The 144,179-nt window shown below is 35.2% G+C and overlaps 1 protein-coding gene across 6 annotated transcripts; it reads right to left on the bottom strand.

Moving 5' to 3' along the window:
* Window positions 1–40,187: 40,187 nt before the first annotated feature.
* Window positions 40,188–112,981, bottom strand: MANEA (mannosidase endo-alpha). 6 transcript variants are annotated; one of them, XM_035697547.2, is made up of 6 exons: window positions 112,766–112,981; window positions 99,328–99,416; window positions 89,034–89,612; window positions 71,215–71,324; window positions 45,801–45,877; window positions 40,188–45,016 (listed from the first exon to the last, which is right to left on the bottom strand). In XM_035697547.2, the coding sequence occupies exons 3-6, from the start codon at window positions 89,572–89,574 to the stop codon at window positions 44,359–44,361; spliced, it is 1,386 nt and encodes a 461-aa protein (XP_035553440.1). In that variant the 5' UTR covers window positions 89,575–89,612; window positions 99,328–99,416; window positions 112,766–112,981; the 3' UTR covers window positions 40,188–44,358. The 6 variants fall into 6 exon arrangements, with proteins under 6 accessions (XP_035553440.1, XP_035553444.1, XP_035553442.1 ...); XM_035697551.2 differs by lacking the exon at window positions 112,766–112,981 and adding an exon at window positions 103,200–103,330; XM_035697549.2 differs by lacking the exon at window positions 112,766–112,981 and adding an exon at window positions 102,798–102,979.
* Between the last annotated feature and the right edge of the window lie 31,198 nt (window positions 112,982–144,179).

Below are 144,179 nucleotides of genomic sequence, written 5' to 3'. Positions count from 1 at the left end.
CCCCATGATTATTATTATTGTTGATGCTGCAGCTACTACTACTACCACAGTTAATAGTTGGATTTTCTGGAATCTAAAGGAGCCTCAAAGATCCTATTTGTCCATGAGAGGAGGCATAGTACCATCAATTGATAACAGGTCTTGTCACAGAATTCCATTTCTGAATTCTGGCTCAGTATTCAATATCTACATGATTTGAGGCAGATTATCTTAATTACCTGTGCCTCAAGTTGTTTATGTGTAAAATGGGAATAAATATTGTATCTGAGTTTCAATTTAAAAAATGTATCTGAGGGCAGCCCGGTGGCCCAGAGGTTTAGTGCTGCCATCAGCACAGGGCCTGATTCTGGAGACCTGGGATCAAGTCCCACATCGGGCTCCCTGCATGGGGCCTGCTTCTCCCTCTGCCTGTGTCTCTGACTCTCTCTCTTTGTGTCTCTCATGAATAAATAAAATCTTTAAAAAAAAATAAAAAATAAAAATAAATAAATAAATAAATAAATAAATAAATAATAGTATCTGAGTAATCCCACTTCTGGTCATGATGGAGTAAATATTACCAGACTTTCCTTCCTCTGTAAAGAACTAGATAAATACGTACAAATCACCTATATAAAACAACTGTTTCCAGACACTGATCATGCCAAAAGCTGACTGCCCTTAAAGAAGGAAAAAAAATCATTTCAGCTTTCTGCCTGGATGCATGTTCCAAATTATGGAGCAGGGAGAGAGAATCTATGCAAGGGTGACATTTTTGCTCAGTTGAGGAATTAGCAAGCAGAGATCAGGGAAGCTAAGGCAGCTGGAACTTTCAGGGCACAACTGTAGGTAAGGGAGCAACACGAGAAAAGAGCACTAAAATTTACAGAGGGGTTCCACTGGTGTTTAAATCTGAAACTGTCACATGTGATCAAACTCTATGAGGACATCAAAGAAAAGTTACTGAACAGGACAACTTCTGGGAACTATTCACAAAACAAAACAAAACAAAAAAACCCACCTTTGAACAATTTAGCCTGTATTGCTTCTCTCCAAGGAGCCCCTTGTTGTTCCTGTTTCATTTTCTCAAGTTTGATGTGGGGATGGAGGTAAACTTTTCTAAAAGGGAAGTGGAGATATGACCGTCTTCTTAGAAGAGGAAAAAAAAGGAAAAGAAGGAGATAGATAGAAAATACACATAGGATACACATGAATCTAAAAGGAATCTGACAAATTTCATAAAATAAGAGTTCAGAACCACTTTAACACTCATGACAAGTGCTCTTACCTCTCAGAACTATGGCCTAATAATGTTCTTCGATATGACTCCCGATGTTGCTGCTTCTTCTTAAGAGGTAGAATACAGAGGGCCTGAATTCAGCTGGCAAGACTGAAGTTTTCCATTAGTAATCATGGCCTGAACTCCAGTAATGGCAACATGGGGAAAAAAAAGGAAATAAATTGAGAGATGCTGCAGAGGGATAAATTAAAGATGGGAGTTTCAAGAATTAAAACGAAAGAAAATTGTGGCACCATTTATGGTATATGGAACTTATATATAATTGACAAGGATACAAAAATATGAAATGTCTTGGATGTGTGGAAATGGGTCTAATTTTGCATGTACTGAATTGGAAGTGCTACTGTAGCACTGAGGTGAAGTTGTGCAGCTGATAACAGAATAAAGAGACATATATTATGTGAGCTGTTGGAATGGAATATATAGATTTTAAAGTGATCTGCTTGAAGGTGACTATAGATATTTAGAAGGTAATCAATGAAGAGGTTGACATTAAAGGAAACAAAAGAAAGCTTGAGATAAAATATGGAGTAAATTGTATAGCTGAGTCAAATGGAAGATGAGCTGGCCAACATAGATAAAGGGTGGTGAGAAGTGAGATTTCCAGTGTTCAGTGGGTAAATTAGCTTGCTTGTGTGATATTGATATTGTGATATATAGGAAATATATGTTTTTGACATCCTTTCAGCACAGAGCTCCTAAAACCCTTAGGTTTTCTCTAAGTGATGGGAGCAACAAATGTGTTTTCATTATGGTAATGAGATGGCTTTTGGAACACACCTAAAGAAGAGGGCTGGTTGCCAGGAGAACCAGGCAGAAGGTTAGAACTTTAAGTCCCACTCCCCAAAAAAACATCCTGGGAAGGGAGAGGGGCTGGAAATTGAGTTCAGTCACCAATGGCCAATGACTTAATCAAGCATGCCTATGTAATGAAGCCTCCAATAAAAACCCCCAAAAGATGGGGCTTGGAGACCTTCCAGGTTAATGAACATGATATTAGCAGAGTGGCAAAGCATGGTAGCTCCACATGCTTCCCCCATGCCTTGTCCTATGCATCTCTTTCATCTGTTTCTGAGTTATATTGCTTTATAACGACCTGGTTATCTAGTAGGTAAGATATTTCTCTGAGTTCTGTGAGCTGCCCTAGAAAATTGATCAAACCCAAGGGAGGGGGTCATGGGACTCTCCAATCTGTAGCCAGTGAGTCAGAACTCAGATGACAAGTGTCAGATGACACTGCGAGTTGGCACTGAAGCAAGCATGGGGGAGCAGGGCAATCTGGCAGGACTGAGCCCTTAACCTATGGAATATGATGCTATCTCTAGGTAGATAGTGTCAGAATTGAGTAGGACTCCTAGCTATTGTCAGAAAATTGGTGGTGGTATGGGGAATACACACACACACACACTAATTGGGTATAATACCCTTAGGCTGCTGTAACAACATACCATAGATAGGTGGCTTAAACAACAGACATTTGTTTTCTTAACCTTCTGGAGGCTAGAAGTCCAAGACTAGGGTGTCAGCCAAGTGTGAAATTCTTCTGAAGCCTCATGTCCTTGGTTTGCAGATGGCTGCCTTTTCACTGTCATTTAGGGGCTTTTCTCTGTGAAGGAAAATCCCCGCTGTGTCTCTGTATGTCCTAATAGCTCTTTCTTATAAAAACACCAGTCAGATTGGATTAGGGCCTACCCTAACAGCCTCATTTTTACTTAATTACATCTTTTAGGCCCTATCTTCAAATATAGGCTCATTCTGGGAACTAGGACTCAACATATAAATTTTGAGGGAATACAATCAGACCTTAACAGTGAGGGAGAAAAAAAGCATTTCAAGAAAAAAGCATTGAAGAAATATCTACAATTAATTATAGGGTGATCAAGGATGAAGGGATTATAAAATATAAGCTATGGAATTCATAAACAGAATAGTGTGATAGGGATAGAGCACAAAGTAAAGGGTTTATGGTTCAGTGGTTGAATGGGCAATGATGACATAGTTGTTGAAGTTTGAGACTAGAAGTACTATTTTTTCAAGTGCAAAGATTTGAGCATATTCTGTTGAACGGGGGGAAGTTGATGCTACACAACAAAATAGATATAGTTGGAAAAATTGTGAAGACTTTGGAAGAAAATGGATTAAAAAGAAAGGGGTTGGGGCATTTAATTTGCATTATATATAATATAAAAAATATATATATTATATATATATTTTCTGAGTTATGGGTGAGAGAAGTTGAATATGCCAGTTGGTCTCAACCTTCATTAAAATAGGTTGCTAAGCCATCTTGAAATAAAATGAAAAGTGTTTGTCTTTCTCTGACTAGCTTATTTCACTTAGCAACTTGTATGAGGTATCTAAAATAGTCAAATACAAAGAAACAGAGTAGAATGCTGGTTATCCAGAGGCTGGGGGAATGGGAAATGGGAAGTTGCTGTTCAACCAGGTATAAAGTTACCATTATATGAGATGATTATATTTTAAAGATCTGCTATACAACATTGTATTGATAGTTACAATACTGTTTTTTACACTTAAAAATTTAAGAGGTATTTTTCATTTTAAGTGCTCTAACAACAACAACAACAACAGCAGCAGCTCTACCTTACTGGTAATGCAAACAAGTAGGGAATGATGGAGAGAATATAAAAGTTAATATAATGTTGGCGTTGGGTAGGTTTAATAGGATGGAATGAATGGGAGGTTGAAAATAGGAAATTGTATCTAAAGATGTGTTCGGTGGAATGCTGGAGAAATCATAGGAATAGAATTTTTTCTCCTTCAGAAGAAACAATGCTAATACTATGGGTTTCAAGGATTTGGCAAATAAAGAAAAGTAGTTTAATTTTACTGAAGGATGGGTGAGAGATGAGCTAATATCAGGCAGCTGACATTAACAGAAGTAATCACTTTCTTTTTTTCTGTCTCTCTTAGTGGCTCTGCTCACTATAATAAAACCACATTAGGAGCTAAGGGGTTATTTTAATTCTGTAACAGTGCCTCATCTTTGAATTATCTGAGTGGTTTTCATTATAAACTTTTGTTGCAAATTTTAATAGGCTGAATATACAGAGCCTTAGGAAAGCTAATTTGTTTCTAAGGAATTCTTTAATAGCTATTACAAAAACTAAGAAAAAAAACAGGCCTTAAAAAAAGGATTAAAGTTGATTTATTTATGTCTCAGAAATTGCAAGCTAACTGAAAATACAACATGCCTCAATGCATGGAAATTGTTGTCATAAAAATAAATTATCTCAGTGGATATGCATTCAGAAAGTGGTAAATAATGCTATTCACTCATAGGAACACATTTTAAACTGGCAAAAATTACAGACATCTCCCATTAAGAAAGATAGCCTCTTATGTTCTTGTAATATAGACGCAGTAAATGGTATAAAATCACAACACAGTCAGCAAGTCTGGAAACTCATGAGGTCATATCTACATAATGATAGTACTAGGATCCAGGTTCAAAAATTATATTGTGCTCATGTTTGTTCTCATTCTAGAACAAAATAGTGTAGCTAAAATAGAAATAGATGAGCAGATTTTTTTATCTATGGTTTCCTAGGATCAGAAAAATTTGGTACATAATCACACTCACAAGGACATAAATTTGGCAGGGTAAAATATTCACTTCCATTGCAGTGCAAAAGCAAAAAGAGTGCATAAACCTTCTATTCTTTTTCTCTGATCTGTTCTTCCTTAGAAGCCCCGACCCCTCGCTGGGCAGGTGAAAGAAAGAAAACTAAATTTACCTAGTCCAGTAATCTTAGTTTGAGTCAATAATATCAAATGACTCTTCAAGTTATTCCATTTCTTTGGACCAAAAGGTTTTCTTTCAAATGGCCATCTCTTCCCTTTTGAGAGAAGGTGGCCATTTATGCACTCTCATGTCAGCAGAGGAGATTTAGGCTGTAAACTCACATGTTATATGTAGGAGTTCTGATAATACTAACTCCACTTTGTTCATGTCTCAACCATGACCTCCCTTGGGACTAAGTGTTCCAGGCTCTTTGGAGGTTGATGCATACCTGACCAGAATTCAGGAAGGCTTGTTCTGATCTTCCCTAAAGTTTAGATAACTAGTAGAGAGAACATAGTTTCTTCCCCTCTGGCACACAGACCGTGCCACTTTAGATAACTACCCTTTGACTTCACCATAATGCCCCTACTCTATAAAATCCGGATATTAAGGTCCAGACTTTGTGGAGAATAGCTGTGTACTGCCCTGCCCATTGTCCACCCAATCTTTCCGTAAGTTACCCTAAACAAAACTCTGTGTAAGTGGTATGGAGTGGCTTGATTACTTTTTTTTTTTTTTTTTAATCTCAAAGTGACTTCTCAGTCTGGAGAATTTTTTACTATCCTTCTCTACCTTCTAACTGTGCCCCATGCATCCTCTCTGATCTTGGCTGTGGAGGGTCTTAGACTGGTCAACTCTCAAGTTCAGTAAAGTACGACTAATCATATATCACTCTGTGTGTGTGGCACCCACTTTTGGATTATGGCGACAGATACTTGTCCTATATCTCAAATTTTCAATCTGTAATAGCTGTGTCAGAAAACTGCAGGTTGGACACGATGTCTCCTATCCCCCTTTGCACATCTGCTTTCCCTTTCAAGGTATGTCTGAAGGCACAGAGCCTTAGTACAACAAATAAAAGCCTAGAGGAACATGTGCATGCACATCTTCAAGTCTACCTACATACCTCTGGCCATCACCGTTGAACCAGTACTTTTATACCACCTTGACACATTGGATCCAGAGCATTTTACCAGGGATTTACAGTTCCCATCACAATTCCTATGGAACTATGCCATTTGCTACAATGTTTCCAAATTCTAACTTACAGGAATGCATGTTTTTTAAAACCCTCACCTTAAAGTTTGGGTACTGAGTGATAAAGAAAGGAGTTTTGACCTCGAAACTACCTTATCTTCCTTAGGAAACTATCTTACCTTCCTATAAACTCAGTTTATAATGTTCAAAATAGTATTTTGATGAAAAACAATTATCTTCTCTGCAATATGAAAGAAAAATATGAATGGAGTCTATTAGGGTTATTGCTTAATATACTAAAAAGATTTAGAAAATTATGTCTCTCTGGAAAAGTTTAGATATCTAGATAATTGTTTTGCATCAAAATACTATTTTGAACATTATAAACTGAGTACAGCATTAATTCTTTAATTCCCTTTGCATTCCTGCTGCATCAACTATTACTCTCCACACATAAACTGAAAAGAATGCCTTGATATACTAGTGAGACAATTACAAACCTATTACAGAAAAAAATGGTGCCTTAATATATTTCAAAACATCAGATCCACTACACTTAAAAGTGAAACTGTAGACTTAGGGTGGAACTGATTTGAATTTGGAATGTATTATCTACTAATTTCCTCCAGACTTTCCACTAACTTCTTTTGGATTGAGAGAACCATGCAAGTAGAATTCATATTTTATCATTTCCCTATTACCAAATCAGAAATTGACTCCCTTGTGTAGCATGAGCTATCCTTGAGAACCTGTAACTCTAAGATGATCCACTACCTGATGAAAAAACAAAATTTTAAGAATCCATTTTTTGATGTATGGTAGGATTCTATTAATGTCTATTAATTGTCTACCTTTGTTACTGTTCTTACAAAAACCTAGACCTCATTCGTCTCTCATATGGCTGTGTTTTCTTTATCACCTTCACCCTAAATTTGACCTTTATAACCTGTACCAGTCATACCTATTTGTATCTGTTCAAAATAATTTCTGTATTAGTTTTCAATAACTGAGTAACAAATTACCTCATAATTTAGTTCTTAAAACGAAAGACATTATCATACCACTCTGTGTATCAAGAACTGGAGAGCCCTTGAGGGTACTTCTGGCTCAAAGTTTCTCATGAAGTTGCCATCAAGATTTCAGCTAGGCTGCAGTTGTCTGGAGGATTTGCTGGAGCTGAAGGATTTGCTTGGAACCTCACTCATACAGCTGTTGGCAAGAAGCCTTAGTTCCTTGCGGTTGTTTGTCAGAGGCCTCCATTCCTCAGGATAGGGGCCATAGGAAAGCTCTAGTGTTCTTATGACATGGAGAAAGCTGCATACCTTTTATGATCTAGTCTCAGAACTGTGACTGGCTATTACTTTCACTTTCAACATATTCTATTTGTCAGGAGCAAGTGATTAAATCCAGCCCACATTTAAGGAGAGGGGGAAGTAAGCTTTACTTCTCTAAAGGGGGGACATCAGATAATTTGTGGATATATTTTGAAACGACAACACCCTCCTCCAGAGAACTACTTTTCTGCCATAATAATGCATTTGATTTTCATAATGCTCTCCTGAACCCAGGAGTTATGTAATCAGATAAAGCCAGTGACTTCCATCCACTGGACAATGATGGTGCATTTTAGAGTTTATTGCAAAAGCTTTTCCACTCTTCAACCCAAGAGATGTGTCTATACTTACTTGTTATAATCTCCTTACCAATATGCTCTTTGCTTTCCCAAATCTATAGATTTGTCCACTAGATTCCTGCCTGAAATACATTTCTAAATAATTTCTTCATCTTACTATATCTTCTTAATCTTTATGTATAAAATCCTAATATATCTCTGAATTCTAGTTCAAATACTATCTCATATTAAGGTGCTCTGTATTAAGAGTACCTTACCCCCCCTTTCTCATCCTCTTATATTCTCTCAGTCTACCCTTTATTTCAGCCATTGCCACAGATTCACACAGGTACCCCCATGAGCTATACCAGTGATCTTTTACTTTCGGTCCCAAGCTTCTCTGACACAGAACACCTGTTGGAACCAATCTGGGCAACCTGGGAGTATGAGAGCATTAATGTCCCAATGGGCCACTATTAATAGAGAGGAAATAATTGTTATTAAGTTCTGACTTCTTTTGTCCTTCAGACAGGCAGTTCTGGGACATACCCTCCATGGCTCCACAGAAGGTCAAGGGAGAATCAAGCCAAGTTGCCATCAGTAGTGACTGATGTAAGAATGTACTCTGGGGTTAGCATTTCCTTCTTCCTTATTTCCCTCAGCCTGATCTGACACTCCTCTTCCCTGTGACTATTCCTGAAAATAAACTATCTCTTAGCAATATTCTCTACTTCTGTTTCTAGGTCAGTAGCTTAAGGAAGACATTCTACTTGGTGATAATGAAAAGCAATCACTTCTTTCTTTTCTATCACAGTAGGTCTTCTATGTTGTCCTTATTATGCCCCCCTGTACTTGGCTGTAAAATTTTTTAAAGTGGAAACAGTATGCCATTTATCTTCACAGCCATGATGCCTACCCCAGTGTTTTTAACATCATAGGTTTTTAATCATTTCTTGAATGAAGACGTAACTCTTAAATTCCTTAAAAGGAGATGACATAGTGAATACATATGCATGTTGTCCACAAAACCAGATAAGTAACTTCGCTGAAATGTGCACTATAACATTTAGTCAATGAGACAAGTCAATTTCAACTTGTTTATATTCTCAAAACAGATGCAAACTCTGGCAGTTTGGATTTTGGGAGGCATTTCTTCTGGCAAATTATAGCTGTAGATTTATGGGGAACTTTCAGGGCTTTTAAGGACTTAATAATGCCCAGACATCTTGGGAGAATCATCTGAGGCTGTGTTCTATGACACACACACACACACAAAAGAAAGAAAATAACTTACAGCATAGCCAGATTAATATAAAATTGAAAAGCATTATTTTAACATAGAAACCAGCCCTATCATTTCCCTTTGCCTGTGTTTCACAATGTTCTGCTGTAATGAAGGAGATTTCTAGAAAAAAACTCCTTATCTTTTGGTTGGTCTGTTTTCTAAATCTTCACAAAGTCAACATCTTTCATTTTAAAGAGTTATAAGGTATAAATATTTTCCCTGTTCTCATTTGACTTAAAATTAATTTCCCACACACAGTGCCAAAATATTTTTGAAAATGCCTATCAGATCATGTCATCATCCTGCTTAAAAAAGGGAATGTTAGAATAAATCCACCTCTTACCCAAATTACATAGCTCTGTATCATCTGACTCTTGTCTCTCCCAGGTTTCATACCATTCTCACTGTTGATTATGGTGCTAGGCACACAGTCCAGTATTCTTTAACATTCCAGTTTTTTCTCATGTTGGGATCTTCACCTTACTTCTCTCTATCTGGAGTGCTCTTTTTGCATGTCTGAGTCCTTATTATCCATCAGTATCAGTTCAATGTTATCTTCTTAAGATAATTCTCCCCTATAATTGTATCTAATGAAACCATACTTGATCATTTCTTTCACAGCACCTTTTACAGTCTAACATTAAATTACATGTTTATTTGATTATTATACATTTTCCATGTCTCTCTCCACCTCCATTAGATCCATTAAAGCAGAAGTGTCTTTTGCTATATCCCTCTTGATCTTCCCATAGCAGGGGGTATTCAGTAATTCTATATTGAATAAATCAATGAAAATTAGTATATAGCATGGTAGGAAGAGGATGGGGTCTTAGAGTCAGACTGCCTGGTTTTGAATATCAGCCACACTGCCCACTAGCTATACACCATAAGCAATTTACTTGGTCTCATTATGCCTCAGCAATATGGAATTGATTAAAAAAACAAAAAAACTCAACATTATTGTGAAGATTAAATGCCTAGAACACAGCTCAGATTAACAAGCACTCAATGAACTTAGATTTGTCAAATTAGGGAGAAATATGGCCTTATTTTAAAAGATGAAAACTGCCTATATCTTTACTACTCATTTTCAAAATTAGGGATGCTAGTAATTAGAGGAAAAGAGAGTGGTGGTGGATATTCTTTGTTATCTTTACGTAGAAAGGGAAAATTTGAAATGTTTCTATCAGCAAGACCCCTGAAAAACTGGGCATAATCATGGGGTGATGTAGGCTTGCCTAAGAAAAATGTCTAGGAGGCAGTGATGATTCTTCATGGAGTACCACGCATAATGACATGAAAGATTCTCAGAAAGAAAGGTCAAGATGGGTAAATGCTAGAATTTCCTTAGACTAGCTTATGAAAAGACTGAATAATTTTCCGAAAGTGGTTTTGTACAAATGAAAAACACTATTTTGAACCAGAAGTAATGGATAAGCCAAATTCAAGGTTTGTTTTTTTACTTTATTTCAGTCTTTTGAAACTAGGGTTGGATAGCACTGATGAAATCAGTAATAGGAAATAAGATTACAGGATTTGTGAATGTATTATAACATATACATTTTGAAATTCTAGATGCACCCAATACACTCATTTTGAAGATTTTAAAAAGTATTCTATAAAAAATTCACCAATTATGCCATATCTAACACCAAGGAAAAGGTCCTCAAACTTCAATAGGTAAAATAATTGTATGGTAATATTATGCAGCTATAGATATGCAGTATTTAACTTCAAATAGTCTGATTCAGTAAGGTTGAGTAGGCTTGGAAATCCATTTTAAAAAAAACTCTTTCAATGACCAGTCATATGACAGGCTGCATGAGGACTAAACTTAAAACTCTTTGCGTTAAAGATCTATCAAACTGGTAGTACCAACAAATTAAGAAGGCATTTTCACAGGGCTTATTCCACAAGGGAGTAACAAGCCCAGATTTTAGATGGTATGGAAAGAGGGGAATAAAACATTGAAAATATAAATGCCATCTGTTCACAATCTAAAAACCTGATAACTAACATTGGTTGTATTAACTGATAACCAGAAAAAGTTGAAATACTTTAGAGAATGCAAGCTCTGTATAATTACAAAGCTTACAAAGCTTACAAATTACAAAGCTTACAAAGCTTACAAATTACAAATTACAAAGAAATATTACAATGAAATGAAGACAAAATTTCATATCTTTCTTTCTTCTACCCTTCCTGAGTATTTAATTTCCAAATAGCTACATTATACCTGACGTAAATACGAGGTGTGCTAACTGCTCACATGTACCTTAATTTTATACCTATGAATGTGCATAATCAAGGGCAATATATGTTCCCATTGGCAGCCTCAAGTGACATGAGCCAATTTGTCATTTCACAAAGAATTTTCTTCCCACTGTGTGATTCTTTCTGTGTTTTACATTCAGCAACAGGTAAAACTAATCTATATTGTTAGAGGTCAGGATTGTGGTTGGAGGGGTAGAGACTGGGGTTGGAGGTCTGGGGAGAATGAGGAGGCTTTGGTGGTGCTTGTGATATTCTACTTCATGATCTGGGAGCTAGATACACGTGTACTTTCTAAAAAATGTTTTGTAAAATAACTTTTGTTGTTGTTTTAGAATAGTTTTAGATTTATAGAAAGATTATAAAGATAGTACTGAGAATTTCCATATACCTCACAACCAGTTTCCCCTATTAGTAACATCTTATATTTGCCATAATTAGTTTATTCAGATTTTCTGTTCCAGGATTCTATCCAGAATTCTACATTGAATTTAGACATCATGTCTCCTTAGCTGTAACAGTTTATCAACGTTTTTTGAGTTTTGATGACCTTGACAATTTCAAGAATATGGTCAAGTATTTTGCAAACTATCCCTCAATTAGAATTTGTCTCATTTTTCTCATTATAGATTGAGGTTATGGGTTTTTTGGGGAGAAAGTGCCATTCTCATCACATCATATCGAGAGTACATACTATCAACCTGATTTACCACAGTTGATGTTAACCATCTTTACTTGTCTAAGATAGTTATTGTCACTGTAAAGTCATCTTTTTTTCTTCCTTTCTCTACTGTGCTCTATGATGGAAGTCACTATGTGTACCCACACTTAATGAGTAGGAAGTTATGCTCTAACTACTTGAATTTAGGTATCCTAAATTATTATTTAGGTATTATTAGGTATACCTAAATTATTTTAGGTATCCTAAATAAATTATTTGGAATTCTTCCACACAGGAGTTTTATCTATTTTCTTCTGTTTATTTGTTTATTATGTTAATTATATCAACATAAACTCATAAATATTTATATTATACTTTGGATTGAACTAATATTACTTTGTTTATTATTTGCTCAAACTTTACCAGCTTTGGTCACTGGGACGCATTTTAGCTGATTCCAGTGCCCTTTTTATGTATCCATACAGTGTACCTTTTTTTGTTTTGTTTTTGTTGCATTTGTTTATTTGTTTTGGTGAGCATTTCCTTCCTTCCTGGCATGACAAAAAGCTCCAGGCTCCTCATATATTTCCTGCCTCAGGCGTAGAATCAGCTATTTCTTCAAGGAGCAACTGGCTCTTTTTATTGGAGAAAAATAAAACCAAGATTTGAGAGCTAAACGTGATCACTATTACTAGGATGTCATTGATTCTAATCCTTTTCAGCTTACACAAAAACGTGTGTGTGTACCAGCTTATGCATGTTTAAATATCCATAAATATTTCTATATGTCATCACCTATATCTACATTAATCTGAATATAAATATAACATAAATATAAGAAAACTCTATTCTATTACTCCATGAATCCTTCCAGCTCTTCTTCTTACCTGTAACCTCTCACTCTAATAATAAGAATCTTGGTTCACAATGTATGCAATCTATTAATTGGTCAGTTGAAGTATACATGTAAAACATTATCAGAATTATTAACCAGTTATGCTGTGTGAAACAGTTTTATCAATTAGGGTACAGTACTTACATGCAGTTTCTTTCGCCTTTTGTCTTACAGACTTCACACTTTTCCAAAGTCACTTCAGTCAGCGCCTGTCACTCCATCCCCTTTAGTGAAATTGTTTTATACATTTAACTCTGCATTCTATCCTATGGTATCCTTTTAAATATTTAAATGATTAAAAGTTTTCATACATAAAGGTTCATTCTTTTTGCTATAAAGTTCTATGGGTTCTGCTAAATATGCAGTTTCATATATCTATCATTACAGTATCATACCGAACAGTTTTGCCTCCCCTCAAAATTCCATCCCCCTCCCCTTCAAAATTCCATCCCCCATCATCTTCCCCCACAACCACTGAACCCCTAGAAGACACTGATCTGTTTATTGTCTTTATAATTTTGCCCTTTCCAGAATATTATATAATTGTAAGTATATGTATGTAGCCTTTCAGACTGGCTTCTTTTCTTTAGTAATATGCATTTTAGATCCAACTATGTGTTTGTGTGGCTTGATACTTTGCTCCTTTTTATTCTTGAGAGTATTCTGTTGTATGAACATAAAACAGCTTGTTTTCAATTTACCTATTGAAGAACATCTTAGTTGTTTCTAGTCTTTGGTGATTATATGTAAAGCTACTATAAAAAATTGTATGTGGGTTTTTTTGTGGATATACATTTTTAAATTATTTGAGCAAATGTCTAAGAGTTTGATTGCTGAATCACAAATTAAGGTTATGTTCGGCTTTGAAAGAAACTGAAATGTCTTCCAAAGTGGCTGTGCCATTTTGATTTCCCTTCAGTGATGAATGAGAGTTTCTGTTGTTGTATATCCTAACCAGCATTGGTAAATGTCACTTGTTTGGATTTTAGCCATTCTAATATGTGTATAGTGGTATCTCATTATAGTTTTAGTTTCTTTGTCTTAATGACATACAACATTGAGCATTTTTTCAGGTGCGTATTTGCTATTACTATATCTTCTTTGATGAGGTATTTGTTCAGCTCTTGTGCTCATTATGTACCAATTTAACTTAATTTTGTGTTTGAAGAGTTCTTGTATATTTGTCATTTGTTCTTTATCATATATGTGTTTTACAAACATTTTCTCCTAGTCTGTGGCTTGTCTTTCATTCTCTTAATATTATCTCTTGCAAAAGCTTTTTATTTTTTTAAAGATTTTATTTATTTATTCATGAGAGACAGAGAGAGAGAGAGAGAGAGAGAGAGGCAGAGACATAGGCAGAGGGAGAAGCAGGCTCCATGCAGGGAGCCTGACATGGGACTCAATCCCAGGTCTCCAGGATCACGCCCTGGGCTGAAGGTGGCTCTAAACTGCTGAGCCACCTGGGCTGCCCGAAAAGCTTTTCATTTTATTAAAGACCAGCTTACCATGTTTTTTCCTTTATAGATTGTGCTTTTAGTGTTGCATCAAAAATTAATCACCAAATTTAAGGTCACCCAGACTTTCTCATATATTTTCTTCCAACAGTTCTGTAATTTTTCATTTTACATTTGGTATCTACATTTTTTATGTAAGATATACATCAAGGAAAAAATCTTTTTGTTTTTTGTTGTTAGTTTTGTTAAGATGGATCTTCTATTCCAAAACATTTTTACCAAGGGCTCAGCCACCAGGGATTGAGCTGGATTAAAGAAAAGTTGTCTCCAGGAGTTGTCTGACCTCAATTACATGTACCAAAACTTCGGCAACATTTCCTCTAAGTGTGATAGCTGTGTTGGCTGCCAAGACCAAGCTCCAACTTGGTGCTATGAGACCCCAGAGTTCCAGTCCATTGCTCATTGTCCATGCTTCCATGCTTCTGGATGCGGATCTTCTCTGGCTTTAGGTGAACTTGAGGGCTCCTAAAATCTTAGGTTGAATTTCTAAGGCTGTATCATGGAGAAGGAAGGTAGAAGGTAGTGGTGTGTTCTACATGGCATACACTTGTATCCTTAGTTGCCATGTTTGAGGTTCAATCCTATAAATGGTTTTATGCTAAAGAAAAGACAAAATAGCTTGACCTGATTATATAAATGAAATTTACTTTGTTCTTGTGCAAATCTTACTTCAGCAATTGATACCAGGAGGTCAGATTGATAGACAGCTCTTTGGAAACCATAGCACAGTTAGAAACGCAGGTGGGTGGGCATGGCTGACATTTTAAAAACTAGATTTATTATACAGCTAATTCTAAGGTTCAAGTACTCTCCCTTAGGTTGGAATTCAGTTTTTTGTTAATTAAAAACCCATTTATTTAAATTGTATTAGGTTTCCCACAAATCTGAAATGTGAACACCTGCAAGTGATATTGACATTCTAAAGCTCTGGCTGCATAAGGGTGGGTGAGTTATTTTTCATTGTCAGAAATGCCCTTTTTCCAGATCTCTATATGAAGAAAATAAGTATGTAACAGAGAAAAAGAATGAAGCCCAGCATTATCCTCTGAGAAGATGGATATTTTTTAGAGGCAAGGGAATGTCACTATATTGATAAATCCTTATTCTGAATTATTTTGCAGTGGATATTTAGAAGTAGTAGAACATTATGATACATGAAAGCTCTGAAGCCAAACTACATGGGTTTGTATCCCAGGTCCAAAAATGACTGAATAGTTGATCTTGCACAAGTTACTTAATCTCAGTTTCTTAATGAAAATAGTATGTTAATTACATACATTATAATGAGTCTAATGTTACCTATGCTCACGGGGAAATATGCTGGCTTAACTTAGTGCTGCTTTGGTCAGGGGTAAGGGTCTTGCTTCGGCCCTGTTTCCATCAGGATGTCCAAATTTCCTACTATCATTTTAAGAGGGAGCTTACAAACATCCAAACTGTGAAAGAGCAAGTTGTTTACCGTTGATACATTGGTAGGAATAGGGGAAATTAATAATCAACCACAATTTCCATCTTAGAGGTCTCTCCAAACAATCCAGTCTCTCCTTTAGGTTTTAATGTCACATCATTTTTTATCTCTCGTTTCCACAGGCTATTTTATCTCATAAAAAGCCTGTTTCTGAAAAACAAAACAAACCAAAAAAACAAAAACATGTTTTTATATTTAGATTGGCAGTTTTTTTATTTTATTTTATTTATTTTATTTTATTTTATTTTTATTTATTTATGATAGTCACAGAGAGAGAAAGAGACATAGGCAGAGGGAGAAGCAGGCTCCATGCACCAGGAGCCCGATGTGGGACTCGATCCTGGGTCTCCAGGATCGCGCCCTGGGCCAAAGGCAGGCGCCAAACCGTTGCGCCACCCAGGGATCCCTGGCAGTTTTTTTATATTTCTTTTCCCTTTAGTGTAAGATAGACAGAAAGAAAATAACCCCTGGGTTACAGGTGTGAGAGAAGAGGGAAGAGAAGCATGGAAGATACCTATATTAATTAATACTTCAGGATATAATTTGACAATACATATAATGCCCAAAGTTCAGTGACTGGCACCAGTAAAAAGACTAGTAACAGACTTGTTATTATATAATCATATCACCACTATTAGGATGACTGTCTTAGTCAGTTTGGGCTGCTGTAACAAAATACCACAGATTGAGTAGCTTATAAACAACAGAAATTTAGTGCCAGCATGGTCAGGCAGGGTCCCTATCACAGACTTCTTATTGTATCTTCCTTTGGTGGAAGGGGCAAAGGTACTTCCTGAGGACTCTTTTTTAAGAACACTATCTCATTCATGAGGGCTCTACCTGCATGACCTAAGCAACTCCCAGTGTCCCCACTTCCTAATACCACCATTTTGAGGCTTTATATTTTTAACATATAAATTTGGATGGGTAGGTGGTGGATGGGACACAAACATTCAGACCATAGAAATAACCCAGAAAGTTTCCCTGACATAGGGTTTGGAAAAGGTTATAAATAAGAATTCCTGACTAGAGAGACTTAAAAAAAAAGAAAGAAAGGAAGAAAGAAAGAAAGAAAGAAAGAAAGAAAGAAAGAAAGGAAGAAAGAAAGAGAAAAAAGAGAGAAAACTGTCCTGACCACTTCAAATAGCCACCAAACCAATAATAGAGACCAAAAAGAGAGTGACCCATCGGATGAAAGGAATCAGAATTGTCCTGAATGCTTTCTTTGACTAGTTTGTACATCACTCTCAATAGCACCTTGATCTCAGATCCAGGAAAGACAAAATCAGTCCTACTTAGGCACCCAAATACATTTTGGTAAGTGACAACAGATCATTGTGCAATGAACAGCAAGATAAGTAACACACATAACTTTCACATCAGTCTGGTCTTGAGTGTTGGTCGCCTCCGAGCCTCAGATGGTGCCAAGACCAGGGCTCACTACAAGGTCCAGGCTGGGTGACCCCTAATATTTTCCTTTTTTTTTTTCAGGACAAATGATTTCCAAGTCATTTGGAATAAAGCAAATTTAATAAATAGGAAACCCTTATGCAACTGGCTAATGTTTATTAACCAGAAATGGTGAGGTAGTTAGAAGATTGATCCTATATTAAGGGTTTAAACAATTTGAGAAATCATTTTTTTATTTCTTGGGTCACTTTTACATGTTGTAACCAGAAGCTAGCATTATTCCTGTTACTAGTCATCAAGCCTAGTCCTTTTTCTGACAGGATAGTCTCTGAAGCTACTCTGCAGCTACAATGACTTAATCATAATTTTTTATTTGTTTTCACTAAACATGCAGATTTTTAGCACTGAACCTCAACTTGACTTTTACATAATAATGGCCTATTTGCATATGTTTACATGTTAATTATTATGCTGCTAATCTCTTTGCTATAATTAAAGTTAGCACTTCATTATAAAAATCCTATTTTCTAAGTTTTATAGCATGACAGTAAATATTTCCTGAAGCTAATATTAACCTACCCACTTATTTGCAGTTACTTTTTATGTATTGAGATGGATGCATGTGTATGTGTGTGTGTGTGTGTGTGTGTGTGTTTACCCAAGTGTGAGGATGGTAAAGTTTAGAAAGTTTTGCATTTTTGTTGTTTTCATTACTTAACTTAGAGTTAGTTCACGTGTTTCACAGTGATTGCACATATTCATTAATAGTTGTTTTATCTTTATATTAGTTTGTGTTACATATATCTGATGCAATATTTCCTATATTCCATTTATATTCCTATAAAATAAAACCTTTTATTTTAAATCACTTCTACCATCATATGATTTGTGTGCGTTTTGAATAATCTAACTATTTGAGTGTCTTCTTCCAATGGAAATAGACTCTCCCAGAACTTTGCTAAGGGCTGACACCAATATTGACTCTGCCAGTCTTACTAAATTTAGAGACTCCAGGAGAAACACAAAGCACAGATATTATTTGCTTTCCATCTAATTTCCAAACATAAGCCATATCTATTGTCTCTTCAAATCCATCTTTACTAACTGAAGAAAATATTCTGAAAGGAATTTGTAACAATATGATTGGTTGTCAAGAGACCAAAGTTTTGTCTAGCAGTTTGACCAGCTACATGCCTCTTAACTTCTCTGGTATTTGGTTCAAAATATGAGGTTTTTGATGAGATCATTTATAGGATCTACATGCTTTAAAATTCTGAGATTCTGAGACTGAAATTTTAAAGGCCTATGCTCAAATCCCAAATCTACTCTGATAAGCTGTTAATTGGCCAATTGATCTCCCTGGGGTTAGGTTTCTCATCTGTGAAACAAAAGAAAGGGCAGCTTGGCTGGCTCCACGGTTTAGCGCTGCCTTCCACCCAGGGTGTGATACTGGAGACCCGGGATCAAGTCCCACATTGGACTCCCTGCATGGAGCCTGTTTCTCCCTCTGCCTGTGTCTCTGCCTCTCTCTCTGTGTCTCTCATGGATGGATGGATGGATGGATGGATGGATGATAGATAGATAAATAAATAAATAAAATCTTAAAAAAAAGAAAAAGAAAGAAGCATCTGATATCTATAGGCTTTTTCAAATGTAACATTAAGGATTATAAATTACAAGTGCAGCAAAATAAAGAATGAAACCAGAAACAATGGCATGTTGAATGGATGTATTATGTTCTGCTTCTTCCTAAAATCCCATTAAATGACCCCAAAAGAATGTTTATAAGATTTGGAGATTTGAAGATTTGGAAAGAAAATCTTATAAGAAAATGACAAGAACAATGAGAATGGGAAAAGACACAATAGCAACAAAATTTGGAAGTTGGAAAATTACGGTGGAAGGAGCAAATGACTTGGTACACCCAAGAAAACTGAACCCTAAGCAATGGTAGGGAAAGCAGAACAGCAACTATATTTATACTGTGACCCTTGAAAAGGTTCCAGAATTCATTTTACTAGTTAATTCTGAAAATGGGGCAGATAGTAGGGCTATACAAGGTTGATCGGATATCTCTTTAAGATATTGGTAGACTTCCACATGCCCTTCTCAGTTTTACAACTGAACAATGCCTCCTCCTCTATCTAGAGAGTGACTGAAGTTCTGTTTAAGGATTGAATCATAGTGAGGGTTTCTGAACTGGGGGAGAGCAGACCAAGTTGAAAGTTAGATTCTATACAGAAAAGAGGCAGAAAATTAAAGTACACATATTGATTAAGTCCTCAAATTTTATCCCTCACTTGGTCCCTAGAATGCTAGCAGCCAAGTCAGGAGATAGAAAGAATCCAACTACTCTTGATCAATCAAGAGGAAAAACCTAATGATATTGACAGAAAATGTCTCAGTAAATAAATAGTCCACATGAACATCCCACATTAAAGCTACACTCAATACAATCTTACCTAGATGTCCCTATCAGTGTGTTATTTTCTACTCTAAAACATAAATGGACAGCCAAGGATTAGTAATGTGACATTTTAGGGATGCATTTAATATGAAAGGGAAGGCCAAAAATAAACACAGAAACAGAATAAAAGGATAATTTGGAAAAAAAACAATCTTTTTAAAAGCAACGTGATAAGGAATTACCAAAAAGATTTGAAAAGATGAGGGGGAAGTATAGGGATAGAGAGATGAAGAGCGGGAGGGGGAAGAGAAGCCATTCTCTGGATAACTGATGTAGTAAACTGAGCCGAATTTCAACCAATCAATACCCAGAAAGGAAACTTTCTAAGCTATTGACCAATTCATTCCTTTCTTTAATATGAAGAAATCAAGAGGTAAATTTCAAGCTTAAGGAGTATTCAAACATAAGATCCTAAAATAAGAACTTACAATGAACTTTTATTTAAAAGGCTCTTTTAGTCATGGTTATTTGGATTCATTGTCTCAATTTTCTACTCAATTCTCTTAGCTAAATTCTGGCTGCAGTGACACAAACATGCTGAATTCTTTCTCTGATTGTTTTGGAACTGATTCAGAGGGAAGTCTCTTTCATATCTCTAGAGGTCCTCTTGGGGACTAACAAGGGCAATCCCAGGTGTTTGAACCACACATACATTGGGGGACCCACTGATTTACTCCTGTCATTCTCAGAACATTGTGGTAAATGGGTGTATTAGAAGTATGAATTGGCAAGGACTGTGGCAGATCTGTCTGAAACAATGGCACAGTCACCAGATGGAGAGGAGGGACTCACTTAATGGTCTGGGACCCCAGTGGAGAGCATATGGCTGTGCTCATGAAAGGAAATCCACATGTACGTGGATCCATATGTTTCATCTCCTTCCCGTTATGAAAACCAGGGAAAACCAGGAGCCCAGGCCCAGCTTATCACTTTACGTGCTTACTCTAACACAGTGGCCTGCTTGGTATGTGCGATTCACAGGCTGAATTGCTCACTTTTCTTTCAACTTTGTAGGTGTCCAGTTTCTATATTTTAACCCAATGGTTGGCCTGGCCTAGGAGCTCCCAGCTAAGGGAGGAGGCTATGCTGCGTGAAGTAGCCCCTCTGTTTTGTGAAGTAGATTTGAGAGCAAGTGGAAGAGGCAGGACACAGCTATTCTAACCTATTTTGTGGGAAAGGAAACCAATATGCATCCTGTGTTTGTTTCTCTGCTACTGCTTTTTTTTTATTAGTATGCAGGAGGGTAATTATTCTTAAAACACCAATTTTTAATTTGATTGGTATTTACTTTGTATTTTTAGGTGTGGAAATACTATTTAACTATATAGCATGCCAGTGATATCTCTTCTTGTTCCAATATTCCCTACTTACTTCACAGAGGTGAAAGAGATTGTCACACTTCAATGAAGGATCCTTCATAAACTGCAAGTGCTAGTTTGAGAAAGCTGACATTTGAGAAGTCATGCTGTGTTTCCATGGAAACTACTTGCAGTTTTAAGAAAAATTCTTAGAGCCAGATTTTAATCTCAAATGCAAGAAGCACAGAACTACACATTCTAAATGGAGAAGAGAGATGGAGGGATGGAAAAAAATGCTAATTTGAATGCACAAAATGATTGTTCTTTGCAAATTTAAAACCTCATCCTAAAGTTATATTTGTTGTATGTATATAGTTTGCTAATAGTGCATCCAAGTTTGATTTTGTCAGAGGTCCAAGTGCATTGATTTAAAATGAAGCATTTTAATGCGAGACTCATCTTCAATTTTGGAGGGAATTTGAGAAAGCTATTTAAAAGGAAGAACTCTGTGAAGGGATACTTTTGCAGTAACCCACGATGAAGCTATGAAAGTTTGGCATAAACTCATCTCTGTGGAAATATAGCACCATTCTTAGGCACTAAATGACAAATTGGCTGTGTGTTAAAAATTTATTACAAGGATGGGCAGGGTGTGATAAATAAAGACTTAGAATAAAGGAGTAGGATTCTTTTGTAATATTAATAATGAAAAAGAAATGGGAAAAGGGAAAAGCTTTGTGATAGTCTCAAAAACATTCATACGTATGTTGGCACATTTAAAAAGTAAGTTGGAAGGAGATATGAGGTATTGCTAGCTAAGACAAAATGTCTTTCAAAAGTTTTGAAAGGTCTTTTGAATGTTCTTGCCATCTGTGAAAGATCAAAGCCAACTAGAGGATTAGTGAATAGGTGATGAATGTTATAAAATGTCCTAAATAATTCTTTTTCCTAGTGAAGTTTTCAGAAAAGGATAAGTTAATGAGAATGTCTTAAAAGCCTAGATAAATACTGCTATGATAGTTGAAAAAGGAGAATGGAGAAAAGGTCCCTTATTTCCCAGAAGAAAAATAATGAATCTATCAGAAATGTTATAAATCATCAAAACCATGTATATAGCTACAAATAAATCATAACACTAGGTGATAGATCTATTGCATAACAAAATTCTTTATCAAGATATAAACATTTTAATGGAAAACTGTCTTTTTTACAACCCAACAAATGGTAGTATTTTGATATTTTAATTTTTATGATTTGCTGCTTTGCTAATGCTTCACCTAACCCCGAGAACTTCTATGCATTGAGATGTAGTAGTGAGTAAACAAATAGAGGACCTAACAGGACATGGAGCTTAAATTCTAGAAGGAATGACAGACTATAAAACAGCTATACAATATTGTCTTTTGGTAAAAGATCCTTGAAGCAAAGTGATATACTACAAGGAAATAGAAAGTGATATGGCTGCTATTTTAAATAGTATAGTCAGGGAAGGAATTTACAAATATCTTGGGGAAGATCATTCTGGACAAAAGAAACAGCAAGTACAGAGAAAGGAGGAGCCTGAGGAGCACACCCGTATAGAGCACTCTAGAGACAGCAAAAAAGGTCTGTGTGGCTAGGGTGGAGTGAGCAAAGTAAGACTGAAGTAAAGATGATCAGGACAGGCTAGATCATGTAGGGTTAGATGCCTACTAAATACTTTAGATTTTATTCCTAGTGTGAGGGGAGTCTTTGGATGGTTTTATGAAATATCATGATATAACTTAACATATTAAAAAGAATCACTCACTCAGCTACTAGGGAGGAGATAGACTGCATGCTTCCAGAAATAGAAACAAGGTGAGAAATTACATTCAGGAAAGAAAAGATGGTGCCTATCCAAAGTGGCCCTAGTAAATGAGTGAGAAAGGTTCATATTTGGGACATATTTTAAGACTGCATTGGCATATTCTCCATTAAAAAAAATGGATGTGGGATGTGAAGTAAAGATTGAGTCTAAGGATTTTGGTATGAAGAACAGAAAGTATGCTGGGAAAGCAAATGTTTGTGGGATGCGGGAAATTGAATTCAGTTTTTAAAAAGTTAAATTTAAGTTACCTATTAGACATCCAAAATCAGATTAGCTATATAAGCTTAGTCATTCAGGTGAAAAGTCAGGGCTTATAGATACAATTTTGGAAGTTATATCCTATAGATATAGTTTTGGACGTTATATGCATATCCATGAGATTTAAAGACATGGAACTAGACAAGTTTGCCTAGAAAAAGAATGTGGATAAAAAAGAGATGTACAAGAACAGAGCCCCGAGCCTTGTAACTTTCATGAATATGCAGCAAGGTAGAATGCTAAAGAGCAATGATTGTTAGAAGGAAAACCAGAAGTGGATGATATCACGAAAACTAAGATAAGAAAGTTCTTTGGGGTGCCTTGGTGGCTCAGTTGGTTAAACATCTGCCTTCCGCTCTGGTCATGACCCCAGAGTCCTGGGATAGAGCCCCATGTCAGGTTCCCTGCTCAGCGGGGAGTCTGCTTCTTCTTCTTCCTCTGCTTCTGTTCCTTCTCTCTCCCTCTCTCTCTCTCTTTCTCCTTCAAATAAAATCTTTTTTAAAAAAAGTTCTTCAAGGAGGAGGAAGTGATTCACTGTGTCACTGCTGAATTTGAATAAGATGGAGACTGAGAATTACTTTTTAAATTTGGCAATTTGGAGGCCATTAAAAACTCTAATAAGAGCATTTTTAGTGGAAAGAAAGATTAATTGGGTCTAAAAGAGAATATCAAGAGATGAACTATATAAGAGAGTATAAACAACTTCCTGAGTTATTTGCTATATAAAGGAACAGAGGGCTATAACTGGTAGGAAAGAAAGTCAAAGGAAAGTTTTATTGTTTTATGATGGGTATATTATATATTCTTTTATGAAAATAAGAACCATCCAATAGATTAAAAAAATGGAAGATAGGGTATAAATAATTCTGGAAGCAAAGTCTTTGAGGTGAAGAGAAGGAATTGGGTTAATTGCACAATTCAAAAGATGGCCTTAGGAGCATGGAAAGTTTATACATTGTAACAGGAAAGACAGTTGAATAATCAAGGAATAAAAAATTAGGTAGATTGGAATACTTGCTATTGGATGTAGAAATTCTCTTTAGACAGCCTCCGTTTCCTCAATGAATTCCAGAGGTCATGTACAAAGAGTTTTGGGGATTCAGGGGTGCATTAGTTGCATATTGCTGTATAACAATATTACAAATTTAGCAGCTGAAACAATGCAGATTTATCATCTTCCAATTTCTGTGGGTCAAGAGTCTAAGCATGGTTTATCTGATCCTTTAAAAGGTTGCAATAAGATAAAAATAAAAATAATAAACAAAAACAAACAAACAAACAAAAAGGGTTGCAATCAAGGTTCCAGCCAAAGTTGTGTTCTCAAGATTTGACTAGGGAAGGATTCACTTTCATACTCATGTAGCTGTTGGCAGGATTCAGATACTTGCAGGCTGATGGATTAAGGGCCTTAGTTTCTTGTTAGTCTCTCGCTTCTGTCAGGGGATTCCCTTCAGTTCTTTGTCATGTAGACTTTCCAAGTAAATCCGCTTGCTTCATCAAAACCAGCAAAGGGGAGTCTTCTAGCAAAGCAGAAATCATAACCTCATATCATAACCACGGAAATGAACATCTATTAACTTTTGCAGTATTTTCTTGGTTAGAAGCAAGTCCCAGGCCCCCACACACACTGAAGAGGAGATTATACAAAAATTTGAGTATCAGGAACTTGGGATAGCTGAGGTTGTATTAGAGTATGTGGACCGCAGGAAAGAATGGGAGTTTGTGTCAGATTAAAAAATATTTAGTCCCATGTGCAGACAAATTGAGAGGGGATATGGGGTATGCACTTTTTGTCAGGGGGACTAAGATAAACAGGAAAAAGACACATGTTATTTATACTGATAGTATCTTATGAAGAGATGGATGATTAGGTCTAATTATAGACCTATCTAGGAACTGGGTCAAGATTAGGTTTGGATAATTGGAGGATGGAAAGTTATGGTCATAGTGAAAGTTAAGCCAACTCTGTCATCTCCCCCCCTTACCCCGACAATACCTGATCTAATGGATGGTTCTTTCCAGCAGCAGTTAGCTTTTAGTATGTCATTATAGCACAATTAAGCACGGAAGCTCTAGAGTTGAGCATGTCTAGGTTTAAATCCTGGTCCTATAATTGTTAGCTCTAGAACCCTGTGCAGGTTACTGTGAATCATTTTCCTCAACTAATACACATACCTCCAGGAGGTAAGTGCTACTATTATTTGCATTTTTACAGATGAAGAAACTAAAACTGGAGTTAAATTTAGCTCCTTTAACCTCACACAAATGATTTGAAGCTTAAGGAGACAACAAACTTAAAATAGAGCCAGTAGATACTAAAAAACTACTAGTCATAAATGCTATTCTCATCCAAGATGGACCAACATGCTCTAATCAAATTACATGTAGGAAGAGTAATACAAGTTCAAATATTACCTAACTTAGAGTTTGTAACTTATGAAAAATATGATAGATCATTACCACTAAAACTTACTTTCAAAGACCACAAAGTTCAAGGCAGGTTATAACATGTGAAAGTTGCTTTGGTATTTATATTTAACAATTGAAAAGAGAATTTAAAAATGTGTGGCATCATACTTTGTATCCCAATAATTCTATCTATAAGAAAAAAATCTGATCTGGAGAGATGTTATTTGTAGCATTTAGTTTTTATTTTATTTTGTCTTATTTTATTTCATTTTATTTTTAGAAAGGAAGGAAGGAAGGAAACTGGGAAGGAAAAAAGAAGGAAGGGAGGAAGGGAGAGGGAAGGAAAAGGGAAAGACAGAAAGCAAGAAAGAAGTGAAGAGAAAAAAGAAGAAAAGAAGAGGAGACCCTAGAGAAATTTTTAAAACTTTGAAAATGAAGTACATGTAAGCTTATTTCCAACTTGATTATCAAGCTTTCAGTGAAAGTGTCACTATAAATTGTCAGCTCACTTGAAACTAGTTAGTTAAAATAGGTTTCTCAAATTCATAGTTGAAAACATTTTATTTCTTAGAACACAGTAATTACCACTAAGAAAGCATGATGCTTATAAATGGTGAATAAAAACACATTTCTCTGGAGTTCTTGGAAATCAGTGCACAATAAAGTAGAAATATTTCAGTTTATGAATTCTTGGATTGATGCCTGCAAAAGGCAAAAAGTCAAAAAGACTGAAATGTTCCAGGGTATCATTAAAGAAAATCAATATTTTCTCAGCTATCTTAATAATATATAATGCCATAATGCTGAGCAACAAAAGAACAGTTGTCAATTAGTGAAAGATACCTTAATTAAAGAAAAGTTTTGGGTGTTTCACTAATGATAGAGAGATTACTGAGATCAATCTCCATGACTTTATAATACATCTGCAGAATATCAGATATTACTTGAAGAAAGTGAATGTTTGAAAATGTGGAGAAAAGGGAACCCTTGCGCATTGTTGATGGGAATGTAAATTGGTATAGCCGTTACCGAAAACTGTATGGAGGCTCCTCAGAGAATTGAAAATAAAACTGCTATATGATCCAGTAATTCCACTTCTGGGTATTGGTTTGAAGAAAACAAAAGCACTAATTCAGAAAGATATTTGTACCCCTATATTCACTTCAGCATTATTTACAACAGACAAGATATGGATATATCCATAGTCTATACATAGATGAATATAGAAAGAAGATGTAATACACACACACACACACACACACACACACACACACACAATGGAGTATTAGTGATAAAAAAACAATGAAATCTTGCCATTTGATATGACATGAACCTAGAGGGTATTATGCTAAGTGAAATAAGTCAGAGAAAGACAAATACTATATGATTTGAAACAAAACAGAACAGGACTCACAGATACCAGAAACAAACTGATGTTTGAGGGAGATGGGGGGATGAGGAACAGGTGAAATAGTTAGGGGATTAAAATGTACAAACTTCTAGTTATAAGATAAATAAGTCATGTAAAGTACAGGATAGGGAATATAGTCAATTATAGTATAATAACTATATGGTAACAGATGGTAACTAGACTTAAACTCCATCATTTTCTAAAGTATTTAAATTACCTTAGTTAAAAAAAAATAAAAAAAATTAAAAAAATAAATAAATAAATTACCTTAGTTAAGCCAAAGTTAGAACATTTGAAACTGCTATCATATTGTATATCATCTATATGTCAATGAAAGATTAAATTAAAATGAAATAAAATAGAATAAAATAAAACCATTTTTAAGTGAATCCAGGTCTCACTTAACCATAAAAGAAGGAATTTTAAGTTTATTCATACTTATGTAATGTAAGAAATCTAAGGATAAAGAAACTTATTATATGTGAAAATATCCATTATTAAATGTGTTTCATATAATTATCAAATACTATAATTATCAAATACTATAATCATGAAAATTTCCAAATATGAGTCTGTGGCAGCTGACACGGAGAAAAATATATAAAATAATGGGTTTTCAATTATTAGTCATCCCTGCATAAATGTATTTTCTTATTTTTTAAATTTTCTCAATTTATAAATTATTGAATGAAACTTTATAAAAACAGCTGACTTTATGTGGTTTTTTAATTATAACAAAACAATTTACAGCATCCTTTCTTGATTAAAACTCTTCACAGTGTAGGAATAGAAGGAACATACCTCAATATCATAAAGGTCATATGTGAAAAGCCCACAGTGAATATAATTCTCAATGGAAAAAAAACTGAGAGCTTTTCCCCTAAGGTCAGGAACATGACAGGGATGTCCATTATCTAGTATTATGTTCAACATACTAGAAGTTCTAGCCTCAGCAATCAAACAAAAAGAAATAAAAGGGATCTGAATTTGCAAAGAAGAAGTCAAGCTCTCACTCTTTGCAGATGACATGATAATATATATGGAAATCCCAAAGACTCCACCCCAAAATTGCTAGAACTCATACAGGAATTCAGCAAAGTGGCAGGATATAAAATCGATACACAAAAATCAGTTTCATTTCTATATATTAACAATGAGACAGAAGAAAGAGAAATTAAGGAGTCATCCCATTTACAATTGTACCCAAAACCATAAGATACCTAGGAATAAGCCTAACCAAAAAGGCAAAGGATCTGTACTCAGAAACTATAGAACCTTCATGAAAGAAATTGAGGAAGACACAAAGAAATGGAAAAATGTTCTATCTTCATGGATTGGAAGAACAAATACTGTTAAAAATGTCTATGCTACCTAGAGCAATCTACACATTCAATGCGATCTCTATCAAAATACCATCAATTTATTTCAGATTTGGAACAAATAATCCTAAAATTTGTATGGAACCAGGATAGACCCTGATATCCAAAGGAATGTTGAAAAAGAAAACCAAAGCGGAGGCATCACAATTCCAGACTTCAAGCTCTATTACAAAGCTGTAATCAGCAAGATGGTATAGTACTGGCACAAAAACAAACACATAGATCAATGGAACAGAATAGAGAACCCAGAAACAGACCCTCAACTCTCTGGTTAACTAATCTTTTACAAAGCAGGAAAGAATATCCAATGGAAAAAGACAGTTTCTTCAATTAACACAGATTTAAACAAAAGATCTGTGTGTATGTTTTTGTTATTCAGTCCTCCTTACTATTGAATTAATTGAATATTCATTAATAAGCACCCCTTTTAACATGGGCAGAAAATTATTGGGTTATATTGTAAATGTAGCATATTAAGAAATAATGTCCTTATTGAAGCTAAACAGGCCATGCTTACTTGAGGCAACAAAATCAACATACTTAATTTAAATGTTTTTTTCCTCTTTGTAAAAATATACAATGGTTAAATAAATAAATCATGAATAATTTACATATTAAGCTTAAAATGGATTTATAAGAAAAATATTCATAAGAGAAAAAGTTCAAGAAGCTGCAGCATGTAGAAAATTCTATATCACTTGGTGTTAGATGTTATTAGATTTTGTGAGCAAATCAATCTGAAGTTTTCTCAAAACTGCCAATTCTTAGAGGATTATTCATGCATCCTCAAAAATACTTGCCACTTTTCCTTATAGAAATCAACATATTTTTGGTAAAAAGTATCTTGCTATTCTATTATTCAGAAATAAAGCACTTTAAAACTGGCACACTTAAGTGTCTCAAACTCCTTTTTGCTTGACTAAGTTCACTCATGGAGGGAACACCCACTAACTCATCCAAGCAGTTGTCACCAACTCTACCTGACTCCGTGGTTCAACCACTGTAGGGCAAATACTTGATTACCATAAGAAGTTTTTCAAATTGTAGATGCTTAGAAATAACTGCTCCACCTAGGGATCAGCAGTCCACAGGTAGTAGACCACTAGCCAATAAACTCAGTTATTCTTCTTAAGCCCCATTTCTGTTTTATCTATCAGTCCTTAGTATATTAGTCACCTTAATTAAGCCAAAGTTGGATGGTTTCAGGGCTCAAATTATATACCCTTTACAGGAAATCCAATCCACAACAAATAAAGTTTTGTGTATTAATTTATAATTCTCAGAAGGTGGCAAAATGTCAAAAATTATATATAATAAAACTTGTTTTCCTAAAAGGTGCGCACAGTGGAATTTGGCTCTTGATTCAGTTATTTGATGTAAACTTGGGCAATTTATTAACTGCTTTCTCTCTCCATTAAGAAATTGATGCCAATAACAGAATCTATTTCCTAACATATGTGATGTACTTAAGACAAAGCTGGCTCATAGTAAGAACTCAGAAATTCAATAAGGTATTTTCTTGGTTAGCCCATGTGTTGGGTTCTTAGGCTTTAAAACTTAAGAGTGACTCCTTTGTGAATGTTTCCTAGCCTTTCAGAGAGGATGTCTTTTTCCTTATCTACCTCTATGTTGAGACTTACAACAGTATATGCAGTTGTATTAATCAGAACTATTTCAGTTCCGTGAATGAAATCTAACTAAAATTAGCTTAATCATAAAGGAAGGTTTACTGGCTTATGGAATGAAGCCGAAAGGCAGACATAGATTAGGGTAGAATTTGAGAGTTCCAAATATGTTATCAAGGCTATTTTTTTCCACTTCTTGCATCCCTCTGCATATTTTTTTCTCAGATCAAAGACTTCCATGTAGGACAAAATATATCTATGGAGTGCTCCACGCCTATATTATTAGAGCACAACTGAGCTTGGTTCACATGCCTAGCCCTGGAGCAATCACTGAAGCAAAGAGAGTAGATTCATTTGCTAGTTTATACTAACCCAAAGATACAGGGATTAATAATACTGCCAGGACCACACAGAATAGGGAACGGTTGTCCCTCAAATACAAAGCCAGACCTTTTATCATAAGAGTCAAGGGACACTGGGCAGGCAGAAATGACAATTGTGAAGAAATTATTCTTTGGCTTCTAACATGTGAACTCCTTCGGCATGGAGATATTACCTTCATTTTATTTCCTCATTATCTAAAAGTAGGTACATTATATATGTGTTTGATGAAAATAATGGGTGTAATCTAAACTAAAATAGACTAGTCAAAGGCAGCCTGCCTGTAAAGCCCTCACTGATACTTCAGCAAATTGAAGAAGGTGAGGGACCACCATGGTATATTTGTCAAAACTAAGAAAGGAACACTGATTACTTCAGACTTTATTCAGGCTTTATTTATCAATTTATTCAGCAATTGTTCCCTTAATGTCCTTTTCTTGTTACAAGGTCCAGCCCCAGAAACCATTTGCATGTAGTTGCCAAGTTGACTCAGTCTCTGCTGGCCCAGGACAGCTAGCCTTTTTGTTTCATGACCTTGGGAGTTTTGTGGAGTAAACTTAGATAGGTTGCTTAGATATTTTGTTGAAAGTCCCTCAGGACTAGACTGGGATTATTGTTTCTTGAAGAGGGGACCACAGAAGCAGTGTATTTTTTGAAGTCAGAAGAAAACAGATCCTATTTGCTGATGAAATGAGTCAGCAGAGAAGGGGAGATTTAATGCTGTTCAAGTGAGAAAGGACTACTTACTGTCAGAGTCGTGCCTTTGAGCACACAAGAAAAAATAGGATTTCGAACCTGGAGAGAGAAATTGGCCTTAGATGAAACAAGGATGGTTTATTCATAATTAAAAGAAGGTCTGATAGAGTTTATGAGCATAGCGGCTTGCAGGGCAGTGCACGTGGTGGCAGTAGCTTATGCGCATTTTCTTTTGATTGTGTGTTAGTTTTCCATGGCTATGTAACACATTATCACAAATTTAGCAGTCTAAGATGAATATTTTATGATCTTACAATTTCTGTGAGTCAGGATACCTGGCATGGCCTACCTGGATTCTCAGCTCCAGGGTCTCATAGGGCTGTACTTAATATGTCAGCTGGTGCTGAGGCAAATGTAAAGCTGAGTCTTCCCAGCTCATGGGCTGTTAGGGGATTCATTTCCTTGTAGCTGTAGACAGGGCTCACCTGATTAGATTAGCCTACCAAGGATTAATTGCCTTTTGATTAACTTAAAATCAACTGAGTAGGTATCTCAATTATATCCTCAAAAATCCCTTCACCTTTGCCATATAATAATTGTGGGAATGGTAGCGCATTAACTGTGATGTATTCTGTTTAGAAATAAATTAGAGAGCCTGCTCACACTTATGGGGAGGGGATTATATAAGAGCATGGCTCATTGGGCATCATCTTCAATTGCTTCTACTTAGTTAAGTAGGAAGCAAGGTCACAAATTGGATAGAAAAGGTAGTGGAGGTTTCAGGAAATGGGAAAAAGGATGACCTACATCTAAAAATGTGTACCTTTTGACTAAACAATCTCTTCAATATTTCTCCAAAATGTGGTTTCCTTGGATAATGGCTTACTCAACCCAATTATCATACTTTTGTATGATAATTACTTAATATTATTAAGTAATTATTATTAATTACTTAATATTTTGAATGGTATTTCACAAATAGTTAAGAAAAAATTGACTCTACTGTCTTTCTTAAGGTTGAATGATCTATGAGGAATTATGATTAATGGAGAAATGAGGTTAATATTCAACACATGGTTTTCTTAATCTTAATATTGATTGAAAAGCATGTCAATATTTACTTTTAAAAAATTTCTGGTGCATGTTCTCTTTTAATAGCTGTGTTAAATTTAGCAAAACATTTAGTGGAAAGAGCACAGGGATTATGCAAATAGCTTAGAAGCTATGACTATCTCAAACATTATACTGTTAGGGTAAATGACTGATTACGAGTCTGTTTAATTGGGACACTTCTAGAATTTCTGCCACTAATGTGTTCAATCAACAAAATAGCTTTACTTTTACATAAGCAATGTAGTTTTTTTTTGTCTTTTTGGTTTTGTTTGCATTACACAACTTTCCTGAAATTGACTTCATAAAAAAAAAGGGTCAGAAAACAAACAAACAAAAATCTTATGAGACACAACTACAATCTTATTTCTAGTATTTTAGTTAATGAAGATAAAAAGAAATTGTATCTGCCAATATTATTTGGTTATAGCCATCAACTCATAGAACACATCTATAATTTTCTTGCCAGTAGCTCAAGGAATAGAATAACAATAATAAATGTTCATGAACAGAAGCTTCTGTGTAACACATTGTTTTATACATGCAAAGCTTCATATAAATCTGTCTTCAACAATAATTTAATTGGCATCTACTCTTTGTCAGACATTGTGAGTGTAAAGGTGGAAAAGACTCATTCCCTGAGGTTTCAAAGTTATAAAGAATGCTTCATTTCATTACATTTAGTATTGGGCCTATGTCTGCCTTTTAAGAAAATGTATATGTCTATTATGTTATTTTTTCTATATGTGATATATTTATATTCTTAAAAAAGTGAAACCAAAGATATTTCCCACCCCCAGAAAGATAGTCATGAAGCTTATCTCAAAACAAAGTAGCAGAGTACCTGAACTGGGTGATTGCAGGGAAAGTGTTGGGTGTAGGGAAAATACTTCTAGATAAGTCGGCCCTATAGGAGAATGAGATAGTTTAGTCAGACTCACCTCTACTCAGCTGTGGGACATTGGCAACTTCTGTAATATACTTTATTTAACTATAAAGTAAATAAAAGCTACCTCAGGGTTGGATGCATATTACATTAAATAACATGTATAACACTTTAACACAACATTTGATAGATATTAGATATTTGTTAGAAATATTTATTTCCTTTCTTCCTTTGCTTTTCTGATCCAGTCTCATCCTTTTTTTTTCCAAGTAGGAGCAAATAAGTGAGGGACAATGAGAAAGACATCACACACACATGCACACATACACACTCATATGTTTCCATGGGTTAATGAAATAGCAAGTTGTGTTTAATAATCCCACTGAAGTAAAATAATATTGTCGCAACAATTTTGAGGGAAAAAAATTAACCAGGAGATGATGAGACTGTTGCTATATGAATAGAACAGTAATGAGGCATCTTCTATACCTTTGAAATTTGTGCTTTTATTCTACAGGAAATTAGCTGTCACTTAAAGGATTCAAAGCAAGAGAATGACCTAGATTCTGGGTCTGGAGATTGATTTGAATTAAGCAATACTCTAATTATGTAAACCAGTTGAGGAAATCTAACAGGCCAAGTGAAAAATGATGATGTCCTGGGTATGGTCAGAGGTTATACAGATAGAGAATGGCAGAGAATGGCATAAATATTTTGGAAATATCTAGGGGAAAAAAGGTAGCAGTACTTTAACTGGCTGATGTGATTTAGGGCACCGAGAGTGTGTAGTAGGGCAAAGAATGACTCTACATTTCTGGTTGTGTGGTATGAATGACAATGTTATGAATTGAGATAGGGAAGCAAAAATGAGGGAAGATGTGAAATTCTACTACTAGTGGAAGTGACATTCTTGGCCATAGTGTAAAGATATGTTTAACTTGGGATGCCTGGGTGGCTCAGTGGTTGAGCATCTGCCTTCGGCTCTGGGTGTGGTGCTAGATCCCAGGACCGAATCCCACATAAGGCTGCCTTGAGGAGCCTGCCTCTCCCTCTGCCTATGTCTTTGCCTCAATGGGTCTTTCATGAATAAATAAATAAAATCTTAGGGATCCCTGGGTGGCGCAGTGGTTTAGCGCCTGCCTTTGGCCCAGGGCGCGATCCTGGAGACCCGGGATCGAATCCCACGTCAGGCTCCCGGTGCATGGAGCCTGCTTCTCCCTCTGCCTGTGTCTCTGCCTCTCTCTCTCTCTCTCTGTGACTATCATAAAAAAATAAATAAAAAATAAAAAAAATTAAAAAAAAATAAATAAAATCTTAAAAAAAATGATATGTTTAACTTTATAAGAAATTATAAGTGTTTGAAAGTTGTGGAAATATTTTATACTAGCACCAGAAAAGTATGAGTCCTTTAGCATTGTTAAGTCTTTTTAATCTTAGTCATTTGTATGAGTGTAGTAGTACCACACTGTAGGCTTAAAGAACACTAAGATACAGACAATTCATCTCTCTCTCTCTCTCTCTCTCTCTCTCTCTTGCATATCTTTGTGTTGACTGAGAGGAGCTGTATAGCTCTGAATTTTGGCAAACGTATAGTGCTGTTGAGTAACCAAAAATAATTTTGTGCCGCTCCTTTGTAATGAAGGCCCTGTCTCCGAATCCTAGACCTCGGGGACCACCAATCTATTTTGCCTTTTCCAGAATATCATAGAAGGAGAATCATAAAGTATATACAGGCTTCCCCTGCTACCTGAGGGTTTGCTTTATGCCACTTTTCTTTCAGGAAAGACCTACATTAGTATCAATTTTTGCTAAACAGAAGAAATTCGAAGAGGATTTTCACTTTTGTGAAATGGTAATTGCTTCTTTCTTCACATGAGTTTAGCTCACAAAGGTTTCATAGGAACATTCTTTCAGATAAGTGGGGAAAACCTGTAATCCTTGGCAGCTGACTTCTTTCACTTAGCATAATGCACTGAGATTTATCTATGTGTATGTATCAGTTTTTTTTTTTTTACTACTGAACAATATTTTATTATATGAATGTATAACAGTTCATTTGTCCTTTTGCTTACTGACGGACATTTGGGTTGTCCTTATTTTGAGTATAAAAATGACAGGGGTGGCTGACATTTACTGATCATTAGCATGTTTCAGGACTATTTTAGGCACTTTATTTGTATTAACATATTTAATACCCACAATGATGTTATTTGAAAGGCAAACATTGGAGTAATAAAATCCAGGGTGGATGACAGATGTTAAATTTAAGGTTTATATGATTATATCAAATCTGCTTTTTTTCACATAGCTTATATATCTGTAGAAATGCAGGCTTTTACATGTTTGTTTTGATTTTTTTTTTAAAGATTTTAATTATTTATTCATGACAGACAGAGAGAGAGAGGCAGAGACATAGGCAGAGGGAGAAGCAGGCTTCCTGCAAGGAGCCTGATGTGAGACTCAATCCCAGGACCCGGGGATCACGCCCTGAGCCCCAGGTGACCCTTTTTTTTTTTTTTTAACATATATACAATGGAATATTATTTTTTTAATTTTTATTTATTTGTGATAGTCACAGAGAGAGAGAGAGAATGAGGCAGAGACACAGGCAGAGGGAGAAGCAGGCTCCATGCACCGGGAGCCCGACGTGGGATTCGATCCCGGGTCTCCAGGATCACGCCCTGGGCCAAAGGCAGGCGCCAAACCGCTGCGCCACCCAGGGATCCCAGGTGACCCTTTTTCATTTTGATTTTGATGCTACTGATAACATAAAATATTAGTTCTAAATAGCAATCTTAGCTGTTATCCAACCCAATGCCTTCATTTTAAAGATAATGGAAACCCGGCAGATGAGTTATCAGTAAACATTTTATTTAGTCTCCTTTTTTGTAAATGAATGGTGATATACTACCAATTCAGCAAATATAAATCTTTTTCTGTATAAAATTGTAAGCAATATAATTTCTTTTCCCTTCTGGAACTAATATATATTTGACTCAGCCTTTCATTTTGATTATTTATAAGAAAACTTCTGTTATGAATATAGCTTATTGGGTATGAGGGATCAAAAAATGTTAACTGCATCACCTGAAACATAATGCTTTGTTAAACACTTTTAAGTATTCTGAAAGCAGAAGGCTAGCATCTTATTCATGTGTAATCCCCTTCACCATTATACACTCTGGCAAAAATTCAAGAAATATTAATTAATATTTTTTTAAAATGGGAAGAATTGCTTGAAAGATACATGGACTTTTTGAGACAAATGGATGGGTGTGTGGGTGGGTGGATAGATAGATATATAAATGCTTTTAATGATTGTGTTTTAGCATGATACTGCAATCACATAAAGATATTTAAGAAAAAACCTTATGAAATTTGGTCTTGACATATGATAATGTAGATTTTGATAAAGGTATCATTCATTATATTACAGTTTCCTTTATGAGAACTATCAAAAAGAAATTCCTTCCTTAATATTAAGACATATATATGTCAATTATATTATATATAATTGATATATATTTGATTATATTATATATATAATTGATATATATATAATTATATATATATATAAAATTGACATGTTACATCAGTTTCAGGTGTACAACATAGTGCTTTGACAAATCCATACATTATGCTATGTTTACCACAAGTATGGCTACCATCTTTCACCATACAACACTATTATAATACCATTGACTATATTCTCTGTGCTGTACTTTTCATCCCTGTGGCTTTTTTATTCCAGAACTAGAAGCCTGTGTCTCCAAACCACTCCCTTTACCCATTTTGCTCATTCTTCCACCCCTTCCCCTTCTGGAAACCACCACTTTTATTCATGTGTCTGCTTCTGCTTTTCTTGTTCACTTTTGTTTTTTAAATTCCACATATAAGTGAAATCATATGGCATTTGTCTTTCTCAGACTTACTTCACTTAGCATAGTACCCTCTATGTCCATCCATGTCTTTGCAAATGGCAATATCTCATTCTTTTTATAGATGAGTAATATTCCTTTGACTCTGTTTACCACATCTTCTTTACCCATTTATCTATAGATGGACACTTTGGTTGCTTCCTTTATCTTGGCTACTGTAAATAATACTGAATAAACAGGGATGCGTGTATCTTTTCAAACTAGTGTTTTCATTTTTGTGGGTAAATATTCAGTATTAGAATTACTGGATCTTATGGTGTTTCAACTTTTAATTTTGTACAAAACTCCCATAGTGGCTGTATCAATTTACATTCTCACTAATGGTCAATGAGAGTTCCCTTTTTCTCTGCATCCTTGCCAACACTTTTTTTTTTTTTTTAATTCTAGCCATTCTGATAGGTATAAGGTGATATCTCATTGTGGTTTTAACATTTCTTGATGATTAGTTGATGTTGAGCATCTTTTCATGTCTTTGCTGGTCATCTGTATATCTTTTTTGGGAAAAAGTTTATTCATGTCCTTGGCCTATTTTTAAACCATATCTGTTTTATTGATGTTGAGTTGTGTAAGTTCTTATATATTTTGGATATTTACCCCTTATTGTATATATTATTTGCAAATACCTTCTCTCATTCAGTAGGCTGCCATTTCATTTTGGTGATGGTTTCCTCTGCTGTGCAAAAGCTTTTGATTTTGATGTAGTCCAATAGTTTAATTTTGATGTTTCTCTTCCCTAAGGAGACATATCCACAAATATGTTGCTAGAGTTGAGGTCAGAGATTACTACATATTTTCTTCTAGGAGTCTTATGGGTATAGGTCTCACAATTAGGTCTTTAATCCATTTTATTTTGGGGTATTGTGCAAGAAAGTCGTCCAGTTTCCCCAACGCCATTTATTGGAGACTTTTTCCAACTGAATTCATAGATTAGTTGACATATGAGCATGGGCTTATATCTGAGTTCTATTCTGTTCCATTGATATATGTCTATTTTTGTGCCAGTGTCATACTGTTTTGATTATACAGCTTTGTAGTATATTTTGAAATCTGGGAAAGTTTTGTTTTTCAAGATTGATTTGGCTATTTGGGACCTTTTGTGGTCCCATATATATCTAAGATATATATATCTCATTCTATGAAAAATGCTGTTGGCATTCTGATAGAGATTGCATTGAATCCGTAGATTGCTTTGGGTAGTATGGACGTTTTAGTAATATTATTCCAATTGGTGAGCCTGGTGTATCTTTCCATTTGTGTTATCTTCACAATTTCTTTCACCAATGTTTAAGAGTTTTCAGAATTCAGATCTTCCACCTCATTAGTTAAGCTTGTTCCTAGGTAATTTTCGATAGTTTTAAATGGGATTGTTTTCTTAATTTCTCTTTCTTGTCATTAGCATACAGAAGGACAACAAATTTCTATATATTGTTTGTATCCTGCACCTTTACTGAATTCACTTATTTCTAATAGTTTTTTAGTGGAATCTATAGAGTTTACTGTGTTTTGTACCAGGTCATCTGCAAATAGTTTTCGTTCTTTCTTACCAATTTGAAAAAATGTGGTAAGAGTAGACACCCTTAAGATATAAATAAGTTTTATCTTACTCTATGAACATTGCACAACATGTAGATGATGTTTGTTTCATATTGGCTACTCAAAAGCTTAAATTTGTAATCACCAGTATAGCAGTGTATTTCCCATAATATTGTTTTCCTTTTAATGCTGGGTTCAACATGTATTCCTATTCTTGTTCAACTGAGACTTTTTGTCATGCTATATATTCTAACAGATCACTAATATCCTCTTTGAAACAAAGCAGATAAGAAAGGCAGGTAAATAGAGAACAAGAAAGAAAGGTTGAATAGCAGCCCTCAAAAAGGCAGAAAATAGGTTGCAGAAGTGGGGGCTATAATTAAATACGATTACGGGGTTCTCTACTTACTTTCCAGGCTTTAAACATGGATTCATATCTAGTAAGTAAAAGAATCAAAGGACTTCAAGTCCTTCTCAATAAATAAAATTAATTCAAATCAGCTATTCAAAAGCCAAATTAGGTTAAAGGGAGAATACTGGCTAAGAGATATGAACCTCATTGTTGGGGTACTTTATTTCTGATCTTCCATAAAATCTGGGAAGACATCATATACTCAGAACTCTCATGGATTCACTTTCACTGAGTTTTGTTACATACTTAGAATTTACTCAATAATCATCACCATAACTAGTCCCATGAAAAATCTTTGTAATTTTATAAATAATGTTCTCAATAGTTTTATATTCTTTATGTCAGAGGTCACAAATTAGTGACCCCAACCAGAAAATATTTTTAAAATCTTTTCTGATATTTGCCAAAATGCTATAATTATAAAAATTTATAGACACGTGGGCATGCATACTTCATTTCAGTGACCCATAACTACAAAATGAACATTGACAGAGCTAACTAGCAATTACTCCTTTTAGGTGAGAGTGGTCCAAAGTTCCTTGGACTCTCTAGGGTCTTCAACCTGATGCATTTATTTACATTACATTGCCTGACAGGTTCCTGTAGGTTTTTACATTTTTATTCTGAGGTATAATAATGCCAATGTGCGAAATTGTTTTTGAAGTATTTTTGTTTTTTTGTATAGTTAATATATGTTACATTAGTTTAGCTGTACAACATAGTGTTTCAACATTTCTATACATTATTGCTATGCTCACCATAAATCTAACTACCATTTGTCCCACACTATTACAGGACTGTTGACTATATTCCCTATGCTTTTTTACTTTAAATTGTGACGACAAGGTAAAGTTTACCTTGTAGAGGAAAGGAGGTGCTTCTTTCCTGGCAAAAAAAAAAAAAAAAAAAAAAAAAAAGGCCATATAATATCTTGTATTAACTACTCAGAAGCTTGATACCAAATATGTAGTCAATCATATATGCTAGCATTGTATATATATTTTTTTCAAAATCCCATTTTTCATTGTTCATGTATTTTTAAGCTTTCTTTATGGAAACAATACTTTATATCCTGTCTTCAAATAGAGTACACATTTTATTTTATTTTTAAGTATTTTATTTATTTATTCATTGAGAGACATACAGAGAGAGGCAGAGACACAGGCAGAGGGAGAAGCAGGCTCCATGCGGGGAGCCTGACTCGATCCCGGGTCTCCAGGATAAGGCCCTGGGCTGAAGGCGCTAAATCGCTGAGCCACCCGGGCTGCCCGAGTACACATTTTAAAAAGAGAAAACATTACCTACACTTGATACAGGAGTGACTCAAGTAAAAAGAAAACAATGAAATAAAATATTAAACATTAAAATAATATTTTATTTGGGGATTATATTGTCTTTAGCTAAGAATACATAATATTCATGAGGAAAAATAGAATTTGAGCTCAGCTACTATTCATAAAATGATCGTCACTCAACATTTTTTTTACAAGACAGCTAAAAAGAGTGTAGTTTTCAAGAATGTACTTTAATTAAATATAACACCAAGTTTTCAAATAAGAATTCAGCAGCCTTGCAGTTAACTTTTTACAAGAAGCCAGAGATTAGATTGCTCTCTTTTAATATTAATGGCTTAATAGCCTGCCACATGGCTAATGAATCTAAGTAATTAAAAAACAATACATAGAATGGCAGCATTCAATAAATACAAACTTTGACTATAACAAATGTTCTGGCACGCTCTTCTTAGGTGACTATATAAATTTCTAAACTTTATTGCATTTATTACAATTGATTTCTTCTAAATATTTTTCTCTTTTGTATTTGATAGTTTCAAAATCAGGGTAAAGATCACATTAGACATTATCAAATTAATATAGTACTGTTTTCATAATGGCCTTTTGTAAAAAGCACTGAAATACTTTCATGCATGAACATAATTAATGCATCTTAAATGTGGCTGAATAGTTAAGTAGTTATCCCTTTATTTCATGTTGTTTACAACAATCTTTGGCCAGACTGACCAATTCTTTCAAAATGTCAAAAACAAACCATGATGATATAGTCATAAGTTGAGTTCTGTATATAGAATTATCAAACCATAGAAACTCATTGTCTTATTTCATGAAATATTTATTTCATGGGGTATTTTCTGAAAGTCTCTTTATGATTTATGATAATTTATGATTAAATTTATGGCTAATTTTTTAATATAAATTGAGAAACAAAGTAAGATGCTTTTAAATGAAATCTAGAACAAAGAAAGTAAAAAGTGCTGTTTTAACTTCACTAAATTTCATATCTGTTACCATATATAGTTATTTTTCTTTTGATACTATAAATTACGTAACAACAAAAACCACATTGAAAAAATGTTCCTCTCTTCATTGATGAAATCTAACAGCACTACTCTAAGTTCTTTGATCAGACTGGAATGAGTCTTTATAAAGTAATTAAGCCAATGTAGTACTTGAATTCTCAAGAATGATGATCTTACAGGAAGCATACAATAACATTTAGACTTTGTTATGTATCCACATAAAGTCAGTACAAAATTTAATTTGAAGTACATTTTTTAAAAAGAAGTTCTGAGCCAAAAAAATTGTTTTGCTTGTGGCTAGGCCCATTTATCATTTTGAAATTGTAGATATTTATAAAAATAACTGAAATTTTGCTGGTCATAAAGTATTGCTATGCTATGGGACATAAAAGTGTTTGACTTTAATTCAATATTTAGACACAGACTTTCAAGAGCTGTTTCTGTAGGCACTGTAGAGTTCAGGAACAGTCTTCATGTTTAAACTGAGTAACTGATCAGTTTGAAAAAGTGTAGGGTTAGAAACTTGGTAGATTCTCTGGTGGTCTGTTAGAGCTAACATATGATTATGCCCAAAGAATAAAAAAAATACAACATCTCCAACCCACCCCCCAAAAAAACCCCATTTTTTTCTATGAATTTGTTAAACACACCCAGTGTTTAACAAATTCACAAAAAAAAAACACACACACACACAAAAAAAAAAAACAAATTCACAGATTTAAAATGTATATATAGTTAAAGACACACTTTGTGTTACATATTTAAATAGAAAAAATATACAGAGTGCTGAATATTACTTTTCATCTGTTAATCAGAAATTAAACATATTTCATAAATAGAAAGGAACACATTTTTATATCTAAGATACACGATTTCATGTATGCTTTTATTAAATGAAAAGTTAGTTACTACATATAACAAAATAGCCTTTTAATTACTTTTAAAACAGAAAAAAGTTAATGTATAACTTAAACATTAATAACAGCAGTTTTTGACAATATTAATCCTCAATGGAACAATGAAAAAAAGACTGTTTTCTATAGAGTCAAAACAGATTGATTAAACCATAAAAGAATTATGATTCATGCATTGCATATATTACACTGTTTGACAGTTATTTTAGTTTATTGAATTCACATCTAGATAGTTTAAATTAGGTAACCAGTTCTTTGCTTTTACTTGTGATCATAATGATCCAAACTGTGTTATAAGTCCAATGATAAAGGCAGCTGTAATGAATACCTGAGGAAGATTTTTGAGAGCATTCCTCCCTAAGAATAATGAAATTATTAAACAGGCAAAAAGACACAGGATAGTCATATAATTATAAATTCTTAAACCACTATGAGATCAGATTCCAAACATTTTCCCTTGAGAACAAATCTGTTTTGTTTTACTTTGAAATCTGATCATTACAGGCTAGTTTGAGTAATGTATTGGGAAGCACAACAAAGTTCAGAGGTAAAGAGTACTGCTGTACTAGATTATCTAGGCTTGCAAGGGGAGCAAGATAGAAAGTGGTGGTATTTGTGCTGAGGTTTTGTAGACCTTGGTTTTATAATTTCAGAACTATTTCAAAAATTTTTCTGTTACAGTAGGTTCAGATATGCAGTATAAGCAATGACAAAAATTCCTCTGTGGTAGTTATTTCTTGAAATTTAATAAAATATGGTAAAAGTTATTGTTAGACATATTTACAGTTTATCCTATGATAACATACAGTGGCTAACTGGATAGAAGAAAAAAAATCCACAGGTTAGGAAGAGGCTTCATTATATTGTTATAGTGATTTATTCTGATAATTTCTTCTAGAAAGTAGATTACTACTATTTGCATTTCCCATGGCCTGATCATTCTCTGAGAAATGGCAAATTGTTAAGGTTTAAATAAGTTTTATATTAATCATGCCTCTTTTCAAATAAAAGATATTTTATTTCAAAATTACTAACTAAAAGTAAATTTTACCACCTGATGGGCTATTTTATGATAAATTCTACTGTTACCTTATTTCTGAATGAGTATCTCTAAAACCTGAAGATTTATAGGTATTATTGTTTAGTACGCCCTACTGCTTCTCTTTAGTAAATTAAATATCTAAGGAATAATCATGTCATAGTATATATATATTTTATAGTTCTACTTAACTCTAAGAATTGAAGAATAACAATCTATTAAGGAGATTCATTTTTTAGCATATTGGTGGATTAATTTGTCATAAATGATTAACAACTGATCACAAATATTGAATATGATAGGTACTGTCAAAGTATAATGTTTTTACATGGGGATATTTTGTCTTTTAAATGAGATTATTCCCATCACTAAGTGTTAAACTTAAAAGTCAAACTTCAGGAATGAATTTAAGATATAAAAGAATTTTCATTTCTATGTCCTTAAAATGCAAAGTAATTTTTCTCTATTTTGTTAAAATAGCTTAAAATATTAAGAAGGAAAGCTAATGGTTGGTAAGTAAGAAAAAGATTGATACTAACAGTTGGTCTCTGATTAACATTAAAATAAAAACATGAATGACAAGGCAAAGATTGACAGGTATCCAAAAACTTGTATTTTGGTCATTCTATCTTCATAATAACTATAAACCAACTAGGTTTTCTTAACAGAGAAGCAATCATTAACTTCTATGACAGAATTTTTCATAGCTTTTAAAGCAGACACAGTAGACATGCAAAATACCTAGCATGCTATGTTATCAAAAAATATTCAAAGAATGATGCATATTGTGCTGCAGAAAGCAGGCCTTCCTAACACAATACGATTCACAGTAAGGCTTAAGTTAAGATTTTATTTTCCTTAAGAATTCTTATTGGAGACTGTACTGTATTAGTGAACAGACTCTGGATGAATGAATCTTTGGAAAAAAAAAAAAACTAATGAAATATACACTATCTTGTAGATCTTATTTTCTTCACTAGACATATCAAATATACACATTCTCTCTCGTTGGGCCCAGAATACAATCAGGATTTAACTGTGCATTCTCTATGTAATCATGTCAAATAACATTATTGCACAACTTTTCTCTCAGATTTTTTTCAGTGCAGAATTGTGAAGGGTGACAATGATGATATTAGTTAGCATTTTTAAAAAATTACAAATTCTTTTTATTACATATATACTGATGGGATAACTGCCAAATAACACGAAAGGTGTTTACTGAAATTAGGTGATTTCTATAATTATTTATGCATTAGGAAAGAGGCAGCTTCTGATCAACTGTATAACCTGCTCTTTCCTTACTATATTTCTCAGACCACTTGCGAGTTAGTTCTAGATAAAGACTTGGTTTATGAGGCCGGTAATCCAGGTATACTGTATTACTGGTTCTTTTGGGAATAGCTTTTTCAATCTGAGTTCCTTCATGCCACTCATTAAAAGAGGTAATAGAAATTATACTGGGATGGGCATGGAGTGCAGCATCCAGAGCAGTTTCATAGTACTTCCCGTTGATTCGGTTCCGAGTGTTCTGAGCGTTCCATGGACGGATGCTGGTATCTATATATCCTGGGCCCACACTTGGGATAAACAGGAGGTTGAACTGATCACAAAAAAATCTTAGCCTTGCCCAATTCTCATATGATGAGCCATAAGTAAAGCCATTTGTGGCAAAATATGTGTAAATTCCATCAAAACCACCTTCAAGAATATCGTATCTGTGTTTGCTCTCTACTAGAAGTGCAATAAACAGTCCATCATAAGGAGAATTGCGGATGCTCTGAGATCCTGTGGGGGTTAACAAATTGGCCCATTTTTCAGGCTTTGTGATATAAGAATCATAGATATAAAACATAGGAAGAGCATTGCCAGTCCTAGTCTTGTACCTATAAAAGGCTGGATGATTTCCATATCTAGAATACAAAAATATGTAAAAGTGAAGTGAATATCTGCAACTCATTTTCCACAGACAGTAACTGTTTCTATATTGAAAATAGTTAAAACACGCTATTCACTTTCTTTGGGGGATCAGTTATATTAAGGGTAATCATTAAGAATGCATTTTCAATTTTGCAGATTGGAAAAATGAGACACTGGATACATCAAGACATTACCTAACAAGAAATTAATTATCTTATATTGAAGTTTACAAATGATGACCAATACTCTAAAAAGCCCATTTTCTATATGAATATGTCAACTGCTTTTTTTCTACCAGTGATAAATGTCTCACTGTTGCTGGTAGGTTTCCTTTTAAGAGTACAGTATCTGTCACAGGTTCCTATCAGTAAAAATCCTTGAACACAATGAAGCTGTAGAATTTTTTTTCTTGTAATCAGACTAATTATAAATGAAAATAATGGATGTGGGCCCACAGACATAAAAGCAGTTCACATTTTATAATCTGAACCTTCTTTTGAAAAGGCAAAACTCTATATTAGTGATTTATGGAATACCAATTTAAAGTATCAGCCAACAAATCATAAATAAAGCTTAATAAACACAAAATCAGTAAATAGAATCTATACAAAAAGTGAATCATAAGGAATTTCAGAAATGTTCCTCAAAATGATTATTTATTATAAAATTTAGTATATCAGACCATAAGTCTTCAAACTCAAATATAATTTAAATGTACTCTTATAACTGTACATTATCATTGGATCATAAAACAGTAATGTAAACAAAGAAACTCACTTGTCTATAATATATTTGACATTTTTGTACATGTTTTGATCATCTCGATTGCTATATGGTTCAATGTGAAAAGTGACCTAAAACAAAACAAAACCAAAAAATCAATTAGAGAAAAAATTATCTATAATGTAAAAATAAAAGTATATATTTTTAATAGTGATTTAATAGCTTTAAGATAAATACTTATTGAACATAAATGTTATTAATAGAATTCTAGCAGAAAAAGCCCTTAGTCAATTTTGTTACTGTGAAATAATATGCTCAAGAGTCTACTTTTTAACTACTTTAGGGAACTATGTGAAGGGAGGTACTAAATGAGTTAGATGGTGGAGGCAAAGTGGGCAATCTGAATTCAAAACTCAAATGTTTGACTACTATGCAATACTTCTTCCTATATGTTTATTTCTTATAAAGAATAAATAGGGATATACTCTACATCCAGAGAAGTTTCTTTAAAAAGAATATGGTACAGAAAAATCTGGATTCTATTCCCAGGTGTGATCAATAAAGTTTACATTTAAATGAAATCAATAGCAACTCTTTTTTTTTTTTTTAAGATATGAGAGTAAGTGTATACCAGTGGGAGGAGGGAGAGCATCTCAATCAGACTCCCCACTGGGCTCAGAGGCTGCCTAGGAGCTAGTACCTACCATCCTGAGATCATGATCTGAGCCAAAATCAAGAGTCAATGAGCCAAGCAGGCATCCCCATTAGCAAATATCTTAAAATGACAAAGTCCTCTATCATTAAAACATTTACAATTAATGTAATCAACATTTAAATAATCTACATTTAATGTGTACTATTACTCAAAGAATTTGTCATAAAATTACCGGAAAAATAACACCCACTAGTACTATGAATGCTTATTATTATGGTTTATAGATGTCTACCATAATTGTAGAAAGCAGTAATCAAAAGTATTTTTTTAAATACTGTGCACAGAAGATTCATTCTTTAAACTAAAAAACATTAGTTATATATAAATCAAGAAAAATTGGTTATGGCTAGTAAAACTATTTTGTATGAAACTTCTAACTAGTAGCGTAGATTGTCACTTAGATCTGTAAATCAAATTTTGACCAGTAGCCATTGAACATCTTTATGACAATCTAAAAAACTTCTTGATGTTACTCTGATTTAGGGTTTAGTCTCTATGAAGCATGTATGGAATTAAAAACTTCTATGCTAGTGCAACATAAAATGCTTTTGTTTTCGGGACACCATGGTGGCACAATTGGCTAAGTATCCCACTCTTGGTTTCTGCTTACGCTGTGATCTCAGGCCCACCTCAGCTGCGGCTGTGCACCGAGTTTGCTTGGGATTCTGTTTCACTTTCCTTGTGCCCCTCCCTCTCATGCTGTTTAAAATAAATAAATCTTTAAAATGCTTTTGTTTTCAATTACCCAATTAATGTAAATTGAATAAATAAGTAATATGAATACTATGAATAATAAAATGAATTTTACTACTTGTCACAGAATTTTAAAGTCAGACAGCATTTAGTGAAAATATTCTTAGTATTATTGAAATCCCATTTCTATTAAAAGGGAAGTTTTATCAGTAACGAAGGTTAAAAAAAATTCTGTGTATCGGAAGCATTGCTAGGACAGTCATGGTTTTCAGTAGCTCTGATATTTGCTTTTTAACTTCAAGTGAAGCAGATTGGCATGGGTATAGGTATTTTCGTGTTCTTATCTAATGTTACCTCGGGTAATTCTCCCTTTAGATGGAATGTTGTATTTTCTAAGCTTCCATTTTATATATAAAGGGTACTATATTTAAGCAAATAGTACCATGGCATTCTTACCTTCTTTTGCAAATTATAGATCAAAAAAAGCTGTTATTGAAATACAATATTTTAATTTTCCCTCATATAGTTCAAACTTATTATAATAAAATTATGATGTGATCTAGTTTCTAGTCCTCTTTCATTGGGAAAAACCAATTAGACCAATACTAAAGTAACCTTGTAAATGACAAAATATTCTCTATATAAAATCAAATGTTTGCATTAGCTTTAGATTAGGAAATGACAGTCATAAATATGCCCTCATTTCATGTTTCTACACTTTTGACCTTTTTAGCTCTTCCTCACCCTGCAGCCAAAGTGAACTTTCTAAAGTGAACATCTGATGATTCTGGAGAGTGGGGTCAAGCAACATGCTTGCCATAAAATGTTCCTATTTATCCTCCCACCAAAATCAAAGGATTAGACATTCATACATGAACAAAAGGACTCTCGTGGGTGTTTTTAGCCCTATTATCTTATACTCTAAGGAATCTGCCAGGAGTCTCAACCACCAGTCCAACCAGTAAGGGTCCTCTGTATGGGATGGGAACCACAGGAGCCAGCCAAACTTCCTAGACCCCTCTTGTACCTACAGGACAAAAATCAGGTAAGTGTAGAGGGAATAGCATCAGAAAGAGAACTTGCCAGAGTTTAGCCTTTTTTTTTGTTCTTTTTTTTATTTAATTTTTATTTATTTATGATAGTCACACAGAGAGAGAGAGAGAGAGGCAGAGACATAGGCAGAGGGAGAAGCAGGCCCCATGCACTGGAAGCCCGACGTGGGATTCGATCCCGGGTCTCCAGGATCGCGCCCTGGGCTAAAGGCAGGCGCTAAACCGCTGAGCCACCCAGGGATCCCAAGTTTAGCCTTTTCTAAGGGAGACTCTGGCACACCACTGTAAAGGGGAGAAAATAGAGGAGTTTGTCTGCCTGAGAGATAGTAAGAGAAACTTTCACTGGGCAGTGGGGTGGTTGCCAGGAAACACTGAAGAGTGCTAATTTATCTAGTGGTGGTGACCTCTCCTGCAGGGAAAAGAGAAAAGCAGTGAGTGCCTAGTTATGGCAACTGGAGAAATCCATTCTCTCCCTCACCACTGGAGTAGGTAGGAGATCTATAACTGGGGGTTGGGAGGATATTGGGAAAGCAGCAGATAAGAATTTCAAATGGAGTAAAAGGGATTGTGCTTAGCAGGGAATACTACTGCTGGGATCATCCTACTGGGTGTGAATGTACCGGATGCTAAAGCCACATCTCTCTCCTCATGCTCTGTTATTCCTTATGCAGGATCCCATGTGCCACTATGAGAGCAGTCTCCAGGAGATAAGAGAGCGGGCTCAGAAACCACAAACTTGAGCTATAGCATTACTTCTAGAAAACAAACAAACAAACAAACAAACAAAAAGATTTTTGGCCTGGTACATGATAAGAACCAGGTAAGACATATAAGCTTTAAAAAACTGCCACAAAGAAGGTACAAAACTGGAACAGGTGCATCTTCATAAACACAGAGGAAAAAGATGACAACAGCAGTACTATAGAACATAACACTCCATCTGCTGAAGACAATAAGAAGAATTAAAGAGGTATGTACTACTTCAAATGTGAAAGTACTAATGAATTTCTACAAAGGTTATGAAAAATCAAGGAAATATGGCACCACTAAAAGAAAATTATAATCTTCAGCAATCAAGCTCACTGGCACAGAGTAGTTTAACTGATAAAGAATTTTAAATAGTTGTAATAAAGAAACTCAACAATTTATAAGAAAATTCAGAAAGACAATTCAATTAAGTTAGGAATCAAAAACACAAATAAGGGCAGCCCAGGTGGTTCAGCGGTTTAGCGCCGCCTTCAGCCCAGGGCCTGATCCTGGAGACCCGGGATCGAGTCCCACATCAAGCTCCCTGCATGGAGCCTGCTTCTCCCTCTGCCTGTGTCTCTGCCTCTCTCTCTCTCTCTGTGTGTGTCTCTCATGAATAAATAAATAAAGTCTTAAAAAAAAAAAAACACAAACAAAATGAGTTCTTTACCAAACAAATTCTGGATCTGAAAATCCAGTAAATGAGATCAAGAATGTAACAGAGAACATATATATGAGGCATACCACAAGGAAGAAAGAATAACTGACATGGAGTATAAGAATTTTGACATAACACAGAAGAGGGAACTTAGAGTTAAAAAAAAAAAAAGTGAAGAAAGCCTAATGAGTGCTGATTATCCTTAAAAAAGACAAATATCAGAATAAAAACAAAACAAAACAAACAGCGGAGGGTTTCCTAAACCTGAGAAAAGGCTTGCCTACTGAACTCATAGATTATCCTTTTATCTCTAAACAAAATGACCTTGTATAAGACATAAATTCTCACAAATCAGTATTAAAGAATCATAAAGGCATTCAGGTTAAAAAAAAAAAAAAAGTAACCTACACAGGAATTCCCATTAGTCTATCAGATTGCTCTGTAGAATCTCTACAGGCCAATAGAGAATATAAGGATATTTGAAGTGTTGAAAGATATAAAATTGTCAGCCAACAATACTTATCTGGCAAAGTTTTCCTTCAGATGTGAAGAAATAAAGGCTTTTCCAGACCAACTAAATCTAAAAAAATTCACCACCACCAGACTTGCCTTGCAAGCAATGCAATAAGGGATTCTTCAAGCTAAAACAAAGACAGGCTCACCAGCCACATGAAAACAGAAAAGTACACAACACACTAGGTAAACGTAAAAAATATACCTTTCAGACTTAGAAAACTAACTGTAAATTAGGATGGTGTGTCAGCTATTCATCTATGGTATAAAAGTTAAAGGAAAAGTGAGAAAAATTACAAGTTGTTAATGTAACTCAAAAAAAAAGGTATACATACATTGTAACATCAATAATATAATATAGAGACTTTCTAGGCAGTCAGAAATAAGTTGTTCTCAGCCTGAAATGGTTTCATCTCTAAGATATTTTATGTTAGCCCCATGGTACATACAAGACTAAAAACCCACAGCCGATCTACAAAGAAGGGGAAAACAGAGCATACCACCATGGTAAATAACCAATTTACAAAGGTTTCTACCTAGAAAGAGAGGGAAAAAGGAAAAACTGAAATACAAAACCAGGAACCAATTAAAATAGCATTAGTAAGTCTCTACATATTAATCATTACTCTACATGGAAGTGGATTGAACTCACTAATCAAAAGGCACCCTGGTTGGCTGGACAAAAAATATGACCCAATCATTGGGTGCCAATAAGAGATGTACTTCAGCTTCAAGGATGTGTATAAGACTTGAAGGGATGGGAAAAAATACTCCATGCAAGTGGAAACTGCAATAGAACATCAAATATCAGCATATAAATTCAAAGAGGACTGAAAAATTAAGTGTTCAAGTGAAAAATCATTAACATTTTATGGGAATATTTTCATTAGCTGGGCAATGATGCTATATTTTAGTGTTGCTTCTGGTAATACTTTCCCCCAAAATATCAACAGATATAATTTATTGTACTTACACTAATTACTGCTAACTTTTGCCTTTACAAAATTGTGTCTCTGTGTCAAATAGTTTTGTTTCTTTGTAGTTTTACTTTATAATTTTGTTGAATAATAACTCTAGTAGGAAAAGAAAAAAAAAAAACAGTTCCAATTCAAGATAGGGACCTAGGAAGAGCCTATAACTCATCTCACATGGACACACTGAGTCTATAGTTATCTACAGAACAATTTCCTCTGGAAAAAAAAAAAAACCCTAAAACCTGGTACAGTGACCTCTTCGCATGTGGTATGCAAGGGCAAAACCACATCAAAGTGGGCAGGAAAGGTGGAGGCACAATCTCACCATAAACCCCCACCCCCGACCCATAATCAGATAGGGTTTTAAAAGTTGGAGCCTCTCCCTGAGAAGCAAAGTGTTTGATCCCACATGGGGCATCGTAACGTTTAAGACTGGCACCTGAGAGATGAGACTCCCAAACACCTGGCTTTGAAAACCAGAGTTTACACCTACCAGATTAATGGGGATACAGTAAACTGAAAAATGGCTCTTCAAAGACTCGTGTGCAGATTCACTTGTCCCAGGGCCCAGTACGGAAGGAGTCCTTGGCAGGTGCCCAGACTTTAACATTAGCAAACGAATCCTTCAAATAAAGCAGTGGTCTGAAGGGCAGGTGTCTACTCTGGTGAGTGCCATCTTCCTGATCTCTCTTGGTTGTGCTCTAGAGTACTAGTATCTTCTGGAGGAGAGCTTTTATCCATGCCCAGGATCCTGGTTTTTATGTCTGGTGCTCCAGTTTTGCAGTTGCCACCCAGAAACACCCCTTGATCACCTGGCTCTAGAGAATGAGCAGCTTGTTTTTGTGGGCCCCAAAGGACTGTAACAATCAAAGGGGCAGTTTGGCAGACCAAGACTTCCAGGGCAGAGTATAGGTAGCAGACCGAATCTCACTCCCAGTCTGAGAAAGAGGCCCGTTTGCTAGTCCAAGAGCTCTGACCTGAGGGTTTGATCTGAGGTTCTTGGTTTGGCACATTTATAGACATCCACAGAATTGAGTTCAGTACACAGAGGCCAGTTGATGCAATGTTTACACTCTCCATCTGCCTTGCTCAAGCTTGCCCTTAAGAGAGGAACTTCTATTCTTGGCTGGTGCCTTGGTTTTTACAACTGCTTCTGGGGGATACCTCTACATCAACTGGCGCTGGAGGCCAGTGGAGACAATGCTCATAAATCCCACAGGATTATAACCAACAGAGAAAGAGTTCTTAAACAGCTATCACCCCCAGGGCACAGCAAGAGGTAGAGAACTAGGAGCTCAGTCTTTTTGTGAAAGAGGCCTATTAGTTTATCATCACAGCTGCAATCTGAGAAGCAGGCTTCTAATTAAACACACATTTAAGGGCTGACTGTAAACCTTTCCCTGAGCCCTGAGAGGGCAGGTATTATCTATCATTCTCCCTCTTTTGTACTCCAAAGTATCAGCATCTCTTAGGAGGGAGGTCTTACTTGTGTCTAGTGCCCTGATTTTTGTGGCTACAACCCAGAGGATAACCCTTCATTACCTGGCTCTGGTAGCAATTGAGCTTGAGTTCCTGAGTCTCCCAGAACTGTAATAATCAGACAGTTCTTGGGGTACCACACAGCAGACTGAAACACATCCCCATTCTGTTAAAAATGGTGACTTGCTTGTCTTGGAGCTTCAGCCCTAGGGACAGGCCTCAGGTTTGGCACCCAGCTAGAGCCTACAGAAGTGCTCTCAGGGAATGTAGGCCAGGGAATGCTATCTTTGTGCTCTCCTTCTGCCTCATTATAGCTTATGGAATCTTCAAGAAAGGAGCTTATAAATTTGCTTAGAGCCCTAATTATCACAACTACCACTCAGACAATGCCTCTAGATCACCTGGCTCTGAGGGCCAGTGGGTCTTATGTTTGTGGTCCCACTGGACTATATATATTTGCATTGTTTAAAAGCTACTGCCTAAGGGTCTGGCATCTAATCAGCCTGAATCTAGATGCTGAGGCCCTCCCCCACTTTGGGTTGCTAACTGGTACTGGAACACCTCAACTACAAGGATCTACTAGAAATAAGAAGATGCTTGAACAAACACAAAGAATTGAGAGACAATCAGAAGCTAGGGCAGGGTTGAATGTTAAAAAGTGAGAACTTGACAAAGGGATAGGGAACATAAGAAATAACCAAGCAGAAGTCAGTGCTAAAGAATAAAATAGCTGAACTGGAAAAAATACAAGAGGGGTTCAATACCATAAACAGAGGAAAGGCTCAAACACAGGACAAAGAAACTCCTCAATCAGAGTAGCGATAGATAGATAGATAGATAGATAGATAGATAGATAGATAGATAGATAGAATGGAAAAACAGTGAAGCTCGATTAAGGGACTTACAGGATAAAATCAAGCAAACTAACATTTGCATGATAGGACTCCCAGAAGGAAAACAGAGAGAAAGGGGTAGAAAACTTATCTGAAGAAATAATGACTGGAAATTTCTCTGAGGAAGGAAAACACCTCCAGATCCAGGAAGCTCAGAGAATTCCTAGAAAGATGAACCCAGAAAGATGCACAGTTAGACATTATCAAATGTTTTCAAATGTAATTAAAATGTCAAAAGTTAGGAACAAGGAGAAAATCTTAAGAAGACTAAGAGAAAAAATAGTTGTTACCATACAAGGAAGCAGGCCAGAAGAAAGTGTCACAACTAAGAACACTCCACCTAGCAAAGTTATCATTCAGAACTGGAGAGATAAAGAGCTTTCCAGACAAGCAAAAGCCAAAGGAGTTTATCACCACAAACCTGCCTTACAAGAAATGTTAAAGGGACTGTTTTAAGTAGGAAAAAAAGTGTGCTAAATAGTAACAACTTGTGAAGGTATAAATTTCACTGGTAAAAAATAAATATATATTGAGGGTAGTGAATTAATCATAAAGCTAGCATGAAAGTTAAAAAATAAAGAATAAAAATGACTACAATAATTAAAAGATACACACAATAAAAAATATAAAATGTGATGTCAAAAACGTAAAACAGGATGTGAAGAGAGTAAAACTGCAGAGTTTTAGAATGCATTCAAACTCATCAGCTTAAAACAGATTGTTATAAATTGTTATATGTGAGCCTCATGGTAAACACAAAGCAAAAACCTATAGTAGATAAGCATATACAAAATAATGAGAAAAGAATCTAGAAACACCACTAGCAAGCCATCAAACCACAAAAGGAAGTAAAAGAAGACAAAAGAAACAGAGGAATGGAAAGAAAACCACTAACAAAACAGCAAGAAGTGCATAACTATCAAATTACTTTAAATGTAAACGGACTAAATTCTCTGATCAAAAGATAGGGCAAATGGGTTAAAAATAAAAAAAAAAAAGATTCTATGTGGTACCTATAAGAGTACTCAGATATAAGAATATGCAGTCTGAAAGTGAAGGGATGGGAAAAGATATTCCGTGCAAATGGAAACCAAAAGGAAATCTGGATTTGCTATATGTATACCCACAAAATAAGGTTTTTTAAAACAAAGACTATCATAAGAGATTAAAAGGGGGATTACATAATGATAAAAGGATCAATTCAATTAGAAGAAAAGCATTTGTAGATATTTATGCATTCAGCCACAGGAGCACCTAAATATATAAAGCAAATGTTAAAACATCTGAAGGGAGAAAAAGCAATTCAATAACAGTAAGGAATTTTAATACCCACTTACATCAATGGAAAAATCAATTAGTAAAAGGAATTATAGGCCTTAACATGTCAGAACAGATAAACTTAACAGATATTTACAGAAAATTTCATTCAAAGCAACAGATTGCACCTTCTTAAAGTGCATAGTCATTCTCCAGGATAGATTAGATGTTAGGCTATAAAACAAGTCTTAACAAATTTCATAAGAGGGCACCTGGTTGGCTTAGTGGTTGAGAGTTGTCTGCCTTTGGGTCAGGTCATGATCTCAGGGTCCTAGGATCAAGTCCCACATCAGGCTCCTCACAGGGAGTCTGCCCCTATCTCTGCCTCTCTCTCTCTCTCTCTCTCTCTCTCTCTCATAACACACACACACACACACACACACACACACACACACAAAACAAATAAACTCCAAATTTAATTTAATAAGATTGAAATCATATACTACATGGTCAGAAAAGATGTCTTATGAAACCAGAAAACAATTATAAGAAAACTGGGAAATTCACAAACAAGTGGGGATTAAATAACATGATACTGAACAACCAATATATCAAAGAAGAAATTAAAGGAAATTTAAAAATTCCTTGAGACAATGAAAATAGACCTAAAAAAATACAAAAACTTAAGAGGGGGAATTCTTAGCAATAAATGCCTACGTCCAGAAATAAGAAAAAATCTCAAGTAAACAACTAACTTTATGGGTCAAGGAACAGGAAAAAAAGATAGAGCCCAAAGTTAGTAGAAGGAAGGAGACAACAAATCTGAAGCTATATATATAAATATATATATATTAATTAAAAAGTTTGGAGTTCTTTATAGGAGACTAAATGACAATGGAAAAGAAACGAAGAGCTGTTTCTTTGAAAATACAAACGAAATTGACAAACCTTTAACTAGACTCACCAAGAAAGCTCAGAAAAAAAAAAAATCAGAAATGAAAGGTATGTTACAAATTAACCACAGAAATACAAAGGATCATAAAGACTACAATGAACAATTATATGCTGATAAACTGAACAACCTTGAAGAAATAGATAAGTTGCTAGAAACATGCTACCTTCTGAGTCTGCATCAGGAAGAAAAAGAAAATCTGAACAAACCAATTACTGGTAAGGAGATTGAGTCAGTAACCGAAAACTTCCAATAAGCAAAAGTCCAGGACAGAATGCTTCATTTGTGAATTCTATCAAATATTCAAAGAATTAATAACAATCCACACTCTTCCAAAAAATAGAAAAGGAGAAAAGAGCAAACTCTTCTAAACTGTTTTTACAAAGCTAGCATTACCCTGATACTTAAACCAGACAAGGATGCCACAAGAAAAGAAAATTATAAGCCAATATTCATGATGAACATAGATGTAAAAATTATCAAAAAATATTACTAAACTCTATTAATTACAATAGCCAAGACAACAGAACCTAAATGTCCAGTGAAGGATGAATGGGTAAAGATGTAGCAGTATGTATGTATATATTCTCTCTCTCTTTCTCACACACACACAGCACAGACACACACACACACGGAATATTATTCAGCTATAATAAAGAATGAAGAATAAAATCTTGCCATTTCTGAGAACGTGGATAAGCCTTGAGGAATTTATGCTACGTGAAATATGTCAGATAGTAAAAGAGAAATGCTATATGATCTCACTTAAATGTGGAACAAACAAATCAAGCTAACAGCTACAAAGGCAGGGGGGTGGGAGGTTGAGACATTCACATGTATTCAAAATATTTCAAAAGTATTCAAAATGTACAAATTCCCAGTTATAAAAAATGTTAGTCATGGGGATGTAATATGCAGCATGGTGACTACAGTTCCTAATAGTTTCAAACTGCACATTTGAAAGTTGCTAAGAGAGGAAATCTTAAAAGTTTTTATCATGAGAAAACTTTATAATTACATGTAGCTGATGTTCACTAGCTTTATTGTGATTATTCCACAATATATATAAATATAAAATATTTACATTTTAAACCTGAAACTAATATAATGTTACATGTCAGTTATACCTAATTAAAAGAAAAGAAACAAAGAGTATCTCAAAATAAATGAAAATGGAAACACAACATACCAAAACCAATGGGATGCTGCGAAACTAATTTGAGACAGAAGTTTATAGTGATGAAAGCACATATTAAGAAATGAGAAAGACCTGAAATAAACAGCCTAACTTTACACCTCAAGGAACTAAAAAAAGAACAAACTAAGCCCAGAGTTAGAAGAAGGAAGGAAGTAATAAAGATCATTGTAAAAGTAAATGGAAACCAGAAAAGCAATATAAAAGACTAATGAAACTAAAACCTGTTTTTTTTTTTTTTGAAAGATTAGCAAAATTTACAACTCTTAAAGGAAGACTGAGAATATGGGACTGAAGACTCAAATAAAAAGAAATTACAGACACTACCAAAATAAATAGGATCATAAAAGACTACCATGAATAATTATATGCCAACAAATTAGATAACCTGGAAGAAATGGATAATTTCCTAGAAATACAGAAATAGGAAGTCTGAACAGTAGCAAGTAAGGTGACTGAATCACTATCAAAAACTTCCTGACAATGGAAAACCATGACCAGATATCTTACCTAGAATTTGGGCAATTAGAATTTGGGCAATTCTACCAAATATTTAAAGAAGAATTAATGAAGCCATTTTATGAGGCCAGCATTACCCTGATGCCAAAGCCAGATAATGATGCTACACGGATGGAAAACTATAGACTCTATGAACAGAGAGGCAAATATTTTCAATATTAACAAACTGAATTCAGGAACTCATTAAAGGAATTATATACCATGACTAAATGGGATTTATCCCTGGGAATCAAAAATTGCTCATACTTAAATCAATGAGATATATCACATTAATAAAATGAAAGATAAAAAACAGGATCAACTCAACGGACACAGGAAAGACATTTGAAAAAATACATCCTTTCATGATAAAACCCTCAACACGTATGATATAGAAAAAACATACCTAATGATAATAAAGTTAAAATACAACAAACCCACAACTAACATTATAGTCAGGGAAAAATTGAAAATTTTTCCTCTAAGGTCAGGAATAAGACAAGTATGCTCACCTTACCACTCTTATTCAATATAATTGGTATAAGTCCTACGTAGAGTAATCAGGCAAGACAAAGTATCCAAATAGGAGAGGAATAAGTCATTACTTGCAGATGATAGGACCTTATATATTGAAAACCCTAAAGACTCAAAGTATTGGATCTAATCAGTGAATTCAGTAAAGTTGCACAAATTAAAACCAATCCATGGAAATTAGGTGTATTCTATATACTAACACACATCTGAAAAGGAAAATAAAATCTATCTCATTCACAAAAGCACCAAAAACAGTAATAAATACAGAGGAATAAGCTGAGAAGTAAAAGATCTGTATATGACTTTGCTAAAAGAAATTGAAGACAACATAAACAAATGGAAAGATATCTTGTGTTCACAGATGCAAGAGATAATATTGTTAAAATATTCATGCTACCCAAAGCAATCTATAGATTCAGTGAAATCCCTATCCCAATCCAATGTAATTTTTCACAGAAATAGAAAAAAATATCTTGAATTTGTCTGGAACCACAGAAGACTCCAAATAGATAAAACAATCATGAAGAAAAAAACAAAATTAGAGCTATCACACTTCCTAATTTCAAACTATCTTATGACGCTATGGTAATTATAATAGCTTGGTACTGGCATAGGATAGACAAGACATATGGACCCACAGAACAAAATAAAGAGCCCAGAATTAAATCCCTGCATATAAGGTCAACAAGTACTTGCTTGGTAAAGGGATCAGGAATATCCAGTGAGGAAAGGATAATCTCTTCAAGAAATGATGCTGGGAAAACTGTATAACCACATGTAGGAAAAAAAAAAAAAAAAAAAAAAAGGAGCCTTATCTTATACAACTCACAAGAATTGCCTCAAGGGGGACTTAAAAGACTTAAATTTAAGACCTGAAACTGTAAAACTCCTAGGAAAAAAACACAGGTAAGAACCTCTCTGACATCAGTCTTGACGTGATATTTTGTGTGACACCAAAAGTACAAAACAAAACAAAACACAAGAAAACTCCACAAAATGCAGTAAGTGGGACTATATCAAACTTAAAATCTCCTACACTGTAAAAGAAACAATAAAATGAAAAGAGAACTATGGAATGGTAAAAAAAAATTTGCAAACTATGTATTAGATAGGAGTTAATATCTAAAATTTATAAAGAACTCCTACAATTCAGTTAAAAAAATCTGATTAAAAAATGGGCAGAGGAACAACTGAGACATTGTGTCTAAATACACAGACACAATATCCAATGGCCAACAGGTACATGAAGAGGTGCTCAATATCACTAATCATCAGGAAAATCAAAATAAGATACTCATAATAAACAGATGTGAGGTGCTATCATCAAAAAGAAGTGTTGATGAGGATGTGGAGAAAAGGAAACCCTTGTGTACTGTTGGTGGGATATGGAGTTTCCTCAAAAAATTAAAGATAGCACTATCATAATATAGAAATTTCACTTTATTTATTTAAAGGAAATGAAATCACTATCCCCAAAAGATACCTGCACCCTTCTGTTCCTTCCAGTATTATTTACAATAGGCAATATTATGGAAACAATATTAAGTGTCCAATGGATGAATGGATAAGGAAAATGTGGTATACATACACAATGGAATGCTATTCAGCCATGAGAAAAAAATAAATCCTGCTTTGTGTGGCAACATGGGTTGATCTTAGGTCATTAATCTAAGTGAGATAGGTCAGACGGAGACAGACAATGTAGGATATCTCTTATATGTGGAATCTAAAAGAAAATGAATGCAAAAAGCACAGTAGAATGGTGGTTGCTAGGGCCTGGGGCCTGAAGGAATTGGGAGTGATTTTGTTTAAGGGTATATACTTACTTGTAACTAGCAGATAAAAATCATGGAGATCTAATAAACTGTAGTACAGTGGTTATACACAATAAAACTATTTTATAAACATTAAACTTGCTAAAAGACTAGATCTTAATTGTTCCCACCACTGGAGAAGATAATTATGTGACATGATAGAGGTATTAGCAAGTGCCACAGTGGCAATCATACTGTGGTAGTGTAAATTTTATCAGTGTGTTGTAAACCTCAAATTTTCATGTTATATGCCAGTCATAGCCCCCCAAAAGGAGCTAAAAGTCAGATCATGCCTCTTCCTCCAATTCTTCCATTCCCTACCTTTACTCCTTTATACCCTTCATCTCCCCCTAGAATACAAATGGGGTCTTCCTACACCGATATGGTACTACAATACTTTGTCCTTTTCTTGCAGTTACTTGTGTTTGTCCCTGACCTCCACCAAACTGCAAAGTTCCTTAAGGTACAGAGGTTATATTATTTGTAATAGTGCCAGCATCTCGAACAGTACCTGCCAAGTAGCAGGCCCTGCATGAATGCACACATGAGTGAGTAACTTCCATGCAAAATTGGTAACAAATTGAAGTGCAGCTCTGCCATTAAATACCCCATTTATGTAAGATTTACCAAGTTTTCACCACAAATCCACCCTATTAAAAAAAGAACAAGGAGACAAAAAGGGGGAAAAAGGAGACCATGGATAGTATAACATCTTCCAAATGGAGCTAAAAAATAATCTTAAAGGGAATCACATACTATACACAACTTTTAACATAGCCAAAAATCTGTGTGAGCCTGCGAAACAGATCGAATGATGACTTGAGAGCCATAGGCCAAATAAATACTGGATGCTGATAAACCAACAGCATAAGAAATGGGATTTATATATAACATAGAACAACACTTGCTATTTTAAATACTAAAAATGTAAGACCATTGGTGGCTAAGTTGGTTCTTTCATTGAATCTGCTGATTTTCTTTTACCTAGATGGATGGGTTAATTCAGTCAGATTGTGATGTGATGATGTTGTATAATTAACCACTCACAATCTCAGTGGCTTTCAGAGACAAACATTTGTTGCACATAGTTATATGGACTGGCTATGTTGGCTCTGCTCCAGGCTGTGGATCAGTTTCAGATCTGCTCCATGTGCTTATCCTTCTGGGTCCTAGGAAGAAAGAGCACCTGGAGCATGCTGTTCTCACAGAAAAGAATAAAACCATGGAAGCATAGACATGTTTATGCTCAGACATGGTACATATTCTTTCACATCTCATTAGCTAAAGTAAGCCATGAGGCCAAGCCCCACATCAATGGGTCAGGAGGTACACTCATTCTTTTCCATGGAGGGAAAGGAGGAAAGGAATATCTACTAAACAATGACACAACCCATCAAAAATATGTCTCAAACACTGTTTCACTGTTGAGCTCTTTTTTTTTTTTTTTCCTTTTAATTTAATTTGGAGAGAAGTACGAATGGGAGGTGGGGCAGACGGGCAAGGAGAGCAGCAGACTCCCCACTAGGCAGGGAGCCCCATAGGAGGCTCCATCTCAAGACTGTGAGATCAAGACCAGATCCAAAATCAAGAGTCTGATGCACAAGGAACTGAGCCGTCCAGGAGAGCCCCTCACTGCTGTGTTCTTAAAGATACAGAAAGATGGCAAAGATAGAGTGGAAAAGATCCAGCTCTGATTTTTATCATATGATTTCTACAAAACCGCCTACTGAGTGACAGTTAAAAGTACAACAGCAGCCCTTGTTCCAATGAATATGCTAACAAATATATCAAAGAGCAGATATCTAAATCTCTTTGAAAACTTCTAATTTATATTTTACTTTTATTCATTGACTCTGCCCCTCTAAGAAATTAATTGGTCCATGTTTGCTAAAGATGAAGCAAAACAAGTAACTAAAGTGTCAAACATTTTTGTTATTCTTGGTCATTTGACTTAAAGCACTCACCTAAAATTACTCTTGGTTGAAGGTAGTAAATAAAAGCTGCAATTACAAATTACTTAGTGACTAATACTAGTTAAACCATTATGTAATCAGAACTAATGAGGTGTGACAAAAGCTTTACTGTGAGACAAACTCATTCTTTAACAAACTCTCTATTCCTAAACCAAAAACAGAATGAGGATAAAAGGAAAAACATTTTCAGCTCAAAAAGTAGAAAGAGGGGATCCCTGGGTGGCGCAGCGGTTTGGCGCCTGCCTTTGGCCCAGGGCGCGATCCTGGAGACCCGGGATCGAATCCCATGTCGGGCTCCCGGTGCATGGAGCCTGCTTCTCCCTCTGCCTGTGTCTCTGCCTCTCTCTCTCTCACTGTGTGCCTATCATAAATAAATAATAAAAAAAAAAAAAAAAAAAAAAAAAAAAAAGTAGAAAGAGTATAACAAACCCAAAGAATGATTAATTCTATCAATCAAGATTGAACAGAACGAATACATTAAAACTATCAGAATATTTAATAAAAACTATTTGAATATTTTAAAAATAAAATTGATAAATTGAAGGGCTGCTTTTTTGGCAGGAAGGGGCTAAGCAACTCTGTACTAATCAAATTGTAGGAAAGGGGAGATTATTTCCTTGTGCTAAAAAATTAGCAAGGTAAAAAGTGTTGTTACTAATAAACCCACTTATTTTAAAGTTTCCGATGTGGGAAGTTATGCACATCGTAGGCCCCAGTCTATTAGCACAGAACTCACAATATTATTCATCTCTTCTATCATTGCCTTAGAACTTTAGTTTTAGTAAGTTACTGTCATTATTTAAGCATTAACTTTTCTTTGTATTAGCAGGCAAAGTTTCCATTCTTTATAAAAACAGGATATATTACACTTTATCTAATTATAAAAAAAATCTGTTCAACACTACAGAAATCACACAAAAATCCAATAAATAAAATCATCTTATGGTTTCATCCTGTCATTCTACAAATGGAGAAGATAAGCCAGGAAGATGAAGTAACTGAGATAACTCTAGTCTCTTCCTGGTCTATTTTTGTAAGCACTGCATAGTCTCTCGCCAGACACAAGGCCAAGAAATTATCCTAAACATTTCGTAAAATATTAGCCTGTCTGGTTCCAAGTGTTTCTGACCATTAGATATAAAAGCTAAAGTACAGAGAGACCAAGTATGTTGACAATTAGACACCTTTGCCACATTCTCCTAAACAGGAGAAAACCAAACCTATCCTCAAGCATCAGAACACCCTCATTTTACCTTTAAATTCCTGAAAGTACATACTAAAAAGCCAGCTTTCTTGAGTTGTGAAGGCCTTTTCCCTCTTATCTCCCAGGATTAAAGTACCTATAATTACATGGACAGAAGAGTGGTCTCTGGACCTGTTTTGTGGAAGATAAATCATATTATTTATCCAGTTTCAGACCTGGTGCCAGAATTTGCAAGGTCTGTATATTTGCAGATTTCAAGTGCCAATGAGAGCTTACTGAATGGTACTGGGGGATATGGCAAATGACAGCTCTTTCCAGTCAGCTAATTTAGGAGATGCAGCCTTAAGAGCTTTAGGATTATAAAGTAGAAAAATAAGGCTTTATGGACAGGAATGGGGGGCGGGGAGAACCTGTCTATTGTCTATTTAGCTGATCCTGTTTCCCCAGAGTTCCAGTTCTACTCCCCAATAAATTACTGAATCCTTACGCTGCAAAAGAAGAATTAAAACTAATTTTTCATATTTTTATTTGGAAACAAATATTTCAACAGTGATCTATATCATCTCTTAAAGAACTCACTTAATTTACCTTGACTGGACAAACAAGCCTGTCTTCCATTAGGATATATAAACTGCAAGGCATTTCAGACAAAATAAAAACCCTCAGTGATTTTTAAGAGTAGTAACAACCTGAGAATTCAGAGTAAATAGTCTGTAGTGAAAAGACACTGAGTCACATTTTCATTAAGATTTGCTAACACACTACCTTAAAAAACAGGAATAAACTTGAAGAAAAATGAGCAATCTAAGAATTATCAGACATGAAAATTATTGCCTAAAACAGTAGAACAGATAATGCAAAAAAAACAAAACCAGTATCATAAAAATATTATTAATAAACATTCCTTTTATATTTCATTCTAAGTGATTCTTGAATTATATACTATAATCTCATATAAAGTGGTTTGTTTCTGTACTATTATGTTTCATTGATCTTTCTGCATACTAGTACTAAAGCCATACTCCTAATATGTCATTTTATAGTACATGCAGTTATTTGGAAAAAGAAGCTTTCCCTTCATTAATAAACATTAAAAAAATTTTTAAAGATTTATGAGTGAGAGCATGTGGGAGGAAGCAAGAGCAGGGGAGGGGCAAAGTGAGAGGGAGAAGGAAAAGCAGACTCCTGCTGAGCACAAAGCCCAACAGAGCGCTCAATCTCAGGATAACCCTGAGATCATGACCTGAGCCAAGGTCAGACACTTAACTGACTGAGCCATGTGGACAGCCCTAAAAGTCTTACTTCTAACTTATTTATATACTTTAAGATTAAGTGGTTAAATTCCGCATTTAAAATCTCATCAGAATTTTTCATTGCACTTAAATTTTTAAATCATATTAAAATATAAAATACAGGTGTCCCTGTGTGGCTCCATCAGTTAAATATCTGCCTTCAGCTCAGGTCCATGATCCCAGGGCCCTGGAATCAAGCCCCCACACAGGGCTCCCTACTCAGTGGGGAGTCTGTTTCTCCCTCTGCCCCTCCCCCTGCTAGTGCACATTTTCTTGGTCTCAAATGATAAAATCTTAAAAAAAAAAGATGGCATTTGATAAGTGAAGTCTTTTAATAACCTATATCAAGTTGAACTCACATTATTAAAAGATGAATGAGTTTTTATTTCCTTGAAATTTCAGTATCCATTAAGATGATATTTTATCTTCAGCAAATAATTAAGTTTTACTTAACACTTATATAGTGCTATGTATGACATTGAGTACTTTTCAAATATTACCTCACTGTAAAGTACAGTTTCTTACTTCTTCCATTTGAGAAATGAGAGAACTGAGGCATAAGAGTTACATAGTTCTTGTAAGTGGTTGAGCTAGGACTGAATGCTGAGATACAGATGCAGATTTTATACTCTTAAAACTATTCTTAGATTCTTACTAATAAATGCTTCTTACCTAAGTATTCTTCAGAAATTTTGCATATATTTTCCTTAGTAAGATCAGTCTATAATCTTTTTTTTAAGATTACTTATTTATTTGAGAGAGAGAGAGCAAGCACTGGTGTGGTGGGGTGGGGAGGGAGAGGGAGAAGCAGACTCCCAACTGAGCAGAGAGCCCAACTTGGAACTCCATCCCAGGACCCTGACATCATGACCCAAGCTGAAGGAGACACTTAACTAAAGGAGCCACCCAGGCACCCCAGGATATAAATCTCTCTCATGCTATACTTGTTTGGTTGGAAACCAATAGAACAGGGCAAAAGTGAGCCACTTGTAAGATTAGGTCAAGAAAACACGGCAGCTTCTCCACTGGATTCTGTCCCAGATCATTCACTATGAGGAAACTAGCTTCCATGTCCTAAGGAGACTCAGGTAGCTGTGGAGAGGCTTAAAAGAACCAAAACTCCCATTTCAATAGCTGAAAGGAATGGACACCTGTTAACCTTCACATGAGGAAGCTTGGAAGTATCTATAGCCTTCAGATAACTGCAGTACCAGTAAAGAGATTGCCTATAACCTCTTGGGAGAGCCTGAACCAGACTCACCAGGGTAAGCCACTTGCAGATTCTCAGCTTTTAGACAATGTATTCCATAATACAGGCTTGTTGCTTTAAACTGCAGAATTTTAGGGTAATTTGTTATGCAGTAGTAGACAATACGGAAACTTCTTATTGTATTTCAGTATCATAAGAATCCACTGTTTCTCAAAGGTTGACTAGAAGTGCCAGGTGAAATCTGATGCTATGGGAAGATTCAATAAACTTTTAGAATTTTATAGGACACAATTAATTTAGATTATTTAAATTTCTTTCTGCACATAATTTTTTTTTTGTATTTTATAAGAAGATAGCCCATTTCTCATACAGTTTAAATATGGTGATATAAAATCTAAACTCTCTTTTGTATGGGGTATTTTAATATTTGGCTTATAGTTTCTTTTTTTTTTTTTTTTCCTTTTTAAATCTCACCAGTGACTTTTTTAGTTGTAAGTGAAAAAAATGATGGATTTATCCAGGATACTGTTTTGAAGGTTTTGTATTCTATTTAATTGCTTGCTTCATCCTTATTAATTCCTCTTCCCCTTTATTATCAATATCCCAGTAGTATTGGTAATGCAGTAATTTTATCAGGGCTATTTTTATTTTATTTTATTTATTTATTTATTTATTTTAAATTTTTATTTATTTATGATAGTCACAGAGAGAGAGAGAGAGAGAGAGGCAGAGACACAGGCAGAGGGAGAAGCAGGCTCCATGCACCGGGAGCCCGACGTGGGACTCGATCCCGGGTCTCCAGGATCGCGCCCTGGGCCAAAGGCAGGCGCCAAACCGCTGCGCCACCCAGGGATCCCTATCAGGGCTATTTTTATATCTTAAATTTCGCTCTTGATTTTTCTTTTCAAGTAGTATTTTAACTAGAATTTTACAATTAATTTTTTTATTTGATAACTTTTAAATGGTTCATTTGGCCTTTTATTGTTTCATTATACTGAATATGGTCAAATAATACAGAATCTATGGTTATATTTCTTGTGAATTTATTAAGATTGATGTTGCCACCTACTACATATCCAATTTTTGAAAAGTATCTGTGTATAAATAAAAACAATGGTATTGTCTTGCTATTTAGTATAAAATTTTCCTTTGCGGTGCTACTGAAATCCTTTAAAACATCATTTGTTTCCATGATTCATTGATTTCCATAAGAAATAAAATCTTACACTGTGAAAAAATATCCATTTGTAACAGACTTTAATGCTACTACTGTGGGCAGCCCCGGTGGCGCAGCAGTTTAGTGCCGCCTGCAGCCTGGGGTGTGATCCTGGAGACCCAGGATCGTGTCTCACATCAGGCTTCCTGCATGGAGTCTACTTTTTCCTCTGCCTGTGTCTCTGCCTCTCTCTCTCTCTCCCTCTCTCTCTCTCTGTGTGTTTCTATGAATAAATAAAAAAAAACCAAAATCTAAAAAAATAAAAAATAAAAAATACTATTACTACTACTACTACTACTTCGTCTTACACCTGTCTTCAGACTTTCACCTGCTTTTATATGTAAGTAGATATGTGTGTGTAGAGGGTATACGTATTAAATACAGTTTAAATTACCAGATTGTGACAAATTTTTGAGCAGCAGTTTGTTTTCCAACTACTTTATAAATACTTAATTTCACACAGTTAACACTTATTTTTAGTATATCTTTGATATCTAGAGTTAAGAATATAAATCTACTTACTATATTATCTTCATAAAAGAACATTTCAATCCTTTTCTAAGTAAATAATATGTAAATGAAGGTAATATATGCATATAAAATAGTAATGGATCTTTAATAAATTATAATGTGTACAAGTTTTGGAATTCATGATAGGATTTTTTTTTACAAAAAATACAGTATTGGAAAAGATTCTCATTCATATTTTCACATACTTTTAATAAAAATAAATATTCCAGAAACTAATATCCTCATGTCCAAAATAATTAACTTATGAGTAGCTTGATAATAAAATGAAATATCTTCAGAGGGTCCAGCTTAAGATGGTGACATAGGAGGACCTTAATTCATTTCCTCCCATGAAAATACCAAATAAGTACAAGAGTACAAATACAACTAAGTACAGAGTAATTTCCTCTGTAAGAAATCCAAAAAGTAGCTGAGCTACTTCTATACAATCAGGCTAACAAGAGAAAACCCCATGTTGAAATGGATACGACAGGCTGAGACACAATCTAACCATAAACTCCAGTATCAGTGCAGCAACCCACAATCATGAGGGACATAGATGCAAAAATTTTCAACAAAATATTAAACTGAATACAACAACACATGAAAAAGATAACACACCATGATTAAATGGGGTTTATTACAGGAACACAAGAGTTATTTCATCAGCAAATCAGTCAATGTGAAACACAACATTAATAAATAAAAAGAATATCATCAATAGATGGAGAAAAAAAAAAAACATTTGACAAAATTCAACATCCATTTATGATAAAAGGTTCAACAAAGTGGGTATAGAGGAAATGTACCCAACATCATAAAGGCTGTATAGAACAAGCCCCCAGCTAACATCATACCTAATGGAGAAATGCTGAATTATTTTCCTCTAAGATCACAAATAAGACAAGGATGCCCACTCTCACCACTTTTTATCCAACAGAGTAATGGAATTCCCTACCAGAGCAACAATGAAAGAAAAAGAAATAAAAGAATGCAAATTAGGAAGGAAGAAGCAAAACTATCATTATTTACAGATGATATATGACATAGAAAACTCAAACTTCATCAAAAAACTGTTAGAATAAACAAAATTTAGTAAAGTTGCAGAATACAAAATCAGTATACAGAAATATGGTATTTTTATTCAATAGTAATGAACTATCAGAAAGAAAAGCTAAGAAGATCCCATTTATAGTTGCATCAAAAATAATAAAATACCACAGAATAAATTTAACCAAAAAGGCAAAAGATCTGGATGCTGAAAAGTATAAGACATTAGTGAAAGAAAGGCAAGAAAATCAAATGGAAAGACATTCCGTGCAACAGAACTGTTAAAATGTCCATACTACACAAAGTAATGTATAGATTCAATACAATCCCTATGAATATTCCAATGGCATTTTCAACAGAAATGGAGCAAATCCTAAAATTTGTAATGGAACCACTAGAGAGAACCAAAGCAATCTTGAGAAAGAAAAACAAACCTGGAAGCATCAATGTCCTTGATTTCAAATTGTATTATAAAACTATAGTAATCCAAACAGTAGGGTACTGGCAAAAACAAAACAAAACAAAACAAACAAACTAGACACAGATCAATAGAACAAACAGAATCGAAAGCCTTCCTCTCCCCCAAAAACCACATGCAGATACGGTTAATCAATCTTCAACAATGGAGCCAAGAACACACAATGGGGAAAGGCCAGTCTCTGCAAATAAACTGTGTTGGGAAAACTACAGCTACAAGCAAAAAAAGAAAAACTGAATCACTAAATTATACCATATACAAAAGTAACTCAAAATGGATTAAAATTGGGACACCTGGGTAGCTCAGTTGGTTAAGCATCTGCCTTCAGCTCAGGTCATGATCTAAGGGTCCTGGGATGGAGCCCCTCATCAGGTTTTCTGCTCAGCAGGAAGTCTGCTTCTCCCTCTCTCTCTCTCTCTGCACCTCACTCTGCTCATGCTCTCGATAAGTAAAATCTTTTTAAAAATGGATTAAAATCTAAAACATAAGTCTAGAAAGTATAAAACTTCTGGAAGACAACACGGGTGGTAAACTCCTTCACACAGGTCTTAGTGATGGTTTTTTGGATCTGACACCATAAAGGAAAGACAAAAGCAAAAGTAAACAAGTGGGATTACATCAAACTAAAAAGCTTCTGCACAGCAAAGTGAAAGGCAAATAGCAAATGGGAGAAAATATTTACATAGTACATATTTAATAAGGGTTTAATATCCAAAATCAATTTAAAAAGTACAACCCAGGGTCATCTGGTTGGCTCAGTCAGTTAAGTGTCTCCTTTTGGCTCAAGTCATGATCTCAGAATCATGGGATCAAGTCCCACATGGGGCTCTCTGCTCAGTGGGGAGTCTGCTTCTCCCTCTCTCTCTATACCTCCCCCTGCTCAAATAAATAAAATCCTTAAAAAAAAAAAAAAAAAAAGGAAGTACAATCCAATTTAAAAAGGGGCAGTAGTTTAGACTATCTTTCCTAAGAATATATCCAGATGGTTAACAGGTACATAAAAAAGAGCTTATCATCACTTATTATCAGGGAAATGCAAATCAAATCACAATGAGACACACCTGTTAGTATGGCTATTATCAAAAATATAAGAAATAACAAATGTTGGGCACCTGGATGGCTCAGTCAGTTGAGCATCCAACACTTGGTTTCAGCTGAGGTCACGATCTCAGAGTTGTGGGATCAAGCCCGTGTTAGGCTCTGCACTCAGTGTGGAATCTGCTTGAGATTCTCTTTCTTTCCCTTTGCCCCTTGCCCTGCTCATGTGCAAGCCCCTTCCTCCCTAAAATAAATCAATCTTTAAGAAATAATAAGTGTTGGAGAGGATGTAGAGACAAGGGAACACTTGTGCACTATTGGTGGGAATATAAATTGATGAGGCCACTATAGAAAACTTTATGGAAGTTTTTTAAAAAATTAAAAATAAAACTACCATATGATCCAGTAATCTCCTTTCTGGTATTTATCCAAAGGAAACAAAAACAAGCTTGAAAAAATACCTATGCTTACTGTATCCTTACAACCATGCTTCAGAGACATTACGGGTTTGGTTCCAGACCATCATAATAAAATGAATATGGCAAAAAAAAAGTGAGCCAAATGAATTTTTTTTGGCTTCCCAGTGCATAAAAAAGTTATGCTTACACTACACTGTAGTCTAAGTTTACAATGGTATTAGGTCTAAAAAAACAATGTATGCGTCTTAATTAAAAAATATTTTAATGCTAAAAAGCACTAGCCATCATTTGATCTTTCAACAAGTCATAATCACTCATCGCAAATCACCTTAACCAATATAATGAAAAAGTTTGGAATACTGTAAGAATTACCAAAATGTGATGCAAAACATGAAGCAAATACTGTTGGAATATAGTGCTGATATATATATGCTATATGCAGCCTTGCCACAAAATGTCAATTTTTTAAAAAAATATAGTATCTGCAAAGCACAAAAAGCTAGGCACCACAAACAAGGTGTGCCTATATTTACAACAGCCAAGAAATGAAAATAACCTAAATGTCCATTAATGAAGAAAATTTATATAGACAAGGTGAATGTTATTTTACTACAAAAAGAAGGAAATCTTGTCATTTGTTACAACGTAGATGGACCTTGAGTTCATTATGCTACAAATAAGTCTGTCAGATAAAGACAGATATCGTATGATCTCACTTAAATGTAGAATTAAAAACAAAACAACAACAACCTCATAGAAACAGAGAACAGATGTTCTAAGGTGAGAGGGGGTAGAGGGTGAAATGAGTGAAGATGGTTAAAAGGTACAGATTTCCAGTTATAAAATAAAAATATACCTAGGTATATAATGTATAGCATGGTGACTATAATTAACATGGTATTATACATTTAAAAGCCAGTAAGAATAGATCTTAAAAATTTGTATCACAAGAAAAAATAATTTGTAAAAATGTGATGATGAATGTTAACTAGGTTTTTGTGATGATCCTTTCACAAAATAAACATATCAAATCATTATGTTGAATACCTGAAACTGAATATGTCATATGCCAATGATATCTCAAAAAAATATAAAATTAAATACCTTCAGATTATATTTATGAGCTTTATCCAAAATAGTTGGTACCAAGTCATCAGTATTTTCTCCATTCTCATCATTTGTACCAGGTGGGTACCAAGATAGGGCTAGTACACCTAATAGAAAAGGCCAAAAAGAAAAATAAATATAGGAACAGGAGTAACTAGAGGTATTCTAAAAAAAGTTTTTAAAAAGGTAGAATAAAGATCAAATTGTTAATAATAGAAAAGAAATACATTATCATATGAGTTGTTTTCTTACTTAGATACTATGTATGGTTATTTACTTTATATAGTCATATTTGTGAATTTTTTTATCAGGTATGAATATATTTTAGTTAATAGGTTCTACTTTCCAGAATAAGTTTAGGTTTACAGAAAAATTACACAGAAAGTAGTTTCCATATATTCTCCTCCTACACCCCTCTCCAACTCACATACAGGGTTCCTGTTATTAATATCTTGCAGTAATGTAGTATATTTGCCACACTTGAACCAATATTGATACATTATTAAGCAAAGTCCACAATTTACATTAGGGTTCACTCTTTATGATGTACAGTTGTATGGCTTCTGACAAAAGCATATGTGCCCACCATTACAGTATTATGCAGAATAGTTTTACCAACCTCAGAATCTTTTGGCATCTATTCATCCCTCCTTCCTCTCCCTCTCAATTCCCTGGATAATAACTGATCTTTTCAATATCTCTATTGCTTTGTCTTTTCCACAAGGTTACATAGGTGGAATCACACAGTAACTCTTTCAGTCAGCCATCTTAATTAAGGTTCATTTGTGTCTTTTTATGAATTTATAGAGCATTCTTTTTACTGCTGCATAATATCTCATTGCACAAATGTACCACAGTTTATCCATTTACATACTGGAAGATACTATGGATACTTACCATTTGGCACAATTACGAAAATTCAAGAAAAAAATTAGTTTCTCCTTGTATTACTTACTTACTTTTGAAATGATATATTACAAAATAAGTTTTAGAAACATAAGCCTGCAAAAAAAAAAAAAACACTAACTTTGAAGGAATATTGGAAATCAACTAATTCAAAGCCTCACTAATATATAAAGAAATGAGAGGCCATTAATAAAATGCTACTTATTTCTAAATCAATCAAAATACTCTTCAAGGCATGGAGATAAATACAATGGTACCAAAAGAGAAGCATGTGGAAATACAGAAGTGCAAGATTAGAAACCGGCAGAGAACTAAATTATAAGCTTTAAACTTTATAGTAGAACCAGCAATGTACAGAGCAGCCCCATCTAGAGAAATAAAACAGAACTGTCATCAAAGTTTACAGAAAGAGATGTCTGTATCATCTATCTACTCTGAAAATAAAAATAGCAATAAGAACACAAGAAGTAGAAAAAATAATCTAAAATACATCAGATGCTTTAGGGAAGCTTATGGCTAGCCACGAAGGGAGTCCACCATATAGAGAAAAATGCTGGTAAGAAAGTGTCTGGAAACAATGGATCAAACATCTAAGCTGCCTACCAGCCTAGCTTATAAAAAGAACACTATCAGTGAAAAGTCACAATCAAAATATTCTCAACATGGAAATTATTAAAAAATCCTGCAAGAAATAAATGAAGAAAACAAAGTTGAGACAAAATAGTAAAGGAAGAATATACAAAAGAAAGAAAATGCCGTGAAGCCTAGGAAAATTGTAGGCATAGCATTCTTCCATGAAATACAAAAGATTCCTGTTTCTAGTAATAGATTAGGCTACACAGAACATTTCCAATGAAAAAAACTTATTAAATAAAATATGGATTACAAAAAACTTAAAGTCAAAGAGCTGGAGAGTAAGGAATTACTTGTCCAAATTGAGGCAAAATCATGAAGAAGAGAAGTAAATGAGCAAGGAAATCAGTCTGCCCAAAAGAGTTGGCAGAAGTAAACCAATTCTCAAAACTGTGGATTAAGTCCCAGGTTGAAAACACTTGGGAAATTCTCTAGCTTTAAAGTGACGAGTATTTTCTACTGTATTGAACAGCACAGATATAGAACATTTTCATTATCAAGAAAGTTCTATTGGACAGCATTGCTAGATTATTGATTCTCCTGATACTCTAACCATTTCATTCTTCCCTACTGATTTTTCTTCTTCATTTTCCTCGTTGAAGTTATATACTAAGGCTTAAGAAGAATGTTCTTTGTTCCTCATTTTCTTTCAGATTTTTATTGTATCAAATTATCCTTTCCACATGTCTAATTCTATCCCCATACTGTGTTCCACAGTCTAATTTATCTTTGTACAGTGTCTCTTGAACTATATGACTCATGAGTTCCGAGTAAGTAATGGCCTGTGAAATAAGCCAATGATGATGGTCCTCCTCATGAGGAGGGTTGGACCACTTACAGAGGTAACGAATCATCACAGCAACCAGAAAACTTTCCCTAAACACATAAACTAAGTATCATTTACAAATATGATTACTGTGTATTTCTACTATTTCAACTGTTTAGTGACAAGAACTATTCTTTAAGGTCTATTCTTAGAATATTAGCAGTTTATTTTTTATTTTTTTAAGATATATCTATTTGAGAGACAGAGAGTGTGTGCCAAGCAGGGGGTGGGGCAGAGGGAGATAGTTTTCAAGCAGACTCCCTACTGAGCTCAGAGCCTGATGTGGGGCTTGATCTCATGACCTTTGAGATCGCAACCAGAACTGAAACCAAAACTCAGACACTTAACCAACTGAGCCACCCAGGCACCCCTAGCATTTTATTAAATACAGATGTCCTATTGATTATGTTGTCCCTCCAAAGCACATATCACAGGGCCTTCAATATAAATGAAACTCAATTATGTTTTCTTCCAATGTAGTCAAATAATGAATCTAGACAGATAATAGTTAAGAACACAAGACATGAAATCAGACCTAGAGAATCAAGTTCCCATTCCATTATTTGATAGGTATTTTTTATTTTACTTAAATTTCCATTTGTAAATTGGATATAAGTTCAGTTCATTCTCTAAAAGTTATGTTTTAAAAAGTACAGAGAATGAATAAAATAAGACCCCCACATAATTACAAGGAAATAAAAAGACAATGACAAATAAAGTAGGATGCATTTAACTCCGCAAAGTTTATAATAGCTTCTCATATAATTTACTGTTTCTTTCTAACATATCAAACATTATTCCAAACTAAAGATTTAGAAGAAAGGCAAGCCCAGTTCTAGACATGAATACTATTGTCACTATATAAGATAACCTATGTTCAACAAAAAGCACGAGGCATATAAAAAAGCAAGAAAAAAATAACTGTCAAGAGCCAAAGCAGTCAAAAGAACTAGACTAAGATATGAAACAGAAATAATTAAACAATGAGTATAAAATTATTATGATTAAAACATTAAAAGGTCTAATGGGAAAGAGAGCCATCATATGTAGATCAGCTGAGATGAAAACTAAGAATCAAATAGAAATTCAGGAAAGATATGTAGGATGATCCCAAACTCACCTCCTCCCAAGATTATAGCCACATATATGTAAAATATATGAAAATAATCTGAAGACTGGCAGAGAAGACTTTCCACAGTTAAATCACAGACAGGTAGTCACATCAAAAAGGATAGAAGAGGTGGAGGCACAATTAGGAATCAAAACGCCAGGTGAGATTAACCACAAACAGGACTTATACCACAACTAAAGAAAAGGAAGAGGATTAAACCCTACACCAGCACGCAGGACACTGGGGAATGCACTGGGAAGATGAGTTCCCATAACATCAAGCCTTGAAAACCAATGGGACTTAACTTTAGGAACTTTATATCAGCAAGACTTAACTTCGCATACTTTAAAAATCAGCTGGGATTAACTTCAACAGGGTCAGATAACAATAGGGAACAGAGTCCTGCCTTTAAAAATCCAGCATAATTATTAACTCAACCAGAGACACAGCACAACAGCAGTCTGAAAAGTGCCTGGGGTATACATGAAGGAGATTTATTCAGTAATCTTAGAACATATGCCAGGGGGAGGGGGCGAGGGGGGAATCATCAGAAGACTTCTTTCGAAACAAAAGTATTGGTAAGGTGTCATTTCTCTTGCCCTCTCCCATCCTAGGTAGTCGGACACTTGCAGGAGCCAGTACTAACACTCTCTACCTATCTTGCTAGTACTATGTGCTCTGTCCCCACATTCACCTGCAGACCTACCATCCAACCCTCCTACCGCCCTGTCAGGCATTCCACCAAAGTGGTTCCTGCCCCACCATAACCCTCAAGCAACCCCAGCAGGGACCAGCATCACTCAAAAGTGATTCCTGCCCTGGGGAAAGGGGAAGATAATCCTACACTAGAATGCCCAAAGTTCCAGCATCAAAGCCTCTTTACTGGCTGAACAGAAAGAACATTTGCTGTTTGGTATCCCACAGCTGTGGCAGAAAGGCTAAGGGCAAACAGCCTGATTGCTGACCCTACCCACCTACTAGCCTGCCAAGGCCTCAAATAGACTTCTCAATTGCACAAACTGCCTAGTGTGCCTACAATGGGTCACTGCAGTTGGCTGAGCTGAACACAAAAGCAGTTCCACCACAACATTAGGGCACACACTGCCTACAGAGTAGACACCCCAGGTGTACCTGTTTCTGGTGACCAGGGAGGATTGACAGGGTACCACAGGACCTCTTCTACAGGCCATTACTTTTAAAAAAGCAGGAGACATAAATGATCTCCCTAATACATGGACACAAACACAGAGTTAGACAAAATGAGGACATGGAGAAATATGTCCCAAATGAAACAAATCATAGCAAAAGAATTAAATGAAACTGAGATAAGCAAATATGCCTGACAGACAATTCAAAGTAATGATCATAAAGATAGTCACTGGACTTGAAAATAGAATGAATGAACTCAGAACTTCAACAAAGAGATGTATAAAAGAAGAGCCAGTTAGAGATAAAGAACTCAATTGCTTAGATTATGAAACAAAACAAAAAGCCAGAGACAATACACAGAAGATTAAAGGATGTAGAAGAACAGATCAGTGATCTGGAAGACAGGGTAATGGGAGGAAGCATCCAAGCTGAACAGCAAAGAGAGAAAGAGGTTAATGAAAAGAAGAGGAGGAAGAGGACGAGGAGGAAGAGGAGGAGGAGGAGGAGGAGGAGGAGGAGGAGGAGGAGGAGGAGGAAGGAAGGAAGGAAGGAAGGAAGGAAGGAAGGAAGGAAGGAAGGAAGGAAGGAAAGAAGAGGAAGAGGAGGAGGAGGAAGAGGAGAAGATGATTAAAGAAACTCATCATCAAGTGTAGTAACATCCACATTATAGGGAAAACATAAAAAGGAAAGAGAGAAGGCAGGAGAAAATCTGAAAAAGTAAAGCTGAAAACTTCTAATCTGGGAAAGGAAATGGACATCAGATCCAGGAAGCACACACAGGCACCAACAAGATGAACCCAAGGTCCACACTAAGACACATAGTAAGTAAAATGGCAAAACATAACGATAAAAAGAATTTTAAAATCAGCAAGAGTAAAGAAAAAGTTATATACAAGGAAAACTCCCTAAGGCTATTAGCTGATTTCTCAGCAGAAACTGTAAAGGTCAGAAGAAAGTGGCATGATATATTCAAAAGGATGAAAGGGGGGCGGGGAATAAAACAAAACAAAACATAAAATTTGCTACCAAGAATGCCCAGCAAGTTTATCATTCAGAATAGAAATAGGATGTCTGAGTGGCTCAGTGATTGAGCATCTGCATTTGGTTCAGGTCATGATCCCGGGACTGAGTCCTGCATCGGGCTCCCCAAAGGGAGCCTACTTCTCCCTCTGTCTATGTCTCTGCTTCTCTCTCTGTGTCTCTGATGAGTAAATAAAATATTAATAAAAGAAAAAGGAAAAGAAAAAGGAAAAGAAAAAGAAAAAGGAAAAGGAAAAGGAAAGGGAAAAGAAAAAGGAAAAGGAAAGGGAAAAGAAGTAGCTTCCCAAACAAAAGTTAAAGGAGTTCATCACCACTAAACCAGCCTTACATGATAAACAGAATTCTTCATATTAAAAGAAACCATAAGTACAAGTAAGAAAATTATAAAAGAAAAAAATTCACAGGTAAAAGCACACATACGGTAAAGGAAGTAAATGAATTACTTATAAAGCCAGTATGGAAGTTAAGACATAAAAGCAGTAAGATCAATTATACCTACAAAAGTCACTTGAAGCATATACAAACTAAGAAAACATAATATATATATTTAGTACTATTCAGAATGTGTTTGAACTTAAGCAATCATGAACCAAGACTGGTATGCACATTATATATAAATTAATGGAAACCAAAAATCAAAAACCTATACATGGATACACAGAGACACACACACAGAATCCAAGCATAACACTAAATAAAACCATCAAACGAAATTAAAAGAAAGATACAGAGAAAAGCTAAAACAACCAAAAAAGCATTAAGTACATACCTATCAATATTAAATATAAATGGACTAAATGCTCTTAAAAGACACAGGGCTACTGAATGGCTAACAGAACAAGACCCATCTATATCCTGCCCAAAAAACATTCACTTCAGACCTAAAGATACACACATTCTGAAAAGAAGGAGACCTGGAAAACCTAGACCATCCAACAACAACAACAAACTTTGTTATCAATACTAATGGGACAGAATAAACTTTAAAACAAAGACTGTAGCAAGAGACAAAAAAGGGCATTACATAATAATAAAGGGGTCAATCCAACAAGAAGATATAACAATTGTACATATCTATACACCCAAAATAGAAACACCTAAATATATAAAGCAACCATTGACAGCAATGGAGAAATTGACAGTATTATAATAATAGTAGAGGTGTTTATACCCCCACTTACATCAATGGAAAGACAATCCAGAGAGAAAAATACCAAGGAAAAAGTAGCTCCGAATGACACATTAGATAAGATGGAAATTAACAGATGTATTCAGAACATTCTATTCAAAAACAGAAAAAAATACATTCTTTCCAAATGCACATCGAACATTCTCCAAGACACATAATATGTTAGGACACAAAACAAGTGTCAATAAATTTAAGAAGATTAAGATCATATATAGGATCTTTTTGCCATGATAATGTGAAACTAGAAGTCAATTACAAGAAAAAAATCTGTAAAGATCATAAATACAGCAAGGCCAAACAACATGCTACTAAGCAGTGAGTAAGTCAATCATGAAATCAAAAAGAAAATTAAAAAGCACTTAGAGATAATGAAAATGAAAATATACTATCCAAAATCTTTGGGACACATAAAAAGCAGTTAAGCTCTAAGAGAGAAGTTATGGCAATACAGGCCTGTCTCAAGAAACAAGAAAAAATTTCAAATTACCAAACCCAGGCCTAAAAGAGCTAGAAAAAGAACAAACATAGTCCAAAGACAATAATAAAGTTCAGAGCAGAAACAGAGATAGATAGATGATAGATAGATAGATAGATAAGTAAATAAAGACCACCAAACAGAAAAAAAGAAAAAAAGATCAATGAAATCAGGACTGCTTCCTTGAAAAGAAAAACAAAATTGATAAAATTTTGGCCAGATTCATCAAGGAAAAAAAAAAAAAAAAAAGAGGACTCAAATAAATAAAATCAGAAATGAAGGAGAAATAACCACCAATACCACAGAAATGTGAAGATTTATAAAAGAATATAATGAAAAAATATGTTTCAACAAATTGGTGCAAGAGGCAGCTTGGTGGCTCAGTGGGTTAAGTACCCAACTTGATTTTGGTACAGGTCATATCAGGGTCATGAGATTAAGTCCCACTTGGGGTTCTGCACTGGGCATGGGGCCTGCTTAAGATTCTTCCTTTCCTCTCCCCTTCCCCACCACTTGCACATCCATAAAATTGGGATAACCTAGGAGAAAAGGATTAATTCCTAGAAATACATAATCTTCCAAAACTGAATCAGGACGAAATAGAAAATTTGAATAGGCCAATGACTAGTAATAAAATTGAACTGGTTATAAAAAAGCTCCCAACAAATAAACGTTCAAACCCAACAGATTTACAAGTGAATTCTACCAAACATTTAAAGAAGAGTTAATGTTTACTCTTATCAAACTATTCCCCAAAACAGAAGGAAAATTAACAAATTAATTCTATGAGGCCATCATTAGACTAATACCAAAACTAGACAAAGACAATACATGGAAAGAAAACTGGAGACCAGTATTTCTGATTAACATGTAGATATAAAATCCTCAACAAAATACCAGCAAACAGAATTCAACAATATACTAAAAGGATCATTCACCACAATCAAGTAGGATTATTCTAGGGATGCAAGGGTGTTTCAATATGTGCAAAACAATCAATGTGATATATCACAATAACAAGAGAAAGGATAAAAACCATATGATAAGCTCAATCGATGCAAAAATAGCAAATGACATAAACATACACCCATTTGTGATAAAGACTCTCAACAAAATGGGTTTTGAGGTAACATAATTCAAGATAATAAAAATCACATAGTAAAACCCCACAATTAACACCACAGTCAATGGTGAAAGATTGAAAGTGTTTCCTTTTTCAGGAATGAAGCAAGGATGTCCACTCTCACTATCTTTATTCAATATAGTACTGAAGTCCTAATTGCAGTAATCAGACAAGAAATAGAAGTTATCCAAATTGGTAAAGAAGTAAAATTGTCACTATTTGCAAATGACATGATACTATATATAGAACACCCTAAAGACTCCACCGAAAAACTACTAAGAACTGATCAATGAATTCAGTAAAGTTGCAAGATACAAAATTAATAAAAAGAAATCTGTTGCATTATCTATACATTACTGACAAAGTATAAGAGAAATAAAGAAAACAGCTTCATTTACAATCACACCAAAAATAATAAAATATCTGAGAATAAACTTAATAAAGAAGGTAAAAAAAATTATACTCTGAAAACTATAAAACACTGATGAAAAAAATTAAAGAACACTAATAAATGGAAAAATGTTCCATATTCATGGTTTGGAAAAATACTGTTGAAATGTCCATATTAACAAAAGTAATCTATAGACTCAATGCAAGCTCTATCAAAATACCAACAGCACTTTTCACAGAACTGAAACAAATAATCCTAAAATTTGTATAGAACCACTAGACCTCAGTCAAAGCAATCCTGTGAAAGAAGAATAAAGTTGGGTCACCTAGGTGGCTCAGTCAGTCAAGTGTCTGCCTTTGGACTCAGATCATGATCTCAGGGCCCTGGGAGTCCTGCATTAGGCTCTCTGCTCAGCGGGAAGTTGGCTTCTCCTCTTTCTCTGCCTCTGCCTCTGTGATCTCTCTCTCTCTCTCTCTCTCTCTAATAAGTAATTTTTTTTTTAAAAGGAGTAAAGTTGAAGGTATCACAATCCCAGATTTCAAGGTACACTACACAAAGATGTAGTAATCAAAACCGTATTGTATTGGATAAAAAATAAGAAACATAAATCAATGGAACAGAACAGAGGGCTCAGAACTAAACCCATAGTCAATTAGTCTATAACAAAGGAAACAAGGATATACAATGGGATAAAGATAGACTTGTCAATAAAGGGTTCTGGTAAAGCTCTACAGCTACATGCAAAGAAGTGAAACTGGACAACTTTCTCCCAATATACAAAAAAAATAAACTCAAAAGGGATTAAAGACCTAAGTGTGAGACCTGCAACTCAATATCTCCCTAGAAGAAAACAGTAATGTCTTTTGACAATGGTCTTAGCAAAATTTTCCTAGTTTTGTCTCCTTTGACAAGGGAAACAAAAGCAAAAATAAACTATTGGGACTATCCCAAAATAAAAAGCTTTGCCCAGCAAAGGAATCCATGAACAAAATGAAAAGGCAACCTACTGAATGGGAGAAGGTATCTATAAATCATATGTCATATCATATAACTTAACACCAGTATCACCAATAAAAAAAGAAAAAACAAAAAATAATTTGATTTAAAAATGGGCAGAAGTCTTGAATATTTTTTCCAAAGAGGACATACAGACGACCAATAATCACATGAAAAGATGTTCAACACCACTGATCATCAGGGAAATGCAAATCAAAACCAAAATGAAATATTATCTTGTATCTGTTAGTATGGCTAGAATAAAAAAGACAGCAAATAACAAGTCTTGGCAAGAATATGGGAAAAAAGAAACCCTTATACAATGTTGGAAAGACTGTAAATAGGTGCAGCCACTGTGCAAAAAACAGTATAGAGGTTCCTCAAAAAACTAAAAATAGAAATACCTTATGATCGGGGGCACCAGGTGGTTAAGTGTCTGCCTTTGGCTCAGGTCACGATCTCAGGGTCCTGAGATCAAGCCCCACATTGGGATCCCTGCTCAGTTGGCAGTCTGTTCTCCCTCTCCCTCCATCTCCTCTCCACATTCATGCATGCTCACACTCTCACACAGATAAAGAGATGGTAGATAGATAGATAGATAGATAGATAGATAGATGATAGATAGATAGATCTTGAAAGCGTTCAGAAAGGAAGGAAGAAAAAGACCTTATGATCCAGTAATTCTACTACTGGAAATGAAAACACTTATTTTTTTCTACAGAAAATGAAAACACTAATTCAAAAAGATATATGCACCATTATTTACAATAGCCAAAATATAGAGGCAGACCAAGTACCCTTCCATAGATGAATTGCTAAATATGATGTGGTGTGTCTAAATACACGTATATACGTACACACACACAATGGAATATTACTTAGCCATAAAAAGAATGAAGTCTTGCCATTTGAAAAACATAGATGGACCCAGAGCGTATTAAGTGAAATAAGTCAGGGACACAAATATCATGGTATTTCATTTATATGTGGAACCTAAAAAATAAAACAAACAAAAAACAAAGCAGAAACAGACCCATAAATATGAAGAACAAATTGGTAGCTGCCTGAAGGGAGAACGGTGGGGGGATGGGTGAAATGGATAAAGGATATTAAGAAGTACAAACTTACAGCTAAGGAATAAATAAGTCAGAGAGATGAAAGGTATAGCATAGGGAATGTCATCAATAATATTGTAATAACATTGTATGGTGACAGATGGTGACTACACTTATAGTAGCACTAAGCCACATATGTTGAACAAGTATGTTGAGCACTTGATATCAATACAACACTGATGTTGTATACAATACAACATACTGTTGTATGTTAGTTGTACCTCAATAAAAAGAATAAGAAATTTGGGTATGAAAAACATGTTAAAAGATGAAGAATACCTTCAACAAACTCATGAACAGAATGAACAGAGCTAAGGAGAGTAAATTCAAGCAAGTCACAAAAATTATAATAATTAAAATATAATAATAAAGTTTAAAACAAAACATCCAACATTTCTAGGATAAGCATCAACATTCTACCATTCATCTCATTGTAAACTCTGAAGAGGCAGAAGGTATACATGTAAAGTAATTGCTAAGAATTATCTAAAGCAGATGACAGACAAAACGACAAATTCAAGAAGCTCAGAATACCTAGGATAAATACCAAAACCAACATATACAAATCTTTAAACTGCTAAAAATAAAAAACGAAGAAAAAAACATTTTAAGTCAATGCAAGAAGACAGAAACATTCAGAAAAGTAAAGATATGAAAAGATTTGTAAAAATTATAGTATACTTATCAGAAACCAGGATCGAAGATAATAGAGTAACATTTTTAAAGTTCCATAAGAACACAAAAACCTCTTAAATCTGCCCACTGAGAATTCTATAGCAGAAGAAACATCATTCAAAACAATATAAACAACACTTGAAAGAATTCCTCACAAGCAGATTAGTATTATAAGAACACTGGAAATATAAAAGATAAAATTAACATTTGTCTTTTAATTATTTATAAGATGAATGATTGTTTATTTTACTTTTTTTTTTGAATGATTGTTTAAAGCTGTCATCAACAAACTATGGCACACAAGCCAAATCTTCTCCTCTGTAAGTTTTCTATACATTTGTTTACATATGGCCACTTTTACATTTAATGGCTGAGTTGGGTAGTTGTAATAGACAATGTGGCCTGCAAAACCAAAAATATGGCTGGTCCTTTAAAGAAGATGTTAGCCAACCTCTGATCTATAAGAAAAAGAGTAATAATGTACAGTGTCTTATGTGACAGTTATGACAATAGCAAAAGATATGGGACGGAAAAATTTGGAATATATTGTGATGAGGTCCTTATACTATATACAAAGTATGTATTATTTGCAAGTGGACTGATCATATAAAGGTGTACTTGGTAAACCTTATGTCAACAACTAAAAAAAGAAAAAAGAAGCAAATAGTGAAGAGCATATGAATCATAAAAATTATTCAATTAATCCAAAGAACACAGAAAAAAAAAGAGGGGAACAAAGAAATGGAATAAATAGGGAGTGGCAAATGACAGACTGCAATCCATCTAATCCTATATCACACTGAGTACAAACAGTCTAAGCATACCATTTTAAGGACAAAATTTTCAAATTGGTTTAAAAAAAGCAAGACCTGATCAGACTGATTTCCTTGAACACAACTTAAGTATGAAGACATAGATGGGTTAAGAAAGAACAAAAAAAAAGATTTACCAGGTAAACACTAATTAAAGAGAGCTTGAGTTGTTATATTAACATCGAGGAAGACCTTAGAACAAAGAATATTTCCGGCATTAATAAGGGATATTTCAGACAGGCATGGGTGGCTCAGCAGTTAAGCGTCTACCTTCAGCTCAGGGCGTGATCCTGGAGTCCTGGGACCAAGTCCCATATCGGGCTCCCTACATGGAGCCTGCTTCTCCCTCTGCCTATGTCTCTGGTTCTCTCTTTCTGTGTCTCCCATGAATAAATAAATAAAATCTTTAAAAAAAAATAAGGGATACTTCATAATAAAGGACTCCATCCAAATGATATAGCAGTTCTCAATGTTCATGTACTTAACAAAAGACCTTCAAAATATAGAAAACAAAAAAAATGGCAGACCTGGGAGGGGAAACAGATTAAGTCCACAATTACACTTGAAGACATCAACACTGTTTTATCAATAATTGATAGAACAAGTAGACAACTGGCAAGCATAGAAAAGACCTGAACAATACTATCAAGAACTTCAACTGACATTTGTAAGATATAATTCCACAGCAATTAATATTTTTCCAGATAATGAAACCAAGTATTGGTTTCCTGAAAGGATCAGTAATATTAGATACACTTGACAAAATTAAAAAAAAAAAAAAAAAAAAAAGAGAGAGAGGGAAAAAAAACTATTAAAAGCACAGATGAAAGAGGTAAAACATTCAGAATATAAAGACCTCATATATTTTAAAGCGTAATGGAGGCATAATATAAACAAATTTTTGTACATAAAACTGACAAATATGATGATACTGACCAGTTCTTTAAAAACTAAAAAAGGACCAAACTCACTCAAGAAGAAATAGATAACATGGATAGTCCTATTAATGAACTTGAATTTAAATGAAGTAAGAAACCGCCAGGCCAAAATGGTTTCACTGGAGAATTCTATCAAATACAGAATATGAAATACCACCAACTCTACTTAACCTCTTCCAGAAAAAAAGAGGGAAGTTTTAACTAGTTTTATCAGGCTAGCCTTTTTATTTTTGTTTTTTTTAACATTTTAATTATTTATTAGAAAGAGAGTACAAGTGTAAGTGAAGGGAGGGGCATAGGGAAAGGAAGAGAATATCAAGCAGATTCCACACTGAGTATGAAGCCTAATGTGAGGCTGGATCTCATGACTGTGAGATCATGATTTAAGCCAAAATCAAATGCTAGACACCTAACTGAGCACTTCACCAGCACTACTTTAATAACAAAAAGACAGATAAGAAAAGAAAAATTGCAGACCAATCTACAAGCTGAACATGGACATAGACAAATCTTTTAAAAAAGATTAGCAAACAGGATATACTATTATATAAACAAGATAATAAATTATCAACAAATGGGGTTTATTCCAGGAATGAAGAATAAGATTTAACATTAAAAAATAAATCCTCTCAAGTCTATATTTAATATACTATATTAAAGACTAAAGGATTAAACAACAGTAGATCAAAAAAGAAATCATAAGCCAAGTGTTTTCTAAACACTTAGAAAAAAATAAAACAAACATGACATATCAAAACTGGATATGGACGAGGTGATACTAGCTAAGGGGATAAACTGACAGCCATAAATGCTTACATCTAAAAAACAAGAATGATCTCAAAACCACCACCTAACTTTACAACTTAAGGAATTAGTACAAGAAGAAAAAAGTAGTAAGACTTCTAGAAGGAAGGAACTTATAGAGCACAGATAAGTGAAATAGGGAATTAAGAAACAGAAAAATCAATGAAAACAAAGGTTGGTTCTTTGAAGAAATCATCAAAACTAACAAACCTCTAGCCAGATGGGCTAAGAAAAAGGAAAGAAGATACAAAGTACTAAAATCAGAAAGACAAGTGGGGACATTACTAATAATTCTACAGAAATAATGATCAGAGAGTACTATGAAAAAATATAAGGCAAAAAATTGGACAACCATATTGAAATATACAAATTCCTAGAAGGCCCAAAGCTACCAACACTAAACCATGAAGAAATAAATAGAATGGACTTATAACTAGCAAGCAAAGTAAATCACTAATCAAAAATCTCCCAACAAGGAAAAGCCCTGGACCCAAAGGTTTCATAGGTGAGTTCTATCAATATACATTAAAGAAGAATTAAACCAATTCTTCTCAAACTATCCAAAACATTAAAGAGGAGGGAATACTTTTTAATTCTGAGGTCAGCATTACCTTAACACCAAAGCAAAGACATAATTAAACCATTATCCCAAACGAATATTGATGTAAAAATTCCTCAACAAAATACAGATGGTACCAGATATGAGATGGTTCAACTTAAGATTTTTCAACTTTATGATACTATGATAGTGTGAAAGTGATAGGCATTCAGTAGAAACCGTATTTTGAATTTTGATCTTTTCCTGGGCTAACAATATGTGGTACAATACTCCCTCCTGATGATGAGCAGCAGCAGTGAGCCACAGTTCCTAGTCAGCCAGGTGATCATGAAAGTGAACAAGCCATACATCTACAATCATTTTGTACCCATACAACTGTTGTTTTTCACCTGCAATATAGTATTCAATAAATTACATGAGATTTTTGACACCTTATTTATAAAAGAGGCTTCATATTAGATGATTTCCCAACTACTGGTGAATATAAGTGTCCTTAGAACCTTTAAGGTAGACTGAGCTATGTTAGGTTAGATGTATTAAATGTATTTTCAGGGCGCCTGGGTGGCTCAGTGGTTGAGTGTCTGCTTTTGGCTCAGGTCATAATCCTGTGGTCCTGGGATCGAGTCCTGCATCAGGCTCCTCACAGGGAGCCTAATTCCCCCTCTGCCTATGTCTCTGCCTCTCTTCTCTGCCTCTCATGAATAAGTAAAATCTCTAAAAAAAATTAAAATTTTAAAAAATGTATTTTTGACCTATGATATTTTCAACTTACTATGGATTTAACAGGACATAAACCCATCAGAAGACGAGGAAGATCTATCATTACTGAAAAAGTCAACTGTATAGTAAAAGGATTACAAACCTTGATTAAGTGGAATTTATTCCTGAATGCAAGGATGGTACAGTATGTGGAAATAAATAAATGTAGTATACCACAGAGTGAAGAAGGAAAAAAAAAAAAATCTACATTGATGAGAAAAAGGGCCTGACAAAATTCAACTCTTCCATGATAAAAATACTCAAAAACTGAGAAGGAAATTATCACAATGAAAGTTATATATAAAAATACCAGAGTGAACAGCTAAGAGTGAGACTAAGTTTTTCCTAGAGAATCAAGAACAAGGCAGAATGGTTACTTTCACCACTTCCATTTAACACATACACTAACACACTAACCATAAAACTTCTGAAAAGCATGGAAGAAAACTCCAATTCATAATACCATCAAAATAAAAAAAAGGTATTCACAAGATAACGCAGGCATAAAACTAAATATGAACTGAAAGTTTTCTTCTTAATCACGATTAGATAATAACATACAAAGTATGTCATTTACATATTATTTATTTATATGAACATATATGGGGGGAACACTCATTGCATAAAGTTCAGTTTGCACTTAAAAAAATCTGAAACTTTCATGGATATCCATTTTTTCGTAAAGCATAGCTTTATAGTTACAATCAACCTTGAAATAACAAAAATGACTTAAATGTGATATAAACTCTTTGTACAAATAAGAAAAGCCATTTGAAAGGTTTTTCTCCCCAAAAGTAAATTGTGAACACAGATGGTAGTCAATGCTGTCTGATATTTTATGTCTTTATCACAGACCATAGAAACTGGAGCTTTAAGTATATATTAGAATGGTAGATTTTTTAAATAAGAATTACAGAAGAAAAACAAGTCATCTTACACATAGTTGATGTAGATTCATAAAATTCTACATTTTGTTCATGAGTAAGTCTTGCACACCTCTGATGTACATATCAGCTCAATAGTGAGTTTGTGCTTATAGTTTGTACAGCTATAAAAATGTGAGAATACTCAATTTGTTTTTATGGCCCTGGTGTTAGGGTCACTAATAAGACAGAGGAAACACAACAGAGGGTTTTTATGTTTTGTTTTGTTTTTTGTTTTTTTAAAGTAGATTAACAAATTGAAGAATTCTCAGGGATATAATTATTTTTTTATTATTATTATTTTTTTTTTACTAATTACCGATGGGATAATATGGCTTTATGTAAACATGTGCAATTGGAGTGCCAGAAGTTAGAGGGAAGAGAAAGTTAAGGGGAAAGGGGAACAAAAATAACGAGAGACTTCTGATCAGATAAAGTGCGTATTATAAATTTTAGAGCAATCATAAAATAACAAAGATGAAAATGTATGAGAAGAGAAAAAATGGAACAAGCCTATTTTATACAAGAGAAGGCAGAAAAAGAGGAAAAAAATAACAGATGGGATAAATACAAAACAGCAAACAAAACATTTAAAATAAACCATATCATTATTACATTAAATATAAATAAACACATATTTTAAAAGAGATCATTAGACTAGTTTTAAAAAAACAGAAAAACAAGACCAAATTATATACTACATGCCTAAAATTTGAGACAGCCCGGATGTCCATCAAGATGAATGCTGAAACAAATTGCTATAATCATATAACGGAATACTACTCAGCAATAATGACTAAACTACTGACACAGTTAACAACATGAGTAAACTTCAAAATGATGTGAACAAAGGACTACACACACACACACACACACACACACAAAATTCTAGATGATTCTATTTTCATACAATAAGAGAACACTCACAACTACTCTACAGTGATAGAATCAGTTTCCTGGGGAGGAATATGGGGTATATAAGTGAAGCATGAGGAAAGGTTTTGGGCTATAGAATGTTTTACTTCATGTTGGGGTAATATTTAAACAGGTGTATACTTTAGAGAAACATAATTGAGCTTTGTACTTCAAGTGGGAGAATTCATTGTATCTTATGTAAATAATAATTTAATATAATTAAGGATATTAAATTAGAACCCAATAAAAATATATCCAGAAATGTTCCAAATATTAGAAATTAAACAATGTACTTTAAAGTAATGTTAAAAAGTGGTGTCCTGGGTGTTTAAGAATATATATACAGCTTAATTTGGTATTTATAAGTTTAAAATTATAATTAATAACAATGTGAAGAGTAATTAGCTATTTAAATGTTCTACATTTATATACACACACAATCACATACCTAAGCACACACATATAAAAATAATTACCAATTGAAGCTGAGTACATTTGTTTCATGTGACTTTCAATGACAGAAGGATCCCGAGAGCTGTAAATTCCCAATTCAGGGTAAAAGCTGGAGCCAATGTCATCCGGGGGACTGTGTTTCCCTTGTGGATAATTCTTGGTTATTCTAGGGTCCCAATGCTTCAAGATTGGATGGTTCCAATGTATATATTTACCATCAAATTGTGGATTTCCATACCAACTGTAATAAAATGCATGTAAATAATAATTCAGGGGTGGCAGCTCTTCCAGGTAAGGTTCAGAGGTTTTAGAAGGTTTCATAGTGATTTCAACACTTTTTAAGTTCTTGATATTTGTTTCACTGTTGACTTTGTCATTGTTTTGGGAATCAAAGCTTTTCCTTAAGTGAGTTTGTTGATGAAGTTCTGGAAGAAGTTCAAGTCCAAAAGGATCTCCGGAAGTAGCTTTATTTGGTCTCAGCATTTTTAAACCCATCATCAGGGAGAAAATAAATAGAATAATAAGTGACAAAATGATGCAAGTCCTTCTTCGAAACTTTGCCATGATGACATACTTTAAACTCCAAAATGGTAAATGTTTAGCTGTAATTTATTGAAAAATTGTAATTAGTAAATGGTATTGACAATATTTCTCAATGTATTTGAAATGAAAACTAAAATCCATAAATTTCATTACACTGAAGTTTTAAAAGTACATATTAGTTGTATCATCAATCAAGGTCTACAAAATATATGGCTAGACCAAATGGCAGTATTTACTTGGAGATACCACAATTATGTTTTGTCGGATAAACATCTTAGGAATTTTATTTAAGAAAGTGTTTTTTCATTATTTAAACAGATTTTGTGTATGCTGAATATATAAAATTAAAGGCTCATAGTTTAAAAAGGCAAATACTCATGAATTAGATTAAAAGCCTAGTCAATATATGAATTTTCAACAAACTTTTAACTAAAATAATGATTTTACAAGAGAGTAACCACACATTTTTGAAATGAAAAGAATGAGATAAATAATGATCACAAGTGAGAGATTCCTAATTTAAAAATATATTACTACTTTATAACTTTGAAAATCTTACTACTGAACAGAGGTTATAAATATGGACTTACAACTTCTTTTTTTTTTTTTTTTTTAAATTTTTTTAAACTTTTATTTATTTATGATAGGCACACAGTGAGAGAGAGAGAGAGGCAGAGACACAGGCAGAGGGAGAAGCAGGCTCCATGCACCGGGAGCCCGACGTGGGATTCGATCCCGGGTCTCCAGGACCGCGCCCTGGGCCAAAGGCAGGCGCCAAACCGCTGCGCCACCCAGGGATCCCCGGACTTACAACTTCTAAAATAGTATTGTGTTTGTATTTTTGTTTCAATAACTATGTATATAAACATATGTATAGGTATATGTTACGTATCTATGTACATATACAGATACATATACATACATAAGAATAAAATTTTTGTACAAATTTCTTATTAGGTATCTGAGGAAAAATTGACATTGACTATATTTACAAAATATGACTTTCTATAATAAATCATGCTGTTGTTATTCCAGAGAATTAAGTTACAACAAATTAACCCTAATAGAAAAAAACAAGTAAAACTTAATCTAACCAGCAAGTAATTGTGTCTCTCACATAGGCACACACAAATACTTTCTATAAATTGCTACTTCTATTATGCATATATGCAAGAATTACTAAGATGAGCCAACATATTTCTTTTAAGGCTAAAATAAGTCATAAATTTTTCTTGAAGTTAACCTTGTTTAATTGTGAAGCATATGACACCTTAAGATTAATATATAAGACTTAGATCTAGGTTGAAATACAAACATTGGCAAAGGAAATTGGCAGTTTAAAACCCATCTCCATCGTTTGTGCCCCTTGCCAATCACCAGCCCTTCCCCTTTGCCTTGCTTAAGAACGACTTGACTTTTGAATTTACCATTCTCACCTTTCTTTATAGTTTAAACAGTATAGTATAAACATAAACATACCTAACCAATATTAATTGTTTTGCCAGTTTCAAAGTTTTATTTAAGTATATATGGTATATCCATATAAACTACATACATACACATACACGCATTACTAATATGCTTATTAATCTTATACATAGATTATGTATGCTTTACATATACTTACATGCTATAAATACATATAATCAGATATAATTAGATATACATAAAATACACAAAAATATTGGGAAACATTATTAAACCTTGACACTTTACTTTGTATCCTCTTTCTCATCCCTGCATTCCACCACATGAGTCCTTCTGCTCTTAATTTAAAAAGCCACGAAAGTGGAAAGGCATAGGTAGACAGGTCTGGAGAATTTTGTTTTACAACTCTATTAATTCACTAGTTTAATGGAAATGCTTTCATGTCAAATAGTTTCCTTCTTAAACTTTGGAAACAGAAAGTAACCCTTCCTCTACTGTCCCTAGACTCTAGTTTAGGGACCCCCCTCCCCCAAGTTTTATTACATGGATACATTGTGACCACACCAATAAACTAGACCCCTTAAAGTGTGTCATGTAACCAATCGATAACATTACACATGACCTAAGTATTATGAAAGTAGACATAGTTGACTTTAAGATGAGAAACAGCTAAATTCTTACTATTGTTCAACGAAAAAACAAAAATTTATTTCATTTGGTTGAAATATCAAAAAAAGTCTAAAAACTAAAACTAAAAAGATGTGTAACTCAGTTTAACTGAACAACTAAACTTGTGTAAAAACTAGTATGCTAAGCACCACATGAAATTGCTTGATTAGTAACACATAGTTCTTATGTTCAAGGTGCTTAGAGTCCATGAGGAAAGCAGAAGACATATACACAAATAACTATAATTCAAAGAAGAAAAGTCTCAGAAGTGAAAGACATAAATAAAACAACAAAATGCCTTATATAAATTAGGACGTTGAAAAAAAATAGTAAAAAAAAAAAAAAAAAGGTAAAATCTTAGAAGAAGGAGCACAATATGAATAAGCTGGTGTAAAAGGAAAGGAAAAAGAGAATGGCCACAGTGTCAGAGAAAGGATGTGCCCAGAGATATATTTACTGGATATGAAAGATACTGTGAAACAAAAAGTCCTCTGTAGGCTGCAGCCAAGAAAACAAGATGAGGAGGAAAAATAAAGCTGTAGGGCCATGCTGGAGCCATACTGTACCAAAGAAAGAGGACTTTTCTGGTAAATAAGGTAACACTGAAGACTTGTAAATAAAATATTGGCATAATGAGAGTACAGATTAGAAGGATAGAGCCCTTATAAAGAATATTCAAGACATCAAATTTAACCAATTTCTCAATCTAATAATCTCCCATTCACTGATAATTTTAACTAATTTTCTCTTTTCCTACATTACTGTTTTTAGTGATTCTACCAACATGGATGATCCATTTAGTAGTTTAACCTCCTAATTCTTTGCCTCTCTTCTAAAGATTTGTTCTTCCATTCCCACTTCACCAATTCAGGTATCATACTCTTCCCTCTTGATTTTTTTATTAAATTACTTACCACTTCAAAATCTTTTTTCCCCATTTTCCAATCTTTTGTGCTTCGAGGCCCTCTAATTCAGTATTCTCATTCTGGCACTTCCTGGACCTTATTGATATGTCCAATCTACTGAGTCCACTGTTTCTGTTATTTCTCCTTTTTGTCATGTTTTGTCTCTAGTATAACCCTTCACTTCTCGCCTTTCTTGACACATACCTGGTAAAACCTTAAATAAATGATGTGTGTCTTGATCTTGATTCAGAACCACAAAACTATACCAGACAAAAACATGCAACCATGACTTTTCCCTATGAATTCATGACCATAAATTTCAAATGAACACTCAATAATGCTTAACTATCCTGTTACCACACTCTAATATGTTCACTTTTCTAACCTCAGAATTTCATTTTCAGTTTTCATCATACTGCTATGTCACCAACTTCCTTTATTATCTTCAGATAGTTATGTCGCATACAGTTGAACACTGAACAATGCTGCAATCAATTGTGCAGGTTCCTTCACATGTGGATTTTTTCAATAAATATGGTACAGTACTAAAAAATGCACATTTTTAGATTTTCTTAATCATTTTCTTTTCTCTAGCTTACTTTATTGTACAAATATAGATATAACATGTAGGACATACAAAACATTTTAATGAAGTGTTTGCTCTTGGTCAGGCTTCCAGTCAACAGTGGGTAATTAGTTATTGAGTTTTGGAGTCAAAACTTATATGCAGATTTCCAACTGCACAGGAGTCAGCACCCCTAACCTCCATAGTTTTCAAGGGTCAACAGTACTTCATAGAGAAAACATAAACAATCATACAGGAACTCCCTTATCTTCCCATTAAGAAATTAACCTATTGGCATCAACTTTGCCAACAAAATATTTCCAATTATAATTGTTTTAATATTTAATTAAATATTTAATATTTCAGTTTTTTTTTTTTTTAAGATTTATTTATTTGAGACACAGAGAGAGAGAGAGGCAGAGACATAGAGGGAGAAGGAGGCTCCATGTTAAGAAGCCTGATGTGGGACTCGATCCCAGAACTCCGGGATCAAGCCCTGAGCCAAAGGCAGACACTCAATCACTGAGCCACCCAGGCGTCCCTCACTACTGCTTTTAATTTTACAAAAATTCTGTTTTCTTGAATTTTGCTCAATTTTTTCAATTGCATTTTCTTTTCAATTTTTTGTTTCTTTACCCTCCTTCTCATAAGGCATGATCTGTTGTGTTTATCTTGTAGTCATTTATGAAATAATTAGCTCATTTCTGACTTTTTCAGAGTTTAATTAGCTCATTTCTGATTTTTCATAGTTGTAATTTGCTTATTCATTCATATCTCCTAACTTTTAGTTCTATTTAAATATTAGGTTACAGTGGTCATATTTTGTAAACATGTCTCTCTGGCATGCCTTCAGTGCTTACAAGTATGTTTACTTTTTTGCCTATAATGACTTTGTATGGGATGTGGCTAATCTTTTTCTGTTGCTAAATATTGCATGAAATAATCTCAATTTTTAGAAGTGAGTGTTTTATCATGATAGTTTTTCAAACTTCATGCTCCAGAGAACTTCCATTGTTTTTGTGAAATCTTACTATGGACTTACTTTTTTTCTGAGATCAGCTGGATTTATCTCCATTCTCACATATATCCAGATGTTTTAATTTCCTTGGCTTCTATTTTGTTATCCTGCTCAACTTTAAAGTTATTTCCAAAAGTTAGTCTTCAATACGGGGTTTTGTCCTAAAAACCAAGATATTCTAGCACCTTCAGGCAGAAAACTTCAAAGTTCCCCCTCCTCGTCCTTGCAGCTATTATTCTCAGAGTGGGCTGTCACTCTTTCATATAAGTATATTTAGGAAGGTTCCTGTTCCAGTTGAAGCAGATGCATTATTGCTTTCCTCTCCTTCCTCCAGCAAAACAATTAGAACACAAGTCTTATAGCTGTTATTGAGCAGTCCCCTTCCACTCATACCTTGGGGGTCCATGGGGATAACTTGTCATTTTTTTGTTAGCTATTTGTTTGATTTCAGAATGATTCAAACACTATACTGTTGCTGTTGCCATGACCCCGAACTGTATACTTCCCTTAAAAATCTGTTAATACCATAATTTTACTGCTCAGTACATCTTTAACACTATCTTGTGAGTTTTAGACCCCTGTATCTCCACGGCCACTTAGTTCAAAATATATTCAGATTTCCATCCTTTCTCCTAATGACTTATTTGTAAACATATTATATTTGGGAGACTTCCTAGTTTTTGTTATTGATTTATAGTGTGACTCCACTGAAAACATCCCCTATATGATTTCAGCCCTTTGAAATATGTTGAGACTTCCTTTAAGGCTTGACCTATAATTCTGTTAAGTGTACCATATACACCTGAGAATACATATTCCACAGCTAGTGGAATATATTTATAACATTTACACATGTCTACCAAACCAAATATGCTGTTTTGCTTCTATTTTTCATATCCTCACTTTCTTCCATGTTAAAAATCCCCCACTACCATATTTATCTCTATGTTTACATTACATAATTTTAATTGATATTATGTAGAGACAGATTTGAAGACTATTTTCCTAAAGCATTAAATCTTATAATGAAATTTCCTTTTCTACTGATTGGTTCTCTTACATTTTACTCCAATATTAATATAGCTACAATGGATTTCATTTGGTTCATGCTGGAAAGAGTATCATTTTCATCATTTCATCACCTTATATGGTTAGTTTTTTAAAATATCACATTGTTTTATTATTGTTGCTGTTTTTAATCTAATCTATAGTCTGTCCAGAAATGGTATGATACAGTGCATTTACAGTTCTGCAAATATGGACATATAAATATACATCTTACCCATATTTTTCCTTTTTGGCCTTCTTACAAGCTCCATTTTTCTCTTATTTTTTTTTTAATTTTTCCCTACTTGTTAATTGTATATTTACATTCTCTTTGCCATTATTTTTATTATCTTTGTGATTATAGCAGGCATTCTTACTTGTCAAAATCCAGGATGAATTAGAATTTTTTTTTTACTAGATCTCAAACAATAAAAGCACACTTAGAAGATTTTAGTTCCTCTATCCTTGGCCCAACTTTGTGCTCTGTTTTGTTGTATTTTACTTTTTAAAGTAAAATAAAGCACAAATCTTAAACCCCACCAGATAGGATTTTTACACACTCAACATTCATTGCATTTACCCTTTCTTTTGCTTTTCACTTCCTCCTGCATCCTACTTACATTCAAAGCAACTTTCCTTATGGTGAAGAAAGTATTCCCTTTAATGGGGCTTTTATTATCAGCCTGCTGCTGCTAAGTTCCTTATTTTTTTTGAAAATATATTTTGTCTTCACTGTAACATGCATCTCTATACTTCTATATTGGCAATTTTCTTTCAGCACAATCCATTATCTTCTGCCGTTGTTTCTGTTGAAAACTCAATTACTGTTTTGTGGGGTTTTTTCTTTGTTCTTTAAAGACTTCAAAGGATTTCTTTATTCTAGCTCCTTTTAATATTTATTATCTTTGGTTTTTCAGCATTTTCCTATGGAATATATACATGGAATATGGTCTTCTTAGTATTTATCCTGCTTTAGGTCAAAAGTGCTTCTTCAATCTGTGTGTTTACAGCTTTCCCTAGTTTTGTAAAATTCTTGACCACAGTCTCTTCAAATATTGCTTTTGCTCCATTATTGCCTTTTCGTTCATTCATTTCTCATCTTGAAATACAATACACATTAGAATTTTATTCCCGATGTTTTTAAGCATTTTAAAACTTCCCTCTTCTCCCCATGCCTCAGTCTGAGTACTTCTGAACTCATTTCCTAATGCTCTTCATCTGTGGTTTGTTATAACTTTACTCTTAAAACTTTCATTTGATTCTTTTCAAAGACATCAGTTCTTGGCTAAAATCTTCGATCTTCTAATTCCTTGAGTATGTTAATCCCACTTATTTAAAGTCCACTTCTACTAATCTGAATTGGATCTTAGGGATTCTGTTTCTATTGCCTGTATTTTTTTGGTTTGTTCTCTCAATATCTGGACACTTTTTTTGTATGCTGGGTAGAGTTTTTAATTGAATGCCAATCATTGTGTATGAAATTTTTTTAGAGACAATGAAGCTCTGTATATGATTTTCCTCCAGAGAAAACTTGTTTGCTTCTTAAAGATTGCTAGGGTGGAGAAGATTATCTTGATCTAATCAGAGTGGAATCTTCAAAACTAGTTAAAGTCCTTGTAAATATTTGAACTATTTCTGATTAATCCTATTCCCTTACAGGCATGGGTAATGAAACTAAAGCCATGGGTTTTATCAACATCCTACCACTTTCTATGTTCTACTTAGTTCTACTTAATGTTCTTAGCTTCTCCGCTACATTTGAATCAGGGGTTTTAAACAACCCTTCCCTATTTCCTCCACAGTCTCCCAAAGAATAACATATGTTGCAGGTCTCAAAGCCACTGAAATGATTAATTCCACCCTTATAATCTGAATATAATGGAAAGCTTTATAACAATGACTTAAAATTCAGATGCAATAAATAAAAAGGCTTAAATTAACTGTATAAATTTAGAATTATGTATATTGGAAAACACTATAAACAAAGGACAACTGATGAACAGTGAAAATATTGGCATATCTTCTACCTCACTCAAAATTTTTTAAAAATGTGAGTTAAAGAAGCTCCTGGGTAGCTCAGTAGGTTAAGAATTCAACTTTTGATTTTGGCTCAAGTGGTGACCTTAGGGTGATGAGTTCAAGCCTGCTTGAGATTTTCTCTGCCCTGTTTCCCCCTAAAGTTAGTAAATCTTCAAAATAATGCAAATTAAAGCTACATAAAGATATCATTTCTTATCTGTAAGACTAACAAAAACAAAAATATATTATATTGGCAAGATGATAGGAAATCAAGCACTTCCAAACACTGCTAGGTGAATGCAAACTGTACAGCCTTTTTGCAAATTTGGCAATATCTAACAAAATTACACATCCATTTATCTTTGGACTCAGAAGTCCTACTTCATGGAAATTACCTTAAAAATACAGAACCACATAAATAACACATAAATCCATATACAGCACTGTAATTTTAAAATACTGGGATATTCAGCTGAATAAAATGAGAAGAGCTCTCTGAAATGACAAATTGATTTTCTAGATATACTGCGCTAAGTGAAAAAAGGAAAATGAAAATAAGGAAACATACATTTTCCCAAATGCACAAAAAAACAGTGGAAGAATAAACAAGACTCTTAAGGAGGTTATGTATAGGGGTAAGGAGAAACAAGACGGAGACTGTGGGGTGAGAACAGGTAAAAGGTTGGAGAATGGAAGGGACTCTTCTTTTTGTACAGTTTTGGGTTTTTGAGCCATGTCCTATTTCACATACTCCAAAATTCAAACATTAAATGTTAAACTCCAGTTAGTATGTTTTTGCAATGATACATATTAGCAATTCTTAACACTTAATGTGAATTCTACAGGTAAGCAAATAATGTATGTTGGAAACTGGGGCCCAGATTTTTCCATGGACAAAAAAGTGAGTTATGTATAAAGTGGGAGGCTGGAATGAAACTTTTGTTGTCAGATTGTAATTAGCAATATGAATATGTGGCTTTTTTCAGTAACAAGGGGTGTGTGTTTGTGTATGTATATGCATTAATATATTCACATTATTTCCTAGTTCTCTCCACTGACAGAGTCTACAAGCAAAGAAACCCCAGCAGCAATGAACACATCTGATGCCAAGATTTTTGTTTTTAAATATCCTTCTCTACTTAGAAATAGGTCCCTCGTTGAAATGTTGATTCTCAAACTGTGGCTGGGAAAGTACAAAATGAGCCTTGATCATCTTACCAGAAAGTAAGAAATACTCAAAAGGTGTTGGAGACATTTCCATTGGACAGAGAAGCTACTGTGAAGGTGCAACCACTGGCTAAATCCCGGACAATTTCAGCATCAAAACAGAGAGTAATAAATGACAGGTATTAAGATAAGAATTCATGAATCCATACTGATTTATTTTTTTATACTAGTATTTTTTGATGCAAAAATAAAAGGAATGAAGAAAACTCCTATTAGAATACCAACCAATAAAATTCAGATGGAATCATTCAGATGAATATCATTATTTGGCAACTACCATAATTGTCCTAGGCAAAAATCATCAATGGGTATCAAATGAGGGAATAAAAGTCTCATGAGAAACAGAATAGCCATATATGGGCAAAGAATCTCCCCCAAAGACACCTGATTAACTACAAAAGGAACAATAATAACTCAGTGCCTAGCAGACACCACCTTAAATGAGTGATCAAAATGAACTTTGTCAGTTAATTTTGGTTAAGTATTATGAGTCTCCTGAGAGGATACCCTAACAAGGAACCAAAAGCACTGCTACGGTATTTCTGTCAAAATTTAACTTGGATCAAAACATGAGGAAACATCAAACAATATATTAGTCATTCACAAATATATCCAAAATACATTATCTAGGTACACATATACATATTACATGTAATATATATATATATATATACACACACACACACACACTGTAATACATAAGTGTGTGTACATCAGTATAATGATAAAGCAAATATGGTAAGATGTTACCATTTGGTGAATATACAGGAAAAATACACAGGAACTGAGTTGTTTGTACTATTTTTGGGACATTTTTAAGTCTAAAATTTGAAAATTTAAAAAAAAAATGAATACCACCAAAACTGGAGACATGAGCTGATAAACCTAATACTTACTTTTGGGAAGGGCCAACTCATATCATCTTTCAAGCTCTGCAATACATGACCCCTGGGAGTGAAATTCTCATGTATGGAATGTGGCAGCCCTACAGAGAAGAATAGAGATGATACAACAATTTTGGCCTGCCTCTACTATTTATTGTCCTGAAATTTCCAAGTTATCAAGATAAAAACAAATCCTTCCCTAAAGACAGTAAGAAATTTCACAAGCCATGAAATAGAAAAAAATAATTATTGATATATAGGATCTCAACTACATTAAAGATACACACATGAAAAAAGAAAAGTACTTAAACATGTAAAATTATTACCTCTGGGTGATAAAATCCAGTGGTATTTTCTAGTTCTACCTTCTAAAATTAGAATACTTCAAAAGTAACGTTTAGGAAATAGCAGCAATGAACACTATATAAGTCACAGAGCATGGGAACAATAACTTCATGATTTAGAAATTAGCAAGACCTTGTTTTTTGAGAGGCTGACCAGATGAGCGGTGAAATATTGGAAGAGTCAGGATATATAACAGAATACTGGCCTTGCAATCTAAAAACCAAAATCCAAATCAGCTATATTTGCCTTCCTGTGGGACCCTAGGTCATGTAATCTCTTCTTTAAAAAACATTATCTGTTGTGTTTTCTGACAGTCTTTCTGTGAATCATACAAGCTAACATACGTGGAAGTCTGAAATGGTAGCTTTAATCTATGCTAAATAGCAACTGGATTTAAAAATAAAAAAATAAATAAATAAAATAAAAATAAAAATAAAGGTGAAGTTAAAGGTGAAGAAATATAGAAAACAAATAGTTCTGAATAGTTCTGAAACTTTCATGTTTGTTGGATTCATTTCTCAGATTCGTTTCTCATATCTACACAAGAATATGAAGCAAAATGGACATTTATGGAAAAGCCACCTTGTCCCCCGCAGTCCTTGCCCATAAATATAATTGAGGTCGATCCCTCTTCCTAACATTACTTAATTCACTAACTTAAAATGTTCATTTATTACCTCATTATAGATGATTCACTGGCTTTAGCCCAATTCTCACATCTCAATTAACAGTAAGTCACCTCAACCTAAAGTTAGAACACTGTGATTAAAAGCAAATAACCTCCAGCTGTGCCTTTTAGAAAGCTATTTCACCTATTCAAATGACCTCATCTTTCTCTGCTTTTCTCATCTTTACAATGAATTATTACCTCATTCACAGATTTTTGAGCATAAAATAAGTTATTATAAAACTTTTAGAATCACTTCCTGTTTAGGGTAACACTGAATAAAAATGAGTATTTATTATGAAGATGATTATTAAAGATGGGCATCTGGCAAGCAATTAATAACCAATTCATGGTTAATTTTCTCTAAATGTCTATTCTCTACATGACTAACTTTTAAAATGTTACTCATCCTTCAAGATAAAGCTGAAACGTTGCCTCTTCTTGATACCTTCCCTAGTGATTCCAGGGTGCAAAGTACTCATTTTCTCATTCATTCTATTGTTACAGTACTACCTACTTATTAAAATAGCATTTCTTTACATATTGCATTATGCTATTTACTTACATGCATTGTATCCACTATTACATTGTTCCCTAATGTCAAAAAATGGAGTCCTTGTCTTTACACTGCGGAAGAGCCCCATATATCTTATAGTCAGTGACCATCAAATATTCAGCTTAATGGATTTGAGGCCCTTTTGTTTTTAACATTGGTATATATTTGGGCAGTCTGTGTATAAACAGACTCTGACTGTACAAATGGTTGACCTTTCCATAATCTATACTGAATATTATTTAGGAGGAAATACAGATCCAATAATTATAAAAATTCATTTTAATAAAATTATCATGTTCAAGATAGCAAAACCACAATGAGCCCTGAGATGTGTAACAAGTCTAATGATGTAGCAAGAAAGGAGTGGAGGAATTATTTGGCTTCAACATAAGGAAGAAGTTTCAGAAGTCGCATGAGAAAATAAAATTATAATCGCAGATGTATGGGTTTCCAAAGTTGCAATCTACTCAAGATATTGGCTATTGAAGGCCTGTTTACTTCCAAACATAACAGAGGTACAAAGCAATTAATTGTTAAGTTTTCAGTAGGCTAGTGAAGGGCTAAGCAATTTGCCTGAGGCTAGGAACTGGGAAGAAGCAGTGCTGTTTGGCTCTAGAACTGAAATTCCTGACTTCTATCTCACTGTCCTACAAGGAACGTAATATACAAATTAAGTTTAGAGATTTTTTTGTTTTCGGTGGCAGATGAAAACTGTGACACGTGGTCATGTTTTCATTTAAATAGGGGATCCCTGGGTGGCTCAGCGGTTTGGCGCCCGCCTTTGGCCCAGGGCCTGATCCTGGAGTCACGGGATCGAGTCCCACGTCGGGCTCCCTACATGGAGCCTGCTTCTCTCTCTGCCTGTGTCTCTGTCTCTGTCTCTGCGTGTGTGTGTGTGTGTGTGTCTCATGAATAAATAAATAAAATCTTTAAAAAATAAATAAATAGTATGGGCTTAGAAAAAAAGGATTATACTCCCTACTAATAAATTGCAGCTCAACTCTAATCTGAAGACCGTTTCTTTTCCGATCTTACACTTACTATTCATCACCTGACTACCAGAAACAGCTCTGGTGACGGTTTTATGCACAGGGCGTCAAAGTTTACAAGATTCACTGCGCCCCACCGGTTTTCTAAGCTTACATATAGTTCAAGGAGGAGGAACTGAACACTTTGTCACGAAAACGATTTGTAACGTGGCAGGATTACCAGACCTACATTTTGCTTTTCTTTCTTTCAAACTATTATCTAAAAATACCTAAACAACCCACTCCAGTCCTTTTTGTCCCTTTTAAAGTCCTATAATATTATCCTCCCTTGTTCGACTCATCTTTAAGTTACTTCCACGTTTTCTCTGAACATTTATCCATAGGGTCTTTACGGTCTTTAAAAGGAAATAATCTTTTATAGTCCTATAATGTCTTTTTTTTTTTTTTTCCATCTGCCACAGGAGCAAACTGAGATTCAGGCGTTTATCATAGTTTTCGTTTTATTACTGTAATAGTATCCTCCCTTGTTCGACTCCTCTTTAAATACTTCCACGTTTTCTCTGGACATTTATCCATAGGGTCTTACGGTCATAAAAGGAAAACTATCATCAACGCCTGAATTTGTTTGCTCCTGTGGCAGATGGAAAAAAAAAAAAAAGAAAAGAAAAAAAGACGTTAGTCCGGCAGAGCCGCATCCTGAAACTTCGCAAAAGGTTAAGTCTACGCTGACAGAGCCAAACGTGTTGACAAGTGAGCGGGGGGAAAAAAAAAGAAAGAAAAAACCAAAACAGCCAAGTCTGCGCGGCCTCGCCGTCCCGCTCTCCTCCGGGAGGCCCGAGGCGCTGTTGGCGGCGGCGGCCGCGACCCCCCCGCGACCCCCCGAGCGCGGGAGGCCTCGACCCTCCTCCTCTCCCCGCAGGCTCACGGCGCGGCTGCAGTTTGCACACAAAAGGACGCGGCGGTCGACGGCGTCCGTCCCTCGGGGAATTTCCAAGTTGCCGGGGAGAGGAGGGAAAACCGAGGCGACGGGAGGTTCCGCCCCACAGAAGCGGCGCACGCCAGGCCGCCAGGGTCGGGAGACAGCCGGCAACCGGAGAAGGCGGCCGGACTAACCGAGGCACAGAGGAGAGCGCGGCGCCGCCGGCAGGTACCCCCGGGTCCCGCGCGCCGCCCGCGCGCGCCTGTCGCCGGCCGGGGGGCGCGGGGTCAAAGGCCGCCCGCAGACGCTGCACGCGCATTGGCTGGCCGGCAGGCGCGCAGGCGCCGGGTGGGTCCGGCCGCGCCGCAGCCGCGTCTGCGGAGCTGAGGCCGCCGGCTACTCACTCACCCGGGTCTGCGAATCCGGCCACCAGCAGACGCTCCAGCCAGAGCCGCGGGGGGCGAGCCGGGCGCGGAGCGCGGGTACCGGATACCGGATGTGGAGCCCCGCCCCCCGGAGGGCGCGCGCTGAGCGTTCCCGCAGCCCCGGGGGCGGGGCCTGGCTCCGGCTCTAGGAGGGGGCGGGGCACCGGCTTTCCCCGCGCGGGCTCCCTCCTCTGTGAGCGTCGGGAGCGGCGCGGGGGGAAGGAGCGGAGAGCTCGTCGGGGCGTCCGCGGCGGGTGGAGCTCTGGCTGGACGCACACCCTCCCTCTCCGATTGGAGGTGACCCACCTCTCTTAAAAACTGTTATTATTTTTTTTTATATATAAATTTACTTTTTATTGGTGTTCAATTTGCCAACATATAGAATGACACCCAGTGCTCATCCCGTCAAGTGCCCCCCTCAGTGCCCGCCACCCAGTCACCCCCACCCCCCGCCCACCTCCCCTCCCACCACCCCTCGTTCGTTAAAACTGCTCTTCTCACGTTCCTCGGGGAAGCTCTCGCTGACAGAGGACAGCTGGCCTGCAAGGGGGAGGCCTTCCAAAGTTGCTGCAAACTCCACTTGTTTTCAGACTCTTGGAAGGGACCGTTTTATCATTAATAGAACACTGGAACTTCGCTTGAAGCCCCTAAGTAGATGAAGACGACATTGGATTTGCAAACGTATGAGATCACATTTGAAGTGGAAGTACAGAAATAATCGGGAGCAATGAGGCAGATGTAAAGAACAAGAATTTTCGAAGGAGGGGTTACAGCTGAAGGTTTCCGTCTTACATCAGCCCGAGAAGCCAGAATTCTCTATTTTGTTTGGTTACGTAGTAACAAGGAAGTCGTGACTCACAGTCTAGAACTTGCTGACGTAAGCAATTTTGTAAAGGCTGGGCCTTAAAAATCACACTGGATTTTTAAGAGGAATTTTCGTTGTGAACTATGCGGATATGAATGTATCCCGTATGCGCACATTTTTAAGCATAATGAAAAGAATACCCTGGTATCCACTGCAGAGCTGAAGATGCAGAAGAATACCAATGTCTTTGAAGGCTTTTCCAAAGCCCTCTCCATCTCCTCCGCAGACAAAAATAAACATTATGCTAAATATTGTATTACTTATTTCCTTGCATTTTGAACACAGTTATATATGTATGACTGCCTAAAAATATGTTATTCTGGTGGTGTATTTTTTCTTTTTAAGATTTTATTTATTTATTCATGAGAGACAGAGAAAGAGGTAGAGACACAGGCAGAGGGAGAAGCAGGCTCCATGCAGGGAGCCTGCGGGACTGGTTCCGGGGTCTCCAGGATCACGACCTGGGAGGAAGGCAGGCAATCAACCTTCATATATATATAATGAATCCTACAGCATATATATAACGAATCCTACAGCATTTTCCCCTCCCAGCCTCTTTTTTTTTTACTACACATTTGGGTTTTGAGATTCATCTATGCACAGATACATTTCCCATAAATAGATTAGGCTGGCGCATCATTATCCACAACACCTATTATTGTTAGATTTTAAAATTTTTGTTTGATAATAACATCTTTTAATTTGCTCTTTTATTTTTTTTTAAGATTATATTTATTTATTCATGACAGATACACAGAGAGAGAGGGGGAGACACAGGCAGAGGGAGAAGCAGGCTCTATGCAGGGAGCCCGATGTGGGACTGGAGCCCAGGTCTTCAGGATCACGCCCTCCACCAAAGGCTGCGCCAAACCGCTGAGCCACTGGGGTTGCCCCTTACTCACTTTTTATAGGCTTGTTGCTTTTGGAAATTAATTTGTATATAATCTTTATATATTTTTTAAGTTTAAGTACTTTTCTCTTGGTTATATGTGTTTCAAATAGTTTCTCTCAGCTTATGGATTGTCCTTTAACTTTTTTTTTCTTAATATTTAATTTATTTATTCATTTATTCATGAGAGACATCTAGAGAGAGAGAGGCAGAGACACAGGCAGAGGGAGAAGCAGGCTCCATGCAGGGAGCCCGATGCGGGACTCAATCCTGGGTCTCCAGAATCACGTCCTGGACTGAAGGCGCTCAACCGCCAAGCCGGGCTCCCCTCCTTTAACTTTCTATAGTACCTTTGATTACCAAAAGCTGCATATTTTAAGTACTGCTAGTTGAATTTAACAAATATTTTCATTATAGTTTCATGCATTTTGCTTTCTTTAAGATTTTATTTATTTATTCATGCGCGACACAGAGAGAGGCAGAGAGAGAAGCAGGCTCCATACAGGGAGCCTGATGTGGCACTCGGTCCTGGGACTCCAGGATCACGCCCTGGGCCTAAAGCAGGCGCCAAACCGCTCGGCCACCCGGCGATCCCTTCTTTCCTGTTTACAAGAGTCCCAAGCCATATTCTTTTTTATTTTCTAAAAGTTTTAAAGTTTAATTATGAAATATTTTTGGACACAGAAAAATAAATAACATGATGAACACCCATGCATTCAATTCTACATATTGAAAAATTTTGCAAGCTCCTCTTTCTTATGATTCTTCTCTTAAATTGTCTTTACTCTTGGCTCTTTTTATTTTCATACAAACTTTAGGATGAATCAGCCAAGATCCATAAAAAATCCTTTTTGGATTTTGTTTGGAATAGATTTGACTTTATAGATTAATTTAGCAAAAGTTGTTTCCTTATCAGTGAACATGGTAGAAATAGTCATTTATTTAGGTCTTTCATATTCTGCAATGCTTTATAAGTTACTAAAATTTTGAACAACTTTCATTACATAGCTCATAATTTTATTGCTAAAATTGAAGCTATCTTTCTTTATATTTTCTGATTGGCTATTAATGGTTTTTAAAAAAAGACCTAAGTTTGTACCAATTTTTGTATATTGGTCTCATATCCACAAAACTTTGCTGATTTTTTGTGTGTGTTTGCTTTGTTACCTCTCTGGATATTTTATATAAACAATCATATCATTTATAAATAAAAGTAATTCTTTCCTTCTTTTTTATTTCTTAAACCACCTATTCGTATTTCTTTGTTTTGTATTAACATACAATGTTAATGGAAGTAGTGATAGCATCTTTACCTTGTCCCTAACTTTACTGCTGTATTTTTAAAATTTTATTATAAAGTATAATGTTTGCTTTTGGTAGATACTTTACCAGGATTATTAAGGGTTCTATTTCTAGTTGCTTACTGTTTTAATCAGGAATGTTTTTTTTGTTTTTTGGTTTTTTTTTTTGCATTTTTTGAAATAATCATTATTCCCTTCTTTAGTATGTTTACAGGAGTTATATTAATAAATATTCTGATGTTGAATGAAAGGAAGGATATTTTATTTTATAAATATATCAGTGCATACCTACTTCTTAAAAACTATTTGATTACGCCTGCCAGCATAAATAAATTAGGACAAATATATTCTCTTTGCATGCCTTTTTCTATCCATCAGATTCAGTACATAATACTATTTATAAATTGGATTGGGATTGTAGATAATGCCCCATCCTATAACTCTGTTCTGTTGGTCCCTTGCTAATGGCAAGAAATGTTGAAATATCACTTACAGAGACAGTATTGTCATTGTTTTTTTATTTTTTTTCCACATTACATTTTCTTTTCAAAGTGTTTTTTTTTTTGTGGATTAATTATTGGGAGGAATGGGAACGGTGTTTTGTTGTAATGATCATATATATTTTTACATACTAAATCCTGACATTTTCAAATATAGAATGGCTGTAATTTCTACCAAGTTCAATTGTCTACTTTTCAGATGTTTTAACTGAAAAAGTAGCATTGGAGGAATATGCCATTCATCTAATAGATGAATTCCCAGAGGGAAAAAAGTGAGAGCTGCATATAAATTGATTTTCTGTAATAAATAGACATTTTAAATGTGTTGCATCAGCATGGTCACTGAGATCCCAAAGAAAAAAAATTATCCAAACAGGGAATAATGGAAGAAAAAATACAAATTTTGCTTCTTAAATTCTTATTGAGAATTGTTCTAATGCATTAAACTAATATTAGCCTTTGGCTTCTCCTAATTACCATCTATTATTATAATAGTCTCTACTCCACGAGATCCTTGGGGTTGATCTTGTCTTGCTACTAGCTAAATAGCATCCCTTTTTCTTTTGGCATTATCAGTAAAGATCCTTCTTATTTTCCAGGCCTGTGCAAACTTTTATACCTACAGACATCCTTCTCACTCTATTTCAGTGAACCTCAGAAATATACAAAATATACAGTATGTAAGGAGGTACACCAGTTAGGATAAGCTTTAGTTGCATAAAACAATATTCAGCAGTTCACATTTTGTCAAACAGAGAATATTTATTTATTTATTTATTTATTTCATAAAATTGAGGCAAATAGCCTGCTTAGAGTGTATATAATGGGCTCTGTGGTTCTGACTATTCCAGCCTCTAAATGGTAAATTCTAGGGTGTCAAGGAGATCAATATCATGCATACCTGTAACACATTACTGGCACCCTGAATGGCAAACTCTTCCCTGGATAATTAATTTCAATTCATCACAGCACATCGCCATACAAAGAGAAACTGGGGCTCCAACAAGTGTGCCAGTGGGATGATAGAAGACCACAGTGCATGCTACTGTGGCTTGTGGATGGCATGGGAAGTCATCCATCTGGGGGAGAAGACTAGGTTCGGACAATCTCCTTATTAGTGCTGTATAAATAAGTCCCTGTGAGTCTTCCATAGATGAGGGTTATTACTTCACTCTGCATATTGTAATTATATCTTACAGACTAGTGCATGTCTTTCTAGCCCTTTACTTTCCTTGAAGCAACAAAGGGTATGGAAAAGAGTGAGATATCAACATCCTTTTGACTGTGACAGATAAATTTTGTCATATCCCTTTTCTGTTTGGCTAGTGAGTTTACACCACTTCATTCTTTAAACTCTGTATTCTATTTGATTAGAAAAGAGGACTATCAGAATTGTAGCAATAGAATTTAAATCCAGAATTTGTATCCTGAAAGCCTCGACTGCACTGTAAAAGATGAGTGTCTCCTTGACAGCATGGATTTTGCCCTTTTTATATGTCCAGAGCCATCAAAAGTTGTTGACATATAACAAGAATGCAACAAATAATTTATTCAGGGGATAAAAGAATAAAAGACTAAGAGGTTACTTACTCATTATTATTTAATCCTACTTTCTGATACGTACTATTTGCTCTAGTCCTACAACTGTCCTTACTGTCTGTCATCTGAATTCTTGATGTCTTTTTTCCTCTCCAGTCCCTGAAGTTTCATTAGAATTTCCTAGACATATTATGTCATTTTATACCTTTGTTCATCACTCCACTCACCTGACATGTCTTCTCAGTTCCTGTCTATATCATCTCCACTCATGTTAGAGAGTTCTTCTTTGTAAGCAATAGAAAACAATCTGGCACACTAAAGCCCAAATAGACCTCATGTAAAAGGTTATAGAGTATAGCAGGAAGGCAAAGCCTAGTAAATTAGACAATGGGCAGGAACCCAGAAGGACTGGACAATTGGGATCACAGCTTCATACAATGATATAGATTAAGGCACTGATATTTTCAAGTGTGTATTGAACTCTCAATGTTGTTGACACAACCATGAAGAATTTATCACTCTTGCCTGCAAGGTTTGCCTTATCCAAGATTCAAATCTTTGGTTGGAAAAATCTAATTACCTAAGCCTAAGTTATATGTCTGTATCTCCCAAGCTACCTTGAAATGGGAGTCAGTCCTTTTAGCTTCCTTCATGAGAAGTCAGGCAAAAACACACAGTCTGGTATTCCTCCAAAACCAGAAGGATTTTTGGATTCTAAATAGCCAAGAAACAACAAGTGCAATAAATCCCAAAACAAAAGTTCAGTTATCTATTACACTATGCTTCAATGTCAAGTCTACCTTCTCTAATGCTATGGTATTTCATACAACATAATTATTATTATATACATACATTGATCCCTATTTCTTATAGTCAGTACTGTGAAGTGCAGGAATAATTTCTTCATTAATTAAATTGTCATACCATTCTTTACATCAAATTTTCCTTGATAAAGGTGTAACTAGGCTATCTCTTGATATCATTTAGAATGCAAAGATATAACTCCCAAGAAATCCTCTGAATAGAATACCAGAGCCTCTACCAGTTGATAGCAACAGATAATTCAGAGATCCAAACTCTTACCCATCACCTAATGCTCTAATTTTCACCATGTATATCCAAAGACCATAAGTACCTACCAGTCTTGACAACAAAGAATCCACTCTATCTTACATAAATTGATGAGTTGTGACACAGGTCAAAGAAGAAACTGGCCTTGGCAGATCATGTCTCTAACCCAGAGCTGTGTAATTCTCTGGTCTTGTGTGGCCACAGGAGCTAAGATGCCTTCTTTATTCGTTAGTAGAGGCTGATTTAGGATTGACTCAGCGTAGGTATTTCCCAACTACTATGGTCTCAATGTTCGCATCTCTTTAAAATATGTTGTAACCAAACTCCTCAGGTCGTACTGTCGTACCAGGAGGTTGAGACTTTTGGAGGTGGGGACTCTGGAGGTGATTGGGTCACTAAAGCAAAGCCCTCATGAATGGGTACAGTGCTTTTATAAAAGAGGATCCAGAGAGATCCTAGCCTTTTTCTGCCATGTGAGGATAAAATAAGAAATCTATGACCCAAAAGAAGGCTTTAACCTGATGATGCTGGTCTTGATCTTGAACTTCCAGCCTCCAGAACTGTGAGAAATAGATGCTAAATGTTTATAAATCATCTGGTTATCATTATTTGATATAGTGTCCCTAAGCAGACTAAGAAATGAACTAAAAAGGCCATGTCCCTTGACAAAAGTTCATTTTTGATTCAAGCACTAGACCAGGTCATGGAATTCTAAGTGGATGGAGATGGGAGAGAGTTCCAGTATCATCTTCCTACACTTCTGGTTAATTGGCGCTGCTAGATTGAATGTACTGATGACTGGATATGGGCCATCTCTCCTGGCAAGACCCTGTTCCACATGGCAGTTGAGACAGAGTCTTGTCTTTAATTGAAAGCTGGGCCAGAAGAAGAATAAGGCCCTTCCTGAGTGGGGGAACTACTCCACAAGTTGATACAGAGCCTGACAGTGTTTTGAGGGAAGGAAGTTTCATGTGTTGTGACTGAGCATTAATTTCATATCCTAATTAGCAAACCTCCAAATGTTGTACTACCTATAGTCCAGATTTTACAGTTATTTTCCAAGGCATTAGGTTGTTTATTTGTTTGTTTTTCCTTTCCAGGATAACACAGATTGCTTAACCAAATCGACCTAACCTTTATTCTGCCATAAAATCACATCTCCTTATGTACAAAAAAAAAAAAAAAGTTTGCAAAGTCACTAAAGAAAAAAAGGCTTATTGCTTAAGATAGATAAGCCCACTCATCCTCTATTTATGTAAGAGAGAACACAAGTAATTTTTCTCAACAGTGAGTGCTGCAAGGTGATTTTCTGTGCCTGCTTATTCTAAGAAGTAGCCGGCAATTTCTCTTGCTAAAAGAGTAAAAGAAAGAACGTGCATTTTTTCTCTAATAAAATATTCCTCTATTATACAAACTAATTAAAAAACAGGTCTGTGCCTTGTACATCTTTTCTACCTCCCATAATATCAAGATCCATGAGCACAGATACAAAGATGTCTAATTCACTGCTGGGGCTCCTATATCCAGCATGTAGTAGGTGCTTGAAGTAGGATGAGTAATGGTCCCCAAAGAGAACTAGCTCCAAATCTTCGGAAAATGTGAATGTTACTTTACATGGCAAAAAAGACTTTGCAGATGTGATTAAGTATCTTGAGATTAAGATTGTCTGCGTGGGTCCTAACTATCATCACAAGTGTCCTTATCAGAGGCAGGGAAAGGGAAATTTGACAGAGAAGGCAATGGGGCTGCTGAAGCAAAATGCTATGCTTCTGACTTTGTAGATTGGGAAAGAGCTGCAGGAAAGGAATGAAAGGAATGCAGCTATAGAAGCTGGAAAAGGCAAAAAATGAAATTCTCCCCTAAGCCTCCAAAGGGAGAGCGACCAACCAAGCCAGCACCTCGATTCCAGCCCAGTGAAATTGACTTCAGCTTTCTGAAACTGCAAGAAAATAAATGAATGTTTTTTTTTTTAAGCTATCAAGTTTGTACTAATTGGTTCCCACAACTAAAGGAGACTAATAGGGTGCTCAAGAAATGTGTTGAATAAGTAAAGCAACGAGCAGTAGGGATTCAGTAAATGTTACATTACAAGACACCCAGGTTGGTCTAAAACTAATGTGTGAGAAGAGAAATGGTAGATGTATTGTTTACTCTTCTTTTTATTGTGGACATTAAAATGGCTTTTTGGATGTGAGAGAATTGTCTTTCAAATAAATGCATGGAGTTAAAATTAATCATGCTGATCTAACTTGGGGTTTTCCTTCATCAAGTCTTATTCTGGTTGTTTTGTTTGGTTGAGCTTGCTCAACATGGTAGTTTTATGATAATTGGTTTTATTTGATTATGCATTTATTCACAATTTTTTTTTTGGGGGGGCTGCCTCTGGTCAGAATACATCAGTTCAGAAGAAATACCTGCCTTCCGGGAGCTTGCTATCTACAAGGTACAGATATACACACTATGTGGTTTATATTAATTACCCACTTACCACTGTATGGGCTACTGCAATTATATTTGTAGATGTCTATATATGTTCAAGTTTGTGTTCCTGTAAGGTGGGTTTTTCTTCATTTTTTTTAAAGATTTTATTTATTCATGAGAGACACACAGAGAGAGGCAGAGACATAAGCAGAAGAAGAAGCAGCTTCCATTCAGGAAGCCCTATGTGGGACTTGATCCTGTGACTCCTGGATCATGCCCTGAGCCAAAGGCAGATGCTCAACTGCTGAGCCACCCAGGCGTCCCTCATCTTTATATTTTATAGCACCTAGCTCAATGCCTTTACATAGCAAGTCTTCAAATATGTTTCTTTAATTGAATGTACCTGGTGGGTAGAAATTTACTCTTTATTGACTAAATAAGGAATAAAGCACTGTGTGTGTGTGCATGTTTATTCACATGTGTGAAAACTTGGTGATAACATTTTTATGCTCCTGCTTCTTTCAAAATAAATTCTTTGAGTATGATGCTTAATAATCTTTTAGAATAAAAAAATGCAACAATAAAAGCAGAACTTACCAAATTACTATTTATGATTCCACAGCAGAGAAAAGAAATACACATGTATTCTCTAAACACTCCCTTAATATTTTACGATTCATTAGAAAAATATAATACGCTACCAGAAAGATTAGAAATTGTTTTACCATGTAGTTGAACAGCTTTTGTATGTTTAAAACTTGTTTCAACGTCTGAAATAGCCTTATTTTGCAACATTAATTTTTCTATTTTGTACTTGTTCAGAAAAAGTATAGAACATATCAAAAGAATGAGAAAATATTGACTTCAAAAACTATTTTTCAACTATTTTTTTCAAGTGAATGTCAATAATATTGAGTCCATTTGAAAAAAAAATGAGATAAGGAAATTTTAGATTGAGTTTACCAAGGAACAGTACGTTGGCTTCCCCAAATTTTTCTCGAAAATCTCTCGTTCAGTTTTGATTTTCTCCTATGTATGTTCAGGCTCCCCAGATGATTCTTAACTTCCTAGTTCTGCCTGGGGTATCTTTAGCTCCAAGCCTGAGATTTCTTTTTCCTCCAGCTCTTACTGTGGGTGGCTCTGTGATATCCCTCACAGACTAATCTGTAGTCCTGAAAATTCTGACTGGAATTACCTAGCTTAGGCTCATTGGCTCCCCTTTGATTACATCAGGCTTGCATCTACTGGGGCTTTGTTGGAGTTATGGCAACTCACAGAATTTTAGAGTGTGAAGGAATATTAAGTTCAGCTGGACGGTATTTCTCTTGGTAGAACAATCTTTTCTACAACATTCCAAACACATGGTTACTATAGTTTGCTTGGAATAGTGAAGAATAGGCAACTGATGCCCACAAAGTCAGAACAACTTGCTGTAAATTTTCCTCGAACTAAGCCAAAACTAAGCCTATCCCTTAAATATATTGGTCCTAGCTCTTTTTATGGAGTTACAGAAAATGCTATGATCCCTCTTCTATAAGAAAGCCCTGAAAATAAATATGTTTCTAATTTTCTTTCCAAGTTTTTAGAGAGAAATATTTGACCTCTTTAACATTCTCTGTGACTTTGCAGCCAGAATAAAGAACTGAGTTGCCAGTGAAGAATATACTCTATTTTTTTTGTCAATTTAGTCCAAGATGTCAGTATCATAAAGAAAGAAAAAGCCCTAATTTTTCACATCAACTTACTTTAAATATCAAGTTCCTGGTGAACACAATGTTGGATGAATTAACCAATGTAGACAGCCCCCTTCTCACACACATAGAAATGCTCTGTAAAATGTAATACCAAACTGTTTGGTTTTAATAACAGAGCAGAGAAAGAGAAAGAGAAAACTTTTAAGTTTCAAAAACAAAGAGAATTTGAAGCCAAACAACAAAGGCAACAATTCAATTAATAATAGCAACAACCCATTAGTCACAGACTGTTTTAGAAGAGCTACTGAAAACTGTTCAAAGAAATAAGAAAACAAGATTGAAGAGTCAGGCAAATACAACTAAATTTTAAATGGATGGTAGAAAAGTAAGTAAGTAAATACATAAATAAATAAATAGATGGTACTTATATGCATTTCATATTTTTGAGCATATGGAAATATTTTATAATATAAAAAACTAAGGATATATGTTTAACATACTTAAAATATGAAATGCATGTACCCACAGTTTGCTGCCTCCTGCTCCCAAAGTTGTCTGGACAGGAGTGTTGCACTCATGGTAATTGTTACAAACTTTTTGTGGATAGTTGCTGGATATGTGCTGAGCAACCTGGACCAGTTCAGAGCAGAGAAAGTAAAAGAAGATGAAGAGCTGTTAATGTCCAACAAGCTTTCAGAGAAAGCCGTGGCTTCTTTAAATGAACAAAATGATTGGGCTAATGATGCAATCATTGTGGGTATTGAGTTTCATAATGATATATTTATGGTAAACATTTTGCACTTTTTTAGTATTATGTATTATAGGAACATGAGTTTGTATAGTCACTTAAAACATTAACTAGCCCCTCATCTGGCTCCCTGCTCAGCAGGGAGTCTGCTTCTGCCCCTCTTCCTTTCTCCTTCTCTCTCTCTCTCTCTCTCTCTCACTCACTCTCTCTGATAAATACATACATACATACATACATACATACATCAAAAAAAAAAATCTAAGCAGAATCTCAGAGGAATCTTGGGAATCTTGGTAAGCAAGTGTAATTTTGGTTTTTAAATTTTTTAAAATTTTAAATTATTTTTTAAGTTTTTAGCTTTAATTCCAGTATAGTTAAAAGACAGTATTATATTAGTTTCAGGTGTACAATATAGTGATTCGACAACTCCATACATTACTCAGTGCTCAAAATGATAAATGTACTCTTAATCCCCTTCACCTAATTTACCCATCTCCACTCTGGCAACATCAGTTCTCTTTAGTTAAGTGTTTCCTGGTTTCCTTTTTTTTTTTCCTTTGCTCATTTGTTTTGTTTTTTAAATTCCACATATGAGTGAGATCATATGGTATTTGACTTTCTCTGACTGACTTATTTTACTTAGCATTATATTTGGTAGTTCCATTCCTATTGTTACAAATGTCAAGATGTCATTCTTTTTATGACAATAATATCCAATGGAATATTGGATATATATGCGTATATGCATATATAATTATACTTTCTTAAAAAAGATTTTATTTATTTATTCATGAGAGACACAGAGAGGGGGAGAGAGAGAGAGAGGCAGAGACATAGGCAGAGGGAGAAGCAGACAGAGAGGCAGAGGGAGCCCAACATGGGTCTTGATTCCGGGTCTCCAGAATCATGCCCTGGGCTGAAGGCAGCGCTAAACCGCTAAGCCATCCAGGCTGCCCATAATTATACTTTCTTTATCCACTCGTCTATCAATGAACACTTAGGCTGCTTCCATCACTTGGCTATTATAAATAAGGGTGCAATAAACATATATCACTTTGAGTTAGTGTTTTTGTATTTCAGGGGTAAATACCCAGTAGTGTGATTACTGGATCATAGTGGGAGTTCTATTTTTAACTTTCTCGGGGGACTCCACATGGTTTCCAACAGTGGCTCTACTAGTTTCTATTCCCACCAACAGTGCACAAGGGTTCCTATTTCTCCACTTGTCACCATCACTTGATGTTTCTTACGTTCTTGAGGTTAACCATTCTGACAGGTGTGAGATGATACTACATTGTGGCTTTGATCTGTACTTCCCCTACGATGAGTGATGTTGAGCTTTTTTTCATGCATCTGTTGACCATTAGTATGTCTTCTTTGGAGAAATGTCTGTTCACATCTTCTGTCCATTTTTAATTGGATTCTTTGTGTTTTGGGTGTTAAATATATTTTAAAATATTTTATTTATTTATTTATTTATTTATTCATGAGAGACACAAAGAGAGGCAGAGGCATAGGCAGAGGGAGAAGCAGGCCCTCTGCTGGGAGCCTGATATGGAACTTGATCCCAGGACCCCAGAATCACAACCAGAACCTAAGGCAGACACTCAACTACTGAGCTACCCAAGTGCTCCTGGGTGTTAAATTATATAGGTTCTTTATATATTTTGGACACGAACCCTTTATCAGCTATGGCATTTGCATATATTTTCTCCCATTCAGTAGGCTGACTTTTAGTTTTATTTATAGTGTACTTTGCTGTACAGAAGCTATTTATTTTGATGTCATCCCAATACTTTATTTTTTTTTCCCTTGCCTCAGGAGACATGCCTAGAAAGATGCTGTTACAGCTAGTGTCAGAGAAATTATTGCCCATGATGCCTTCTGGGATTCTTATGGTTTTAGGTTTCACATTTAGGTCTTTAATCCAATTTGAGTTTATTTTTGTGCATGGCTTTAAAAACTGGTCCAGTTTCATTATTTTGCAGGTAAATGTCCAGTTTTCCCAACATCATTTGTTAAAGAGACTTTTTCCCATTGCATATTATCACCTCCTTTGTGAAAGATTAATTGATCATATATTTGTGGTTTACAACTGGGCTGTCTTTTATATTCTGTTGATCTATGTATGTATTTTGGTGCCAATAACATACTGTTTTTATTTTTATTTTTTTAATAATAAATTTATTTTTTATTAGTGTTCAATTTGCCAACATACAGAATAACACCCAGAGCTCATCCCGTCAAGTGCCCCCCTCAGTGCCCGTCACCCATTCACCCCCACCCCCCGCCCTCCTCCCCTTCCACCATCCCTAGTTTGTTTCCCAGAGTTAGGAGTCTTTATGTTCTGTCTCCCTTTCTGATATTTCCTACCCATTTCTTCTCCCTTCCCTTCTATTCCCTTTCACTATTATTTATATTCCCCAAACGAATGAGAACATACACTGTTTGTCCTTCTCTGATTGACTCATTTCACTCAGCATAATACCCTCCAGTTCCATCCATGTTGAAGCAAATGGTGGGTATTTGTCATTTCTAATGGCTGAGTAATATTCCATTGTATACATAAACCACATCTTCTTTATCCATTCATCTTTCGATGGACACCTAGGCTCTTTCCACAGTTTGGCTATTGTGGACATTGCTGCTATAAACATTGGGGTGCAGGTGTCCTGGCGTTTCATTGCATCTGCATCTTTGGGGTAAATCCCCAGCAGTGCAATTGCTGGGTCATAGGGCAGGTCTATTTTTAACTCTGAGGAACCTCCACACAGTTTTCCAGAGTGGCTGCACCAGTTCACATTCCCACCAACAGTGTAAGAGGGTTCCCTTTTCTCCGCATCCTCTCCCACATTTGTGGTTTCCTGCCTTGTTAATTTTCCCCATTCTCCCTGGTGTGAGGTTGTATCTCATTGTGGTTTTGATTTGTATTTCCCTGATGGCAAGTGATGCAGAGCATTTTCTCATCTGCGTGTTGGCCATGTCTATGTCTTCCTCTGTGAGATTTCTGTTCATGTCTTTTGCCCATTTCATGATTGGATTGTTTGTTTCTTTGCTGTTGAGTTTAATAAGTTCTTTATAGATCTTGGAAACTAGCCCTTTATCTGATACGTCATTCGCAAATATCTTCTCCCATTCTGTAGGTTGTCTTTTAGTTTTGTTGACTGTTTCTTTTGCTGTGCAAGAGCTTCTTATCTTGCTGAAGTCCCAATAGTTCATTTTTGCTTTTGTTTCTTTTGCCTTCGTGGATATATCTTGCAAGAAGTTACTGTGGCCGAGTTCAAAAAGGGTGTTGCCTGTGTTCTCCTCTAGGATTTTGATGAAATCTTGTCTCACATTTAGATATTTCATCCATTTTGAGTTTATCTTTGTGTATGGTGCAAGAGAGTGGTCTAGTTTCATTCTTCTGCATGTGGATGTCCAATTTTCCCAGCACCATTTATTGAAGAGACTGTCTTTCTTCCAGTGGGTAGTCTTTCCGGCTTTGTTGAATATTAGTTGACTATAAAGTTGAGGGTCCACTTCTGGATTCTCTATTCTGTTCCATTGATCTATGTGTCTGTTTTTGTGCCAGTACCACACTGTCTTGATGACCACAGCTTTGTAGTACAACCTGAAATCTGGCATTGTGATGCCCCTAGATATGGTTTTCTTTTTTAAAATTCCCCTGGCTATTCGGGGTCTTTTCTGATTCCACACAAATCTTAAAATAATTTGTTCTAACTCTCTGAAGAAAGTCCATGGTATTTTGATAGGGATTGCATTAAACGTGTAAATTGCCCTGGGTAACACTGACATTTTTACAATATTAATCTGCCAATCCATGAGCATGGAATATTTTTCCATCTCTTTCTGTCTTCCTCAATTTCTTTCAGAAGTGTTCTATAGTTTTGAGGGTATAGATCCTTTACCTCTTTGGTGAGGTTTATTCCTAGGTATCTTATGCTTTTGGGTGCAATTGTAAATGGGATTGACTCCTTAATTTCTCTTTCTTCAGTCTCATTGTTAGTGTATAGAAATGCCACTGACTTCTGGGCATTGATTTTGTATCCTGCCATGCTACCAAATTGCTGTATGAGTTCTAGCAATCTTGGGGTGGAGGCTTTTGGGTTTTCTATGTAGAGTATCATGTCATCAGCGAAGAGGGAGAGTTTGTCTTCTTCTTTGCCAATTTGAATGCCTTTAATGTCTTTTTGTTGTCTGATTGCTGAGGCTAGAACTTCTAGTACTATGTTGACAGATCAACAAAACCAGGAGTTGGTTCTTTGAAAGAATTAATAAGATAGATAAACAATTCGCCAACCTTATTAAAAAGAAGAGAGAGAAGACTCAAATTAATAAAATCATGAATGAGAAAGGAGAGATCACTACCAACACCAAGGAAATACAAATGATTTTAAAAACATATTATGAACAGCTATACGCCAATAAATTAGGCAATCTAGGAGAAATGGACGCATTCCTGGAAAGCCACAAACTACCAAAACTGGAACAGGAAGAAATAGAAAACCTGAACAGGCCAATAACCAGGGAGGAAATTGAAGCAGTCATCAAAAACCTCCCAAGACACAAAAGTCCAGGGCCAGATGGCTTCCCAGGGGAATTCTATCAAACATTTAAAGAAGAAACCATACCTATTCTCCTAAAGCTGTTTGGAAAGATAGAAAGAGATGGAGTACTTCCAAATTCGTTCTATGAGGCCAGCATCACCTTAATTCCAAAACCAGACAAAGACCCCACCAAAAAAGGAGAATTACAGACCAATATCCCTGATGAACATGGATGCAAAAATTCTCAACAAGATACTGGCCAATAGGATCCAACAATACATTAAGAAAATTATTCACCATGACCAAGTAGGATTTATCCCTGGGACACAAGGCTGGTTCAGCACCCGTAAAACAATCAATGTGATTCATCATATCAGCAAGAGAAAAACCAAGAACCATATGATCCTCTCATTAGATGCAGAGAAAACATTTGACAAAATACAGCATCCATTTCTGATCAAAACTCTTCAGAGTGTAGGGATAGAGGGAACATTCCTCGACATCTTAAAAGCCATCTATGAAAAGCCCACAGCAAATATCATTCTCAATGGGGAAGCACTGGGAGCCTTTCCCCTAAGATCAGGAACAAGACAGGTATGTCCACTCTCACCACTGCATACTGTTTTGATTACTACAGCTTTGTAACATAGCTTGAAATCTGGAATTGTGATTATTTCCAGTTTTGCTTTTGTCTTTCAAAATTCCTTTATCTATTCAGGGTCTTCTGTGGTTTCATACACATTTTAGGATTATTTGTTCTAGTTTCATGAAAAAAATGTTATTAGTATTTTAATAAGTATTATATTAACTCTGTATATTACTTTGGGTAGTATAGACATTTTAACAATATTTTTTCTTCCAATCCATAAGCATGAAATATCTTTCCATTTCTTTGTGTGTTTTTCAATTTTTTTCATCATTGTTTTATAGTTTTCAGATTATAGGTCTTTCACCTCTTTGGTTAAGTTTATTCCTAAGTATTTTATTATTTTTGATATAATTATAAATGGGGTTGCTTTCTGAATTTCTTTTTGCTAATTCATTATTAGTATATAGGAATGCAACAGATTTCTGAACATTATTTTATATCCTGCAACAATTTTATATCCTGAATTCATTTAAGAGCCGTAGTAGTGTTTTGGTGTTTAGGGCTTTAGGGCTTTCTATACATAGTATCATGTCATGTACAAATAGTTTTACTATCTCCTTATTGATTTGGATGCCTTTTTATTTATTTTTGTTGTCTGTTGTGGCTTGGATTTACAGGACTATGTTAAATAAAAGCGGCAAGAGTGGACATCCTTATCATGTTCCCTACTTTAGGGGAAAGCTGTCAGTTTTTCCCCATTGAGGTTGATGCTAGCTATGGATTTTTCATATATGCCTATTATTATGTTGAGATATGCTCCCTTTAAGTCTAGCTAGCTGAGGGTTTTATCACAAATGGATGTTGTACATTGTCAAATGTTTTTTCTGCATCTATTAAAATAATCATATGGCTTTTATCATTTCTCCTGTTGATGTATCACACTGATTGATTTATGAAGATTAAGTCACCCTTGCATCACAGGAATAAATCCCACTTGATTGTAGTGAATAATTTTTTTAATGTATTGGATTTGTTCTGCTAGTCTTTTATTGAGGATTTTTGCATCTATGCTCATCAGACACATTGTCCTGTAGTTCTCTTTTTTGTGTTTGGTATCAGGGTAATAGTGGCTTCAGAGAAAAAATTAGGAAGTTTTCCTTCTCTTTTCTTGGGATAGTTTAAGAATAGGTATTAACTCTTCTTTAAATGTTTGGTAGAATTCGCCTGTGAAGCCCTCTAGTCCTGTACTTTTGGAGGTTTTTTGCTTATTGAATCAATTCCATTGCTGTTAATCAGTCTGTTTAAATTTTCTATTTCTTCCTGCTTCAGTTTTGGTAGGCTATATGCTAGGAATTTATGCATTCCTTCTAGGTTGTCCAATTTGTTGGCATATAGCTTTTCAAACTATTCTCTTACAATTGTTTGTATATCTGTGGTCGAGTTGTTATTTCTCCTCTTTCATTTGTGACTTTGTTTGAGTTCTCTCTCTCTCTTTCTTTCATGAGTCTGGCTAGACATTTATCAATTTTGTTGTTCTTTTCAAAGAACTAGCTCCTGGTTTCATTGATCAGTTATTTTTGTTTGTCTGTATATCATTTATTTCTGCTCTAATCTTTATTATTTCTTTCTTTCTGCTGCATTTGGATTTTTTGTTTTGTTTTGTTTTGTTCTTTTTACTCCTATTGGGTAAGGTTAGATTGTTCATTTGAGATTTTTCTTGCTTTCTGAGGTAGGCCTGCATTGCTATAAACTTCCCTCTAACAACTGCTTTTGCTGTATCCCAAATATTTTGGATTGTTACGTTTTCATTTTCATTTCCATGTATTTTTTCTTTTGTTTCTTCTTTGACCCATTCATTGTTTAGGAGCATATTACTTAACTTTCATGTATTTGTGCTCTTTACATATTTTTTTCCTGGGGGATGATTTCTAGTTTCATGGCATTGTGGTCACAAAATTGAATGGTATGACTTTTAGCTTTTTGAATGTGTTGAAACTTGTTTTGTGGCCTAATATGTCATCCGTTCTGGAGAATGTTCCATGTGCATTTGAAAAGAGTGTATATTTTGCTGTTTTAGGATGGAATATTCTGAATCTATCTGTTAAATCCATCTGATCCAGTATGTCATTCAAAACCACTGATTCCTTGTTAATCTTCTGTTTGGATGATGTGACTATTGATTTAAATTGGGTGTTAAAGTCCTCTACTATTATTGTACTAGTATAGATTACTTCATTTATGTTTGTTATTAATCATTTTATGTATTTGGGTGGTCCCATTTTGGGTGCATACATATTTATAATTGTTATATCCTTTTGTTGCATTGTCCCCTGACTGATTATATAATGTCCTTCATTGTCTCTTGTTACACATTTTGTTTTGAAGTCTATTTTGTCTTATATAAGTATTGCCACTCTGGCTTTCTTTTGCAGTTCATTTGCATAATAAATGTTTCTGTATTCCCTCATTTTCAATCTGCAGGTGTTTTTAGGTCTGAAATGAGTCTCTTGTAGACAGCATATAGATTAGTATTGTTTTTGTTGTTGTTGCTTTTAAAGATTTTATTTATTTATTTGAGAGAGAGAGAGAGAGACAGCATGAGCAGGGAGGAGGGGCAAAGAGAGAGGGAGAAGCAGACTCTCCACTGAGCAGAGGGAATTTGATGCAGGGCTCCATCCCATGATCCTGGGATCATGACCCGAGTTGAAGACAGTCACTTAACCAACTGAGCCCCAGGTGCCCCAAGTCTTGTTTTTTTTTTTTTCCACTCTGTTTTCCTATGTCTTTTGATTAGAACGTTTAGTCCATTTACATTCAAAGTAATTTTTGATAGATATGTATTTATTGCCATTTTGTTACTTGTTTTGTGGTTGTTTTGTAGTTTTTCTCTGATTCTTTCTTTTCTTTCTCTTTTTCATAGTTGTTGGCTTTCTTTAGTGGTATACCTGAATTTCTTTCTCTTTATTCTTTGTATATGTGTTACTGGTTTTTGTTTTGATGTTATCATTAGGTTTGTATGTAATATCTTCTGCATATAGCAGTCTATATGAAGTTAATGGTCACTTAAATTTGAACTTATTCTAAATTCTCCCACCCCTCACATTTTAGGTATATTGTCATATTTTATATCTTTTTATTTTGTGAATCTCTTGACTGATTTTTATAGATACTTATTTTTACTAGCTTTGTGCTTCCAACTTTTAAAAATATTTTATTTATTTATTCATGAGAGATACAGAGAAAGAAAGAGGCAATAGGCAGAAATTCACCAACACAGTCAACCCAAGGAGATCCCCACCAAGGTACATAGACAGAGGACACTCTGAGGCAGAGTGAGAAGCAGAGGGAGAAGCAGGCTCCCTCAGGGAGCCCAATGTGGGACTCGATCCCTGAACTCCAGGATCACCCCCTGAGCCCAAAGCAGAGCTTAACCACTGAGCCATCCAAGCATTCCGTGCTTCCAACTTTTTATACTTTCACTTGTAGTCTTCCCTTTCCACTCAAAGGGTCCCCTTTAACATTTCTTGTAGGGCTGCTGTAGTGGTCATGAACTCCTTTTGTTTTTGTTTGTCTGAGGAACTCTTTACTTCTCCTTTTATATTAAATGATAGTTTTGCTGGATAGGATATTCTTGGATGCAGAATTTTTCCTTTCAGCACTTTGATTATATCATGCCACTCCCTTCTTGCCTGCAAAGTTCCTGCTGAAATTCTGCTGATAGCCTTCTGGGGTTTTCTTTTACATAATTGTCTTCTCTTCTCTTGCTGCTTTAAAGTTTTTTTTTTTTTTTTTTCCTTTATCACTACTTTTTGTCATTTTAATTACTATGTACCTTGGTGGGGATCTCCTTGGGTTGACTGTGTTGGTGAATTTCTGTGCCTCCTGGATCTCAATGCCTGTTTCTTTTTCCAGATTAGGAAATTTTTCAGCTATTTTTCTCCAAATAAATTATCTGCCCCCTTTTGTCTTCATCTTCTGGGATCCCTATAATGTGAATATTATTATGCTTGATGGAGTCACTGAGTTCTGTAAGTCTATTCTTGTGTCGCATAATTCTTTTTTCTCCTTATTCTCAGCTTGATTACTTTCCATTACTCTGTCTTCCAGGTCATTAGTTCATTCATCTGCTTCTTCTAGCCTATTTGTTCTATCGAGTATATTTTTAAATTAATTTATTGTGTCTCATCTCTGATTGGCTTTTTAAAAATATCATTGTTAAGGGTTTCACTGTTGTTTTCCACTTTTTTTCTCAACCTCAGTATCTTTATGATCATTACTTTAAATTATCTATCTGGGATATTGCTTATCTCCATTTCCTGCAGGTCTCTTACTGTGGTTGGTCCTATTCTTTCATTGCAAGACATTCCTCTGTTTCATTTTGTCTAACTCTAGGTGTCTATTTTTGTGCTTTAGAAACTCAGTTATATCTCCTGCTCTTGAAGATAATAACTTTATTAAAAAGAGGCCTTGTAGTGTCCTGCAGTAGTGTCCTCTGTTCACCAGACCCTATGCTTCCAGAAGTGTCTCCTCTGTATATTACATGTGACCTGCTATTGAATTCTGGTCACTTTTTCCTTCAGTCTGGTTGTGTGCAGAGGCTCTCTTTGCCTGTTGTGGGCAGTGTTTGGTTCCTGGCTGGGTGGGGTACATTTTAAGAAGGTGTGCATTGCTCTGCTTACAAAATGAGACCTGCCCTGCTGTTGCCACCACTAGTGGAACTGAGGTCCCAAAAACCACACAGGCTGGGAGATGAGGTGTTGGCGATATTTGCACCAGTCTTCTAGGCAATAGGGCCCACATCACCAGAATTGAGGCAAGCATGGCTGGGAAGGATGGACTTACTGAGACAAGGTTTGGGTCAGGGGGTGGTATAAGCAAGTTTGGTAACAAGCGTGGAATCTGCACTGGGAATCTGTACTGGGAGGTGGGGGAAGGAAATGGCACCTGCCAGCTCCTTTGTTCCTGGGGCAGGGGGGTTTTCCCATGAACCCTGACTCTCTGGGCCAAGGTCTGTGATGAATAAATAACTTCTCTTCACTCTGGCCTGGCATTTTTTAAAGTTCTGCTTCCAGGCTATATCCCTGCAGGGTGTTTGTCATGCCATCTCTTTAAGGGTGAAGACTCTACTTTCTAATACCATCTAGGCTCTCTCAGGCAGGCCTGCCAATTTTTAAAATTCTAGGTTTTAAGTCTTACTTGTTGTAAGAACTCACAAGATTTAGCCACCCATTTTCAAAGCATAATATTATAGGAATTTATTTTCCCCATGAGGGCTCCCTAGTATGATAGTCTATTTTCCCATGCCTTTCCGCATCCTGTGGGGCGCCTCCCTCTCCATGACAGATGGCCATGGTCCTTTTCACTTCCAGTGTCTTACACTTCCTAAATACTTTGATATGCCCTCTTCTCTACCTTTAGTTATATAGTTTGTTCTTCCCATCTTTGGGTCATTTTCTGGATTATTTACACTGATGTGAGCATTACCTCATTGTAATCATGGGACCCAGTGAACTTAGGATCCTCCTACTCTGCCATCTTCCCAACCTCCCTAAGCAAGTGTAATTCATAATAGATTCCTTATGAGAATCGTCCCTGATAAAGTGTATCTACTCTTTGAGCTGTTCTATTTTCTAGTGAATTCCTCATTGATTAAAGATTTACCTTAACTTACTATTGTACATTCAGAAAATGTCCCAAGACACCCCCTATGTTTTTATTTAAGTTATTTAGGAAATAATACTCTTAGAACTTGGGTTGGGAAGGGTTGTGGCAATAGGAAGAGACTGGAGAGTGGCATTGGAATCTGGGTAAATGCTGCTAACACCATCAACTTAGGTATATGAAGTATCTGATTGAATGTAAACAGTTAGCTACCCTTCAGTTAAGTCCAAACACAAAGCTTTGGGACTCAGAAATATGGACCTTTTATTCAAAATTATCTAAATATTTTCTGACTTAATAATGAATTTTATGCTGCCAATTTCTCATAGACACAAAGAAAATCTACTAGGTTAAAAGGCCAGCCTTGTAAAATCATGTGTGAGCTTCTAGTATGTCACATTGGAACTCATGTAAGATTCAGACAAAGAATAAATAATGGTATTCAATGGACACAAAAGCAGTTTTCATTCCTGTAAATGCAAAGGCCATGACATTAAAATGACTGATAATATTCAGTTTGGGCAAGGACACAGAATATGGACACTCTCATATATGATTAGTGGAAATGTTAGTTGAGAAAACCTTTCTGAAAGGTAATTTAGGTACATCTGGTAAAGTCTATTCTTTGTGTGAGCTATTTGTGGCAGTTTCTCCTACAAATTACACCCACAGTGTGCAAACTATACACATAAGTAAATGGCACAAAGAGATGTTCATGTATTTTTTTTAAGAAAAATGAAGTTGCAAGTCATGTAGATAACTATAGAAATACATTTAAGTTTGTATAGTTTTCTATCACTATCCTATCAAATCACCATAAATTTAGTGGCTTAAACAACACAGCTTTATTATTTCACAGTTTTTGAGGTTTGAGGTCAGACTTAGTTCTCCTTAGGGTTAAGTCAAGGTGTCAGCTGGGCTCCCTTACTTATTGGAGGTTCTAGGGGTGATTTAGTTTCTTTCCTTATTCAATTGTTGGCAGAATTCAGTGTCTCACAGTTTAATGACTTGAGGTCTTTATTTTCCTATTAGCTGTAAACTGAGGGCAGGTTCCAGTTCCTGGATTCATTGCCTTTTTTTTTTTTTTTTTTTTTTTTTGGCTCATGATCCTGTTCCTCCATTGTCAAAGTAAGCAGAAGCAGGTCAAGTCCTTCTAATGTCACATTCATCTGACCCGCTTTTCTGCTTTCCTCTTCCACTTTTAAGGACTCATGAGACTGTAGTGTTGTAGTGGGCCCAAATAAGTAAATCAGGATAATCTCCCCATCTCAAGATCCTTAACCTTAATCGCATGTGCACTTTTGTCACATAAGGTAACATAGTCACAGATTCTGGGGAATAGGGTGGACATCTTCCAGGGCCTATCATTCCACCTACCACAATATCTATAAGTACATTATATATATGTATGTATATACAAATTCCTTTGTGTACTTATGCATATATTTATATGCATATTTATATGCATACAACCACAGAGGTGAGGAAAGGGAGACAGACAGAGGGTGGACAACATTGACAACAACAAAAAATAAATATGTGTTCATGTAGAACAGTATCTAGAAATAAATATACCAAATATTTTTAGCTGGTTACTTCTGGGAATTGGGGTTTCAGTTTCTATGTATACTTTTAAGAGTGGTTTGTATATATACAATAAGCACATATTAATTTTGTACTGAAAAAAGTAATAAATTGACCAATTGGCCTCAAGACACTTGATGTAAATCACTTGCTACATCCCCTAATATAAACACCTAGAGAAACAGTCTTTAAGTAAAATCAATGCTCCTTGAATTATTCATCAAAATAAATTGGCAGACACTTCACCACAGGTGTTATATGCTCTGAATTGAAGAAATTAACCTTCAAACTAGTAATTGGCTGATTTGTGGCATATCTAAATGTTCTTAGTCTCAAATAATCATATTAGTATTATTAATAATAACCCTCTTCTGAAATGGTAATAACAAGGCAAATAATAAATTGTTTTATATTTTAGTGATTTGTATGCTACATTTTCAAGTACTTTTTTTTTAATTCTAAAAACTATCATATAATGCTAAATAGAAAGGATAACATTATCATCATATTTTGGAAGGGAAAATATTCAAAAGGCCTAGGTAAACTTTGTGAAGTTCCAATAACTCAAAATTATGCAGAACAAAAATTAGTACTTAAGTGTTCTATTTTGGGAACTATTATAATGTAAAAATAAAGATAATTTCTTCCCTAATGAAATTAACAGCATAGAAGGGGTGGTAAGACATGCATGTGGGTGGTCATACTCAAAGCAGAAAGTCGTTAGCATTATATAAAGAATACCAATGAAGTTTTTTATAAGAGTTCAGAGACAAGTAGATTGCTTGAGAATGAGATCATTAGGGAAATTTGATTAAACAAGCAGTATTTGGATTGAGCCTTAAATAATACAAATGGTATGATTTTCCATAAACAGGAATTGAAGCAGGAGTGTGAGAGTATAAGCCCAGGGTTGAATAAGAGTAGTCCTATTAAAAGCCATGACAAGGAGAAATGAGAAAGAAGCAAGAGTCATTGTGCATAGAATTAACATCAGAAGACAAATGAGAGGAAAGAATCAAAGATGAATCCACATTTTCTGTTCTGGATACAGAAAATAGTGGAACTGTTAGCAATACTCATGGGAAACATTTCCTTACTTTCCTTCACTTCCTGAACCTTCTGTATGATGCTATTGCTCTCAGTACTCCTTAGGAATTGCTTTTTCAAGGTCTCTAGTGATGTCCTTGGGCTAAATAGAATTTTTTAAAAATGTAGTATCTGCCATATTTGATTTCCTGATTATATTCAGCTCCATCTGTCCTGAACACTTTGTTTTTCTGACTTTCTTGACTCCACACTCTCCAGTTTTACGTTGGCAATTCATGCAAACTGCACTGTACTTCATACGCAGTGCACATACATGTTAGCTTAATCCTATGATTATTCCTATTACTTTTTTGATGATCCCACAATCTCCTTTGTAGACTTGTCTTTTTTTGGTTTAGCCCTTAAGTAGGCTCTCTTCTCTCTCGGTCCTCTCTTTTCTCATGCAATATACTCATTGTTGGCAACCTCTGTTCAGTTTCTTGGCTTTCATCATCATCAGTATCTTAAGAATCACCAAAGAAAAGTTTCTAGTTCAGATTTTTCTCCTAAAATCCAGACCCATTGACTTCTTTTTGACTATTATGTTATTTCCTTTAAAAAAGTTTTTCCTGACACCGAATCAGGATTAGGTGACCCCTTTGTTCCTTCATCTTATCACAAGCTCATCATAACTTGGCACTTATCATGCCATCTCATATTTTTTTCTGCTAACTAGTGTGCATAAACTCCCTCAGAGAAGAGACCTTGTCTACCATTTCCATCAATATACACCCAGCAACAGAAGCTGATACAAAGAAAGTATTCAATAAATACAGTAATGAATATATAAATGAGTAAATGAAAGAACAAGTAGAGAAATAGATTTAGAAAGGTATAAAATGATGCACTGAAGTTTGGACATGTTGCTTTAACTTAAAGTCATCACCATACTATCCAAGGCAGGAGCAGGTATTCATCTGGATGGCTAAACCAGAGTTTACAGAAAATGCAAATGTAGATAGTAAGATCCATAAAGTAGAGATATCTGAAGCCACAGAGCTAGATGAAATTGTATATAAAAATATAGAGAAAAAGATAAAAGAATCAAAGATAAAACATTAGGTAATATCTAGGTTTATTTTTAGGTAAAAGCACAGAACACCTGGTCTCTGATGAGTAAAATCTCCATTAAAGACTTCAGAAGAACATAATTTGATGAGGATTTAAATTTGTGAATGAGAAGCTTTGGTGATGACTTCCAGACAAGTGAATGCCTTGAGTATTAGTACATCTAGTACCTTTGCCAATCCAATGTTCTTAGTTACCTAGTAATTAATAACAAAATGCCCAAAGAAACATAAAAATGGTGAAAAGCCTGTGTAATATTAGAAACCATGACTAATCAATATACCTCAAAACTGAGTTAATTTACCTGGAAACAAATAAAGGACTCATTGCTTCTTCTGAGACTGTAATGGAACATTACAGAAAATAAATTTAGGAGATTCTGGCATTCACAATTTCCAGAAGAGAGAGATAGAGGCAATGGCACAGCATAAAATAAGCAGGGAGCACCTAAGATCCCTTTACTTGCTCAGATCAGCAGCATTTTTAAATTATCTGCCCTGGGAGGCATATAAGAATGTAAGCTACTCAAGGAGGAAGTCAGTAGGTGGTGGTTTACTCCCTGATCTACTAGGATTCTTCACAATGATTGAGTAGTAACAGGGGAGAGGCAACAGGATACATCGTATCTGTAGATTTAAGACTAGGGCAAATGGAAGATGAGACACAGAAAGCTGGTGCCTGGATAGCAGCCTCCTATAATTATGATGAGAAATTATACACAGATTAAACTATTCCATTAGGCCTGCCCATGTCTTAACGTCCTTCCAGTTCTTTTTTGGAGTGCTGGATTACTAAATTTATGCTAACTGCCTTTCAGGTTTAAAATGTTAAAAACGAATTCTGAAAAATATATTAAGTGCATAATAAAGATACCAAAATGTATCTTCCCATGTGCTACTTAGACAAATTGCAGGCCATAAATGACCTCTCTACGTTACAGAATAAGAAAACAGAATGAAGAAAATTGAAAGTAATAGTTTGTTTTATTTTTTTTTATTTTTTATTTTTTTAATTTATTTTTTATTGGTGTCCAATTTACTAACATACAGAATAACCCCCAGTGCCCGTCACCCATTCACTCCCACCCCCCGCCCTCCTCCCCTTCTACCACCCCTAGTTCGTTTCCCAGAGTTAGCAGTCTTTACGTTCTGTCTCCCTTTCTGATATTTCCCACACATTTCTTCCCCCTTCCCTTATATTCCCTTTCACTATTATTTATATTCCCCAAATGAATGAGAACATATAATGTTTGTCCTTCTCCGACTGGCTTACTTCACTCAGCATAATACCCTCCAATTCCATCCACGTTGAAGCAATAGTTTGTTTTAATAAAAGGAGTAGAACCCAACATTAAAAATTGTTTTCTTTAAAAAAAAAAAAACAAAAAACAAAAAACCTTCCCTGGGAAACAAAATCTGTTTTAAAGTGTCTCAGAAAAAGATATATACCATTATGATCTCACTTACATGTGGAATCCAAAAAAAAAAAAAAAAAAACAAACAAACCTTTAGTTCATGAGTATAGAACAAAGATTGTTGGTAGCCAGAGGTGGGTGGGGAAAACAGGTTCAGGGGGTCAAAAGGTATAAATTTAAGGTATAGTAATGTAGAGCTTGGTGACTATAGTTAATAATACTGTTTTGCATATTTTAAAGTAGCTGGGGGAATGGATTTTGAAACGTCTCATGACAAGAAAAAAAATGTGTAACTATGTATGGTGGTGGATGTTGACTGGACTTTTTGTGGTGATAATTTTGCAATATATACAAATATCATACCTGAAGTTAATATGCTATAAGTCAATTATACCTTCATTTAAATTATTTAATTCATTAATTCACAAAAAGAAATTAGTAATACATTAAAAAAGTACATTGCAACACATTTAATTTATCTCCACAGTGGGATATATAGCATGTCCTATTAATTGGTCAAATGAGATTAAAAAATAAAAATGTCTTATACCATCAAAAGAATTCACGTGGACTCTTAAAGCAAAACATAAGATGAAATGATAATCAGAATACTAAGTTTGAATCTTATAACAGTCATTAATATTTTAGTTTCAAGGAATTTGGACTGAAGATGTGTGCTATAATTGAAGCCTTACTCCCTGCCACACATCAATTGTAAGAGACTGTTGACCTCAGACCGTTAAAGGTAGCTAGATGGAAAACTACCCAGTGCGACACTTTTTGTCATGTTTTCTCTTCTGGAAGTTGGCTAATAGCAAAGTATGTCGTTAGATGATGTGTAACACATGGTTGTGAGGGTACATCTAAATTGCTTAAAAGACCAAATTCCATTAGTGGAGGCCTACAGGTGAAGGTGAAGTACAGAGAAAACATGCATCTATGTGACAAAGACAAAGCCATCAGAAAGTTGTTTTTTTTTTTTTTAATCTCTTTTAAATTCTTACCAATATGGCTGGTTCACAACACAGTAGAGAAGCAATCTCTAATACACATTCTTACAATAGGTCAATACAATACCTCATAATTTTAAAAACAAAAATTCTTTGGCTTTAGTGATCTGAGAGTATATAGCTCTCACTCTCTTTAGACAGCTAAATATTTGAACAGGTAATAAAACCTTACACTCTGCCAATCCCTTAAACTTAAGTTCTGCGTAGATGATCAAATGAGGCCCAGTAAACAGAAGACTTAAGAAGAATTCAACCAAATTCTTGTAGCACATAAGTAACTTACCTGCAAATTATAAATGACATTATCTCTAGGCTGACAAAATATTAAAACATATCCTTTCCCTGTGATTTCAACTGAAAACCAGGAGACAAGGAACCTGATTGATTCAGTATCCAGTGGACTTTGTCCTCTGACACACCACAGTGTGGGGAAAAATAGATCATAATAAGAAAACAGCATAATGACCACTAACAATATTAATATACAAAACTAACAGCTTTTCTATCTTTTGAAAAGATCAAATATAAAAAACAGTAAGCTTAAGAATGTGCAGGATTTATATGAAGAAAGCTATATTTTACTGAGATACATGAACAATGACTTAGATAAATGGAAGTTCATATCTTGTTTTCCAGTGTAAAAATTAATATTTAGAGACATCGATTTCTCCAGCTAGATCAACATATTCATTGTTTTGGCAATCAAAATCTCAGGAATTTTCCCAACTTCATGAAACAATTCAGAAATATATGTTAGAAAATTAGCCAGTAAAAAAAAAAAGAAAGAAAGAAAGAAAGAAAGAAAAGAAAAAGAAAACCAGTACGAAAATCACCAGAAGGGACACCTGGGTGGCTTAGTGGTTGAGTACTTGCCTTCGGCCCAGGGCGTGATCCTGGAATCTCTGATCGAGGCCCACATCGGGCTCCCTATGGGAAGCCTGCTTCTCAATCTGCCTGTGTCTCTGTCCCTCTCTCTCTGTGTCTCTCATGAATGAATAAATAAAATCTTAAAAAAATAATCACCAGAAAAATTCTGAAGGAAGAAGAATCATAGAACTAAAGTAGTTAAAATAGATTAGGTTTAGGGAAATATCACTCAGGTCAATAAAAATGAATAGAGAATCTAGAAATTGATTCTACATTCTTACTGACCCATGAAAAATATGGCATTTCTAATCACTGGGGAAAATATAGATTATAAGATAAATGATACTAGGTCAATTGAATAACCAGTTTGGTTAAAAGAAAATGCAGTTAAGATCTGACCCGAGTAAAAAACATTATAAGATTAAATATTTAAACATAATGTAAATGTAAATAAAACCTCATAAAATATAAGAAAAATTAAATAACGTTTTAGTAATTTAGGTATGAGGTATATAAAAAATTTGTACAAATCAATAAAAAGACTAGAATTTTTAAAACTGGGTGAAAATCATTCATAAACAGGAATCAGAATTAAATAAAAAGGGCTAAATATGCAATTGAAAAGCTAAGGCTGAGGTTAGCTTGCTGAGTGTGAAACTTTTAGAGTCAATAGAGCCCCAAGCTTATAAAGGCCCCATGCTCAGTGTAATACTCTGTTGTCATATTCTTGAAATTTTTAATAATTTCTAAAAAAGGGTCCTGGACTTTCATTTTGCATGGGACCTTGCAATTTACGTAACTAGTCCTGATTTATTTTCACATATAGTCCACGAAATACAAATTAAACATGAATTTTAAAAACTGTTTTCAGTTTGAAAAAGATAAAAAATCTTGATGATATAACATAACTATTAAGAATGTAGATAAGGGAGGTGCCTGGGTGGCTCAGTTGGTTAAGCATCTGACTCTTGATTTCCACTCATGTCATGATCTCAGGGTTCTGGGACTGAACCCAGTGTCTAGCTCTAAGCTCAGCGGCGAGTCTGCTTGAGAACCCTTTCTCTCTCCCTCTCCTCCTCCTGCTCATGCTCTCTCTCTAAAATAAATAAATAAATCTTTAAAAAGAAAAGAGTATAGATAAGGCAAAATTCATAAAATTTTAGTTCAGTCAATTGCAAACATTCTAGAATCATATGCCAAAACTTAAAGTGATCCAGCCATTTTTCCTCCAGAAATAGATCTACAGAAACTAACAGAACCAATATGTAAAAATAAGGATATTTACCACAGTATTGTTTATAACAGCAAAAGCTCAACCATTTAATGTGCATAAAATCATTGATTATAAATTTGAAGATGCATTTATATTTGTATAACTTGAAGTGTTATACAAATTGTACATTTGCATAAACATACCCATATGATATATAAAGGTATATACAGTGATATGGAAAGATATCCATGATCTACTGCCAAGTGAAAAACAAGCTATGTAATAAGGAGAGTGAAATGCTATAGGTACCTATAGAAAACTTTGTGTGTGTGTGTGTGTATGTGTATATATATATACAGAAGGTGGCTCAGAAGTTCTGGTGGAAGAACGTGAAGATGATTGTCCTCATCTGCGTGATTGTTTTTATCATCATCCTCTTCACATGCTTTTTGCCACCCATGCCATGCCCACATAGGGAGCCCCTCCCCCCACCCTGCCCTCTTCTTTAGGGCAACCCTTCATAGCAGGTGCCAAGAAGGGCCCTCTCTTCCATCCTCGTCTGCAGGAAGTGCTGCTGAGTCCTCCACCCCTCACTCTGAGGCCCCTCTGCCACACTGTCTGCCCCAGGCACCTTGGTCCCCCAGAAGGAGAGAGCTGGACTGTGGCTATCTCATGGGCCCTCAGAGTTGGTTGAAGAGCTATCCAGAAGGCCCAGCATGGGGCTAGGACACTGATGGTGGCCGGTGGGCAATAAAGACCTTTCAGTATCCCTTAAAAAAAAAAAAAAAAAAAAAATATATATATATATATATATATATATATATATATAACGTCTGAAAAGAAAAATACAAAGATATTTTTGTCTGGATTATGGGCAATTTTCATTTTTTCTTATACTTTTGATAGTTTACTGTTTTAACAATGACCTTTTATTCCTAGTAAAATTAAGAAAAAAACATTTCATTATAAATTAATAAGAATCAGTCTATTTAATTGTGTGTGTGGTCATTAAAATACTGAAATACAGGCCTTCCTTCACTCAAGATGGGGTGAATAAACACATCCTATCATAAATTGAAAATGCATAATATACCTAGCCTCCCAAACATCATAGCTTAGCCTAGCCTAACTTAAATGTTCTCAGAACACTTACATTATAGTTTATAGTTGGGTAAAAATCATCAAACCCAGCCTATTTTATAAAGTGTTGAATATATCTCATGTAATTTATTGAATACTGTACTGAAAGTGAGAAACAGAATGGTTGTATGGATACAAAATGGTTGTAAGTGTACTGGCTGTTTACCCTCATGATCACGCAGCTAACTAGGTTCTGTGGCTTGTTGCTACTGTCTAGCATCATGAGAGTATCTACTATTTGGCAGTAGCCTGGGAAAAAATAAAAATTCAAAATTCAAAATACAGTTCCTACTGAACACATTATTTTTACACCATCATAAATTTGAAAAATTATAAGTCGTACTATTGTAGGTTGGGGACTGTCTGTAGTTGCAAAAATAATTTTAATATGTCATCAAATAGGACAAATGACATAAAAAATTCTAAAAGAAAAGAATCAACAATGTTTAAAAGTTATAGTAAATTGTTTCAAACATGAAGATTATAGAACTAAAAATTTGAAAGTAGAACCACAAGTATACCCATTTCTTCCTCTTAAAAGGAAGCAAATAAATATACAGTGGTTCAGTTCTGACATAGATAATTAAAGAAGTATAGGTTTAATTTTGTTTTTGAAAAGCATAATTATAGTAGAATTTATAAGGATTTTTAGAAGCATGAAAAATATATCAGACATCACAGGATTATGAGGTAGAACATAAGTCCGTATATCTTGAGTTGGAATGAAGAATAGTACTTAATGTGAAAAATAATAATGGATTTGGATTCAAATTTAATTAAAGAGAGGAAATCATACCACACTTAATGAACCGAAGAAAATTTCAGTCTTTCATCTAAAAAGAGAGCACACAGAGTGTAGCTGAATCCAGATGATGTATTACAGCCATTGAGTTAATTCTCCCTGTTGATTAAAATAAATACATAATCTCCAATAAATTGCTTCCTGATATTTCTTTAAGTTGTTTTACTTGAAAGAGACTTCAAATGGAGGAAAATAGCATACATCTAAAATAAATTCAGGACCACCTGCAGTTTGACTCTTAGAAGTCTGATGAGTGGAGATATTTTAGTCAAGTGTCTGATGTAAAACATCACATTTCTATCATCATTTTTGATTGGAAAGGGGATTCTTGGAAGTTATCCAGCACAGTGTGGTAGTCAAACTGAAAGGTAATATAATGCTAATTTTATCTGTATATCTTAGCTGTTAAAACTTAATTTTAAAGAACTTAATCAATGCGTGTTTCATTTTCTTGCCAAATTCACTTAAAGTTTATTAAGTCATTTCTTTTTTTGCTTTTTGAAAACATTGAAACCTATGCTATCAAAGTGATAGAATAAGAAAAATTACATAAAAATTCAAAAATTGAATCCATATTGTCTATATTCATTATATTGATAGCTGGATAACATGAAGGAATTGAAGAGCTTAAACCTTTTAATAATTAACTAGGGTCACCTGGGTGGCTCAGTGGTTGAGCATCTGCCTTTGGCTCTTGTCATGATCCTGTCCTGGGATTGAGTCCCCATATCAGGCTACCTGCAGGGAGCCTGCTTTTCCCTCTGCCTATGCCTCTGCCTCTCTCTCTGTGTCTCTCATGAATAAACAAAATCTTAAAAAAATAAATAAATAAACATTAACTAAAATGCCTATGTTATAGGTTGTCAAAAGTAATACTAAATTAATTGCCTATGTTATAGGTTGTCAAAAGTAATACTAAATTAATGAATGCCACTTTACAGAAAGCATTATTCTTTTTATATAGGTCTGACCCTATACAAAGGCAAATTCTTTAGTGACAAATTTGGCCACCTTAAACAACAGAATGCTTGTGCCCACTTCAGAAAATAGGTGACCAGAAGAAAAACAATGAAATAGTAGCTTAGCTGGTTGTTTTTCAACCTCTTTTCTGTAGACCATCAGCATAAGGAGTATCTGCCTGCTTTTTAAGAATTCAGATATTTAGCCCAGGTAAAACTCAGGAATATGCATTTTGGCCAAAACCTTACTAACATCTTCGAATAGTCCAGTACGTTAAGGTCTCTAAGCCACTGCTTACAGGGTGAGAGGCAAGAATCTGCAGGAGGAGAAAAGGAAAAGCATGAAATGCTACACAAGGGCCCACTAGTTGGTTCTCTGAGAGCAGCTGACTTCCTAGTTCTTAGGTGCCTCTAAGCAAGACTCAGTAGGTTCTGTGAGATCTGCATCAGGAAGACAGATGTCACGAGCATTAGGTGCAGAGAAGAGAATGACCATGGAGGGTGCAAGTCCCTGATGTATCAGCAGTTTTGCAGATAAAACTTAGGAATGAAAGTTAAGAGATGTATACTTATCTTCCTACCTGCTGTATGAGTTTTGGGAAAAACATATTTTTATATCTATTTTGCCATCAGAAGTAAAAAAAAAATAAAAATAACGGATGCACCCTTCCAGCCCCAGATAAACATTTATGTGAACAATTAAATGTTTCAAAGAGCTTTGGCATGTCCATAGAACTGGTGCTTTCTTAACTAGGCTCACTACTTGTCACTATATCAATTTTCTTCCTTTCACTGAACTATATCCTACCCCCTTTCATCCACTCTTTTTGGGGAAAATATTGATAGACTTCCTTGTAAGGTAACATTTTAATACAATACCTAGAATTGTCAGCAGATATTTAATTTATTAATAAGGAATATTTAGTATTGTTGGCAAATTTCTTACATTTATGTTTCACGTTCGCCTATTTTCTTTTTAATTCATTGATCAAACATGTTTGAGTCTTTACTTGTACAAGTCGCTAGGAGTCCCTATTCAGGAAATGATATACTCAATAGACACCATCATAAAGTTTGCAGGATAACAAAGGAAACAAATATCAGACAGGTATTCAAACAAATACATTTTTAAAAACTTGGAGATGGGATCCCTGGGTGGCTCAGCGGTTTGATGCCTGCCTTTGGCCCAGGGCATGATCCTGGAGTCCCAGGATCGAGTCGCACATCGGGTTCCCTGCATGGAGCCTGCTTCTCCCTCTGCCTGTGTCTCTGCCTCTGTCTCTCTCATTCTGTGTCTCTCATGAATAAATAAATAAAATCTTAAAAAAAAAAAAAGATTTTATAAATAAATAAATAAATAAATAAATAAAAACAAACTTGGAGATGGTATTGACAAAAAAGCATACGGTACTGTCAGAGAATATAATACAGTGATTAGCACAATAATTTAATTAATGCAGTAATCTGATAGGAAGGTCACTAAGGCCTCTCAGAGAGTGTCCTATTTGAGGAGGTACTGGGGCCTGAAAGATAAATTTGTTAGCATTTGTCCACATGAGTGAGGGTGAAAGTGTTTCAGACAATGGAGAGGTTAAATAGTTCTCTTCAAAATACAGAAAGCAGTCTAGTGTGGCTGAAGCATAATAATAAAGAGAGGGACTGTAGCTGGAAAGAAGCTGAATATGAAGACATGAGTCAAAGCAAAAACTTAAAAACTTGTGCTAAGGTAATGGTAAGCCACCGAAGGGTTTGGAGCAGGAGGGTGACTGGATCCTCCTGGCTGCCTCCATGGAGAAGAGATGTAAACATTAAATATGAGAACATTAGAGGCTATTTTATTCTGGGTAAAAGATAGCAGTGACCTGTTTAAAGTCATCTAGCGCAGTTGGTGAGAATTGGTTAGTTTTAAAACATATTTCACATGTGCTACCACCTAAATTAGTGGTGGGTTAGCTGTGCGGTTGGCTGGAATGAGAGGAAAGAAAATGCCAAGCTAACTCAAAGATTAAAAGATCTCGCTTACCTGACATTTTCTTATTTTTTAATTTGACCAGGTATGATCTAGGAAATAAGGCTTGGGGTAATCCTGGAGAAATGCTGACCTAGAACTAGGTCTCACCATAATGGTGAAATAAAATTTGTCGCCAGGAGTTTGGAAAAATGCAGTTCAGAGAGTAGAGTACAATGTTGAAAAGCTAGTGTGTGTTAACTCTGTGGTATCAGAGGGAGCCTACTGAGAGGAACAGGTTTAAAAATTCCAGCAGGGAAGCAGGGGCAGCCAGGCAACAGCTGACTGTCCTCCTCAGATTGGGCAGCAGGTTTTGATCTTCAGGGAAGAATTACAATCCCTCACTTTGCTACAGAAGTAGGTAAATCCAGAGGATCCAGTACCCATGGTACTGGGTAGGTAACCATGAGAGGGATTTGAACTCACAGAGGAAAAGGCACAGCTCAGTCTTCAGAACTCATATGTAAGAATAAAACCAAGGCAAAGGTTTCAAAAGTATGGCAAGACCAGTGGCACAGGTGACAAGGCTTAGTGTCAGAAGGTGGGGCTAGGAGTCATTAGGCTTCTCTCTTAGAACCCACAGTGCTGTGGGTGTGGCTTAGGAATCTTCAATGGTGGTAGATCAGAGAGCAGAAGCTGGTAGGTACCTCCAGGTAAAAAAATGCTTTGTATTTTAAATCACTGGATGATATGGTGCAATCTGCGTTATGGAATAAATGTCACTACAGAAACTTAAATGTGCCAAGGATGTGTGCTGCAGATTTAAAGTGATGGGTACAAGCACCAGAATCACCTCAGTTAGCAGTGCTGGATCAAATCTTTCCCAACTTCCAACTATAATATCTATAAAGAAATTAAACATAAGCTTCTGTAACTATGCACTAATATTATCAATGCACTAATATTATCTACACAAATTACACGTTTCTTTGAACTGAATGAGAAACTATAATTAATGGGTGATGCTAAGACACACTTTGCTTTTTTGAGGGATGTATTCCCCAGAGAAGCAGAACCAATAGGTTAGATAGCTATAGATAGGTAAGATGGAGCTGATATAGATATATAGATACAGAATTATTGTGAGGCATCGGCTCATGTGATGATGAACGCTGAGAAATCTCACAATCTGCTATCTACAAGGTGGAGATCCAGAAAAATTGGTGATATAATTCAGTCTAAGTCTGACAGCCTGAGAGCCAGTGGAACTGATGATGTTAAATCCCAACCAGGAGAAGAAGATGAGATGAAATGTTCCAGCTCCAGCAGTGGGACAGACAAGGTGCACATTTCTCTTTCCTCTTTTTTGTTCTGCTCAGGCCTCCAATAGATTGGATGATGCACACTTGGGGAAGGCCATCTACTTTACCAAGTTCACAGATTCAAATGCTAATCACATCTGTAAATGATCTGACAAATATATCCAGAAATAATGTTTAACCAGAAATTTGGGCATCTCCTGTCAGGCTGGCACATAGAATTAACTATCATAGGAGATAACGAACGTGTAAACCTAAAGATCATTCATCTTCACAGTTTTACCACAGGTAGACTCTTGGCCTCAGAGTCCAAATGTCTATATGAACCATAACACGAAACTTGTTTTCCTCTAATGTGGAGGAAAGAGTTGTTTTCTAAAACATACAAGACCACAAAATCCTCCAATTTCTCTCATTTGTAGTTCTCTCTGTTCATTCTGGAAATAAAATTTCTATTTTAGCCAGAGGCAGACATGGAAGGTGTTGGTGCTCTTCAGGAATGTGGAAGGATCAGGAGGGAGGAACCATGATGGGAAGCAATGGAGCAGTGTATGCTGTGTGCTGTTATCGTCATTGTCTAGCAAGGGAAGATAAAAATAATATTTTCAATCATTAAAGTATAAATGATCCTTTTCAAAAGACAACCAGATAGCTACAAGAGATAAATGTTTTCTGAATGTAAGAAATTTTGATAAAGACTCTGCACATAAACTCTGTGTCTCAAAGTCCATTCAAGGGAGATTATAATAGAGTCAGATGGCCCATTAATTCATCCACAATGTTTATGGACAAATACCATATTTGGATACAGTCTTCCTTATCAGAAAAAGCAAATGTAAAAGATATGATTGACATAAAAGAAGTATAATGGTATTTAAACTGCAAGGACATATCTTTGGAAAGAGGAAGAGATTGGAAACGGCTTTCTATCAGAAATATTGATCACTTTTTCTTAGAGCATCTGCTTTGTGTCCTTAATATAATTTAAGAAAACATGGACTCTGACTTAAAAGGTAAAAATGTGAAGTGAAAATGCAATAGATTGACAAGAAAAGGACACTAATTGAGAAGAAGGTAGAAATTAAAAACAAAAATGCAATAACAGACTCTCCACACACACAAAAAAATATTAAAAACATACATAAAGGGGCTCCTGTGGGGCTCAGTTGGTTAAGCATCTGCCTTCAGCTCAGGTCATGATCCCAGGGTCCTGGGTTGGAGCTCCACAACAGGCTCCCTGCTTAGCAGGGAATCTGCTTCTCCCTCCAACCCTCTCCTGCTCATGTTCTCTCTCTCTCAAATAAATAAAATCTTTTAAAAAATGCATAAATCCAGCTAAGCAATGAGCTCAAGTAAAAGACTCAATAATACATGGTATTAGGCATTAGAAACAGTGATACACAGTATGTTGAATTAAATGTTATTGATAGGTTATGAGAAAAAATACAAAAGTAATTCTTGAAATCATATATACAAAGTGTAAAAATAACAATAAGGATCTGGCTTCAAATTCCAGATTATAACAGACAGACAATTGAAAGAGGTGAATCCCATATTATCCAACAGACAACTGAAGGAGGGATGAAGGAAGCAAAATAAAGCAATGCGAGAATCCAGAACTACATCAGATAGTATCAAAACACTACTTTACTTGTTATTTTGATTATTATAATTCATTTTTAACATGTATATATCTGTTAAATTTAAAATAAGATATGTTTTATAAAGCGCTAGCAAAAATTATAGTAAAAACATAGCCCCATAGCCCATGAAGAATCAGACAGGAAAGATAAAGATGTATTTAAAAATGTCAAAATTGAAAGGGCAAATAAACAAGCTTTTCAGGCATAACAGGTTTAAAAGATTTGAGGTTGGATGAATCAAACTGTTCTATTGAAGACAAAGTTCAATCTATGTTATTCCCAAGAGACATAGCTACGGGGAATATGACACAGAAAATTGAAAGAAAAAAGAACTGTCAGAGATGTATTGGGTAAAGAAAACAAAAGAGTATAATATTAAAATCAATTATATTAGATCTTGAGGTAAATAAGTCATCATACAATCAAAAAATGACTGTCATTTTATATAAAAATTGTAAGTTTTGGATCTATAATTACGGGAGATATTCAAAGCATATGCCTTTGTATGACAAATAACACAGTACAAAATATTTAGAGTAAAAACTACCCTATGAAACTTTACAAGAAAAACTTAGAAAAGAAGAAAAAAGTAGCTTTGAAGACACATTTCTCAAGTTCTGACGAACCATGTAGAAAAAAGTAAAAATATACAGGGTATATAATACTTTAATTTATAATTTAAAACAGTCCAAATGTGTTTCAAATATGCAGTACATACACTTTCTTCTAAAAGTCAATGGATCATTTACAAAAACTGAACATCTAATCAGCCACAAAGAAAAGTATTTTAAATAAATTACAGAAAAGCTGAAATTGGGTATGCCATGGTATTAGATCAGAACATAATAATAGTCATTAATAACAAAAGTTGAAAATTAATTATTTGGAAATAAACAATGCATGGCTCATTAACATGGATCAAGGGGGATGGATTACTGATTGTTTACAAAGCAGTACAAATGAGAATACTTTATTAAATATTTGACAGAAGCTTTATGTCTACAAATTCTTTGGCTTAAAATTATAAGATGAGATGAATTAACAGCTAGGTAGATAGTGATTAGCACTAGGGAAATACACCTTTAATGTTTATGGTCAAACACCATATGTGGGGACGCCTGGGTGGCTCAGCGGTTGAGCCTTTGGCCCAGGGCGTGATCCTGGGGTGCTGAGATCGAGTCCCACATCGGGCTCCCTGCAGGGAGCCTGCTTCTCCCTTCTGCCTATGTCTCTGCCTCTTTCTCTGTGTTTCTCATGAATAAATAAATAAAAATCTATAAAAAATACAATATATGAATATTCTTTCATCATGGAAAAAAGCAGATTTTTAAAAAATATTTAATTAATTAATTTATTTATTTATTTGAGAGAGAGAGAGAGAGAGAGAACACAGGGAGGGGGATGGCAGAAGGAGAGGGAGAAGCAGCCTCCCCGTTGAGCAGGGAGTCCCATGGGGGCTCAATTCCAAGGTCCTGGGATCAAGACCTGAGCCAAAGGCAGATGCCTAACCATGTGAGCCATCCAGGCACCCAAAAAACAAGCAGATTTTTAAAAAAGAAAAATGTGCATGGGTGTAGTTAAAAATGTAGCAAGCAGTCTGCAGCCAAAACAAAATTATTTTAAACTTATTTTTAAATTTAAAAATTAATGCAGCCAAATTATTTTTAAAGGCTTTTAATACCAAAAATAAACAAACAAACCACCACCACCACAAAAAAAAAAAAAGCACACCAAAGAAAGGAAAGAAGAAATAAAACTAAATATAAAGAAAAATCAATCATCTGCTTATTTTTTAAAAGGTAGGTATAATTATTTAGTATGGCGAGTCCAACAGTAAAAGAGATGACTGCCATGGAGAAGATAGTTTATTACTCACAGTTCCCAGGACGGAGGCAAGGCATGCCTTCATGGGGTCCCGCAGGGAAACACCAGTATTGGTCAGGAAACAGAGGTTACAGGGAAAAACGTGGGTAAGAGCCTTTAGTGTGGTTTCCGTGGCAAGGAACAGACATAGCAGGGCAAGCAGGTTTAGGGTTGACTGGACTGAATAATTTCAGTGGGCTCTGGGGTGCGGGGGCTGTCAGAAACTGTTTAGTACCCAACTCTGGGGTGATTAGAGTAGGGAGATAGTGGCCTTGAGAGTAAGGGAGAAGGTGGTGGGGTGGGAAGACTCTGGATTGGTTGGTTTGCATATGAAAGGCATTCTCCTGGCCTCATCATTTACTACCTCTAGGAATTGGCTAGCACCTGCCAGGCACATCTCTCCAGGGTCAGCAAGGCTTCAAGATGTCAAAGCATTGGAATTACAGAAAGGGTGTGATTAATACACTGCTGATCCCAGCAGGTGGCCCAAAGCAGGCTTCCTTATCTCCCTTCCGCAGCCATGGCAGATGCTGTGATGCACTGCTGCATTCCTAGTTAGAGAGATGAATGACTTCTCCCAGCTGCTGTCAGCAAACACCTCTCAGCTGCAGTGCTCTCCTTTCCTAGGTGGGCCCACATCCAATGGGTGATCTGTGCAGGACAGGGTTTCTCAACCTTGGTATTATTGATAATTTTAGACAGAATAATTCTTTGTTGTGGGGGTCTGTTCTGTGCACTGTAGGATGTTTAGCAGTATCTCTGGCCTCTACCCACTTAGATACCAATAATCCCAGCCCTCAGAATGTCCCCAGACACTGCCAAACATCCCCGGGGGAGCAAAATCACCTCCAATAGAGAACCACCGGCACGAGAGTATAAAAGCCCACCTGCTTCTAATTCTGGACAGCTGTAATGTGTCATTCTTTCTTCCTCACATCCCACGAGTCCCATATGAAGCCCACGACTCTGGTCACACTATCCACTTTTTCAGGGGTAATTCATCCATTTCCATGCATCCATTCTCATGTATATACTGCCAGGTTTTAGGTCCATATTTCCAGCCCAGATCTGTTGCTTAATCATCAAATCTGTATAATTAACTATCTATTGGCTGTGTCTTTTTATCAAGAGACATTTTATTTTGATACTTAAGAAAATGAACTCTAAAAAAATAAGAAGAAAGGAGAAAGAAAAAACAAAAACAAAAAAAGAACACAAG

Source organism: Canis lupus, chromosome 12 (genome assembly GCF_003254725.2).
Source record: "Canis lupus dingo isolate Sandy chromosome 12, ASM325472v2, whole genome shotgun sequence".
NCBI lineage: Eukaryota > Metazoa > Chordata > Mammalia > Carnivora > Canidae > Canis > Canis lupus.
This window is presented reverse-complemented; position numbering and strand designations above follow the sequence as displayed.

Coding starts and splice junctions, on each gene's coding strand:
- MANEA (XM_035697547.2), bottom strand. CDS start 89,574: ATGGCAAAGTTTCGAAGAAGGACTTGCATCATTTTGTCACTTATTATT. Junction 45,878..71,214: donor CTCATAAATATAATCTGAAG/GTATTTAATTTT, acceptor GTTTTGTTTTAG/GTCACTTTTCACATTGAACC. Junction 45,017..45,800: donor GTCAAATATATTATAGACAA/GTGAGTTTCTTT, acceptor TTTGTATTCTAG/ATATGGAAATCATCCAGCCT.